We start from the raw sequence: 135,927 nt of genomic DNA, 5'->3' as shown, positions 1-135,927 counted from the left end.
ACGAGAACCCCCAATTCCCACCTCCTTCCTCTACACCATGGATATTAGATCATGAGGACCCCCAATTCCCACCTCCCTCCTTTACACCATGGATATTAGATCACGAGGACCCCCCAATTCCCACCTCCCTCCTTTACACCATGGATATTAGATCATGAGGACCCCCCAATTCCCACCTCCCTCCTCTACACCATGGATATTAGATCACGAGGACCCCCCAATTCCCACCTCCCTCCTTTACACCATGGATATTAGATCATGAGGACCCCCCAATTCCCACCTCCTTCCTGTACACCATGGATATTAGATCACGAGAACCCCCAATTCCCACCTCCTTCCTGTACACCATGGATATTAGATCATGAGGACCCCCCAATTCCCACCTCCTTCCTCTACACCATGGATATTAGATCATGAGGACCCCCCAATTCCCACCTCCCTCCTCTACACCATGGATATTAGATCATGAGGACCCCCCAATTCCCACCTCCCTCCTCTACACCATGGATATTAGATCATGAGGACCCCCAATTCCCACCTCCCTCCTTTACACCATGGATATTAGATCACGAGGACACCCAATTCCCACCTCCTTCCTCTACACCATGGATATTAGATCATGAGGACCCCCAATTCCCACCTCCCTCCTCTACACCATGGATATTAGATCACGAGGACCCCCAATTCCCACCTCCTTCCTCTACACCATGGATATTAGATCATGAGGACCCCCCAATTCCCACCTCCTTCCTGTACACCATGGATATTAGATCACGAGGACCCCCAATTCCCACCTTCCTCCTCTACACCATGGATATTAGATCACGAGGACCCCCAATTCCCTCCTCCCTCCGCTACACCATGGATATTAGATCATGAGGACCCCCCAATTCCCACCTCCTTCCTGTACACCATGGATATTAGATCACGAGGACCCCCCAATTCCCACCTCCTTCCTCTACACCATGGATATTAGATCATGAGGACCCCCAATTCCCACCTCCTTCCTCTACACCATGGATATTAGATCACGAGGACCCCCCCCAATTCCCACCTCCCTCCGCTACACCATGGATATTAGATCATGAGGACCCCCAATTCCCACCTCCCTCCGCTACACCATGGATATTAGATCATGAGGACCCCCAATTCCCACCTCCCTCCGCTACACCATGGATATTAGATCACGAGGACCCCCAATTCCCACCTCCTTCCTCTACACCATGGATATTAGATCACGAGGACCCCCCCAATTCCCACCTCCCTCCGCTACACCATGGATATTAGATCATGAGGACCCCCAATTCCCACCTCCCTCCTCTACACCATGGATATTAGATCATGAGGACCCCCCCAATTCCCACCTCCCTCCTCTACACCATGGATATTAGATTATGAGGACCCCCCCAATTCCCACCTCCCTCCTCTACACCATGGATATTAGATCATGAGGACCCCCCAATTCCCACCTCCCTCCTCTACACCATGGATATTAGATCACGAGGACCCCCAATTCCCACCTCCCTCCTCTACACCATGGATATTAGATCATGAGGACCCCCCAATTCCCACCTCCCTCCTTTACACCATGGATATTAGATCATGAGGACCCCCAATTCCCACCTCCCTCCTCTACACCATGGATATTAGATCACGAGGACCCCCCAATTCCCACCTCCCTCCGCTACACCATGGATATTAGATCATGAGGACCCCCCAATTCCCACCTCCCTCCTCTACACCATGGATATTAGATCATGAGGACCCCCAATTCCCACCTCCTTCCTGTACACCATGGATATTAGATCACGAGGACCCCCAATTCCCACCTCCCTCCGCTACACCATGGATATTAGATCACGAGGACCCCCCAATTCCCACCTCCCTCCTCTACACCATGGATATTAGATCATGAGGACCCCCAATTCCCACCTCCTTCCTGTACACCATGGATATTAGATCACGAGGACCCCCAATTCCCACCTCCCTCCTCTACACCATGGATATTAGATCATGAGGACCCCCCAATTCCCACTCCCTCCTCTACACCATGGATATTAGATCACGAGGACCCCCAATTCCCACCTCCTTCCTGTACACCATGGATATTAGATCACGAGGACCCCCAATTCCCACCTCCTTCCTGTACACCATGGATATTAGATCACGAGGACCCCCAATTCCCACCTCCTTCCTCTACACCATGGATATTAGATCATGAGGACCCCCAATTCCCACCTCCTTCCTGTACACCATGGATATTAGATCACGAGGACCCCCAATTCCCACCTCCTTCCTCTACACCATGGATATTAGATCACGAGGACCCCCAATTCCCACCTCCTTCCTCTACACCATGGATATTAGATCACGAGGACCCCCAATTCCCACCTTCCTCCTCTACACCATGGATATTAGATCACGAGGACCCCCAATTCCCACCTCCCTCCTCTACACCATGGATATTAGATCATGAGGACCCCCAATTCCCACCTCCTTCCTCTACACCATGGATATTAGATCACGAGGACCCCCAATTCCCACCTCCTTCCTCTACACCATGGATATTAGATCATGAGGACCCCCAATTCCCACCTCCTTCCTCTACACCATGGATATTAGATCACGAGGACCCCAATTCCCACCATCCTCCTCTACACCATGGATATTAGATCACGAGGACCCCCAATTCCCACCTCCTTCCTGTACACCATGGATATTAGATCACGAGGACCCCCAATTCCCACCTCCCTCCTCTACACCATGGATATTAGATCATGAGGACCCCCAATTCCCACCTCCCTCCTCTACACCATGGATATTAGATCACGAGGACCCCCAATTCCCACCTCCTTCCTCTACACCATGGATATTAGATCACGAGGACCCCCAATTCCCACCTCCCTCCTCTACACCATGGATATTAGATCATGAGGACCCCCAATTCCCACCTCCCTCCTCTACACCATGGATATTAGATCATGAGGACCCCCAATTCCCACCTCCCTCCTTTACACCATGGATATTAGATCATGAGGACCCCCAATTCCCACCTCCCTCCTTTACACCATGGATATTAGATCATGAGGACCCCCAATTCCCACCTCCCTCCTTTACACCATGGATATTAGATCACGAGGACCCCCAATTCCCACCTCCCTCCTCTACACCATGGATATTAGATCATGAGGACCCCCAATTCCCACCTCCTTCCTCTACACCATGGATATTAGATCACGAGGACCCCCAATTCCCACCTCCTTCCTCTACACCATGGATATTAGATCACGAGGACCCCCAATTCCCACCTCCCTCCTTTACACCATGGATATTAGATCATGAGGACCCCCCAATTCCCACCTCCCTCCTCTACACCATGGATATTAGATCACGAGGACCCCCAATTCCCACCTCCCTCCTTTACACCATGGATATTAGATCATGAGGACCCCCAATTCCCACCTCCCTCCTTTACACCATGGATATTAGATCACGAGGACCCCCAATTCCCACCTCCTTCCTCTACACCATGGATATTAGATCATGAGGACCCCCAATTCCCACCTCCTTCCTCTACACCATGGATATTAGATCATGAGGACCCCCCAATTCCCACCTCCTTCCTCTACACCATGGATATTAGATCATGAGGACCCCCCCCCAATTCCCACCTCCCTCCTCTACACCATGGATATTAGATCATGAGGACCCCCCAATTCCCACCTCCCTCCTTTACACCATGGATATTAGATCATGAGGACCCCCAATTCCCACCTCCCTCCTCTACACCATGGATATTAGATCATGAGGACCCCCCAATTCCCACCTCCCTCCTCTACACCATGGATATTAGATCATGAGGACCCCCAATTCCCACTCCCTCCTCTACACCATGGATATTAGATCATGAGGACCCCCAATTCCCACCTCCCTCCTCTACACCATGGATATTAGATCATGAGGACCCCCAATTCCCACCTCCCTCCTCTACACCATAGATATTAGATCATGAGGACCCCCCAATTCTCACCTCCCTCCTCTACACCATGGATATTAGATCATGAGGACCCCCAATTCCCACCTCCTTCCTGTACACCATGGATATTAGATCACGAGGACCCCCAATTCCCACCTCCCTCCGCTACACCATGGATATTAGATCACGAGGACCCCCCAATTCCCACCTCCCTCCTCTACACCATGGATATTAGATCATGAGGACCCCCAATTCCCACCTCCTTCCTGTACACCATGGATATTAGATCACGAGGACCCCCAATTCCCACCTCCCTCCTCTACACCATGGATATTAGATCATGAGGACCCCCCAATTCCCACTCCCTCCTCTACACCATGGATATTAGATCACGAGGACCCCCAATTCCCACCTCCTTCCTGTACACCATGGATATTAGATCACGAGGACCCCCAATTCCCACCTCCTTCCTGTACACCATGGATATTAGATCACGAGGACCCCCAATTCCCACCTCCTTCCTCTACACCATGGATATTAGATCATGAGGACCCCCAATTCCCACCTCCTTCCTGTACACCATGGATATTAGATCACGAGGACCCCCAATTCCCACCTCCTTCCTCTACACCATGGATATTAGATCACGAGGACCCCCAATTCCCACCTCCTTCCTCTACACCATGGATATTAGATCACGAGGACCCCCAATTCCCACCTTCCTCCTCTACACCATGGATATTAGATCACGAGGACCCCCAATTCCCACCTCCCTCCTCTACACCATGGATATTAGATCATGAGGACCCCCAATTCCCACCTCCTTCCTCTACACCATGGATATTAGATCACGAGGACCCCCAATTCCCACCTCCTTCCTCTACACCATGGATATTAGATCATGAGGACCCCCAATTCCCACCTCCTTCCTCTACACCATGGATATTAGATCACGAGGACCCCCAATTCCCACCATCCTCCTCTACACCATGGATATTAGATCACGAGGACCCCCAATTCCCACCTCCTTCCTGTACACCATGGATATTAGATCACGAGGACCCCCAATTCCCACCTCCCTCCTCTACACCATGGATATTAGATCATGAGGACCCCCAATTCCCACCTCCCTCCTCTACACCATGGATATTAGATCACGAGGACCCCCAATTCCCACCTCCTTCCTCTACACCATGGATATTAGATCACGAGGACCCCCAATTCCCACCTCCCTCCTCTACACCATGGATATTAGATCATGAGGACCCCCAATTCCCACCTCCCTCCTCTACACCATGGATATTAGATCATGAGGACCCCCAATTCCCACCTCCCTCCTTTACACCATGGATATTAGATCATGAGGACCCCCAATTCCCACCTCCCTCCTTTACACCATGGATATTAGATCATGAGGACCCCCAATTCCCACCTCCCTCCTTTACACCATGGATATTAGATCACGAGGACCCCCAATTCCCACCTCCCTCCTCTACACCATGGATATTAGATCATGAGGACCCCCAATTCCCACCTCCTTCCTCTACACCATGGATATTAGATCACGAGGACCCCCAATTCCCACCTCCTTCCTCTACACCATGGATATTAGATCACGAGGACCCCCAATTCCCACCTCCCTCCTTTACACCATGGATATTAGATCATGAGGACCCCCCAATTCCCACCTCCCTCCTCTACACCATGGATATTAGATCACGAGGACCCCCCAATTCCCACCTCCCTCCTTTACACCATGGATATTAGATCATGAGGACCCCCAATTCCCACCTCCCTCCTTTACACCATGGATATTAGATCACGAGGACCCCCAATTCCCACCTCCTTCCTCTACACCATGGATATTAGATCATGAGGACCCCCAATTCCCACCTCCTTCCTCTACACCATGGATATTAGATCATGAGGACCCCCCAATTCCCACCTCCTTCCTCTACACCATGGATATTAGATCATGAGGACCCCCCCCCAATTCCCACCTCCCTCCTCTACACCATGGATATTAGATCATGAGGACCCCCCAATTCCCACCTCCCTCCTTTACACCATGGATATTAGATCATGAGGACCCCCAATTCCCACCTCCCTCCTCTACACCATGGATATTAGATCATGAGGACCCCCAATTCCCACTCCCTCCTCTACACCATGGATATTAGATCATGAGGACCCCCAATTCCCACCTCCCTCCTCTACACCATGGATATTAGATCATGAGGACACCCAATTCCCACCTCCCTCCTCTACACCATGGATATTAGATCACGAGGACCCCCCAATTCCCACCTCCCTCCGCTACACCATGGATATTAGATCATGAGGACCCCCCAATTCCCACCTCCCTCCTCTACACCATGGATATTAGATCATGAGGACCCCCAATTCCCACCTCCCTCCTCTACACCATGGATATTAGATCATGAGGACCCCCAATTCCCACCTCCTTCCTCTACACCATGGATATTAGATCATGAGGACCCCCAATTCTCACCTCCTTCCTCTACACCATGGATATTAGATCATGAGGACCCCCAATTCCCACCTCCCTCCTCTACACCATGGATATTAGATCATGAGGACCCCCAATTCCCACCTCCTTCCTCTACACCATGGATATTAGATCATGAGGACCCCCAATTCCCACCTCCTTCCTGTACACCATGGATATTAGATCACGAGGACCCCCCAATTCCCACCTCCTTCCTCTACACCATGGATATTAGATCATGAGGACCCCCCCAATTCCCACCTCCCTCCGCTACACCATGGATATTAGATCATGAGGACCCCCCAATTCCCACCTCCCTCCTCTACACCATGGATATTAGATCATGAGGACCCCCCCAATTCCCACCTCCTTCCTCTACACCATGGATATTAGATCATGAGGACCCCCCAATTCCCACTCCTTCCTCTACACCATGGATATTAGATCATGAGGACCCCCCCAATTCCCACCTCCCTCCGCTACACCATGGATATTAGATCATGAGGACCCCCAATTCCCACCTTCCTCCTCTACACCATGGATATTAGATCATGAGGACCCCCCCAATTCCCACCTCCCTCCGCTACACCATGGATATTAGATCATGAGGACCCCCAATTCCCACCTTCCTCCTCTACACCATGGATATTAGATCATGAGGACCCCCCAATTCCCACCTCCCTCCTCTACACCATGGATATTAGATCATGAGGACCCCCCCAATTCCCACCTCCCTCCTCTACACCATGGATATTAGATCATGAGGACCCCCCAATTCCCACCTCCCTCCTTTACACCATGGATATTAGATCATGAGGACCCCCAATTCCCACCTCCTTCCTGTACACCATGGATATTAGATCACGAGGACCCCCCAATTCCCACCTCCTTCCTCTACACCATGGATATTAGATCATGAGGACCCCCCCAATTCCCACCTCCCTCCGCTACACCATGGATATTAGATCATGAGGACCCCCAATTCCCACCTTCCTCCTCTACACCATGGATATTAGATCATGAGGACCCCCCAATTCCCACCTCCCTCCTCTACACCATGGATATTAGATCATGAGGACCCCCCCAATTCCCACCTCCTTCCTGTACACCATGGATATTAGATCATGAGGACCCCCAATTCCCACCTCCTTCCTGTACACCATGGATATTAGATCACGAGGACCCCCCAATTCCCACCTCCTTCCTCTACACCATGGATATTAGATCATGAGGACCCCCCAATTCCCACTCCTTCCTCTACACCATGGATATTAGATCATGAGGACCCCCCCAATTCCCACCTCCCTCCGCTACACCATGGATATTAGATCATGAGGACCCCCAATTCCCACCTTCCTCCTCTACACCATGGATATTAGATCATGAGGACCCCCCAATTCCCACCTCCTTCCTCTACACCATGGATATTAGATCATGAGGACCCCCCCAATTCCCACCTCCCTCCGCTACACCATGGATATTAGATCATGAGGACCCCCAATTCCCACCTTCCTCCTCTACACCATGGATATTAGATCATGAGGACCCCCCAATTCCCACCTCCCTCCTCTACACCATGGATATTAGATCATGAGGACCCCCCCAATTCCCACCTCCCTCCTCTACACCATGGATATTAGATCATGAGGACCCCCAATTCCCACCTCCCTCCTTTACACCATGGATATTAGATCACGAGGACCCCCCAATTCCCACCTCCCTCCTTTACACCATGGATATTAGATCATGAGGACCCCCAATTCCCACCTCCCTCCTCTACACCATGGATATTAGATCATGAGGACCCCCCCAATTCCCACCTCCCTCTACACCATGGATATTAGATCATGAGGACCCCCAATTCCCACCTCCCTCCTTTACACCATGGATATTAGATCACGAGGACCCCCCAATTCCCACCTCCCTCCTTTTCACCATGGATATTAGATCACGAGGACCCCCAATTCCCACCTCCCTCCTCTACACCATGGATATTAGATCATGAGGACCCCCAATTCCCACCTCCCTCCTCTACACCATGGATATTAGATCATGAAGACCCCCCAATTCCCACCTCCTTCCTCTACACCATGGATATTAGATCACGAGGACCCCCCAATTCCCACCTCCTTCCTCTACACCATGGATATTAGATCATGAGGACCCCCAATTCCCACCTCCCTCCTTTACACCATGGATATTAGATCATGAGGACCCCCAATTCCCACCTCCCTCCGCTACACCATGGATATTAGATCATGAGGACCCCCCAATTCCCACCTCCTTCCTCTACACCATGGATATTAGATCACGAGGACCCCCCAATTCCCACCTCCCTCCTTTACACCATGGATATTAGATCATGAGGACCCCCAATTCCCACCTCCCTCCGCTACACCATGGATATTAGATCATGAGGACCCCCCAATTCCCACCTCCTTCCTCTACACCATGGATATTAGATCACGAGGACCCCCCAATTCCCACCTCCTTCCTCTACACCATGGATATTAGATCATGAGGACCCCCCAATTCCCACCTCCTTCCTCTACACCATGGATATTAGATCACGAGGACCCCCCAATTCCCACCTCCCTCCTCTACACCATGGATATTAGATCATGAGGACCCCCAATTCCCACCTCCCTCCTCTACACCATGGATATTAGATCATGAGGACCCCCAATTCCCACCTCCCTCCGCTACACCATGGATATTAGATCATGAGGACCCCCCAATTCCCACCTCCCTCCTCTACACCATGGATATTAGATCATGAGGACCCCCCAATTCCCACCTCCTTCCTCTACACCATGGATATTAGATCATGAGGACCCCCCAATTCCCACCTCCCTCCTCTACACCATGGATATTAGATCACGAGGACCCCCCAATTCCCACCTCCTTCCTCTACACCATGGATATTAGATCATGAGGACCCCCAATTCCCACCTCCTTCCTGTACACCATGGATATTAGATCATGAGGACCCCCCAATTCCCACCTCCCTCCTTTACACCATGGATATTAGATCATGAGGACCCCCCAATTCCCACCTCCCTCCTCTACACCATGGATATTAGATCACGAGGACACCCCAATTCCCACCTCCTTCCTCTACACCAGGGGTGGGGAACCTTTTTTCTGCCAAAGAGCCATTTGTATATTTATAACATTCGGGGGCCGTACAAAATTATCAACTTAAAAATTAGCCTGTTATATTTGGTCAAACATTTAATTAACTCACCCCTAATGTGATGGCTGCAACTGCTTCTCTTTGGAAAGGTGCTGGCGGGTACTGCTGGCTGGTACTGTGGGTACTGCTGGCTGGTACTGTGGGTACTGCTTGCTGGTACTGTTGACTCAGGCTGGTAGTGGTGGCTGGTACTGCTATGAGTACAGCTGACTTGTACTACTGGTGGGTAGTGCTGGCGGGTAGTGTTGGTGGGTATTGCTGGCGGGTACTGCTGTGGGTACTGCTGGCTTAGGCTGGTAGTGGTGGCTGGTACTGCTGTGGGTACTGCTGACTCTGCCTGGAACTGCTGGTGGGTAATGCTGGCGAGTAGTGTTGGTGGGTACTGCTGGCGATACTGCTGGCTGGTACTGTGCTGTGGGTACTGCTGGCTGATACTGCTGTGGGTACTGCTGGCTCAAGCTGGTACTGCTTGCTGGTACTGTGCTGTGGGCACTGCGGCTGATACTGCTGTGGGTACTGCTGGCTGGTTCTGCTAGCTCAGGCTGGTACTGCTGGCTGGCACTGTGCTGTGAGTATCGCTGGCTTATACTGCTGTGGGTACTCCTGGCTTTTACTGCTGGCTTAGGCTGGTACTGCTGGCTCAGGCCTGTACACTGCTGGCTGGTACTGCTGTGTGTACTGCTGGCTCAGACTGGTACTGCTGTGGGTACTCCTGGCTTTTACTGCTGGCTGAGGCTGGTACTGCTGGCTCAGACTGGTACTGCTGTGGGTACTGCTGGCTTTTACTGCTGGCTCAGGCTGGTACTGCTGGCTCAGGCCTGTACACTGCTGGCTGGTACTGCTGTGTGTACTGCTGGCTCAGGCTGGTACTGCTGGCTCAGGCCTGTACACTGCTGGCTGGTACTGCTGTGTGTACTGCTGGCTCAGGCTGGTACTGCTGGCTCAGGCCTGTACACTGCTGGCTGGTACTGCTGTGTGTACTGCTGGCTCAGACTGGTACTGCTGTGGGTACTGCTGGCTCAGGCTGGTACTGCTGGCTCAGGCCTGTACACTGCTGGCTGGTACTGCTGTGTGTACTGCTGGCTCAGGCTGGTACTGCTGGCTCAGGCCTGTACACTGCTGGCTGGTACTGCTGTGGGTACTGCTGGCGCAGACTGGTAGTGCTGTGGGTACTCCTGGCTTTTACTGCTGGCTCAGGCTGGTACTGCTGGCTCAGACTGGTACTGCTGTGGGTACTGCTGGCTCAGACTGGTAGTGCTGGTTGCTACTCCTGGCTGGTACTGCTGTGGTACTGCTAGAGGAAGTTCAATGGAGCGAGTCACATGTGAGGACTCAGGAGCAGCGCCGCACTGGAGGAAGATGCTTCCTGTATTGGTCCGTCTCCACAGGCGGAGTGCATTTGATATCACTCCGCCTTTGACTCACAGCGGAGGACCCCCAATCGTCACCTCCCTCCTCTGCACCATGGATATTAGATCATGAGGACCCCCAATTGTCACCTCCCTCCTCTACACCATGGATATTAGATCATGAGGACCCCCAATTCCCACCTCCCTCCTCTACACCATAGATAATAGCTCATGAGGACCCCCAATTCCCATGGGCGGGATTTATATATTTGGGTACATCTATACACTGGGAGTATTTATCTTTCGGGGTACATCTATATACTGGGGGTTTTATATATCGGGGTACGTCTATACACGAGGGGATTTATATATCGGGGTACATCTATACACGAGGGGATTTATATATCGGGGTACATCTATACACGAGGGGATTTATATATCGGGGTACATCTATATACGAGGAGGGGATTTATATATAGGGGTACATCTATACATGGGGGGATTTATATATCGGGGTACGTCTATATACGAGGAGGGGATTTATATATCAGGGTACATCTATATACGAGGGGGGGATTTATATATCGGGGTACATCTATACACGAGGGGGGATTTATATATCGGGGTACGTCTATACACGAGGGGGGATTTATATATCAGGGTACATCTATACACGAGGGGGGATTTATATATCGGGGTACATCTATACACGAGGGGGGATTTATATATCGGGGTACATCTATACACGAGGGGGGATTTATATATTGGGGTACATCTATATACGAGGAGGATTTATATATCGGGGTACATCTATACACGAGGGGGATTTATATATCGGGGTACATCTATATACGAGGAGGGGATTTATATATATCGGGGTACATCTATATACGAGGAGGGGATTTATATATCGGGGTACGTCTATACACGAGGGGATTTATATATCGGGGTACATCTATACACGAGGGGGGATTTATATATCGGGGTACATTTATACACGAGGGGATTTATATATAGGGGTACATCTATACATGGGGGATTTATATATCGGGGTACATCTATACACAAGGGGGGATTTATATATCGGGGTACATCTATATACGAGGAGGGGATTTATATATCGGGGTACATCTATACATGAGGGGGGATTTATATATCGGGGTACATCTATACACGAGGAGGGGATTTATATATCGGGGTACATCTATACACGAGGAGGGGATTTATATATCGGGGTACATCTATACATGGGGGATTTATATATCGGGGTACATCTATACACGGCGGAGGATTTATATATCGGGGTACATCTATACACGAGGGGGGATTTATATATCGGGGTACATCTATACACGAGGGGGGATTTATATATCGGGGTACATCTATACACGAGGAGGGGATTTATATATCGGGGTACATCTATACATGGGGGATTTATATATCGGGGTACATCTATACATGGGGGATTTATATATCGGGGGACATCTATACACGAGGAGGGGATTTATATATCGGGGTACATCTATACACGAGGAGGGGATTTATATATCGGGGTATGTCTATATACGAGGGGGGATTTATATATCGGGGTACGTCTATACATGAGGGGGGATTTATATATCGGGGTACATCTATACACGAGGGGGGATTTATATATCGGGGTACATCTATACACGAGGGGGGATTTATATATCGGGGTACATCTATACATGGGGGATTTATATATCGGGGTACATCTATATACGAGGGGGGATTTATATATCGGGGTACATCTATACACAAGGGGGATTTATATATCGGGGTACATCTATACATGGGGGATTTATATATCGGGGTACATCTATATACGAGGGGGGATTTATATATCGGGGTACATCTATACACGAGGGGGGATTTATATATCGGGGTACATCTATACACGAGGGGGATTTATATATCGGGGTACATCTATACACGAGGGGGGATTTATATATCGGGGTACATCTATATACGAGGGGGGATTTATATATCGGGGTACGTCTATATACGAGGGGGGGTTTATATATCGGGGTACATCTATACACGAGGGGGATTTATATATCGGGGTACATCTATACACGAGGGGGGATTTATATATCGGGGTACATCTATACATGAGGGGGGATTTATATATCGGGGTACATCTATACATGAGGGGGGATTTATATATCGGGGTACATCTATACAGGAGGGGGGATTTATATATCGGGGTACATCTATATACGAGGGGGGATTTATATATCGGGGTACGTCTATATACGAGGGGGGGTTTATATATCGGGGTACATCTATACACGAGGGGGATTTATATATCGGGGTACATCTATACACGAGGGGGGATTTATATATCGGGGTACATCTATACACGAGGGGGATTTATATATCGGGGTACATCTATACACGAGGGGGGATTTATATATCGGGGTACATCTATACATGAGGGGGGATTTATATATCGGGGTACATCTATACAGGAGGGGGGATTTATATATCGGGGTACATCTATACATGGGGGGTACATAGATACTATTAAGCAGTAAATGTGACATTCACCAATGATTGGCTGCGGATGAATCTCCAGGTACGGGGGTGTGAAGGATGTGAGGACGGGGGAGGGGTGTTTATGGGTGGGGGGAGTCACCTGAGGGGTATTAATGGAGCTGTGTACTCCTCCCCCCCCCGCCCCCTCCACACATAGGGGACCATTCACACTCATCACAATCACACCTCCAATGTGATTGGCTGCTGCCGGGCCACAAGGACTCCGCCCATAACAAACAACATTCCTAAATCTGTCCTTATCACCCCCCTCCCCCAGGGACCCCAATACTGACCCCAGAGAACTCCACCCCAAACAGGGACTATAACTCCTCCCCCAGGGGCCCCAATACTGACCCCAGAGAACTCCACCCCAAATAGGAACAATAACTCCTCCCCCCAGGGGCCCCAATACTGACACCAGAGAACTCCACCCCTAACAGGAACTATAACTCCTCCCCCAGGGGCCCCAATACTGACCCCAGAGAACTCCACCCCAAATAGGAACAATAACTCCTCCCCCCAGGGGCCCCAATACTGACCCCAGAGAACTCCACCCCAAACAGGAACTATAACTCCTCCCCCCAGGGGCCCCAATACTGACCCCAGAGAACTCCACCCCAAACAGGAACTATAACTCCTCCCCCCAGGGGCCCCAATACTGACCCCAGAGAACTCCACCCCAAACAGGAACTATAACTCCTCCCCCCAGGGGCTCCAATACTGACCTCAGAGAACTCCACCCCAAACAGGAACTATAACCCCTCCCCCCAGGGGCCCCAATACTGAACCCAGAGAACTCCACCCCAAACAGGAACTATAACTCCTCCCCCCAGGGGCCCCAATACTGACCCCAGAGAACTCCACCCCAAACAGGAACTATAACTCCTCCCCCCAGGGACCCCAATACTGACCCCAGAGAACTCCACCCCAAACAGGAACTATAACTCCCCCCCAGGGGCCCCAATACTGACCCCAGAGAACTCCACCCCTAATAGGAACTATAACTCCTCCCCCCAGGGGCCCCAATACTGATCCCAGAGAGCTCCACCCCAAACAGGAACTATAACCCCTCCCCCCAGGGGTCCCAATACTGACCCCAGAGAACTCCACCCCAAACAGGAACTATAACTCCTCCCCCAGGGGCCCCAATACTGACCCCAGAGAGCTCCACCCCAAACAGGGACTATAACTCCTCCCCCCAGGGGCCCCAATACTGACCCCAGAGAACTCCACCCCAAACAGGAACTATAACTCCTCCCCCCAGGGGCCCCAATACGGACCCCAGAGAACTCCACCCCAAACAGGAACTATAACTCCTCCCCCAGGGGCCCCAATACTGACCCCAGAGAGCTCCACCCCAAACAGGGACTATAACTCCTCCCCCCAGGGGCCCCAATACTGACCCCAGAGAACTCCACCCCAAACAGGAACTATAACTCCTCCCCCCAGGGGCCCCAATACGGACCCCAGAGAACTCCACCCCTAATAGGAACTATAACTCCTCCCCCCAGGGGCCCCAATACTGATCCCAGAGAGCTCCACCCCAAACAGGAACTATAACCCCTCCCCCCAGGGGTCCCAATACTGACCCCAGAGAACTCCACCCCAAACAGGAACTATAACTCCTCCCCCAGGGGCCCCAATACTGACCCCAGAGAGCTCCACCCCAAACAGGGACTATAACTCCTCCCCCCAGGGGCCCCAATACTGACCCCAGAGAACTCCACCCCAAACAGGAACTATAACTCCTCCCCCAGGGGCCCCAATACTGACCCCAGAGAGCTCCACCCCAAACAGGGACTATAACTCCTCCCCCCAGGGGTCCCAATACTGACCCAGAGAACTCCACCCCAAACAGGAACTATAACTCCTCCCCCCAGGGGCCCCAATACTGACCCCAGAGAGCTCCACCCCAAACAGGGACTATAACTCCTCCCCCCAGGGGCCCCAATACTGACCCCAGAGAACTCCACCCCAAACAGGAACTATAACTCCTCCCCCAGGGGCCCCAATACTGACCCCAGAGAACTCCACCCCAAACAGGAACTATAACTCCTCCCCCAGGGGCCCCAATACTGACCCCAGAGAGCTCCACCCCAAACAGGAACTATAACTCCTCCCCCAGGGGCCCCAATACTGACCCCAGAGAGCTCCACCCCAAACAGGGACTATAACTCCTCCCCCCAGGGGTCCCAATACTGACCCAGAGAGCTCCACCCCAAACAGGAACTATAACTCCTCCCCCCAGGGGCCCCAATACTGATCCCAGAGAGCTCCACCCCAAACAGGAACTATAACTCCTCCTCCCAGGAGCCCCAATACTGACCCCAGAGAACTCCACCACAAATAGGAACAATAACTCCTCCCCCCAGGGGCCCCAATACTGACCCCAGAGAACTCCACCACAAATAGGAACAATAACTCCTCCCCCCAGGGGCCCCAATACTGACCCCAGAGAACTCCACCCCTAATAGGAACTATAACTCCTCCCCCAGGGGCCCCAATACTGACCCCAGAGAACTCCACCCCTAATAGGAACTATAACTCCTCCCCCAGGGGCCCCAATACTGACCCCAGAGAACTCCACCCCTAATAGGAACTATAACTCCTCCCCCCAGGGGCCCCAATACTGACCCCAGAGAACTCCACCACAAATAGGAACAATAACTCCTCCCCCCAGGGGCCCCAATACTGACCCCAGAGAACTCCACCACAAATAGGAACAATAACTCCTCCCCCCAGGGGCCCCAATACTGACCCCAGAGAACTCCACCACAAATAGGAACTATAACTCCTCCCCCAGGGGCCCCAATACTGACCCCAGAGAACTCCACCCCTAATAGGAACTATAACTCCTCCCCCAGGGGCCCCAATACTGACCCCAGAGAACTCCACCCCTAATAGGAACTATAACTCCTCCCCCCAGGGGCCCCAATACTGACCCCAGAGAACTCCACCCCTAATAGGAACAATAACTCCTCCCCCCAGGGGCCCCAATACTGACCCCAGAGAACTCCACCCCTAATAGGAACTATAACTCCTCCCCCAGGGGCCCCAATACTGACCCAGAGAACTCCACCCCTAACAGGAACTATAACTCCTCCCCCCAGGGGCCCCAATACTGACCCCAGAGAACTCCTCCCCCAGGGGCCCCAATACTGACCCCAGAGAGCTCCACCCCAAACAGGAACTATAACTCCTCCCCCCAGGGGCCCCAATACTGACCCCAGAGAACTCCACCCCTAACAGGAACTATAACTCCTCCCCCAGGGGCCCCAATACTGACCCCAGAGAGCTCCACCCCAAACAGGGACTATAACTCCTCCCCCCAGGGGTCCCAATACTGACCCAGAGAACTCCACCCCAAACAGGAACTATAACTCCTCCCCCCAGGGGCCCCAATACTGACCCCAGAGAGCTCCACCCCAAACAGGGACTATAACTCCTCCCCCCAGGGGCCCCAATACTGACCCCAGAGAACTCCACCCCAAACAGGAACTATAACTCCTCCCCCAGGGGCCCCAATACTGACCCCAGAGAGCTCCACCCCAAACAGGGACTATAACTCCTCCCCCCAGGGGCCCCAATACTGACCCCAGAGAACTCCACCCCAAACAGGAACTATAACTCCTCCCCCAGGGGCCCCAATACTGACCCCAGAGAGCTCCACCCCAAACAGGGACTATAACTCCTCCCCCCAGGGGTCCCAATACTGACCCAGAGAACTCCACCCCAAACAGGAACTATAACTCCTCCCCCCAGGGGCCCCAATACTGATCCCAGAGAACTCCACCCCAAACAGGAACTATAACTCCTCCCCCAGGGGCCCCAATACTGACCCCAGAGAGCTCCACCCCAAACAGGGACTATAACTCCTCCCCCCAGGGGTCCCAATACTGACCCAGAGAACTCCACCCCAAACAGGAACTATAACTCCTCCCCCCAGGGGCCCCAATACTGATCCCAGAGAGCTCCACCCCAAACAGGAACTATAACTCCTCCTCCCAGGAGCCCCAATACTGACCCCAGAGAACTCCACCACAAATAGGAACAATAACTCCTCCCCCCAGGGGCCCCAATACTGACCCCAGAGAACTCCACCACAAATAGGAACAATAACTCCTCCCCCCAGGGGCCCCAATACTGACCCCAGAGAACTCCACCCCTAATAGGAACTATAACTCCTCCCCCAGGGCCCCCAATACTGACCCCAGAGAACTCCACCCCTAATAGGAACTATAACTCCTCCCCCAGGGGCCCCAATACTGACCCCAGAGAACTCCACCCCTAATAGGAACTATAACTCCTCCCCCCAGGGGCCCCAATACTGACCCCAGAGAACTCCACCCCAAACAGGAACTATAACTCCTCCCCCCAGGGGCCCCAATACTGACCCCAGAGAACTCCACCACAAATAGGAACAATAACTCCTCCCCCCAGGGGCCCCAATACTGACCCCAGAGAACTCCACCACAAATAGGAACTATAACTCCTCCCCCAGGGGCCCCAATACTGACCCCAGAGAACTCCACCCCTAATAGGAACTATAACTCCTCCCCCCAGGGGCCCCAATACTGACCCCAGAGAACTCCACCACAAATAGGAACAATAACTCCTCCCCCCAGGGGCCCCAATACTGACCCCAGAGAACTCCACCCCTAATAGGAACTATAACTCCTCCCCCAGGGGCCCCAATACTGACCCCAGAGAACTCCACCCCTAATAGGAACAATAACTCCTCCCCCAGGGGCCCCAATACTGACCCCAGAGAACTCCACCCCTAATAGGAACTATAACTCCTCCCCCCAGGGGCCCCAATACTGACCCCAGAGAACTCCACCCCTAATAGGAACAATAACTCCTCCCCCCAGGGGCCCCAATACTGACCCCAGAGAACTCCACCCCTAATAGGAACAATAACTCCTCCCCCCAGGGGCCCCAATACTGACCCCAGAGAACTCCACCCCTAATAGGAACTATAACTCCTCCCCCAGGGGCCCCAATACTGACCCAGAGAACTCCACCCCTAACAGGAACTATAACTCCTCCCCCAGGGGCCCCAATACTGACCCCAGAGAACTCCACCCCTAACAAGAACTATAACTCCTCCCCCAGGGGCCCCAATACTGACCCCAGTGAACTGCCCCTCCCCCTCCTCCGTCTCTGAGGTAATGTCTGTCTTCCCGCCCTCCGCATTGCCACTCACCGCTCTGTAAACACGCCCACCCGGCAATAGACCCCACCCCCCACTCTAATTCGTCAGTCATTTAGATATTTTTAATTCCGCCCACCCCGTCTGATCTATCGCCCTCTTCAGGTCTAAGCTCCTCCTCTGGGAAGAGCGTAATCACTGAGACCCCGCCCCTTTTCATATATTTAGATTAATGGCCACTCCCCTGGCCAGTCAGTCAGTCTCGGTGTGACTCCTCCCCCGGTAAATCAGTGTGTGTGGCTCCTCCCCCGGTCAGGCAGTGCTAGTGTGTGGCTCCTCCCCTTGTCAGGCGGTGTGAGTGTATAGCTCCTCCCCCGGGCAGTCATTCTCGGTATGGCTCCTCCCCGTTCAGGCAGTGTGAGTGTATAGCTCCTCCCCCGGGCAGTCAGTCTCGGTATGGCTCCTCCCCATTCAGGCAGTGTGAGTGTATAGCTCCTCCTCAAGGCAGTCAGTCTCGGTGTGACTCCTCCCCCGTGGCCGTCAGTCTCGGTGTGGCTCCTCCCCCGGTCAGGCCTCGTAAGCGTCTGTGGCTCCTCCCCCGGGCAGTCATTCTCGGTGTAGCTCCTCCCCGTTCAGGCAGTGTCAGTGTATAGCTCCTCCCCCGGGCAGTCAGTCTCGGAGTAGCTCCTCCCCCGGGCAGTCAGTCTCGGTGTGGCTCCTCCCCCGGGCAGGCAGTGTGAGTGTATCGGACAGTCGGTGGCGCAGAGCGGGGAGGATGGGGGGAGAGATCGGATCTTCCATCTACTGCTATCTCCTCCTCACCCTCATCTACACACCGAGGAGACACCCCACAGGTCAGTCCTAGGGGGGAGGGGTGACAGGCTGGGGGTGGTGGAGTGAGGGGTGACAGGCTGGTGGTGGTGGGGTGGCAGGCTGGGGGTGAGGGGTGACAGATGAGATGAAGGGTGACAGATGACAGGCTGGGGGTGAGGGGTGACAGATGACAGGCTGGGGGTGACAGGCTGTGGGGTGGTGGAGTGAGGGGTGACAGGCTGGGGGTGAGGGGTGACAGATGACAGGCTGGGGTGAGGGGTGACAGATGAGGGGTGAGGGGTGACAGATGACAGGCTTGGGTGAGGTGACAGATGACAGGCTTGGGTGAGGTGACAGATGACAGGCTGTGGTGAGGGGTGACAGATGACAGGCTGGGGGTGACAGATGACAGGCTTGGTGGGGGTGACAGATGACAGGCTGTGGTGAGGGGTGACAGATGACAGGCTGGGGTGGGGTGACAGATGACAGGCTGGGGGTGACAGATGACAGGCTGGGGTGAGGTGACAGATGAGAGGTTGGGGTGAGGGGTGACAGATGACAGGCTGGGGTGAGGTGACAGATGAGAGGTTGGGGTGAGGGGTGACAGATGACAGGCTGGGGGTGAAGGGTTACGGATGAGAGGTTGGGGGTGAAGGGTGACAGATGAGAGGTTTGGGGTGAGATGACAGATGACAGGCTGGGGGTGACAGATGACAGGCTGGGGTGAGGTGACAGATGAGAGGTTGGGGTGAGGGGTGACAGATGACAGGCTGGGGGTGAAGGGTTACGGATGAGAGGTTGGGGGTGAAGGGTGACAGATGAGAGGTTTGGGGTGAGATGACAGATGACAGGCTGGGGGTGACAGATGACAGGCTGGGGTGAGGTGACAGATGACAGGCTGGGGGTGAGGGGTGACAGATGAGAGGTTGGGGTGAGGGGTGACAGATGACAGGCTGGGGGTGAAGGGTTACGGATGAGAGGTTGGGGGTGAAGGGTGACAGATGAGAGGTTTGGGGTGAGATGACAGATGACAGGCTGGGGTGGGGGTGACAGATGACAGGCTGTGGTGAGATGACAGATGACAGGCTGGGGGTGGGGGTGACAGATGACAGGCTGATGGTAATACTGCATGTTCTGTACATCTCATCTGCTGATTGGTGCTGTGTCCTGTTGGGGGAGGGGATTTCACCTGTTGAGAGGGGCGGAGTCCAGGAACTCCACGCCCCCAGTCAGCTGTCATTCTCCAGAGATGACAGATGACATGTGATTGGCTCACGCTGTCCTCCATCGCTCTGTGGGAGTGGTAAACATTCCCCTCCCCCATCAGACAGAAATAAAGGCCCAGCTGGGGGGTCTCACCATCCCCCCATTGTAGAATTCTCCTCACTTCCTGTTTGATGAACCTGTTGTCACTGAGACAGGAAGTGAGGTGAATCACTCTAATGGAGCCGCAGTCCTTCCCCTCCCCCCCAAACATAGAGATTTTCCCTGAGCTCTGCAGGTTGTTCCGCCATGTCTGCATGCATTATGTATCGAGGGGCAGCCACGTGATTGGCTGTTGGGATATTGGGGTGTGTCCTCCCTGTGGACACCAATCCGGGGACCCCATTCAGTGACACCCGTTCCCCTCTTCTGTCCCTGTGACACCCATTCTCCTCTTATCTCCTATCCCGGTGACACCCGTTCTCCTTTTGTCTTCTGTCCCGGTGACACCCGTTCCCCTCTTCTGTCCCGGTGACACCCGTTCTCCTCTTCTGTCCCGGTGACACCCGTTCTCCTCTTATCTCCTATCCCGGTGACACCCGTTCTCCTTTTGTCTTCTGTCCCGGTGACACCCGTTCCCCTCTTCTGTCCCGGTGACACCCGTTCTCCTCTTCTGTCCCGGTGACACCCGTTCTCCTCTTGTCTTCTGTCCCGGTGACACCCGTTCCCCTCTCCTGTCCCGGTGACACCCGTTCCCCTCTTCTGTCCCGGTGACACCCGTTCTCCTCTTCTGTCCCGGTGACACCCGTTCTCCTCTTCTGTCCCGGTGACACCCGTTCTCCTCTTCTGTCCCGGTGACACCCGTTCTCCTCTTATCTCCTATCCCGGTGACACCCGTTCTCCTTTTGTCTTCTGTCCCGGTGACACCCGTTCCCCTCTTCTGTCCCGGTGACACCCGTTCTCCTCTTCTGTCCCGGTGACACCCGTTCTCCTCTTGTCTTCTGTCCCGGTGACACCCGTTCCCCTCTCCTGTCCCGGTGACACCCGTTCCCCTCTTCTGTCCCGGTGACACCCGTTCTCCTCTTCTGTCCCGGTGACACCCGTTCTCCTCTTCTGTCCCGGTGACACCCGTTCTCCTCTTGTCTTCTGTCCCGGTGACACCCGTTCTCCTCTTGTCTTCTGTCCCGGTGACACCCGTTCTCCTCTTGTCTTCTGTCCCGGTGACACCCGTTCCCCTCTTGTCTTCTGTCCCGGTGACACCCGTTCTCCTCTTATCTCCTGTCCCGGTGACACCCGTTCTCCTCTTGTCTTCTGTCCCGGTGACACCCGTTCCCCTCTTCTGTCCCGGTGACACCCGTTCTCCTCTTATCTCCTATCCCGGTGACACCCGTTCTCCTCTTGTCTTCTGTCCCGGTGACACCCGTTCTCCTCTTCTGTCCCGGTGACACCCGTTCTCCTCTTCTGTCCCGGTGACACCCGTTCTCCTTTTGTCTTCTGTCCCGGTGACACCCGTTCCCCTCTCCTGTCCCGGTGACACCCGTTCTCCTCTTGTCTTCTGTCCCTGTGACACCCATTCTCCTCTTATCTCCTATCCCGGTGACACCCGTTCTCCTTTTGTCTTCTGTCCCGGTGACACCCGTTCCCCTCTTCTGTCCCGGTGACACCCGTTCTCCTCTTCTGTCCCGGTGACACCCGTTCTCCTCTTGTCTTCTGTCCCGGTGACACCCGTTCCCCTCTCCTGTCCCGGTGACACCCGTTCCCCTCTTCTGTCCCGGTGACACCCGTTCTCCTCTTCTGTCCCGGTGACACCCGTTCTCCTCTTCTGTCCCGGTGACACCCGTTCTCCTCTTATCTCCTATCCCGGTGACACCCGTTCTCCTTTTGTCTTCTGTCCCGGTGACACCCGTTCCCCTCTTCTGTCCCGGTGACACCCGTTCTCCTCTTCTGTCCCGGTGACACCCGTTCTCCTCTTGTCTTCTGTCCCGGTGACACCCGTTCCCCTCTCCTGTCCCGGTGACACCCGTTCCCCTCTACTGTCCCGGTGACACCCGTTCTCCTCTTCTGTCCCGGTGACACCCGTTCTCCTCTTCTGTCCCGGTGACACCCGTTCTCCTTTTGTCTTCTGTCCCGGTGACACCCGTTCCCCTCTTCTGTCCCGGTGACACCCGTTCTCCTCTTCTGTCCCGGTGACACCCGTTCTCCTCTTGTCTTCTGTCCCGGTGACACCCGTTCCCCTCTCCTGTCCCGGTGACACCCGTTCTCCTCTTCTGTCCCGGTGACACCCGTTCTCCTCTTCTGTCCCGGTGACACCCGTTCTCCTTTTGTCTTCTGTCCCGGTGACACCCGTTCCCCTCTTCTGTCCCGGTGACACCCGTTCTCCTCTTCTGTCCCGGTGACACCCGTTCTCCTCTTATCTCCTATCCCGGTGACACCCGTTCTCCTTTTGTCTTCTGTCCCGGTGACACCCGTTCCCCTCTTCTGTCCCGGTGACACCCGTTCTCCTCTTCTGTCCCGGTGACACCCGTTCTCCTCTTGTCTTCTGTCCCGGTGACACCCGTTCCCCTCTCCTGTCCCGGTGACACCCGTTCCCCTCTCCTGTCCCGGTGACACCCGTTCCCCTCTTCTGTCCCGGTGACACCCGTTCTCCTCTTCTGTCCCGGTGACACCCGTTCTCCTCTTCTGTCCCGGTGACACCCGTTCTCCTTTTGTCTTCTGTCCCGGTGACACCCGTTCCCCTCTTCTGTCCCGGTGACACCCGTTCTCCTCTTCTGTCCCGGTGACACCCGTTCTCCTCTTGTCTTCTGTCCCGGTGACACCCGTTCCCCTCTCCTGTCCCGGTGACACCCGTTCCCCTCTTCTGTCCCGGTGACACCCGTTCTCCTCTTCTGTCCCGGTGACACCCGTTCTCCTCTTCTGTCCCGGTGACACCCGTTCTCCTCTTGTCTTCTGTCCCGGTGACACCCGTTCTCCTCTTGTCTTCTGTCCCGGTGACACCCGTTCTCCTCTTGTCTTCTGTCCCGGTGACACCCGTTCCCCTCTTGTCTTCTGACCCGGTGACACCCGTTCTCCTCTTATCTCCTGTCCCGGTGACACCCGTTCTCCTCTTGTCTTCTGTCCCGGTGACACCCGTTCCCCTCTTCTGTCCCGGTGACACCCGTTCTCCTCTTATCTCCTATCCCGGTGACACCCGTTCTCCTCTTGTCTTCTGTCCCGGTGACACCCGTTCTCCTCTTCTGTCCCGGTGACACCCGTTCTCCTCTTCTGTCCCGGTGACACCCGTTCTCCTTTTGTCTTCTGTCCCGGTGACACCCGTTCCCCTCTCCTGTCCCGGTGACACCCGTTCTCCTCTTGTCTTCTGTCCCGGTGACACCCGTTCCCCTCTTCTGTCCCGGTGACACCCGTTCTCCTCTTATCTCCTATCCCGGTGACACCCGTTCTCCTCTTGTCTTCTGTCCCGGTGACACCCGTTCCCCTCTCCTGTCCCGGTGACACCCGTTCTCCTCTTCTGTCCCGGTGACACCCGTTCTCCTCTTCTGTCCCGGTGACACCCGTTCTCCTCTTCTGTCCCTGTGACACCCGTTCTCCTCTTATCTCCTATCCCGGTGACACCCGTTCTCCTCTTGTCTTCTGTCCCGGTGACACCCGTTCCCCTCTCCTGTCCCGGTGACACCCGTTCTCCTCTTCTGTCCCGGTGACACCCGTTCTCCTCTTCTGTCCCGGTGACACCCGTTCTCCTTTTGTCTTCTGTCCCGGTGACACCCGTTCCCCTCTTCTGTCCCGGTGACACCCGTTCCCCTCTTCTGTCCCGGTGACACCCGTTCTCCTCTTCTGTCCCGGTGACACCCGTTCTCCTCTTCTGTCCCGGTGACACCCGTTCTCCTCTTCTGTCCCGGTGACACCCGTTCTCCTCTTGTCTTCTGTCCCGGTGACACCCGTTCTCCTCTTGTCTTCTGTCCCGGTGACACCCGTTCTCCTCTTATCTCCTATCCCGGTGACACCCGTTCTCCTCTTGTCTTCTGTCCCGGTGACACCCGTTCCCCTCTCCTGTCCCGGTGACACCCGTCCTCCTCTTCTGTCCCGGTGACACCCGTTCTCCTCTTCTGTCCCGGTGACACCCGTTCTCCTTTTGTCTTCTGTCCCGGTGACACCCGTTCCCCTCTTCTGTCCCGGTGACACCCGTTCTCCTCTTCTGTCCCGGTGACACCCATTCTCCTCTTGTCTTCTGTCCCGGTGACACCCGTTCCCCTCTCCTGTCCCGGTGACACCCGTTCCCCTCTTCTGTCCCGGTGACACCCGTTCTCCTCTTCTGTCCCGGTGACACCCGTTCTCCTCTTCTGTCCCGGTGACACCCGTTCTCCTCTTCTGTCCCGGTGACACCCGTTCTCCTCTTCTGTCCCGGTGTCACCCGTTCTCCTCTTCTGTCCCGGTGACACCCGTTCTCCTCTTCTGTCCCGGTGACACCCGTTCTCCTCTTGTCTTCTGTCCCGGTGACACCCGTTCTCCTCTTGTCTTCTGTCCCGGTGACACCCGTTCTCCTCTTGTCTTCTGTCCCGGTGACACCCGTTCCCCTCTTGTCTTCTGTCCCGGTGACACCCGTTCTCCTCTTATCTCCTATCCCGGTGACACCCGTTCTCCTCTTGTCTTCTGTCCCGGTGACACCCGTTCTCCTCTTGTCTTCTGTCCCGGTGACACCCGTTCCCCTCTTGTCTTCTTTCCCGGTGACACCCGTTCCCCTCTTCTGTCCCGGTGACACCCGTTCTCCTCTTATCTCTGTCCCGGTGACACCCGTTCTCCTCTTCTGTCCCGGTGACACCCGTTCTCCTCTTCTGTCCCGGTGACACCCGTTCTCCTTTTGTCTTCTGTCCCGGTGACACCCGTTCCCCTCTCCTGTCCCGGTGACACCCGTTCTCCTCTTGTCTTCTGTCCCGGTGACACCCGTTCCCCTCTTCTGTCCCGGTGACACCCGTTCTCCTCTTCTGTCCCGGTGACACCCGTTCTCCTCTTCTGTCCCGGTGACACCCGTTCTCCTCTTCTGTCCCTGTGACACCCGTTCTCCTCTTATCTCCTATCCCGGTGACACCCGTTCTCCTCTTGTCTTCTGTCCCGGTGACACCCGTTCCCCTCTCCTGTCCCGGTGACACCCGTTCTCCTCTTCTGTCCCGGTGACACCCGTTCTCCTCTTCTGTCCCGGTGACACCCGTTCTCCTCTTCTGTCCCGGTGACACCCGTTCTCCTTTTGTCTTCTGTCCCGGTGACACCCGTTCCCCTCTTCTGTCCCGGTGACACCCGTTCTCCTCTTCTGTCCCGGTGACACCCGTTCTCCTCTTCTGTCCCGGTGACACCCGTTCTCCTCTTCTGTCCCGGTGACACCCGTTCTCCTCTTGTCTTCTGTCCCGGTGACACCCGTTCCCCTCTTGTCTTCTTTCCCGGTGACACCCGTTCCCCTCTTCTGTCCCGGTGACACCCGTTCTCCTCTTATCTCCTATCCCGGTGACACCCGTTCTCCTCTTGTCTTCTGTCCCGGTGACACCTGTTCTCCTCTTGTCTTCTGTCCCGGTGACACCCGTTCTCCTCTTGTCTTCTGTCCCGGTGACACCCGTTCTCCTCTTCTGTCCCGGTGACACCCGTTCTCCTCTTCTGTCCCGGTGACACCCGTTCTCCTCTTCTGTCCCGGTGACACCCGTTCTCCTTTTGTCTTCTGTCCCGGTGACACCCGTTCTCCTCTTATCTTCTGTCCCGGTGACACCCGTTCCCCTCTTGTCTTCTGTCCCGGTGACACCCGTTCTCCTCTTGTCTTCTGTCCCGGTGACTCCCGTTCTCCTTTTGTCTTCTGTCCCGGTGACACCCGTTCCCCTCTTATCTTCTGTCCCGGTGACACCCGTTCCCCTCTTCTGTCCCGGTGACACCCGTTCTCCTCTTCTGTCCCGGTGACACCCGTTCTCCTTTTGTCTTCTGTCCCGGTGACACCCGTTCCCCTCTTCTGTCCCAGTGACACCCGTTCTCCTCTTGTCTTCTGTCCCGGTGACACCCGTTCTCCTCTTGTCTTCTGTCCCGGTGACACCCGTTCTCCTCTTGTCTTCTGTCCCGGTGACATCCGCTCCCCTCTTGTCTTCTGTCCCGGTGACACCCGTTCTCCTCTTGTCTTCTGTCCCGTTGACATCCGCTCCCCTCTTGTCTTCTGTCCTGGTGACACCCGTTCTCCTTTTGTCTTCTGTCCCGGTGACACCCGTTCTCCTCTTCTGTCCCGGTGACACCCGTTCTCCTCTTCTGTCCCGGTGACACCCGTTCTCCTTTTGTCTTCTGTCCCGGTGACACCCGTTCTCCTCTTATCTTCTGTCCCGGTGACATCCGCTCCCCTCTTGTCTTCTGTCCCGGTGACATCCGCTCCCCTCTTGTCTTCTGTCCCGGTGACATCCGCCCCCCTCTTGTCTTCTGTCCCGGTGGCACCCGTTCTCCTCCTATCTTCTGTCCTGGTGACATCCGCTCCCCTCTTGTCTTCTGTCCCGGTGACACCCGTTCTCCTCTTGTCTTCTGTCCCGGTGACACCCATTCCCCTCTTGTCTCCTGTCCCGGTGACACCCATTCTCCTCTTGTCTTCTGTCCCGGTGACATCCGCTCCCCTCTTGTCTTCTGTCCTGGTGACACCCGTTCCCCTCTTGTCTCCTGTCCCGGGGACACCCGTTCCCCTCTTGTCTTCTGTCCCGGTGACACCCGTTCTCCTCTTGTCTTCTGTCCCGGTGACACCCGTTCTCCTCTTGTCTTCTGTCCCGGTGACATCCGCTCCCCTCTTGTCTTCTGTCCCGGTGACACCCGTTCCCCTCTTGTCTTCTGTCCAGGTGACACCCGTTCTCCTCTTATCTCCTATCCTGGTGACACCCGTACTCCTCTTGTCTTCTGTCCCGGTGACACCCGTTCCCCTCTTGTCTTCTGTCCCGGTGACACCCGTTCCCCTCTTCTGTCCCGGTGACACCCGTTCTCCTCTTGTCTTCTGTCCCGGTGACACCCGTTCCCCTCTTGTCTTCTGTCCCGGTGACACCTGTTCTCCTCTTGTCTTCTGTCCCGGTGACACCCGTTCTCCTCTTGTCTTCTGTCCCGGTGACACCCGTTCTCCTCTTCTGTCCCGGTGACACCCGTTCTCCTCTTCTGTCCCGGTGACACCCGTTCTCCTTTTCTGTCCCGGTGACACCCGTTCTCCTCTTGTCTTCTGTCCCGGTGACATCCGTTCTCCTCTTGTCTTCTGTCCCGGTGACATCCGCTCCCCTCTTGTCTTCTGTCCCGGTGACACCCGTTCCCCTCTTGTCTTCTGTCTAGGTGACACCCGTTCTCCTCTTATCTCCTATCCCGGTGACACCCGTACTCCTCTTGTCTTCTGTCCCGGTGACACCCGTTCCCCTCTTGTCTTCTGTCCCGGTGACACCCGTTCCCCTCTTCTGTCCCGGTGACACCCGTTCTCCTCTTGTCTTCTGTCCCGGTGACACCCGTTCTCCTCTTGTCTTCTGTCCCGGTGACACCCGTTCCCCTCTTGTCTTCTGTCCCGGTGACACCTGTTCTCCTCTTGTCTTCTGTCCCGGTGACACCCGTTCCCCTCTTCTGTCCCGGTGACACCCGTTCTCCTCTTATCTCTGTCCCGGTGACACCCGTTCTCCTCTTCTGTCCCGGTGACACCCGTTCTCCTCTTCTGTCCCGGTGACACCCGTTCTCCTTTTGTCTTCTGTCCCGGTGACACCCGTTCCCCTCTCCTGTCCCGGTGACACCCGTTCTCCTCTTGTCTTCTGTCCCGGTGACACCCGTTCCCCTCTTCTGTCCCGGTGACACCCGTTCTCCTCTTATCTCCTATCCCGGTGACACCCGTTCTCCTCTTGTCTTCTGTCCCGGTGACACCCGTTCCCCTCTCCTGTCCCGGTGACACCCGTTCTCCTCTTCTGTCCCGGTGACACCCGTTCTCCTCTTCTGTCCCGGTGACACCCGTTCTCCTCTTCTGTCCCGGTGACACCCGTTCTCCTCTTATCTCCTATCCCGGTGACACCCGTTCTCCTCTTGTCTTCTGTCCCGGTGACACCCGTTCCCCTCTCCTGTCCCGGTGACACCCGTTCTCCTCTTCTGTCCCGGTGACACCCGTTCTCCTCTTCTGTCCCGGTGACACCCGTTCTCCTCTTCTGTCCCGGTGACACCCGTTCTCCGTTTGTCTTCTGTCCCGGTGACACCCGTTCCCCTCTTCTGTCCCGGTGACACCCGTTCTCCTCTTCTGTCCCGGTGACACCCGTTCTCCTCTTCTGTCCCGGTGACACCCGTTCTCCTCTTCTGTCCCGGTGACACCCGTTCTCCTCTTGTCTTCTGTCCCGGTGACACCCGTTCCCCTCTTGTCTTCTGTCCCGGTGACACCCGTTCCCCTCTTCTGTCCCGGTGACACCCGTTCTCCTCTTGTCTTCTGTCCCGGTGACACCCGTTCCCCTCTTGTCTTCTGTCCCGGTGACACCTGTTCTCCTCTTGTCTTCTGTCCCGGTGACACCCGTTCTCCTCTTGTCTTCTGTCCCGGTGACACCCGTTCTCCTCTTCTGTCCCGGTGACACCCGTTCTCCTCTTCTGTCCCGGTGACACCCGTTCTCCTTTTCTGTCCCGGTGACACCCGTTCTCCTCTTGTCTTCTGTCCCGGTGACATCCGTTCTCCTCTTGTCTTCTGTCCCGGTGACATCCGCTCCCCTCTTGTCTTCTGTCCCGGTGACACCCGTTCCCCTCTTGTCTTCTGTCTAGGTGACACCCGTTCTCCTCTTATCTCCTATCCCGGTGACACCCGTACTCCTCTTGTCTTCTGTCCCGGTGACACCCGTTCCCCTCTTGTCTTCTGTCCCGGTGACACCCGTTCCCCTCTTCTGTCCCGGTGACACCCGTTCTCCTCTTGTCTTCTGTCCCGGTGACACCCGTTCTCCTCTTGTCTTCTGTCCCGGTGACACCCGTTCCCCTCTTGTCTTCTGTCCCGGTGACACCTGTTCTCCTCTTGTCTTCTGTCCCGGTGACACCCGTTCCCCTCTTCTGTCCCGGTGACACCCGTTCTCCTCTTATCTCTGTCCCGGTGACACCCGTTCTCCTCTTCTGTCCCGGTGACACCCGTTCTCCTCTTCTGTCCCGGTGACACCCGTTCTCCTTTTGTCTTCTGTCCCGGTGACACCCGTTCCCCTCTCCTGTCCCGGTGACACCCGTTCTCCTCTTGTCTTCTGTCCCGGTGACACCCGTTCCCCTCTTCTGTCCCGGTGACACCCGTTCTCCTCTTATCTCCTATCCCGGTGACACCCGTTCTCCTCTTGTCTTCTGTCCCGGTGACACCCGTTCCCCTCTCCTGTCCCGGTGACACCCGTTCTCCTCTTCTGTCCCGGTGACACCCGTTCTCCTCTTCTGTCCCGGTGACACCCGTTCTCCTCTTCTGTCCCGGTGACACCCGTTCTCCTCTTATCTCCTATCCCGGTGACACCCGTTCTCCTCTTGTCTTCTGTCCCGGTGACACCCGTTCCCCTCTCCTGTCCCGGTGACACCCGTTCTCCTCTTCTGTCCCGGTGACACCCGTTCTCCTCTTCTGTCCCGGTGACACCCGTTCTCCTCTTCTGTCCCGGTGACACCCGTTCTCCGTTTGTCTTCTGTCCCGGTGACACCCGTTCCCCTCTTCTGTCCCGGTGACACCCGTTCTCCTCTTCTGTCCCGGTGACACCCGTTCTCCTCTTCTGTCCCGGTGACACCCGTTCTCCTCTTCTGTCCCGGTGACACCCGTTCTCCTCTTGTCTTCTGTCCCGGTGACACCCGTTCCCCTCTTGTCTTCTTTCCCGGTGACACCCGTTCCCCTATTGTCTTCTGTCCCGGTGACACCCGTTCCCCTCTTCTGTCCCGGTGACACCCGTTCTCCTCTTGTCTTCTGTCCCGGTGACACCTGTTCTCCTCTTGTCTTCTGTCCCGGTGACACCCGTTCTCCTCTTGTCTTCTGTCCCGGTGACACCCGTTCTCCTCTTCTGTCCCGGTGACACCCGTTCTCCTCTTCTGTCCCGGTGACACCCGTTCTCCTCTTCTGTCCCGGTGACACCCGTTCTCCTCTTGTCTTCTGTCCCGGTGACATCCGTTCTCCTCTTGTCTTCTGTCCCGGTGACATCCGCTCCCCTCTTGTCTTCTGTCCCGGTGACACCCGTTCCCCTCTTGTCTTCTGTCCAGGTGACACCCGTTCTCCTCTTATCTCCTATCCCGGTGACACCCGTACTCCTCTTGTCTTCTGTCCCGGTGACACCTGTTCTCCTCTTGTCTTCTGTCCCGGTGACACCCGTTCCCCTCTTCTGTCCCGGTGACACCCGTTCTCCTCTTGTCTTCTGTCCCGGTGACACCCGTTCCCCTCTTGTCTTCTGTCCCGGTGACACCTGTTCTCCTCTTGTCTTCTGTCCCGGTGACACCCGTTCTCCTCTTGTCTTCTGTCCCGGTGACACCCGTTCTCCTCTTCTGTCCCGGTGACACCCGTTCTCCTCTTCTGTCCCGGTGACACCCGTTCTCCTCTTCTGTCCCGGTGACACCCATTCTCCTCTTGTCTTCTGTCCCGGTGACATCCGCTCCCCTCTTGTCTTCTGTCCCGGTGACACCCGTTCTCCTCTTGTCTTCTGTCCCGGTGACACCCGTTCTCCTCTTCTGTCCCGGTGACACCCGTTCTCCTCTTCTGTCCCGGTGACACCCGTTCTCCTCTTCTGTCCCGGTGACACCCATTCTCCTCTTGTCTTCTGTCCCGGTGACATCCGCTCCCCTCTTGTCTTCTGTCCTGGTGACACCCGTTCCCCTCTTGTCTCCTGTCCCGGTGACACCCGTTCTCCTTTTGTCTTCTGTCCCGGTGACACCCGTTCTCCTCTTCTGTCCCGGTGACACCCGTTCTCCTCTTCTGTCTCGGTGACACCCGTTCCCCTCTTGTCTTCTGTCCCGGTGACACCCGTTCTCCTCTTGTCTTCTGTCCCGGTGACACCCGTTCTCCTCTTCTGTCCCGGTGACACCCGTTCTCCTCTTCTGTCCCGGTGACACCCGTTCTCCTTTTGTCTTCTGTCCCGGTGACACCCGTTCTCCTCTTGTCCTCTGTCCCGGTGACATCCGCTCCCCTCTTGTCTTCTGTCCCAGTGACACCCGTTCTCCTCTTGTCTTCTGTCCCGGTGACATCCGCTCCCCTCTTGTCTTCTGTCCCAGTGACACCCGTTCTCCTCTTGTCTTCTGTCCCGGTGACACCCGTTCCCCTCTTGTCTTCTGACCCGGTGACACCCGTTCTCCTCTTGTCTTCTGACCCGGTGACACCCGTTCTCCTCTTGTCTTCTGTCCCGGTGACATCCGCTCCCCTCTTGTCTTCTGTCCCAGTGACACCCGTTCTCCTTTTGTCTTCTGTCCCGGTGACACCCGTTCTCCTCTTCTGTCCCGGTGACACCCGTTCTCCTCTTCTGTCCCGGTGACACCCGTTCTCCTCTTCTGTCCCGGTGACACCCGTTCTCCTTTTGTCTTCTGTCCCGGTGACACCCGTTCTCCTCTTCTGACCCGGTGACACCCGTTCTCCTCTTCTGTCCCGGTGACACCCGTTCTCCTCTTCTGTCCCGGTGACACCCGTTCTCCTCTTATTTTGGTGACACTCGGACAGGTTCAGACTCATTCCCCAGGTGTGGGGTGGATTTGGCGGCAATGACTCCTCTGTGGTGTGGGGGATGGGGGGGGGTGTTGGTGTTGCCGCGCGCTGAGCTAGCTGCGGGTGACTTCGGGGAGGTGACACGGCGTCTGTTGAATTGCAGGTGGTGAGGAGTGTTGTCAGGTTGCACGGATCCTGTCTCTGGAGTTGCCCTTTAATTGCTCCGGCGTGTCGTCCGATGTCCTCCTGGATGTTCCTCCGGGAATGTTGGCGGAGTGCCGCTATAGATGGGGGGAGGGGGGGGCTGCATTCCCAGATATTTCCAAAGTCTCTGCACAGCTGGATCTGGGTGTGACCCCCCTCCCCCTCCCAATCCTCCACATGTGACACCCCGCCCCTCCCGATTGTATCCACATTGAGGAATGTGAGGATCTTTCCCACCGGGGACTCCCCAACCCCCTGCCAATCACAACTCACATCGCAGAGACCATATCCATCCATCCATCCCCGTGTCCATCCATCCTTCTATCATCCATCCATCCATCCATCCATCCATCCATCCACCAATCCTTACATCCATCCATCCACCAATCCTTCCATCCATCCACCAATCCTTACATCCATCCATCCACCAATCCTTCCATCATCCATCCATCCATCCATCCATCCACCAATCCTTCCATCATCCATCCATCCATCCATCCACCAATCCTTCCATCATCCATCCATCCATCCATCCACCAATCCTTCCATCATCCATACATCCATCCATCCATCCACCAATCCTTCCATCATCCATCCAGCCATCCAACAAATCTTTCCATGTGTCAATCCATCCATCCATTAATCCATCCTTCCATCCATCTGTCCACCAATCCTTCCATCATCTATCTTTCCCTCCACCAATCCTTCCATCCATCCATCCACCAATCCTTCCATCCATCCATCCACCAATCCTTTCATGTTTCCATCAATTCCTCCATCCAGCCATCTAACAAATCTTTCCATGTGTCAATGCATCCATCATCCATCCATCCCCCAATCCTTCTATCCATCCACCAATTAATTCATCCATCCATCTATCCTTCCATACATCAGCCATCATCCATCCATCCCCCAATCCTTCTATCCATCCACCAATTAATTCATCCATCCATCTATCCTTCCATACATCAGCCATCATCCATCCATCCACCAATCCTTCCATCCATCATTCATCATCCATCCTTCCATCCATCCATCCATTCATCATCCATCCATCCAGTTTCCATTCAATATTCTTTCATCCATCCGCCCATCCATTTATCCATCCATCCATCTATCCATTTTCCATTCTTTATGCTCTCATCCATCCGCCCATCTGTTTGTCCATCCATTGTGTTTCCATTCATCTCTCATCCACTCACCCATCCATCCATCCATCCATCCATCCATCTCTCTGATTGTGTGTTTCTTGTGTCCCCCATGCAGGTTTAGCGCTCCCCGTCTCTGATCGGACGCCATATTGGGAGGTGTTCCCTGAGCTGAGTATCGGTGACGGGCGTCAAGTGACACCACTGGAAGTGATCGGGGTGAGTACCCTCTCCTCCATTCTCCATCTGTAGGCTGGGTTGTCCCTGGACCCCCCCAGCCTCTCCACTGTGACCCCCCCCAGCCTCCTCGCTGTGACCCCCCTAAGCCCTCCCCCCTGTGAACTCCTTCCCCAGCCTCCTCACTGTGCCTCCCCAGCCTCCCCCCTATGACTCCCCACCGTGACGCCCCCCCCCTCCCAGAGTCTTCTCCCCTGCAAGGAGTCCAACTCCCACCATGCTTCAGTCCTTAGTGACAGCTAGAATAGATTGCCCGCTGTGCTGGAAAATATCCGTCACCGAGGGCGGAGACATTGAATATATTCGGCTCAGACTCCAGAGTATTTAGGACGAGGGGTTCCTTTAAGAAGACAATAATTAGGAGGAGGGTTCCATTAAGAGAAGAGTATTTAGGAGGAGGGCTCCTTTAGGAAGAGAGTGATTAGGAGGAGGGTTCCTTTTAAGAAGGGAGAGCTCAGGAGGGGGGGCTACTTTTTAAGAAGAGAAAGTTTAGGTGGAGGGCTCCTTTTAAAAAGAATGGGTTTATTCAGAGGGCTCCTTTAAGAGGAGAGTAATTAGGCGGAGGGCTCCTTTAAGAAGAAAGGGATTTGGCGGAGGGCTCCTTTAAGAAGATGGCGGTTAGGCGGAGGGCTCCTTTAACAAGATGGCGGTTAGGCAGAGGTTCCTTTAAGAAGATGGCGGTTAGGCGGAGGGCCCCTTTAAGGAGATGGCAGTTAGGCAGAAGGCCCCTTTAAGAAGATGGCGGTTAGGCGGAGGGCCCCTTTATAAAGATGGCAGTTAGGCAGAAGGCCCCTTTAAGAAGATGGCGGTTAGGCGGAGGGCCCCTTTTAGAAGATGGCAGTTAGGCAGAAGGCCCCTTTAAGAAGATGGCGGTTAGGCAGAGGGCCCCTTTATAAAGATGGCAGTTAGGCAGAAGGCCCCTTTAAGAAGATGGCGGTTACGCAGAGGGCCCCTTTAAGAAGATGGCGGTTAGGCGGAGGGCCCCTTTTAGAAGATGGCAGTTAGGCGGAGGGCCCCTTTAAGAAGATGGCGGTTAGGCGGTGGGCCCCTTTATAAAGATGGCGGTTAGGGGGAGGGCCCCTTTAAGAAGATGGCGGTTAGGCGGAGGGCCCCTTTTAGAAGATGGCGGTTAGGCGGAGGGCCCCTTTAAGAAGATGGCGGTTAGGCGGAGGGCCCCTTTAAGAAGATGGCAGTTAGGCAGAAGGCCCCTTTAAGAAGATGGCGGTTAGGCGGAGGGCCCCTTTATAAAGATGGCAGTTAGGCAGAAGGCCCCTTTAAGAAGATGGCGGTTAGGCAGAGGGCCCCTTTAAGAAGATGGCGGTTAAGCGGAGGGCCCCTTTAAGAAGATGGCGGTGGGCCCCTTTATAAAGATGGCGGTTAGGGGGAGGGCCCCTTTATGAAGATGGCGGTTAGGCAGAGGGCCCCTTTTAGAAGATGGCGGTTAGGCGGAGGGCCCCTTTAAGAAGATGGCAGTTAGGCAGAAGGCCCCTTTAAGAAGATGGCGGTTAGGGGGAGGGCCCCTTTAAGAAGATGGCGGTTAGGGGGAGGGCCCCTTTAAGAAGATGGCGGTTAGGCGGAGGGCCCCTTTTAGAAGATGGCGGTTAGGCGGAGGGTTCCTTTAAGAAGACGGCGGTTAGGCGGAGGGCCCCTTTAAGGAGATGGCGGTTAGGCGGAGGGCCCCTTTAAGAAGATGGCGGTTAGGCGGAGGGCCCCTTTAAGAAGACAGCGGTTAGTCTCTGGGGGCTCCTTTAAGAAGATGGCGGTTAGGCGGAGGGCCCCTTTAAGAAGATGGCGGTTAGGCGGAGGGCCCTTTAAGAAGACGGCGGTTAGGCGGAGGGCCCCTTTTAGAAGATGGCGGTTAGGCGGAGGGCCCCTTTAAGAAGATGGCGGTTAGGCGGAGGGCCCCTTTAAGAAGATGGCGGTTAGGCGGAGGGCCCCTTTTAGAAGATGGCGGTTAGGCGGAGGGCCCCTTTAAGAAGATGGCGGTTAGGCGGAGGGTTCCTTTAAGAAGACGGCGGTTAGGCGGAGGGCCCCTTTAAGGAGATGGCGGTTAGGCGGAGGGCCCCTTTAAGAAGATGGCGGTTAGGCGGAGGGCCCTTTAAGAAGATGGCGGTTAGGCGGAGGGCCCTTTAAGAAGACGGCGGTTAGGCGGAGGGCCCCTTTAAGAAGATGGCGGTTAGGCGGAGGGCCCCTTTAAGAAGATGGCGGTTAGGCGGAGGGCCCCTTTAAGAAGATGGCGGTTAGTCTCTGGGGGCGTGTCGCGGTGATCAGTGGTGTTGGGTGGGGCCGGGATGTGATGGTGGGCGGGGCCAGGATAGGACAGGTGAGGCAGGCAGGTGTTGGGAATAACCCCGCCCCTGTCCTGCGATGACATCATCACCTCAGCCTCCTCTGGAAGGAGTGAGACATTTCCTGGCAGTGCGGCCGTGACCTCACCAGGGAGGGTTCCTTCCTCCCCCGCCCGGGAACAATGAGGGGGAGGGGCACGCCCACCTCTTACTTCCCTATTCTCAATCCCCCCCCCCCCCCATTCATCGGCCTCTGTGTGTAAAGGAGAACTCCGCAGCTGAGTGTGATGATCTAATAATCTACCATAGTTAGTGGGATTCCCGCTCTCCGGAGGTGTCAGGACACCCCCCCCCCTCTTCATTTCCTCAACCCCCCCCCACCGTCCAGTGAAGTGATGAGGAGGGTGTGAAGAGTTTTCTCTGATTACAGATCCTGTTGGAGTGTCCGGAGGGGGGAGGGGAACTTTATGTTTCCCATGCTGAGTCCCTTTCCTTACTATCTGACCCCCCCATCCCGAGAGCAGAGACACACACAGAGATCTCCCCACCCTCAGCCAGTCAGGGGGGCTCAAAAAAGGGTCTGAAAATAGGGTCAGGCTGGGATTATGAAGTCAGGATTGAGGTAGGATCAGGGTTAGGGTCAGGATTGAGGTAGGATCAGGGTTAGGGTCAGAATTGAGGTAGGATCAGGGTTAGGGTCAGGATTGAGGTAGGATCAGGGTTGGGGTCAGGGTTGAGGTATGATCAGGGTTAGGGTCAGGATTGAGGTAGGATCAGGATTGAGGTAGGATCAGGGTTAGGGTCAGGATTGAGGTATGATCAGGGTTAGGGTCAGGATTGAGGTAGGATCAGGGTTAGGGTCAGGATTGAGGTATGATCAGGGTTAGGGTCAGGATTGAGGTAGGATCAGGATAGAGGCAGGATCAGGGTTAGGGTCAGGATTGAGGTAGGATCAGGGTTAGGGTCAGGATTGAGGTATGATCAGGGTTAGGGTCAGAATTGAGGTAGGATCAGGATTGAGGTAGGATCAGGGTTAGGGTCAGGATTGAGGTAGGATCAGGATTAGGGTCAGGATTGAGGTAGGATCAGGGTTAGGGTCAGGATTGAGGTAGGATCAGGATTAGGGTCAGGATTGAGGTAGGATCAGGATAGAGGCAGGATCAGGGTTAGGGTCAGGATTGAGGTATGATCAGGGTTAGGGTCAGAATTGAGGTAGGATCAGATTTAGGGTCAGGATTGAGGTAGGATCAGGATAGAGGCAGGATCAGGGTTAGGGTCAGGATTGAGGTAGGATCAGGGTTAGGATCAGGATTGAGGTAGGATCAGGGTTAGGGTCAGGATTGAGGTATGATCAGGGTTAGGGTCAGGATTGAGGTAGGATCAGGATAGAGGCAGGATCAGGGTTAGGGTCAGGATTGAGGTAGGATCAGGGTTGGGGTCAGGGTTGAGGTATGATCAGGGTTAGGGTCAGGATTGAGGTAGGATCAGGATTGAGGTAGGATCAGGGTTAGGGTCAGGATTGAGGTAGGATCAGGGTTAGGGTCAGGATTGAGGTATGATCAGGGTTAGGGTCAGGATTGAGGTAGGATCAGGGTTAGGGTCAGGATTGAGGTAGGATCAGGGTTAGGGTCAGGATTGAGGTAGGATCAGAGTTAGGGTCAGGATTGAGGTAGGATCAGGATTAGGGTCAGGATTGAGGTAGGATCAGGGTTAGGGTTAGGGTCAGGATTGAGGTAGGATCAGGGTTAGGGTCAGGATTGAGGTAGGATCAGGGTTAGGGTCAGGATTGAGGTATGATCAGGGTTAGGGTCAGGATTGAGGTAGGATCAGGATAGAGGCAGGATCAGGGTTAGGGTCAGGATTGAGGTAGGATCAGGGTTAGGGTCAGGATTGAGGTAGGATCAGGGTTAGGGTCAGGATTGAGGTATGATCAGGGTTAGGGTCAGGATTGAGGTAGGATCAGGATTAGGGTCAGGATTGAGGTAGGATCAGGGTTAGGGTCAGGATTGAGGTAGGATCAGGATTAGGGTCAGGATTGAGGTAGGATCAGGATTAGGGTCAGGATTGAGGTAGGATCAGGGTTAGGGTCAGGATTGAGGTAGGATCAGGGTTAGGGTCAGGATTGAGGTATGATCAGGGTTAGGGTCAGGATTGAGGTAGGATCAGGATAGAGGCAGGATCAGGGTTAGGGTCAGGATTGAGGTAGGATCAGGGTTAGGGTCAGGATTGAGGTATGATCAGGGTTAGGGTCAGGATTGAGGTAGGATCAGGATTAGGGTCAGGATTGAGGTAGGATCAGGGTTAGGGTCAGGATTGAGGTAGGATCAGGATTAGGGTCAGGATTGAGGTAGGATCAGGATTAGGGTCAGGATTGAGGTAGGATCAGGGTTAGGGTCAGGATTGAGGTAGGATCAGGGTTAGGGTCAGGATTGAGGTATGATCAGGGTTAGGGTCAGAATTGAGGTAGGATCAGATTTAGGGTCAGGATTGAGGTAGGATCAGGATAGAGGCAGGATCAGGGTTAGGGTCAGGATTGAGGTAGGATCAGGGTTAGGATCAGGATTGAGGTAGGATCAGGGTTAGGGTCAGGATTGAGGTATGATCAGGGTTAGGGTCAGGATTGAGGTAGGATCAGGATAGAGGCAGGATCAGGGTTAGGGTCAGGATTGAGGTAGGATCAGGGTTGGGGTCAGGGTTGAGGTATGATCAGGGTTAGGGTCAGGATTGAGGTAGGATCAGGATTGAGGTAGGATCAGGGTTAGGGTCAGGATTGAGGTAGGATCAGGGTTAGGGTCAGGATTGAGGTATGATCAGGGTTAGGGTCAGGATTGAGGTAGGATCAGGATAGAGGCAGGATCAGGGTTAGGGTCAGGATTGAGGTAGGATCAGGGTTAGGGTGAGGATTGAGGTAGGATCAGGGTTAGGGTCAGGATTGAGGTATGATCAGGGTTAGGGTCAGGATTGAGGTAGGATCAGGATTAGGGTCAGGGTTGAGGTAGGATCAGGGTTGGGGTCAGGATTGAGGTAGGATCAGGGTTAGGGTCAGGATTGAGGTAGGATCAGGGTTAGGGTCAGGATTGAGGTATGATCAGGGTTAGGGTCAGAATTGAGGTAGGATCAGATTTAGGGTCAGGATTGAGGTAGGATCAGGATAGAGGCAGGATCAGGGTTAGGGTCAGGATTGAGGTAGGATCAGGGTTAGGATCAGGATTGAGGTAGGATCAGGGTTAGGGTCAGGATTGAGGTATGATCAGGGTTAGGGTCAGGATTGAGGTAGGATCAGGATAGAGGCAGGATCAGGGTTAGGGTCAGGATTGAGGTAGGATCAGGGTTGGGGTCAGGGTTGAGGTATGATCAGGGTTAGGGTCAGGATTGAGGTAGGATCAGGATTGAGGTAGGATCAGGGTTAGGGTCAGGATCGAGGTAGGATCAGGGTTAGGGTCAGGATTGAGGTATGATCAGGGTTAGGGTCAGGATTGAGGTAGGATCAGGATAGAGGCAGGATCAGGGTTAGGGTCAGGATTGAGGTAGGATCAGGGTTAGGGTCAGGATTGAGGTAGGATCAGGGTTAGGGTCAGGATTGAGGTATGATCAGGGTTGGGGTCAGGATTGAGGTAGGATCAGGGTTAGGGTCAGGATTGAGGTAGGATCAGGGTTAAGGTCTGGATTGAGGTAGGATCAGGGTTAGGGTCAGGATTAAGGTAGGATCAGGGTCAGGATTGAGGTAAGATCAGGGTTAGGGTCAGGATTGAGGTATGATCAGGGTTAGGGTCAGGATTGAGGTAGGATCTTGGTTAGGGTCAGGATTAGGGTCAGGATTGAGGTAGGGTTGGGGTTAGGGTCAGGATTGAGGTAGGATCAGATTTAGGGTCAGGATTGAGGTAGGATGAGGATAGAGGCAGGATCAGGGTTAGGGTCAGGATTGAGGTAGGATCAGGGTTAAGGTCTGGATTGAGGTAGGATCAGGGTTAAGGTCAGGATTGAGGTAGGATCAGGGTTAGGGTCAGGATTAAGGTAGGATCAGGGTCAGGATTGAGGTAGGATCAGGGTTAGGGCCAGGATTGAGGTAGGATCAGGGTTAGGGTTAGCGTCAGGATTGAGGTCGGATCGGGGTCAGGATTGAGGTAGGATCAGGGTGAGGGTCAGGATTGAGGTAGGATCAGGGTTGGGGTCAGAATTGAGGTAGGATCAGGGTTGGGGTCAGGGTTGAGGTAGGATCAGGGTTGGGGTCAGGATTGAGGTAGGATCAGGGTTGGGGTCAGGATTGAGGTAGGATCAGGGTTAGGGTCAGGATTGAGGTAGGATCAGGGTTAGGGTCAGGATTGAGGTAGGATCAGGGTTAGGGCCAGGATTGAGGTAGGATCAGGGTTAGGGTTAGGGTCAGGATTGAGGTAGGATCGGGGTTAGGGTCAGGATTGAGGTAGGATCGGGGTTAGGGTCAAGATTGAGGTAGGATCAGGGTCAGGATTGAGGTAGGATCAGGGTCAGGATTGAGGTAGGATCAGGGTGAGGGTCAGGATTGAGGTAGGATCAGGGTTGGGGTCAGAATTTCAGAATTGAGGTAGGATCAGGGTTGGGGTCAGGGTTGAGGTAGGATCAGGGTTGGGGTCAGGGTTGAGGTAGGATCAGGGTTAGGGTCAGGGTTGAGGCAGGATCAGGGTTAGGGTCAGAATTGAGGTAGGATCAGGGTTAGGAGGTTGGGGAAGGGTCAGGGTTAGAAGGTTGGGGCAGGATTAGGGTCAGGGTTAGGAGGTTGGGGAAGGGTTAGGGTCAGGGTTAGAAGGTTGGGGCAGGGTCAGGATTGAGGTAGGATCAGGGTGAGGGTTAGGATTGAGGTTGGATCAGGGTTAGGGTCAGGATTGAGGTAGGATCAGGGTTAGGGTCAGAATTGAGGTAGGATCAGGGTTAGGAGGTTGGGGAAGGGTCAGGGTTAGAAGGTTGGGGCAGGATTAGGGTCAGGGTTAGGAGGTTGGGGAAGGGTTAGGGTCAGGGTTAGAAGGTTGGGGCAGGGTCAGGATTGAGGTAGGATCAGGGTGAGGGTTAGGATTGAGGTTGGATCAGGGTTAGGGTCAGGATTGAGGTAGGATCAGGGTTAGGGTCAGGATTGAGGTAGGATCAGGGTTAGGGTCAGGATTGAGGTAGGATCAGGGTTAGGGTCAGGATTGAGGTAGGATCAGGGTTAGAATTGAGGTAGGATCAGGGTTAGGAGGTTGGGGCAGGATTATGGTCAGGGCTAGGAGGTTGGGGAAGGGTCAGGGTTAGGAGGTTGGGGCAGGATTAGGGTCAGGGTTAGGAGGTTGGGGCAGGGTCAGGGTTAGGAGGTTGGGGAAGGGTTAGGGTCAGGGTTAGAAGGTTGGGGCAGGGTCAGGATTGAGGTAGGATCAGGGTTGGGGTCAGGGTTGAGGTAGGATCAGGGTTGGGGTCAGGGTTGAGGTAGGATCAGGGTTGAGGTAGGATCAGGGTTGGGGTCAGGGTTGAGGTAGGATCAGGGTTAGGGTCAGGATTGAGGTAGGATCAGGGTTGGGGTCAGAATTGAGGTAGGATCAGGGTTGGGGTCAGGGTTGAGGTAGGATCAGGGTTGGGGTCAGGGTTGAGGTAGGATCAGGGTTGGGGTCAGGGTTGAGGTAGGATCAGGGTTAGGGTCAGGATTGAGGTAGGATCAGGGTTAGGGTCAGGATTGAGGTAGGATCAGGGTTAGGGTCAGGATTGAGGTAGGATCAGGGTTAGGGTCAGGATTGAGGTAGGATCAGGGTTAGGGTCAGGATTGAGGTAGGATCAGGGTTAGAATTGAGGTAGGATCAGGGTTAGGAGGTTGGGGCAGGATTATGGTCAGGGCTAGGAGGTTGGGGAAGGGTCAGGGTTAGGAGGTTGGGGCAGGATTAGGGTCAGGGTTAGAAGGTTGGGGAAGGGTTAGGGTCAGGGTTAGAAGGTTGGGGCAGGGTTAAGGTCTGGGTTAGGAGGTTGGGGCAGGATTAGGGTCAGGATTAGACGGTTGGGTCAGGGTTAGGATCAGGGTTAGAAGGTTGGGGCAGGGTTAAGGTCTGGGTTAGGAGGTTGGGGCAGGGTCAGGGTTAGAAGGTTGGGGCAGGATTAGGGTCAGGGTTAGGAGGTTGGGGCAGGGTCAGGGTTAGGGTCAGGATTGAGGTAGGATCAGGATTGAGGTAGGATCAGGGTTAGGGTCAGGATTGAGGTAGGATCAGGGTTAGGGTCAGGATTGAGGTAGGATCAGGGTTAGGGTCAGGATTGAGGTATGATCAGGGTTAGGGTCAGGATTGAGGTAGGATCAGGATAGAGGCAGGATCAGGGTTAGGGTCAGGATTGAGGTAGGATCAGGGTTAGGGTCAGGATTGAGGTATGATCAGGGTTGGGGTCAGGATTGAGGTAGGATCAGGGTTAGGGTCAGGATTGAGGTAGGATCAGGGTTAGGGTCAGGATTGAGGTATGATCAGGGTTAGGGTCAGGATTGAGGTAGGATCTGGGTTAGGGTCAGGATTAGGGTCAGGATTGAGGTAGGGTTGGGGTTAGGGTCAGGATTGAGGTAGGATCAGATTTAGGGTCAGGATTGAGGTAGGATGAGGATAGAGGCAGGATCAGGGTTAAGGTCTGGATTGAGGTAGGATCAGGGTTAGGGTCAGGATTGAGGTAGGATCAGGATTGAGGTAGGTTCAGGGTTAAGGTCTGGATTGAGGTAGGATCAGGATTGAGGTAGGATCAGGGTTAGGGTCAGGATTAAGGTAGGATCAGGGTCAGGATTGAGGTAGGATCAGGGTTAGGGCCAGGATTGAGGTAGGATAAGGGTTAGCGTCAGGATTGAGGTAGGATCGGGGTCAGGATTGAGGTAGGATCAGGGTGAGGGTCAGGATTGAGGTAGGATCAGGGTTGGGGTCAGAATTGAGGTAGGATCAGGGTTGGGGTCAGGGTTGAGGTAGGATCAGGGTTGGGGTCAGGGTTGAGGTAGGATCAGGGTTAGGGTCAGGATTGAGGTAGGATCAGGGTTGGGGTCAGGATTGAGGTAGGATCAGGGTTAGGGTCAGGATTGAGGTAGGATCAGGGTTAGGGTCAGGATTGAGGTAGGATCAGGGTTAGGGTCAGGATTGAGGTAGGATCAGGGTTAGGGTCAGGATTGAGGTAGGATCAGGGTTGGGGTCAGGATTGAAGTAGGATCAGGGTTAGGGTCAGGGTTGAGGTAGGATCAGGGTTAGGGTCAGGATTGAGGTAGGATCAGGGTTAGGGTCAAGATTGAGGTAGGATCAGGATTAGGGTTAGGGTCAGGATTGAGGTAGGATCGGGGTTAGGGTCAGGATTGAGGTAGGATCAGGGTTAGGGTTAGGGTCAGGATTGAGGTAGGATCAGGGTTAGGGTCAGGATTGAGGTAGGATTAGGGTTAGGGTCAGGATTGAGGTAGGATCGGGGTTAGGGTCAGGATTGAGGTAGGATCGGGGTTAGGGTCAAGATTGAGGTAGGATCAGGGTCAGGATTGAGGTAGGATCAGGGTCAGGATTGAGGTAGGATCAGGGTGAGGGTCAGGATTGAGGTAGGATCAGGGTTGGGGTCAGAATTTCAGAATTGAGGTAGGATCAGGGTTGGGGTCAGGGTTGAGGTAGGATCAGGGTTAGGGTTAGGGTCAGGATTGAGGTAGGATCAGGGTTAGGGCCAGGATTGAGGTAGGATCAGGGTTAGGGTTAGGGTCAGGATTGAGGTAGGATCGGGGTTAGGGTCAGGATTGAGGTAGGATCGGGGTTAGGGTCAAGATTGATTTAGGATCAGGGTCAGGATTGAGGTAGGATGAGGATAGAGGCAGGATCAGGGTTAGGGTCAGGATTGAGGTAGGATCAGGGTGAGGGTCAGGATTGAGGTAGGATCAGGGTTGGGGTCAGAATTTCAGAATTGAGGTAGGATCAGGGTTGGGGTCAGGGTTGAGGTAGGATCAGGGTTAGGGTCAGGGTTGAGGTAGGATCAGGGTTAGGGTCAGGATTGAGGTAGGATCAGGGTTAGGGTCAGAATTGAGGTAGGATCAGGGTTAGGAGGTTGGGGAAGGGTCAGGGTTAGAAGGTTGGGGCAGGATTAGGGTCAGGGTTAGGAGGTTGGGGCAGGGTCAGGGTTAGGAGGTTGGGGAAGGGTTAGGGTCAGGGTTAGAAGGTTGGGTCAGGGTCAGGATTGAGGTAGGATCAGGGTGAGGGTCAGGATTGAGGTTGGATCAGGGTTAGGGTCAGGATTGAGGTAGGATCAGGGTTAGGGTCAGGATTGAGGTAGGATCAGGGTTAGGGTCAGAATTGAGGTAGGATCAGGGTTAGGAGGTTGGGGAAGGGTCAGGGTTAGGAGGTTGGGGCAGGGTCAGGGTTAGGAGGTTGGGGAAGGGTTAGGATTGAGGTAGGATCAGGGTTGGGGTCAGGGTTGAGGTAGGATCAGGGTTGGGGTCAGGGTTGAGGTAGGATCAGGGTTAGGGTCAGGATTGAGGTAGGATCAGGGTTAGGGTCAGAATTGAGGTAGGATCAGGGTTAGGAGGTTGGGGAAGGGTCAGGGTTAGAAGGTTGGGGCAGGATTAGGGTCAGGGTTAGGAGGTTGGGGCAGGGTCAGGGTTAGGAGGTTGGGGAAGGGTTAGGGTCAGGGTTAGAAGGTTGGGTCAGGGTCAGGATTGAGGTAGGATCAGGGTGAGGGTCAGGATTGAGGTTGGATCAGGGTTAGGGTCAGGATTGAGGTAGGATCAGGGTTAGGGTCAGGATTGAGGTAGGATCAGGGTTAGGGTCAGAATTGAGGTAGGATCAGGGTTAGGAGGTTGGGGAAGGGTCAGGGTTAGGAGGTTGGGGCAGGGTCAGGGTTAGGAGGTTGGGGAAGGGTTAGGATTGAGGTAGGATCAGGGTTGGGGTCAGGGTTGAGGTAGGATCAGGGTTGGGGTCAGGGTTGAGGTAGGATCAGGGTTAGGGTCAGGATTGAGGTAGGATCAGGGTTAGGAGGTTGGGGCAGGATTATGGTCAGGGCTAGGAGGTTGGGGAAGGGTCAGGGTTAGGAGGTTGGGGAAGGGTTAAGGTTAGAAGGTTGGGGCAGGATTAGGGTCAGGGTTAGGAGGTTGGGGAAGGGTTAGGGTCAGGGTTAGAAGGTTGGGTCAGGGTTAGGAGGTTGGGTCAGGGTTAGGGTCAGGGTTAGGAGGTTGGGTCAGGGTTAGGAGGTTGGGGAAGGGTTAAGGTCAGGGTTAGAAGGTTGGGGCAGGATTAGGGTCAGGGTTAGGAGGTTGGGGAAGGGTTAGGGTCAGGGTTAGAAGGTTGGGTCAGGGTTAGGAGGTTGGGTCAGGGTTAGGGTCAGGGTTAGGAGGTTGGGTCAGGGTTAGGAGGTTGGGTCAGGGTTAGGGTCAGGGTTAGGAGGTGTGGTCAGGGTTAGGAGGTGTGGTCAGGGTTAGGAGGTGTGGTCAGGGTTAGGAGGTGTGGTCAGAAGATCTCAGACACAGTTCTTCCATTCATTACTAATATACAGGAGGGGGTCACCTCTTTGTCAGGACACCTTAATAGATATTCAGGGTTGTCTTCAGAAATCATGTGGCCCCTCACAGTCCAGCCCCCCTCCTAGGCCCCATACAGGAGTACAACCTCTACCCCCCCCCTCCTTATTGGTGGCCCTGGCAGCACCACCTCACCAGTGTCGTATCAGTGAGGCCTGGCACTGTAGGGATGGCGGTGGGGTCCCAGGAACCCGTACACAGCATGGTGGTCATGTGGTGCTTGTCCTCCTCCTCCATCCCAGGAATCCTCCACTCACTCCAGCCGCTCTGTGTGCTGCCATCTCTTCTTCCCGTCTGCACTGGAGAGACGCCCACCATGGCTCCAATATGGGTGGCCTTGTTATACATGGGGGAGAGCTGCCAGCCAAGAATGGAAGGGCCCCCTGATGGAGCCCAGTAGAGAGTATTGCCCCCCCCCCCCAGCTGTCCTGTAGGTGTATACTCGGTATCTGTATATATATATATCTGTACAGGAAGTCGGGGAACACATTGTAGCGGAATGTTGGAGTTTACACTCCACTGTGACTAAATAAATAACATTTTCCTGCCGGCGTTCTCCTCCGAGAAGATCCGAGTGTCCTCCCGGAGATCAGTCCAAGACATGGAGGAGAGAAGGAGCACCGAGAGAAGGAGGAGGAGGGCCACGCCAAGAGAAGGAGGGCCGTGCCAAGAGAAGGAGGGCCGTGCCAAGAGGAGGAGGGCCGTGCCAAGAGGAGGAGGGCCGTGCCAAGAGAAGGAGGGCCGTACCAAGAGGAGGAGGGCCGTACCAAGAGGAGGAGGGCCGTACCAAGAGGAGGAGGGCCGTACCAAGAGAAGGAGGGCCGTACCAAGAGGAGGAGGGCCGTGCCAAGAGAAGGAGGGCCGTGCCAAGAGAAGGAGGGCCGTGCCAAGAGAAGGAGGGCCGTGCCAAGAGAAGGAGGGCCGTGCCAAGAGAAGGAGGGCCGTGCCAAGAGAAGGAGGGCCGTGCCAAGAGAAGGAGGGCCGTGCCAGGAGAAGGGGGGCCGCGCCAGGAGAAGGAGGGCCGCGTCAAGAGTAGGAGGGCCGCGCCAAGAGTAGGAGGGCCGTGCCAAGAGAAGGGGTGCAGCGCCAGGAGAAGGGGGGCCGCGCCAGGAGAAGGGGTGCCGCGCCAGGAGAAGGGGTGCCGCGCCAGGAGAAGGAGGGCCGCGCCAAGAGTAGGAGGGCCGCGCCAAGAGTAGGAGGGCCGCGCCAAGAGTAGGAGGGCCGCGCCAAGAGAAGGGGTGCCGCGCCAGGAGAAGGAGGGCCGCGCCAAGAGTAGGAGGGCCGCGCCAAGAGAAGGGGTGCCGCGCCAATAGAAGGGGCTCTGTGCTAAGGCGGTGCACCCTGTCAAACCTTTACGTTCTGGCGAGAAGCGAGCATCCTGAGGGCTCGGAGTGACAGCGTGCGATCTTTGTACGATCGCCAGGACGGAGCTATAAATAGAACGTCATGAATAGGAAGTTCTCTCACAATAAATATTGTTTCCTGGACCCTCCAGGTGTGAGCGCCATTCATCCCTCCCTGACAGGGTTCATAGACGATCGCCTATCCTCCCTCCCTGACAGGGTTCATAGACGATCGCCTATCCTCCCTCCCTGACAGGGTTCATAGACGATCGTCTATCCTCCCTCCCTGACAGGGTTCATAGACGATCGCCTATCCTCCCTCCCTGACAGGGTTCATAGACGATCGCCTATCCTCCCTCCCTGACAGGGTTCATAGACGATCGCCTATCCTCCCTCCCTGACAGGGTTCATAGACGATCGCCTATCCTCCCTCCCTGACAGGGTTCATAGACGATCGCCTATCCTCCCTCCCTGACAGGGTTCATAGACGATCGCCTATCATCCCTCCCTGACAGGGTTCATAGACGATCGCCTATCCTCCCTCCCTGACAGGGTTCATAGACGATCGCCTATCCTCCCTCCCTGACAGGGTTCATAGACGATCGCCTATCATCCCTCCCTGACAGGGTTCATAGACGATCGCCTATCCTCCCTCCCTGACAGGGTTCATAGACGATCGCCTCAGCTGCCGGGAATTTCACTTTATTTAATTATGGGAGTTCAGATCCCTCCCAACCGTGGCTATAAAGAGGACCTGTCACTGCAGTGTGCCCACCACACCTCCCCCCCAATGTAATCCTGAATGAAAGGCGTCCCCCTGGATACGGGATGCTCCCTCTAGATATGGGGTTCCCCCTCTGAGTATGGGGGGTTCCCCCTCTAGATACGGGGTTCCCCCTCTGGGTATGGGGGTTCCCCCTCTAGATACGGGGTTCCCCCTCTGTATTTGGGGTTCCCCCTCTGGGTATGGGGGGTTCCCCCTGGATACGGGGTTTCCCCTCTGGATTTGGGGTTCCCCCCTCTGGGTGCGGGGGGTTCCCCCTCTGGGTACGGGGGGGGGGGTTCCCCCTCTGGATTTCCCCTCTCGAGGCAGGAGCTGTTTACCTTCAGACTGTCTCTCTCTAATGAAAACTCTGCACAGAGCAGCAAAGGAGGGAGTCACTCCTCCACCTGTACTTGTATCACCTACCTACCAGAGCAGTCTCTAGTCTGATCCCTCCTCTCTCCTTGTCTCCACTGTGGTCACCTACCTACCTGAGCAGTCTGATCCCTCCTCTCTCCCAGCCTCCACTGTGGTCACCTACCTACCTGAGCAGTCTCTTGTCTGATCCCTCCTCTCCCCATCTCCACTGTGGTCACCTACCTACCAGAGCAGTCTCTTGTCTGATCCCTCCTCTCTCCCAGCCTCCACTGTGGTCACCTACCTACCTGAGAAGTCTCTTGTCTGATCCCTCCTCTCTCCCCATCTCCACTGTGGTCACCTACCTACCTGAGCAGTCTCTTGTCTGATCCCTCCTCTCTCCCCATCTCCACTGTGGTCACCTACCTACCTGAGTAGTCTCTTGTCTGATCCCTCCTCTCTCCCCATCTCCACTGTGGTCACCTACCTACCTGAGAAGTCTCTTGTCTGATCCCTCCTCTCCCTGTCTCCACTGTGGTCACCTACCTACCAGAGCAGTCTCTAGTCTGATCCCTCCTCTCCCTGTCTCCACTGTGGTCACCTACCTACCTGAGCAGTCTCTTGTCTGATCCTTCCTCTCTCCCCATCTCCACTGTGGTCACCTACCTACCTGAGCACTCTCTTGTCTGATCCCTCCTCTCTCCCCATCTCCACTGTGGTCACCTACCTACCTGAGCAGTCTCTAGTCTGATCCCTCCTCTCCCTGTCTCCACTGTGGTCACCTACCTACCAGAGCAGTCTCTAGTCTGATCCCTCCTCTCCCTGTCTCCACTGTGGTCACCTACCTACCTGAGCAGTCTCTTGTCTGATCCTTCCTCTCTCCCCATCTCCACTGTGGTCACCTACCTACCTGAGCACTCTCTTGTCTGATCCCTCCTCTCTCCCCATCTCCACTGTGGTCACCTACCTACCAGAGCAGTCTCTTGTCTGATCCCTCCTCTCTCCCCATCTCCACTGTGGTCACCTACCTACCAGAGCAGTCTCTTGTCTGATCCCTCCTCTCTCCATCTCCACTGTGGTCACCTACCTACCAGAGCAGTCTCTTGTCTGATCCCTCCTCTCTCCATCTCCACTGTGGTCACCTACCTACCTGAGCAGTCTCTTGTCTGATCCTTCCTCTCTCCCCATCTCCACTGTGGTCACCTACCTACCTGAGCACTCTCTTGTCTGATCCCTCCTCTCTCCCCATCTCCACTGTGGTCACCTACCTACCTGAGCAGTCTCTAGTCTGATCCCTCCTCTCCCTGTCTCCACTGTGGTCACCTACCTACCTGAGCAGTCTGATCCCTCCTCTCTCCCAGCCTCCACTGTGGTCACCTACCTACCTGAGCAGTCTCTTGTCTGATCCCTCCTCTCTCCCAGCCTCCACTGTGGTCACCTACCTACCTGAGTAGTCTCTTGTCTGATCCCTCCTCTCTCCCCATCTCCACTGTGGTCACCTACCTACCTGAGTAGTCTCTTTCTGATCCCTCCTCTCCCCATCTCCACTGTGGTCACCTACCTACCGGAGCAGTCTCTTGTCTGATCCCTCCTCTCCCCGTCTCCACTGTGGTCACCTACCTACCTGATCCACCTCCTCTCCTTCTCCTAGGACCCTCCCAGCCACCTGCAGCTGTCTTTGGTCATAAATGGAACTCGGATCCTCATGAAGCTTCAGCGGAATCTGTAAGTGTCACCCCGAGAATTGGGCAATGTGTGTGTTGGGAATGGGGGAGGGGTATCACCCCGAGAATTGGGCAATGTGTGTGTTGGGAATGGGGGAGGGGTATCACCCTGAGAATTGGGCAATGTGTGTGTTGGGAATGGGGGGGGTATCACCCCGAGAATTGGGCAATGTGTGTGTTGGGAATGGGGGGGTATCACCCCGAGAATTGGGCAATGTGTGTGTTGGGAATGGGGGAGGGGTATCACCCTGAGAATTGGGCAATGTGTGTGTTGGGAATGGGGGAGGGGTATCACCCTGAGAATTGGGCAATATGTGTGTTGGGAATGGGGGGGTATCACCCCGAGAATTGGGCCATGTGTGTGTTGGGAATGGGGGGGTACCACCCTGAGAATTGGGCCATGTGTGTGTGGGGGGGGCTTTTGCCCCGAGAATCGGGCTATGTGTGTGTTGGGAATGGGGGGGTACCACCCTGAGAATTGGGCCATGTGTGGGGGGGGGGGCTCTTGCCCCGAGAATTGGGAAATGTGTGTGTGTGTGTGGGGGGGGGGGGGCTCTTGCCCCGAGAATTGGGAAATGTGTGGGATTCAACCTGCTGGTTTCCATGCTGAGCGGTTGATGGAAGACGAAGGTCTCACAAATCTGTAGCAGCTGTTCTCATCGCTGAGAAGAAATCCCTTTTTTTCGGCGGTCGGGTTACGCAACAACCTAACAACTGTTGTAGATACGCCGACACAACAAGTCGTAAACGCTCGGACAGCCGAAAAATGTGTGACCCGCCCTGTCTGCAGACAATGTCCTCAGATACCGAACCTGAATCCGTCATCTCATCACCCCCAAATGTTATAGGGAACCCCCAAACTGTTCATTATCACAGCTCTACTGCCAGATGGTTTTAGGGTACCATATAGAGACATTGATGAGGATTGGGGTATAATAGAGGGACAGAGGGAGGATTGGGGTATAATAGAGGGACAGAGGGAGGATTGGGGTATAATAGAGGGACAGAGGGAGGATTGGGGTATAATAGAAGGACAGAGGGGGGATTGGGGTATAATAGAAGGACAGAGGGAGGATTGGGGTATAATAGAAGGACAGAGGGGGGATTGGGGTATAATAGAAGGACAGAGGGGGGATTGGGGTATAATAGAGGGACAGAGGGAGGATTGGGGTATCATAGAAGGACAGAGGGGGGATTGGGGTATAATAGAGGGACAGAGGGGGGATTGGTGTATAATAGAAGGACAGAGGGAGGATTGGGGTATAATAGAAGGACAGAGGGAGGATTGGGGTATAATAGAAGGACAGGGGGAGGATTGGGGTATAATAGAAGGACAGAGGGAGGATTGGGGTATAATAGAGGGACAGAGGGAGGATTGGGGTATAATAGAAGGACAGAGGGGGGATTGGGGTATAATAGAAGGACAGAGGGGTGATTGGGGTATAATAGAAGGACAGAGGGGTGATTGGGGTATAATAGAGGGACAGAGGGAGGATTGGGGTATAATAGAGGGACAGAGGGGGATTGGGGTATAATAGAGGGACAGAGGAGGGATTGGGGTATAATAGAGGGACAGAGGGGGGATTGGGGTATAATAGAGGGACAGAGGGAGGATTGGGGTATAATAGAGGGACAGAGGGAGGATTGGGGTATAATAGAAGGACAGAGGGGGGATTGGGGTATAATAGATGGACAGAGGGAGGATTGGGGTATAATAGAAGGACAGAGGGGTGATTGGGGTATAATAGAGGGACAGAGGGGGATTGGGGTATAATAGAGGGACAGAGGGGGGATTGGGGTATAATAGAAGGACAGAGGGGGGATTGGGGTATAATAGATGGACAGAGGGAGGATTGGGGTATAATAGAAGGACAGAGGGAGGATTGGGGTATAATAGAGGGACAGAGGGAGGATTGGGGTATAATAGAGGGACAGAGGGGGGATTGGGGTATAATAGAGGGACAGAGGGGGGATTGGGGTACAATAGAAGGACAGAGGGGGGATTGGGGTATAATAGAGGGACAGAGGGAGGATTGGGGTATAATAGAAGGACAGAGGGAGGATTGGGGTATAATAGAAGGACAGAGGGGGGATTGGGGTATAATAGATGGACAGAGGGAGGATTGGGGTATAATAGAGGGACAGAGGGAGGGATTGGGGTATAATAGAAGGACAGAGGGAGGATTGGGGTATAATAGAGGGACGGAGGGGGGATTGGGCTATAATAGAGGGACAGAGGGAGGATTGGGGTATAATAGAAGGACAGAGGGGGGATTGGGGTATAATAGAAGGACAGAGGGAGGATTGGGGTATAATAGAAGGACAGAGGGGGTATTGGGGTATAATAGAGGGACAGAGGGAGGATTGGGGTATAATAGAGGGACAGAGGGGTGATTGGGGTATAATAGAGGGACAGAGGGAGGATTGGGGTATAATAGAAAGACAGAGGGGTGATTGGGGTATAATAGAGGGACAGAGGGGGGATTGGGGTATAATAGAGGGACAGAGGGGGGATTGGGGTATAATAGAGGGACAGAGGGAGGATTGGGGTATAATAGAAGGACAGAGGAGGGATTGGGGTATAATAGAGGGACAGAGGGGGGATTGGGGTATAATAGAGGGACAGAGGGAGGATTGGGGTATAATAGAAGGACAGAGGGGTGATTGGGGTATAATAGAGGGACAGAGGGAGGATTGGGGTATAATAGAAGGACAGAGGGAGAATTGGGGTATAATAGAAGGACAGAGGGGGGATTGGGGTATAATAGAGGGACAGAGGGAGGATTGGGGTATAATAGAAGGACAGAGGGAGGATTGGGGTATAATAGAAGGACAGAGGGGGGATTGGGGTATAATAGATGGACAGAGGGAGGATTGGGGTATAATAGAGGGACAGAGGGGGATTGGGGTATAATAGAGGGACAGAGGGGTGATTGGGGTATAATAGAGGGACAGAGGGAGGATTGGGGTATAATAGAAGGACAGAGGGGTGATTGGGGTATAATAGAGGGACAGAGGGGGGATTGGGGTATAATAGAGGGACAGAGGGGGGATTGGGGTATAATAGAGGGACAGAGGGAGGATTGGGGTATAATAGAAGGACAGAGGGAGGATTGGGGTATAATAGAAGGACAGAGGGGGGATTGGGGTATAATAGAGGGACAGAGGGGGGATTGGGGTATAATAGAGGGACAGAGGGGGGATTGGGGTATAATAGAAGGACAGAGGGGGGATTGGGGTATAATAGAGGGACAGAGGGGGGATTGGGGTATAATAGAGGGACAGAGGGAGGATTGGGGTATAATAGAGGGACAGAGGGAGGATTGGGGTATAATAGAAGGACAGAGGGAGGATTGGGGTATAATAGAAGGACAGAGGGGGGATTGGGGTATAATAGAGGGACAGAGGGGGGATTGGGGTATAATAGAGGGACAGAGGGGGGATTGGGGTATAATAGAAGGACAGAGGGAGGATTGGGGTATAATAGAAGGACAGAGGGGGGATTGGGGTATAATAGATGGACAGAGGGAGGATTGGGGTATAATAGAGGGACAGAGGGGGGATTGGGGTATAATAGAGGGACAGAGGGGGGATTGGGGTATAATAGAGGGACAGAGGGGGGATTGGGGTATAATAGAGGGACAGAGGAGGATTGGGGTATAATAGAGGGACAGAGGGAGGATTGGGGTATAATAGAAGGACCGAGGGGGGATTGGGGTATAATAGAGGGACAGAGGGGGGATTGGGGTATAATAGAGAGACAGAGGGGGGATTGGGGGTATAATAGAAGGACAGAGGGGGGATTGGGGTACAATAGAAGGACAGAGGGGGGATTGGGGTATAATAGAAGGACAGAGGGAGGATTGGGGTATAATAGAGGGACAGAGGGGGGATTGGGGTATAATAGAGGGACAGAGGGGGGATTGGGGTATAATAGAGGGACAGAGGGGGGATTGGGGTATAATAGAGGGACAGAGGGAGGATTGGGGTATAATAGAGGGACAGAGGGAGGATTGGGGTATAATAGAGGGACAGAGGGAGGATTGGGGTATAATAGAGGGACAGAGGGAGGATTGGGGTATAATAGAGGGACAGAGGGGGGATTGGGGGTACATGGTATGCAGTGTGCGGCGTATGGTCTGAGCACTGACAGGCTGACCCCTCCCCCACCCCTTCAACCTCTGCAGCAATGCTGGCAGCACTCATACATCTATTTCCCAAAGACAACCTCTGGATATGACGCTGAGCACGGCACTCAACTTCTTTGGTGGGCCATGGTGAGGCCTGTTCTGAGTGGAACCTGTCCTGTTACACCGCTGTATGGTCTTGGCCACCGTGCTGCAGCTCAGTTTCAGGGTCTTGGCAATCTTCTTATAGCCTAGGCCATCTTTATGTAGAGCAACAATTATTTTTCCCAGATCCTCAGAGAGTTCTTTGCCATGAGGTTCCATGTTGAACTTCCAGTGACCAGTATGAGAGAGTGAGAGCGATAACACCAAATCTACCACACCTGCCCCCCATTCACACCTGAGACCTTGTAACACTAACGAGTCACATGACACCGGGGAGGGAAAATGGCTAGTTGGGCCCAATTTGGACATTGTCACTTAGGGGTGTACTGACTTTTGTTGCCAGCGGTTTAGACATTAATGGCTGTGTGTTGAGTTATTTTGAGGGGACAGCAAATTTACACTGTTATACAAGCTGTACACTCGCTACTTTACATTGTAGCAAAGTCTCATTTCTTCAGTGTTGTCACATGAAAAGATAGAATGGGTGTACTTACTTCTGTGAGATACTGTGCATTCTATGGCTGGGATCCCAACAAAGGGCATAGTTGGCACATATGTGGGCGTAGGGGGATGGTTGGCACAAATGTGGGTGTATGGGGGATGGGTGGCACAGATGTGGGTGTAGGGGGGATGGTTGGCACAGATGTGGGTGTAGGGGGGATGGTTGGCACAGATGTGGGTGTAGGGGGTGGTTGGCACAGATGTGGGTGTAGGAGGGATGGTTGGCACAGATGTGGATGTAGAGTGGATGGTTGGCACAGATGTGGGTGTAGGGGGAATGATTGGCACAGATGTGGGTGTAGGGGGATGGTTGGCACAGATGTGGGTGTAGGAGGGATGGTTGGCACAGATGTGGATGTAGAGTGGATGGTTGGCACAGATGTGGGTGTAGGGGGGATGGTTGGCACAGATGTGGGTGTAGGGGGGATGGTTGGCACAGATGTGGGTGTAGGGGGGATGGTTGGCACAGATAAGGGGGTGTAGGGGGATGATTGGCTCAGATTGGGGCATAGTTGGCACACGTGGGTGTAGGGGGATGGTTGGCACAGATGTGGGTGTAGGGGGGAAAGTTGGCACAGATGTGGGTGTAGGGGGGGTGGTTGGCACAGATGTGGGTGTAGGGGGGATGGTTGGCACAGATGTGGGTGTAGAGTGGATGGTTGGTACAGATGTGGGTGTAGGGGGATGGTTGGCACAGATGTGGGTGTAGGGGGACGATTGGCACAGATGTGGGTGTAGGGGGGATGGTTGGCACAGATGTGGGTGTAGGGGGATGGTTGGCACAGATGTGGGTGTAGGGGGATGGTTGGCACAGATGTGGGTGTAGGGGGATGGTTGGCACAGATGTGGGTGTAGGGGGGATGATTGGCACAGATGTGGGTGTAGGGGGGATGATTGGCACAGATGTGGGTGTAGAGGGATGATTGGCACAGATGTGGGTGTAGGGGGATGGTTGGCACAGATGTGGGTGTAGGGGGGATGATTGGCACAGATGTGGGTGTAGAGGGATGATTGGCACAGATGTGGGTGTAGAGGGATGATTGGCACAGATGTGGGTGTAGGGGGGATGATTGGCACAGATGTGGGTGTAGGGGGAATGATTGGCACAGATGTGGGTGTAGGGGGATGGTTGGCACAGATGTGGGTGTAGGGGGATGGTTGGCACAGATGTGGGTGTAGGGGGGATGATTGGCACAGATGTGGGTGTAGGGGGGATGATTGGCACAGATGTGGGTGTAGGGGGATGGTTGGCACAGATGTGGGTGTAGGGGGGGTGGTTGGCACAGATGTGGGTGTAGGGGGGATGGTTGGCACAGATGTGGGTGTAGGGGGGATGGTTGGCACAGATAAGGGGGATGATTGGCTCAGATTGGGACATAGTTGGCACACGTGGGTGTAGGGGGATGGTTGGCACAGATGTGGGTGTAGGGGGATGGTTGGCACAGATGTGGGTGTAGGGGGGATGGTTGGCACAGATGTGGGTGTAGGGGGGATGGTTGGCACAGATAAGGGGGTGTAGGGGGATGATTGGCTCAGATTGGGGCTTAGTTGGCACACGTGGGTGTAGGGCGGATGGTTGGCACAGATGTGGGTGTAGGGGGATGGTTGGCACACATGTGGGTGTAGGGGGGATGATTGGCTCAGATCGGGTCATAGTTGGCACAGATGTGGGTGTAGGGGGATGGTTGGCACAGATGTGGGTGTAGGGGGATGGTTGGCACAGATGTGAGTGTAGGGGGGATGGTTGGCACAGATGTGGGTGTAGAGTGGTGCAGATGTGGGTGTAGAGTGGATGGTTGGCACAGATAAGGGGGTGTAGGGGGATGATTGGCTCAGATTGGGGCATAGTTGGCACACATGGGTGTAGGGGGATGGTTGGCACAGATGTGGGTGTAGGGGGATGGTTGGCACAGATGTGGGTGTAGGGGGGTGGTTGGCACAGATGTGGGTGTAGAGGGATGATTGGCACAGATGTGGGTGTAGGGGGGATGGTTGGCACAGATGTGGGTGTAGGGGGATGATTGGCACAGATGTGAGTGTAGGGGGGATGGTTGGCACAGATGTGGGTGTAGGGGGACGATTGGCACAGATGTGGGTGTAGGGGGGATGGTTGGCACAGATGTGGGTGTAGGGGGACGATTGGCACAGATGTGGGTGTAGGGGGGATGGTTGGCACAGATGTGGGTGTAGGGGGATGGTTGGCACAGATGTGGGTGTAGGGGGATGGTTGGCACAGATGTGGGTGTAGGGGGATGGTTGGCACAGATGTGGGTGTAGGGGGGATGGTTGGCACAGATGTGGGTGTAGGGGGGATGATTGGCACAGATGTGGGTGTAGGGGGGATGATTGGCACAGATGTGGGTGTAGGGGGGTGGTTGGCACAGATGTGGGTGTAGGGGGGATGGTTGGCACAGATGTGGGTGTAGGGGGATGGTTGGCACAGATGTGGGTGTAGGGGGATGGTTGGCACAGATGTGGGTGTAGGGGGGATGATTGGCACAGATGTGGGTGTAGGGGGGATGGTTGGCACAGATGTGGGTGTAGGGGGGATGATTGGCACAGATGTGGGTGTAGGGGGGATGATTGGCACAGATGTGGGTGTAGAGGGATGATTGGCACAGATGTGGGTATAGGGGGGATGGTTGGCACAGATGTGGGTGTAGGGGGATGATTGGCACAGATGTGGGTGTAGGGGGGATGATTGGCACAGATGTGGGTGTAGGGGGGATGGTTGGCACAGATGTGGGTGTAGGGGGGATGGTTGGCACAGATGTGGGTGTAGGGGGATGGTTGGCACAGATGTGGGTGTAGGGGGGATGGTTGGCACAGATGTGGGTGTAGGGGGGATGGTTGGCACAGATGTGGGTGTAGGGGGATGGTTGGCACAGATGTGGGTGTAGGGGGATGGTTGGCACAGATGTGGGTGTAGGGGGATGGTTGGCACAGATGTGGGTGTAGGGGGATGGTTGGCACAGATGTGGGTGTAGGGGGATGGTTGGCACACGTGGGTGTAGGGGGATGGTTGGCACAGATGTGAGTGTAGGGGGGATGGTTGGCACAGAGTGGCACTATATTAGCAGGGGGGGAGGTGTCAGCGGTGACTATCGGAGGTGCTGATCTGGCCAGTCGTCGGAGGGGCCGGATGGGAGGTTTCGGCACACAATGAGGGGTGTCGGTGAAAAAAGAAAAGTTTTATTTACAATTGGAGAATTTCCTCTCGCCCTGCGAGGAGATTTGGCAGTGGGGGTGGGGGGAGGGGAGGGTGAGGAATTCAGGCCGGGAGACGCCGGGGAATTGGATGGGAAGTAGATGGATGGAGACCTCCAGGAGACCCCCGGCCATCCGCAGGAACTGCGCTCATCGCTCACATCAGCTGAAGAAACACAGGAGCCGCTGGAAGCTGATCAAACACGGCCCTGCATTGCCCTACAGGGCCCCGCACTGCCCTAACCCTAATACTAGACTAATCCCTACCCCCATCCATCTGTACCCCAATACTAGAGTAATCCCCCATCCATCTGTACCCCAATACTAGATAAATCCCCATCCATCTGTACCCCAATACTAGATAAATCCCCATCCATCTGTACCCCAATACTGGAGTAATCCTCACCCCCATCCATCTGTACCCCAATACTAGAGTAATCCTCACCCTCATCCATCTGTACCCCAATACTAGAGAAATCCCCCCATCCATCTGTACCCCAATACTAGAGTAATCCCCATCCATCTGTACCCCAGTACTAGAGTAATCCCCCATCCATCTGTACCCCAATACTAGAGTAATCCTCACCCCCATCTATCTGTACCCCAATACTGGTGTAATCCCCCCATCCATCTGTACCCCAATACTAGAGTAATCCCCCATCCATCTGTAGCCCAATACTAGAGTAACCCCCCCCCCGCATCCATCTGTACCCCAGTACTAGAGTAATATCCCATCCATCTGTACTCCAATACTAAAGTAATCCCCCTATCCTTCTGTACCCCAATACTAGAGTAATCCCCCATCCCTCTGCACCCCAATGCTAGAGTAATCCCCCATCCATCTGTACCCCAATACTAGAGTAATCCCCCCATCCATCTTTACCCCAATACTAGAAAAATCCCAATCCATCTGTACCCCAATACTAGAAAAATCCCAATCCATCTGTACCCCAATACTAGAGTAATCTTCCTATCCAACTGTACCCCAATACAGGGAGGAGAATACCCCTTCTTATAGGCTACCCCATAACCCCCCCCTCTTCCCCATCCCTCTGTACCCCTATACAGGAAGGAGAATACCCCTCCTCATAGGATACCCCATACACCCCCCCCCATTATATATATATATATATATATCATTAAAAAATGTTCTGCAGGGTTGGATTTGTCCTCCCGGGTGCGTCCTCTCCTCCTGCACTGTGGATCTGAACCTCCTTCCTGCATTGCAGAGGACGGGTGGAGGCGCATTGTTTGTGAGGGTGTCGGGGCCCCTGTAGATATGGTGGATGGTATTTTATTGGCTGGAAGAATCTATAACTCCGCCCCTTCTTTTTCAGACACCTGACGCCGGACTTCCACACGTTATCCTTCTACCTCCCGGACGGGACCCGTGTGACAGAGAAGCGCCCTCAGCGGGTAAGATGGGGTGTAACAGGCGCCCCCGTGTGATCCGCCACGTGGCATAGATTCCTCATTGTCCCCGCTCTCCTCTTATTGCAGGTCAGCTGCCATTATCAGGGACGGCCAGCGGGACACAGCGGGCCCTGGAGCAGCCTCAGCCTGGGCTCTGGACTCAGGTAAACACATCACCGACGCGTTTCGTACCAACAATGTACAGGATAGCGGACGGACATTCCGCCCACCTGAGGGCGACTCCCAGTTTCCAGATATTAATTATTTTATAATAAATGACAGATCACATGTATTGGGTGATGTATTGACGCCCCCTTCTGGTGTTCATGTTGCAGGGGTGTGGTCATTTTGGAGGCGGAGCAGCAGTACATCATCGAACCGGTCCAGGGGGATCCGTCCTTTAAGCACAAACTTCGACCAATCAGTGATCATCGGAACTTCACTTGTGAGACGTGGGACGCGACCCCCAGTACGTCTACCAATCACATGACTGGGAGGAGATTGCTAAGCATGGGAGACCCCCAACCTGGCCGAGAGGACGTGGCACCACCGCCCCCCGCAGGTGGATCCCCCAATCAGGTGAGTGCAGGGCGGAGCTGGGATTCCTATTCTCAGGATTCACGGAAATTTCATCCAACCCCCTTTGTGTGTCCTCCAGGCGCAGGGGGGCGGGACCGGCGAGACGAAGTACGTGGAGCTGGTATTGGTGGCCGATAATAGCGAGGTGGGTGTGGCCTCATGTTGGCTGCATCTTATGATGGCGTCGGCCCCGTACTTACCTTCTCTTCCATCTTTCCAGTATGAGTTGTATCACCGAGACCTGACCACCCTTCACAACCGCGCCCTGGAGATCGCCAACAGGATGGACGCCGTGAGTCGCCGCAATCATTTATTATTCAGGGTTCAATTACTGGGGGGACGTCCTTACATTCTGCGCAAATCTTTCCTCCTTCCTATGGAAACTTTACCCGTTTTTTATTATTTTTGTTTTCATAAATTATTTATTTTATTTAGTTTTTTTTTTTATTATTATTATTATTAATATTTTTTAAAGTATTTTTTTTTATTATTTTAGTTAACCCCTGCTATTCCTTATTCTTAATTTGTAAAAAAAAAAAGAAAGTAATATTAAATATAATAAAATACATAAGGAATAAGAAAAGGGTCACTTTATGAACAAACGATATAATAAGGCTAGCTAATTTGTAATATATATATATATATAGTTTGTATGTATGTGTGTGTGTATATATATATTACAAATTAGCTAGCCTTATTATATCGTTTGTTCATAAAGTGACCCTTTTCTTATTCCTTATGTATTTTATTATATTTAATATTACTTTCTTTTTTTTTCATTTTTTTTATTTTTTTAATGAAATTTATTTCTTTTTTTATTATTTATTTATCATTATTAGTTATTTTATTTTATGTGTTTATTTTTTGTTTATAGTTTTTTTATTTGCTTTATTTATTCATCATTATTAGTTATTTTATGTGTTTATTGTTTATTTTTATTTGTTTTATTTATCATTATTAGCTATTTTATGTGTTTATTATTTGTTTATTTTTATTTGTTTTATTTATTTATCATTATTCGTTATTTTATTTTATGTATTTACTATCGTTTTTTTAATTATTAATCATTATTAGTTATTTTGTTTTATGTGTTTATTATTTGTTTTCTTTATTTATCATTATTAGTTATTTTATGTGTTTATTATTTGTTTATTTTTATGTGTTTTATTTATTTATCATTATTATTTTATTTTATGTGTTTATTCTTTGTTTATTTTTATTTGTTTTATTTATTTATCATTATTTCATTTTATGCGTTTATTTTTATTTGTTTTTATTTATCATTATTAGTTATTTTATGTGTTTATTATTTGTTTATTTTTATTTATTTATCATTATATATTTTTATTTGTTTTATTTATTTATCATTATTCGTTATTTTATTTTATGTATTTATTATCGTTTTTTTTTCAAATTATTAATCATTATTAGTTATTTTGTTTTATGTGTTTATTATTTGTTTTATTTATTTATCATTATTAGTTATTTTATGTGTTTATTATTTGTTTATTTTTATGTGTTTTATTTATTTATCATTATTATTTTATTTTATTTGTCTATTTTTATTTGTTTTATTTATCATTATTAGTTATTTTATGTGTTTATTATTTGTTTATTTTTGTTTATTTATCATTATTATTTTATTTTATGTGTTTATTCTTTGTTTATTTTTGTTTATTTATCATTATTAGTTATTTTATGTGTTTATTATTTGTTTATTTTTATTTATTTATCATTATATATTTTTATTTGTTTTATTTATTTATCATTATTCGTTATTTTATTTTATGTATTTATTATCGTTTTTTTCAAATTATTAATCATTATTAGTTATTTTTTTTTATGTGTTTATTATTTGTTTTATTTATTTATCATTATTAGTTATTTTATTTTATGTGATTATTTTATGCCTATTTTTATTTGCTTTTCTTTATTTATCATTATTAGTTATTTTATGTGTTTATTATTTGTTTATTTTTATGTGTTTTATTTATTTTTCATTATTATTTTATTTTATTTGTCTATTTTTATTTGTTTTATTTATCATTATTAGTTATTTTATGTGTTTATTATTTGTTTATTTTTGTTTATTTATCATTATTATTTTATTTTATGTGTTTATTCTTTGTTTATTTTTGTTTATTTATCATTATTAGTTATTTTATGTGTTTTATTATTTATTTGATTGATTTATTCCTGATTGGCTGTATGAAGTGGCCCCTGACGCTGTGGTTTGGCCCCTCCCCCAGTTTTTCCGCTCGGTGGGTGTACGGGTGGTCCTGGTCGGGGTGGAGGTCTGGAGTCAGAAGGATCGGATCGCGGTCAGTTTGGACCCGGTGGAGACGCTGAACCGTTTCCTGTCCTGGAGGGAGAAGGAGCTTCTCCCCCGACTCCCACATGACAACGCCCAGCTCCTCACGTGAGTGGTCACCCGCTACATACGTGTCCATTGGTGTGCGGTACGGACATGTGACCAGACTGTGCCCGGGGGGGCGGAGCTTATAAGTGGATGTCCTACTTCTGTGACCCTCGACCCCCCCCCATACATTGGTGTCAGTGGGTTGTGGCCCCCCATATTGGTGTCAGTGGGTTGTGGCCCCCATATTGGTGTCAGTGGGTTGTGGCCCCCATATTGGTGTCAGTGGGTTGTGGCCCCCGTATTGGTGTCAGTGGATAGTGCCCCCCCCCCCATATTGGTGTCAGTGGGTTGTGGCCCCCCCCATATTGGTGTCAGTGGGTTGTGGCCCCCCATATTGGTGTCAGTGGATAGTGGCCCCCCCCATATTGGTGTCAGTGGGTTGTGGCCCCCATATTGGTGTCAGTGGGTTGTGGCCCCCATATTGGTGTCAGTGGGTTGTGGCCCCCATATTGGTGTCAGTGGATAGTGCCCCCCCCATATTGGTGTCAGTGGGTTGTGGCCCCCATATTGGTGTCAGTGGGTTGTGGCCCCCATATTGGTGTCAGTGGGTTGTGGCCCCCCATATTGGTGTCAGTGGGTTGTGGCCCCCCATATTGGTGTCAGTGGGTTGTGGCCCCCATATTGGTGTCAGTGGGTTGTGGCCCCCCATATTGGTGTCAGTGGATAGTGCCCCCCCCCCATATTGGTGTCAGTGGGTTGTGGCCCCCATATTGGTGTCAGTGGGTTGTGGCCCCCATATTGGTGTCAGTGGGTTGTGGCCCCCCATATTGGTGTCAGTGGGTTGTGGCCCCCCATATTGGTGTCAGTGGATAGTGCCCCCCCCCCATATTGGTGTCAGTGGGTTGTGGCCCCCATATTGGTGTCAGTGGGTTGTGGCCCCCATATTGGTGTCAGTGGGTTGTGGCCCCCCATATTGGTGTCAGTGGGTTGTGGCCCCCCATATTGGTGTCAGTGGATAGTGCCCCCCCCATATTGGTGTCAGTGGATAGTGGCCCCCCCATATTGGTGTCAGTGGATTGTGGCCCCCATATTGGTGTCGGTAGGTTGTGTCCCCCAGCGGAGAATTCCCACCTTCCTAATGGCCTGGATTGTAAACAGTGAAGAGGCAGTGGGTGTGTTCTCAGGTCCTAGCCCCGCCCCCTGTAGCTTTCATAGAGGTCACATGACAGGAGACTGCAGACTCCTCCCACAAACACAATGATATGTCACATGACGGATCTTCTCTCCCCAGCGGGGTGACGTTTGCGGGTTCAGCGGCGGGAATGGCGACTGTGAGCTCCATCTGTACAGCCGATCGCTCCGGAGGGGTCAGCATGGTGAGTGATGTCACAGTGTGTGAAATGTACATAACCCCTCCCACTGCTTGTATCAGGGGTGAGGGCTTTGTGGAGGTGTACTGAGGCTGGGGGCAGGGATGTGTTCAGGAAGCCCCTCCCACCAGCCACAATCTGCCTGCATTGCATAGAGAAGCACAGAGGCCCAGTGATGATATAATAGAAGGTACGTCATGGAAAGGCTCCGCCCCCTGGCACTGTGATGTCAGAGTTGTGACCTTATAGGAGGACACAGAATGAATCTTCAGAGACGTGGGACAGCTTGGAGGGGAGCAATGGTGTGCAGAGTGCAGCTCTCCCTGTGCGCTGCAGTCACATCCCCCCCCCCCCCCCCTGGGTCCCGGACACACCGCCCTTTACTAATCACATATCTCTCCTCAGTCAGGCAGCATGCTGATTGGGGGGGCTATTTATATCCGGGACCGGCATTCCACCCTGATAGGCCTCCGGGGGCCCCGCCCTGTCCCTGCCTGACCAGCATTCAATGAGCCGTGTGTGTGGCCTGGACTGCACTGCCACCTGGTGGCCTTCCGCACAAAGTGCACAGATTTTACCTTTTTTTTTTTTTTTTACAATTATTTAATTACTTATGTATATATGTGTGTGTGCGTATGTATATATATATATATGTGTGTGTGTATGTATATATAATATTTTTTTTTTTAAGGTTTTTTTTTTTCTAAAGAAAATAATAAAAGGTACAAAAACCGAGCCTCTGGGCTTACCCCGGCTTTATTTATATATTTCATTGTATTTACTGTATGTATTTATTTGTATTTATTCATTTTTTATGACTTTATAATCATAATTTATTTATTTTTTGGGGGGCTTTGTGTGCCACATTCCTCCATATTGTCACCTACTAAGAATGTCTCAGTTGTACTATTTTATATTTTTATTTTATTCATTAATTTATTTCTAATCATTTCTTTTTTTCCTTTTTATTGTATTTAGTTATATTACTTAATTGTATTTATATATGTATTTTTTTTATTTTATTTATCTATTTATTTTTTATTACTTTATTTATAATCATTACTTAAATTATATATATATATATATATATATATATATATATATATATATATATATTTATCTCTCTCTCTCTCTCTCTATATATATATATATATATGTGTGTGTGTATATATATACATATGTGTGTGTTTTTTTTTTTTAACTCTGTATTTTGTTAATCATTCCTTATAAATAAAATAAATAAGATTTAAGTAACCATGATTAAAATAATACAAACATTTTCTTTTTTTATTTCTATATTCATTTTTTATGACTTTATTTATAATCATTTCTTAATCATTCCTTAAAAATAAAATAAATATGATTTAATAAAGTACATACATAAATAAAATTAAATCACAAATAAAAAAAATGTATGAATTAAGTAATGATTATAAATAAAGTAACAAAAAAGATTATAAGATAAAACAATATATAAATAAATAAGATTTAAGTAACAATGATTAATATAAAATACAAACATTTTCTTTTTTTATTTCTATATTCATTTTTTATGACTTTATTTATAATCATTACTTAATTCATATATTTTTTTATTTGTGATTTAATTTTATTTATGTATGTATTTTGTTAAATCATATTTATTTTATTTTTAAGAAATGATTAGAAATAAAGTCATAAAAAATGAATATAGAAATAAAAAAAGAAAATGTTTGTATTATTTTAATCATTGTTAATTAAATCGTATTTATTTTATTTATAAGGAATGATTAACAAAATACAGAGTTAAAAAAAAAAAACACACACATATGTGTATATATATATATATGTGTGTGTATATCTCTCTCTCTATCGATATAGATATATATATGTGTGTGGTTTTTTTTAACTCTGTATTTTGTTAATCATTCCTTATAAATAAAATAAATACGATTTAATTAACCATGATTAAAATAATACAAACATTTTCTTTTTTTATTTCTATATTCATTTTTTATGACTTTATTTATAATCATTCCTTAAAAATAAAATTAAATAAGATTTAACAAAATACATACATAAATAAAATTAAATCGCAAATAAAAAAAATATATGAATTAAGTAATGATTATAAATAAAGTCTTAAAAAATGAATATAGAAATAAAAAAAGAAAATGTTTGTATTATTTAATCATTGTTACTTAAATCTTATTTATTTATATATTGTTTTTTCTTATAATCTTTTTTGTTACTTTATTTATAATCATTACTTAATTCATATATTTTTTTATTTGTGATTTTTTTATGTATGTACTTTATTAAATCATATTTATTTTATTTTTAAGGAATGATTATAAATAAAGTAACAAAAGAGATGATTAGATAAAACAATATATAAATATAAATAAATGAGATTGTTGCGCTGTGATGGGGGCGTGTCACGCGGTTGGATGTACAGCGCGGCGGTATATGTTATATGTTTTATATTAGTAATCAATGATCTGTACACTGATAGATATAGATCATGTATTGATTGGCCTTTCCCCTCCCCCTCACAGGATCACTCGGTCTCCATCCTGGGCGTGGCCTCCACCGTGGCGCACCAACTGGGCCACAATCTGGGCCTGAACCACAACCCAGTGGATGGGAAGTGCGGCCAACCCAGCATCGGGAAATACTGGATCATGGCGCAGGGGACCAAAGCCGGGTGAGTGGTGACCCAGAGCAGAGCTCCTCCCACTGCAGGGGGAGTGGTGACCCAGACACAGAGCCCCTCCCACTGCAGGGTGAGTGGTGACCCAGACGCAGAGCCCCTCCCACTGCAGGGTGAGTGGTGACCCAGACACAGAGCACCTCCCACTGCAGGGTGAGTGGTGACCCAGACACAGAGCCCCTCCCACTGCAGGGTGAGTGGTGACCCAGACGCAGAGCCCCTCCCACTGCAGGGTGAGTGGTGACCCAGACGCAGAGCCCCTCCCACTGCAGGGTGAGTGGTGACCCAGACACAGAGCCTCTACCACTGCAGGGTGAGTGGTGACCCAGACGCAGAGCCCCTCCCACTGCAGGGTGAGTGGTGACCCAGACACAGAGCCCCTCCCACTGCAGGGTGAGTGGTGACCCAGACACAGAGCCCCTCCCACTGCAGGGTGAGTGGTGACCCAGACACAGAGCCTCTACCACTGCAGGGTGAGTGGTGACCCAGACACAGAGCCTCTACCACTGCAGGGTGAGTGGTGACCCAGACGTAGAGCCCCTCCCACTGCAGGGTGAGTGGTGACCCAGACGCAGAGCCCCTCCCACTGCAGGGTGAGTGGTGACCCAGACACAGAGCCCCTCCCACTGCAGGATGAATGGTGACCCAGACGCAGAGTTCCTCCCACTGCAGGGTGAGTGGTGACCCAGACACAGAGCCCCTCCCACTGCAGGGTGAGTGGTGACCCAGACACAGAGCCTCTACCACTGCAGGGTGAGTGGTGACCCAGACACAGAGCCCCTCCCACTGCAGGGTGAGTGGTGACCCAGACGCAGAGCCTCTACCACTGCAGGGTGAGTGGTGACCCAGACACAGAGCCCCTCCCACTGCAGGGTGAGTGGTGACCCAGACGCAGAGCCTCTACCACTGCAGGGTGAGTGGTGACCCAGACACAGAGCCCCTCCCACTGCAGGGTGAGTGGTGACCCAGACACAGAGCCCCTCCCACTGCAGGGTGAGTGGTGACCCAGACACAGAGCCCCTCCCACTGCAGGATGAATGGTGACCCAGACACAGAGCCCCTCCCACTGCAGGGTGAGTGGTGACCCAGACGCAGAGACCCTCCCACTGCAGGGTGAGTGGTGACACAGAGCCCCTCCCACTGCAGGGTGAGTGGTGACCCAGACACAGAGCCCCTCCCACTGCAGGGTGAGTGGTGACCCAGACGCAGAGACCCTCCCACTGCAGGGTGAGTGGTGACCCAGACACAGAGCCCCTCCCACTGCAGGATGAATGGTGACCCAGACACAGAGCCCCTCCCACTGCAGGGTGAGTGGTGACCCAGACGCAGAGCCCCTCCCACTGCAGGATGAATGGTGACCCAGACACAGAGCCCCTCCCACTGCAGGGTGAGTGGTGACCCAGACGCAGAGCCCCTCCCACTGCAGGGTGAGTGGTGACCCAGACACAGAGCCCCTCCCACTGCAGGATGAATGGTGACCCAGACACAGAGCCCCTCCCACTGCAGGGTGAGTGGTGACCCAGACGCAGAGCCCCTCCCACTGCAGGGTGAGTGGTGACCCAGACGCAGAGCCCCTCCCACTGCAGGGTGAGTGGTGACCCAGACACAGAGCCTCTACCACTGCAGGGTGAGTGGTGACCCAGACGCAGAGCCCCTCCCACTGCAGGGTGAGTGGTGACCCAGACACAGAGCCCCTCCCACTGCAGGGTGAGTGGTGACCCAGACACAGAGCCCCTCCCACTGCAGGATGAATGGTGACCCAGACACAGAGCCCCTCCCACTGCAGGGTGAGTGGTGACCCAGACGCAGAGACCCTCCCACTGCAGGGTGAGTGGTGACCCAGACACAGAGCCCCTCCCACTGCAGGGTGAGTGGTGACCCAGACGCAGAGCCCCTCCCACTGCAGGGTGAGTGGTGACCCAGACGCAGAGCCCCTCCCACTGCAGGGTGAGTGGTGACCCAGACACAGAGCCTCTACCACTGCAGGATGAGTGGTGACCCAGACGCAGAGCCCCTCCCACTGCAGGGTGAGTGGTGACCCAGACACAGAGCCCCTCCCACTGCAGGGTGAGTGGTGACCCAGACACAGAGCCCCTCCCACTGCAGGATGAATGGTGACCCAGACACAGAGCCCCTCCCACTGCAGGGTGAGTGGTGACCCAGACGCAGAGACCCTCCCACTGCAGGGTGAGTGGTGACCCAGACGCAGAGCCCCTCCCACTGCAGGGTGAGTGGTGACCCAGACGCAGAGCCCCTCCCACTGCAGGGTGAGTGGTGACCCAGACACAGAGCACCTCCCACTGCAGGGTGAGTGGTGACCCAGACGCAGAGCCCCTCCCACTGCAGGGTGAGTGGTGACCCAGACGCAGAGCCCCTCCCACTGCAGGGTGAGTGGTGACCCAGACGCAGAGCCCCTCCCACTGCAGGGTGAGTGGTGACCCAGACACAGAGCCTCTACCACTGCAGGGTGAGTGGTGACCCAGACGCAGAGCCCCTCCCACTGCAGGGTGAGTGGTGACCCAGACACAGAGCCCCTCCCACTGCAGGGTGAGTGGTGACCCAGACACAGAGCCCCTCCCACTGCAGGGTGAGTGGTGACCCAGACACAGAGCCCCTCCCACTGCAGGGTGAGTGGTGACCCAGACACAGAGCCTCTACCACTGCAGGGTGAGTGGTGACCCAGACGTAGAGCCCCTCCCACTGCAGGGTGAGTGGTGACCCAGACGCAGAGCCCCTCCCACTGCAGGATGAATGGTGACCCAGACGCAGAGTTCCTCCCACTGCAGGGTGAGTGGTGACCCAGACACAGAGCCCCTCCCACTGCAGGGTGAGTGGTGACCCAGACACAGAGCCTCTACCACTGCAGGGTGAGTGGTGACCCAGACACAGAGCCCCTCCCACTGCAGGGTGAGTGGTGACCCAGACGCAGAGCCTCTACCACTGCAGGGTGAGTGGTGACCCAGACACAGAGCCCCTCCCACTGCAGGGTGAGTGGTGACCCAGACACAGAGCCCCTCCCACTGCAGGGTGAGTGGTGACCCAGACGCAGAGACCCTCCCACTGCAGGGTGAGTGGTGACCCAGACACAGAGCCCCTCCCACTGCAGGATGAATGGTGACCCAGACACAGAGCCCCTCCCACTGCAGGGTGAGTGGTGACCCAGACGCAGAGACCCTCCCACTGCAGGGTGAGTGGTGACACAGAGCCCCTCCCACTGCAGGGTGAGTGGTGACCCAGACGCAGAGCCCCTCCCACTGCAGGGTGAGTGGTGACCCAGAGGCAGAGCCCCTCCCACTGCAGGATGAATGGTGACCCAGACGCAGAGTTCCTCCCACTGCAGGGTGAGTGGTGACCCAGACACAGAGCCCCTCCCACTGCAGGGTGAGTGGTGACCCAGACACAGAGCCCCTCCCACTGCAGGGTGAGTGGTGACCCAGACACAGAGACCCTCCCACTGCAGGGTGAGTGGTGACCCAGACGCAGAGTTCCTCCCACTGCAGTAAGAGGACTGTCACCCCTCAGGGTCCCCAGGACGGGACTGTCACTCTCAGGGGCCCCAGGACGGGACTGTCACTCTCAGGGGCCCCAGGACGGGACTGTCACTCTCAGGGGCCCCAGGACGGGACTGTCACTCTCAGGGGCCCCAGGACTGTCACACACGGGGATAATGATATGTGGACGGATGAGGTCATACATGGTGTCTGTGTACGGTAGGTACATGCCGGGGTTGGAGTTCAGTAGCTGCAGTCGGATGGAGTTGGCCGCCATCTTCAGAGAAGGAGGAGGGAAGTGTCTCTTCAATGTCCCCGCCCCCACCAGCGTGTTCGGGAAGTCACAGTGCGGGAATTTGGTGGTGGAGAAAGGCGAGCAATGCGACTGCGGCCTGACACAGGTGAGACCCCCCCCCCCCCCCGAAATCACACCGCACCCCCATTCATCAAAGAGGGACACCTATGTCCTATCATCCCCAACTCCTCTTACCATAAAGAATCCTTCCTCATCATCCCCAACCCAACTCCTCTTACCATAAAGAATCCTTCCTCATCATCCCCAACCCAACTCCTCTTACCATAAAGAATCCTTCCTCATCATCCCCAACCCAACTCCTCTTACGATAAATAATCCTTCCACGTCATCCCCAACCCAACTCCTCTTACCATAGAGAATCCTTCCTCAACATCCCCAACCTCTCTTACCATAAAGAATCCTTCCTCATCATCCCCAACCCAACTCCTCTTACCATAAAGAATCCTTCCTCATCATCCCCAACCCAACTCCTCTTACCATAAAGAATCCTTCCTCATCATCTCCAACCCAACTCCTCTTAAGATAAATAATCCTTCCACGTCATCCCCAACCCAACTCCTCTTACCATAGAGAATCCTTCCTCATCATCCCCCAACCCAACTCCTCTTACCATAGAGAATCCTTCCTCATCATCCCCAACACAACTCCTCTTACCATAAAGAATCCTTCCTCATCATCCCCAACCCAACTTCTCTTACCATAAAGAATCCTTCCTCATCATCCCCAACCCAATGCCTCTTACCATAAAGAATCCTTCCTCATCGTCCCCAATCCAACTCCTCTTACCATAAAGAATCTTTCCTCCTCATCCCCAACCCAACTCCTTTTACCATAAAGAATCCTTCCTCATTGTCCCCAACTCCTCTTACCATAAAGAATCCTTACTCATCGTCCCCAACCCAACTCTTCTTACCATAAAGAATCCTTACTCGTCATCCCCAACCCAACTCCTCTTACCATAAAGAATCCTTCCTCATCATCCCCAACCCAACTCCTTTTACCATAAAGAATCCTTCCTCGTCATCCCCAACCCAACTCCTCTTACCTTAAGGAATCCTTCCATATCATCCCCAACCCAACTCCTCTTACCATAAAGAATCCTTCCTCATTGTCCCCAACTCCTCTTACCATAGAGAATCCTTCCTCATCATTATCTGTTTCTCCGTACCTTTCAACCTTCTCCAGATCCCTGAAAACTACCCCTTGGGCCTTCTTTTTGGTAAAGCTCCCAAGGCTCCTCCCCTTTCCACTCACCCCTTGGGCCTCCTTTATATTGAAGCTCCCAAGGTTCCTCCCCCTTCCTCCCACCCCTTAGTCCTCCTTTCTTGTAACGTTCCCAAGGCCCCTCCCTTCTGCCCACCCCTTGGGCCTCCTTCCTAGTAAAGCTCCCAGTGTGGCCGCCCCCTCTTGGGCCCGGCCCTGGCTATTCCTGAGCCCCCGCAGAGCCTCGCACCCCGTGTCTCCCCAGTCCTCCTCTCATTATGGCGCCCCAGTTGGGTGTTGCTGTTCTTCTTCCGCTCCCCACTTATTGTTTCCCCCTTTACCACCCGCAGGAGTGTCGGGACCCGTGCTGCAACGCCTCCACCTGCCAGTTGGTGGCCGGTGCGGAGTGTGCCTCGGATGGACTGTGCTGTGATCAGTGTAAGGTAAGGGCGCCCTCTGTGGTCAGTCCTGGCATTGAAATCTCCTCCACCCTCTGTGACTTCTCTGCTCCAGTCTGAGGAAAAGGGTAAAATTCCCGAGGCCTCCTTTTCCTTCACCCACTTCTCTTCTCTCCTCAGATAAAGCCGGCTGGGACTCTGTGCCGGGAGCCCCTCGGGGACTGCGACCTCCCCGAATACTGCATCGGGGCCTCGCCCCACTGCCCCGCCAACACCTACCTTCAAGATGGGGAGACCTGCGCCCGAGGAAAGGCCCACTGCTACGGGGGAGAGTGCCGCACTCTGCAGAGCCAGTGTCAGAGCGTGTGGGGCCCAGGTGAGGAGGGGGCACAATGTGTGGGGCCCAGGTGAGGAGGGGTCACAATGTGTGGGGCCCAGGTGAGGAGGGGTCACAATGTGTGGGGCCCAGGTGAGGAGGGGTAACAATGTGTGGGGCCCAGGTGAGGAGGGGTCACAATGTGTGGGGCCCAGGTGAAGAGGGGGCACAATGTGTGGGGCCCAGGTGAGGAGGGGGCACAATGTGTGGGGCCCAGGTGAGGAGGGGGAGTCCAGAGCTTGTTGGGCCCAGGTGAGGAGGGGGAGTACAGAGTTTGTAGGGGCCCAGGTAAGGAGGGGGAGTCCAGAGCTTGTGGGGCCCAGGTGAGGAGGGGAGTCCAGAGCTTGTGGGGCCCAGATGAGGAGGAGGGGGAGTCCAGAGCTTGTTGGGCCCAGAAGAGGAGGGGGGAGTCCAGAGCTTGTTGGGCCCAGGAGAGGAGGGGGGAGTCCAGAGCTTGTGGGGCCCAGGTGAAGAGGGGGAGTCGAGAGCTTGTGGGGTCTGGGTGAGGAGGAGGGAATTAAGAGCTTGTTGGGCCCAGGTGAGGAGGGGAGGTTCAGAGCTTGTGGGGCCCAGGTGAGGAGGGGAAGTCCAGAGCTTGTGGGGCCCAGGTGAGGAGGGGGATTCCAGAGCTTGTTGAGCACAGGTGAGGATGGGGAGTCCAGAGCTTGTCGGGCCCAGGTGAGGAGGGGGAGTCCAGAGCTTGTGGGGCCTAGGTGAGGAGGGGGAGTCCAGAGCTTGTGGGGCCCCGGTGAGGAGGGGGAGTCCAGAGCTTGTGGGGCCCCGGTGAGGAGGGGGATTCCAGAGCTTGTTGAGCACAGGTGAGGAGGGGGATTCCAGAGCTTGTGGGCCCAGGTGAGGAGGGGGGGAGTCCAGAGCTTGTGGGGCCCCGGTGAGGAGGGGGAGTCCAGAGCTTGTTGGGCCCAGGTGAGGAGGGGGATTCCAGAGCTTGTGGGGCCCAGGTGAGGAGGGGGAGTCCAGAGCTTGTTGGGCCCAGGCGAGGAGGGGGAGTCCAGAGCTTGTTGGGCCCAGGTGAGGAGGGGGAGTCCAGAGCTTGTTGGGCACAGGTGAGGAGGGGGATTCCAGAGCTTCTGGGGCCCAGGTGAGGAGGGGGATTCCAGAGCTTGTTGAGCCCAGGTGAGGAGGGGGGAGTCCAGAGCTTGTTGGGCCCAGGTGAGGAGGGGGAGTCCAGAGCTTGTTGGGCCCAGGTGAGGAGGGGGAGTCCAGAGCTTGTTGGGCACAGGTGAGGAGGGGGAGTCCAGAGCTTGTGGGGCCCAAGTGAGGAGGGGGAGTCCAGAGCTTGTTGGGCCCAGGTGAGGAGGAGGGGGAGTCCAGAGCTTGTTGGGCCCAGGTGAGGAGGGGGGAGTCCAGAGCTTGTTGGGCCCAGGTGAGAAGGGGGGAGTCCAGAGCTTGTTGGGCCCAGGTGAGGAGGAGGGGGAGTCCAGAGCTTGTTGGGCACAGGTGAGGAGGAGGGGGAGTCCAGAGCTTGTTGGGCCCAGGTGAGGAGGGGGGAGTCCAGAGCTTGTGGAGCCCCGGGGAGGAGAGGGAGTCCGGAGCTTGTGGGGCCCAGGTGAGGAGGGGAGGTTCAGAGCTTGTGGGGCCCAGGTGAGGAGGGGAGGTTCAGAGCTTGTGGGGCCCAGGTAAGGAGGGGGAGTCCAGAGCTTGTTTGGCCCAGGTGAGGAGGGGGAGTCCAGAGCTTGTTTGGCCCAGGTGAGGAGGGGGAGTCCAGAGCTTGTGGGGCCCGGGTGAGGAGGGGAGGTTCAGAGCTTGTGGGGCCCAGGTGAGGAGGGGAGGTTCAGAGCTTGTGGGGCCCAGGTAAGGAGGGGGAGTCCAGAGCTTGTGGGGCCCAGGTAAGGAGGGGGAGTCCAGAGCTTGTGGGGCCCAGGTAAGGAGGGAGAGTCCAGAGCTTGTTTGGCCCAGGTGAGGAGGGGGAGTCCAGAGCTTGTGGGGCCCGGGTGAGGAGGGGGGGGAGTCCAGAGCTTGTGGGGCCCAGGTGAGGAGGGGAGGTTCAGAGCTTGTGGGGCCCAGGTGAGGAGGGGAGGTTCAGAGCTTGTGGGGCCCAGGTAAGGAAGGGGAGTCCAGAGCTTGTTTGGCCCAGGTGAGGAGGGAGAGTCCAGAGCTTGTTGGGCCCAGGTGAGGAGGGGGAGTCCAGAGCTTGTGGGGCCCAGGTGAGGAGGGGGAGTCCAGAGCTTGTTGGGCCCAGGTGAGGAGGGGGAGTCCAGAGCTTGTGGGGCCCAGGTGAGGAGGGGGAGTCCAGAGCTTGTTGGGCCCAGGTGAGGAGGGGGAGTCCAGAGCTTGTGGGGCCCAGGTGAGGAGGGGGGGGAGTCCAGAGCTTTTGGGGCCCAGGTGAGGAGCGGGAGTCGAGAGCTTGTGGGGTCTGGGTGAGGAGGAGGGAATTAAGAGCTTGTTGGGCCCAGGTGAGGAGGGGGATTCCAGAGCTTGTGGGGCCCAGGTGAGGAGGGGAGGTTCAGAGCTTGTGGGGCCCAGGTGAGGAGGGGAAGTCCAGAGCTTGTGGGGCCCAGGTGAGGAGGGGGATTCCAGAGCTTGTTGAGCACAGGTGAGGATGGGGAGTCCAGAGCTTGTCGGGCCCAGGTGAGGAGGGGGAGTCCAGAGCTTGTGGGGCCTAGGTGAGGAGGGGGAGTCCAGAGCTTGTGGGGCCCCGGTGAGGAGGGGGAGTCCAGAGCTTGTGGGGCCCCGGTGAGGAGGGGGATTCCAGAGCTTGTTGAGCACAGGTGAGGAGGGGGATTCCAGAGCTTGTGGGCCCAGGTGAGGAGGGGGGGAGTCCAGAGCTTGTGGGGCCCCGGTGAGGAGGGGGAGTCCAGAGCTTGTTGGGCCCAGGTGAGGAGGGGGATTCCAGAGCTTGTGGGGCCCAGGTGAGGAGGGGGAGTCCAGAGCTTGTTGGGCCCAGGCGAGGAGGGGGAGTCCAGAGCTTGTTGGGCCCAGGTGAGGAGGGGGAGTCCAGAGCTTGTTGGGCACAGGTGAGGAGGGGGATTCCAGAGCTTCTGGGGCCCAGGTGAGGAGGGGGATTCCAGAGCTTGTTGAGCCCAGGTGAGGAGGGGGGAGTCCAGAGCTTGTTGGGCCCAGGTGAGGAGGGGGAGTCCAGAGCTTGTTGGGCCCAGGTGAGGAGGGGGAGTCCAGAGCTTGTTGGGCACAGGTGAGGAGGGGGAGTCCAGAGCTTGTGGGGCCCAAGTGAGGAGGGGGAGTCCAGAGCTTGTTGGGCCCAGGTGAGGAGGAGGGGGAGTCCAGAGCTTGTTGGGCCCAGGTGAGGAGGGGGGAGTCCAGAGCTTGTTGGGCCCAGGTGAGAAGGGGGGAGTCCAGAGCTTGTTGGGCCCAGGTGAGGAGGAGGGGGAGTCCAGAGCTTGTTGGGCACAGGTGAGGAGGAGGGGGAGTCCAGAGCTTGTTGGGCCCAGGTGAGGAGGGGGGAGTCCAGAGCTTGTGGAGCCCCGGGGAGGAGAGGGAGTCCGGAGCTTGTGGGGCCCAGGTGAGGAGGGGAGGTTCAGAGCTTGTGGGGCCCAGGTGAGGAGGGGAGGTTCAGAGCTTGTGGGGCCCAGGTAAGGAGGGGGAGTCCAGAGCTTGTTTGGCCCAGGTGAGGAGGGGGAGTCCAGAGCTTGTTTGGCCCAGGTGAGGAGGGGGAGTCCAGAGCTTGTGGGGCCCGGGTGAGGAGGGGAGGTTCAGAGCTTGTGGGGCCCAGGTGAGGAGGGGAGGTTCAGAGCTTGTGGGGCCCAGGTAAGGAGGGGGAGTCCAGAGCTTGTGGGGCCCAGGTAAGGAGGGGGAGTCCAGAGCTTGTGGGGCCCAGGTAAGGAGGGAGAGTCCAGAGCTTGTTTGGCCCAGGTGAGGAGGGGGAGTCCAGAGCTTGTGGGGCCCGGGTGAGGAGGGGGGGGAGTCCAGAGCTTGTGGGGCCCAGGTGAGGAGGGGAGGTTCAGAGCTTGTGGGGCCCAGGTGAGGAGGGGAGGTTCAGAGCTTGTGGGGCCCAGGTAAGGAAGGGGAGTCCAGAGCTTGTTTGGCCCAGGTGAGGAGGGAGAGTCCAGAGCTTGTTGGGCCCAGGTGAGGAGGGGGAGTCCAGAGCTTGTGGGGCCCAGGTGAGGAGGGGGAGTCCAGAGCTTGTTGGGCCCAGGTGAGGAGGGGGAGTCCAGAGCTTGTGGGGCCCAGGTGAGGAGGGGGAGTCCAGAGCTTGTTGGGCCCAGGTGAGGAGGGGGAGTCCAGAGCTTGTGGGGCCCAGGTGAGGAGGGGGGGGAGTCCAGAGCTTTTGGGGCCCAGGTGAGGAGCGGGATTCCATAGCTTGTTTGGCCGAGGTGAGGAGGGGAAAGTCCAGAGCTTGTAGGGCCCAGGTGAGGAGGGGGCCCCCAGCTAGGAAGACCACAGTACTGCCATTTGTGTCTCTTTTGTGGGAGGGGAGTCTTGAAGAGCAATAAACACCCCACAGAGAATTGTTCCCCCCTCTATCCAAAGCTACATAAACAAGTTGGAGTTCCAGGTGAGGAACCCAGGACCTGGAGCAACCAATTAAGCTGCACCCCTTTATCTTCACAGGGTCTTCTCCGGCCCCCGAGGCTTGCTTCAGGAAGGTGAACATGAGAGGAGACCGGTTTGGCAGCTGCGGGCGGAGACTCAATGGCACTTACCTGCCCTGTTCTCCGAGGTATGTACAACCCCAGGCCAGGAAATGTGGAGGTCCCCATCTATAGGTGACCATGGGGGGGGGGGGGGGGGGGCTCTTATCCCTTGGTGAGATCTGTATGCTGAGTTCCCAGCTCCGCCCACCACTCTTCCTGGTTTTTTCATGTATGTTATGGAGAATGTAACACCCCGAGATGGGCGGGAACTCTGTCGGGAAGATCTCACCACTGGATCCAGTCCTCCAGACGTCACCTATGACAGGTGGGCGGTTCCTCATGGTCTTCACCTGAACCCCTGTCTTGCAGGAACGCTCTTTGCGGCACCATTCAGTGTCAGGGTGGGAACGATCAGCCCCTCGTGGGTTCCGGAGCGAAGTTTGTTCTGGTGAAGGTTCCGGTCAACGGGTCGGAGGTCTCCTGCCGCGGCACCAACTTCAACCTCGGGGACGATGTCTGGGATCCGGTCCTGGTGAAGACGGGGACGGTGTGTGGTCCCGGGAAGGTGGGTGTGGCCTGTGAAAGTCTTGATGATAGATACCATGTTATTCCAGCTCTGAGGGGCCCACACATGGTCCAATCTGATTCCATCTATGAGATTAGATGGAAGTGTGTGCGGCCAATCCCAAAATGGCTGACTATCACTTCATAGGGTGACCCTATATGGCCCATTCCATAATAGGGAGGGGGGTGAGTGTTGGGGGTCCGGCTGTTTTAGTCACACTGTCCGGTCCCCTCACACCAGGGACTGACCCCCATCGTTTCCTTACAGGTCTGCATGGACCAGCAGTGTCAGGACATCGCCGTTCTGAAGGCGTTCACCTGCAAGAGCAAATGCAGCGGACACGGGGTGAGGAGGGGGAGGGGAGGAAGGAGGGGGAAGGCGGGCTTTGTTCTGTATGTTCCCATTATATCTGGAATCATGTGACCCGAACCGGCTCCATGTCTGTTCTTCTGTCCCTCTGATCCCCTCTGTCCTTCTGTCTGTCTCTGGATTCACTCCTCCTTTACCCTTTACTTCTGGTATGTCTGTCCTCTTCCCTATCTGTTCCCTGACGTCTGTCTGTCCTCTTCCCTATCTGTTCCCTGACGTCTGTCTGTCCTCTTCCCTATCTGTTCCCTGACGTCTGTCTGTCCTCTTCCCTATCTGTTCCCTGACGTCTGTCTGTCCTTCTCTCTATCTGTTCCTTGACGTCTGTCTGTCCTCTTCTCTATCTGTTCCCTGACGTCTGTCTGTCCTCTTCCCTATCTGTTACCTGACATCTGTCTGTCCTCCTCTCTATCTGTTCCCTGACGTCTGTCTGTCCTTCTCTCTATCTATTCCCTGACGTCTGTCTGTCCTCCTCTCTATCTGTTCCCTGACGTCTGTCTGTCCTTCTCCCTATCTGTTCCCTGACGTCTGTCTGTCCTCTTCCCTATCTGTTCCCTGACGTCTGTCTGTCCTTCTCCCTATCTGTTCCCTGACGTCTGTCTGTCCTTCTCTCTATCTGTTCCCTGACGTCTGTCTGTCCTCCTCTCTATCTGTTCCCTGACGTCTGTCTGTCCTTCTCCCTATCTGTTCCCTGACGTCTGTCTGTCCTTCTCTCTATCTGTTCCCTGACGTCTGTCTGTCCTCTTCTCTATCTGTTCCCTGACGTCTCTGTCCTTCTCTCTATCTGTTCTCTGGCGTCTGTCTGTCCTTCTCTCTATCTGTTCCCTGACGTCTGTCTGTCCTTCTCTCTATCTGTTCCCTGACGTCTGTCTGTCCTTCTCTCTATCTGTTCCCTGACGTCTGTCTGTCCTCCTCTCTATCTGTTCCCTGACGTCTGTCTGTCCTTCTCTCTATCTGTTCCCTTACGTCTGTCTGTCCTTCTCGCTATCTGTTCCTTGAAGTCTGTCTGTCCTCTTCTCTATCTGTTCCCTGATGTCTGTCTGTCCTCTTCTCTATCTGTTCCCTGACGTCTGTCTGTCCTTCTCTCTATCTGTTCCCTGACGTCTGTCTGTCCTTCTCTCTTTCTGTTCCCTGACGTCTGTCTGCCCTCTTCTCTATTTGTTCCCTGACGTCTGTCTGTCCTTCTCTATCTGTTCCCTGACGTCTGTCTGTTCTTCTCTCTTTCTGTTCCCTGACGTCTGTCTGTCCTCTTCTCTATCTGTTCCTTGACGTCTGTCTGTCCTTCTCTCTATCTGTTCCCTGACCTCTGTCTGTCCATCCATGTCTCCCCATCTCACTGTCTGTCCATCCATGTCTCCCCTTCTCACTGTCTGTCCCTCCATGTCTCCCCCTCTCACTGTCTGTCCATCCATGTCTCTCCATCTCACTGTCTGTCCATCCATGTCTCCCCCTCTCACTGTCTGTCCATCCATGCCTCCCCCTCTCACTGTCTGTCCATCCATGTCTCCCCCTCTCACTGTCTGTCCATCCATGTCTCCCCCTCTCACTGTCTGTCCATCCATGTCTCCCCCTCTCACTGTCTGTCCATCCATGTCTCCCAATCTCACTGTCTGTCCATCCATGTCTCCCCCTCTCACTGTCTGTCCATCCATGTCTCCCCCTCTCACTGTCTGTCCCTCCATGTCTCCCCCTCTCACTGTCTGTCCATCCATGTCTCTCCATCTCACTGTCTGTCCATCCATGTCTCCCCATCTCACTGTCTGTCCATCCATGTCTCCCTCTCTCACTGTCTGTCCATCCATGTCTCCCCCTCTCACTGTCTGTCCATCCATGTCTCCCTCTCTCACTGTCTGTCCATCCATGTCTCCCCATCTCACTGTCTGTCCATCCATGTCTCCCCCTCTCACTGTCTGTCCATCCATGTCTCCCTCTCTCACTGTCTGTCCATCCATGTCTCCCGCTCTCACTGTCTGTCCATCCATGTCTCCCCATCTCACTGTCTGTCCATCCATGTCTCCCCTTCTCACTGTCTGTCCATCCATGTCTCCCCCTCTCACTGTCTGTCCATCCATGTCTCCCGCTCTCACTGTCTGTCCATCCATGTCTCCCCATCTCACTGTCTGTCCATCCATGTCTCCCCATCTCACTGTCTGTCCATCCATGTCTCCCCCTCTCACTGTCTGTCCATCCATGTCTCCCCCTCTCACTGTCTGTCCATCCATGTCTCCCCCTCTCACTGTCTGTCCACCCATGTTTCTCCATCTCACTGTCTGTCCATCCATGTCTCCCCCTCTCACTGTCTGTCCATCCATGTCTCCCCATCTCACTGTCTGTCCATCCATGTCTCCCGCTCTCACTGTCTGTCCATCCATGTCTCCCCCTCTCACTGTCTGTCCATCCATGTCTCCCCATCTCACTGTCTGTCCATCCATGTCTCCCCATCTCACTGTCTGTCCATCCATGTCTCCCCCTCTCACTGTCTGTCCATCCATGTCTCCCTCTCTCACTGTCTGTCCATCCATGTCTCCCCCTCTCACTGTCTGTCCATCCATGTCTCCCTCTCTCACTGTCTGTCCATCCATGTCTCCCCATCTCACTGTCTGTCCATCCATGTCTCCCCTTCTCACTGTCTGTCCATCCATGTCTCCCCCTCTCACTGTCTGTCCATCCATGTCTCCCCCTCTCACTGTCTGTCCACCCATGTTTCTCCATCTCACTGTCTGTCCATCCATGTCTCCCCCTCTCACTGTCTGTCCATCCATGTCTCCCCATCTCACTGTCTGTCCATCCATGTCTCCCGCTCTCACTGTCTGTCCATCCATGTCTCCCTCTCTCACTGTCTGTCCATCCATGTCTCCCCCTCTCACTGTCTGTCCATCCATGTCTCCCCCTCTCACTGTCTGTCCATCCATGTCTCCCGCTCTCACTGTCTGTCCATCCATGTCTCCCCCTCTCACTGTCTGTCCATCCATGTCTCTCCATCTCACTGTCTGTCCATCCATGTCTCCCCCTCTCACTGTCTGTCCATCCATGTCTCCCCCTCTCACTGTCTGTCCATCCATGTCTCTCCATCTCACTGTCTGTCCATCTATTTCTCCCTCTCTCACTGTCTGTCCATCCATGTCTCCCCCTCTCACTGTCTGTCCATCCATGTCTCCCCCTCTCACTGTCTGTCCATCCATGTCTCCCCCTCTCACTGTCTGTCCATCCATGTCTCCCCATCTCACTGTCTGTCCATCCATGTCTCCCCTTCTCACTGTCTGTCCCTCCATGTCTCCCTCTCTCACTGTCTGTCCATCCATGTCTCCCCCTCTCACTGTCTGTCCATCCATGTCTCCCCCTCTCACTGTCTGTCCATCCATGTCTCTCCATCTCACTGTCTGTCCATCTATTTCTCCCTCTCTCACTGTCTGTCCATCCATGTCTCCCCCTCTCACTGTCTGTCCATCCATGTCTCCCCCTCTCACTGTCTGTCCATCCATGTCTCCCCCTCTCACTGTCTGTCCATCCATGTCTCCCCATCTCACTGTCTGTCCATCCATGTCTCCCCTTCTCACTGTCTGTCCCTCCATGTCTCCCCCTCTCACTGTCTGTCCATCCATGTCTCCCCCTCTCACTGTCTGTCCATCCATGTCTCCCCATCTCACTGTCTGTCCATCCATGTCTCCCTCTCTCACTGTCTGTCCATCCATGTCTCCCCCTCTCACTGTCTGTCCATCCATGTCTCCCCCTCTCACTGTCTGTCCATCCATGTCTCCCCATCTCACTGTCTGTCCATCCATGTCTCCCCTTCTCACTGTCTGTCCATCCATGTCTCCCCCTCTCACTGTCTGTCCATCCATGTCTCCCTCTCTCACTGTCTGTCCATCCATGTCTCCCCCTCTCACTGTCTGTCCATCCATGTCTCCCCCTCTCACTGTCTGTCCATCCATGTCTCCCCCTCTCACTGTCTGTCCATCCATGTCTCCCCCTCTCACTGTCTGTCCATCCATGTCTCCCTCTCTCACTGTCTGTCCATCCATGTCTCCCTCTCTCACTGTCTGTCCATCCATGTCTCCCTCTCTCACTGTCTGTCCATCCATGTCTCCCCATCTCACTGTCTGTCCATCCATGTCTCCCCCTCTCACTGTCTGTCCATCCATGTCTCTCCATCTCACTGTCTGTCCATCCATGTCTCCCCCTCTCACTGTCTGTCCATCCATGTCTCCCCCTCTCACTGTCTGTCCATCCATGTCTCCCTCTCTCACTGTCTGTCCATCCATGTCTCCCTCTCTCACTGTCTGTCCATCCATGTCTCCCTCTCTCACTGTCTGTCCATCCATGTCTCCCTCTCTCACTGTCTGTCCATCCATGTCTCCCCCTCTCACTGTCTGTCCATCCATGTCTCCCTCTCTCACTGTCTGTCCATCCATGTCTCCTCCTCTCACTGTCTGTCCATCCATGTCTCCCCATCTCACTGTCTGTCCATCCATGTCTCCCCCTCTCACTGTCTGTCCATCCATGTCTCCCCCTCTCACTGTCTGTCCATCCATGTCTCCCCATCTCACTGTCTGTCCCTCCATGTCTCCCGCTCTCACTGTCTGTCCCTCCATGTCTCCCGCTCTCACTGTCTGTCCCTCCATGTCTCCCCCTCTCACTGTCTGTCCATCCATGTCTCCCCCTCTCACTGTCTGTCCATCCATGTCTCCCCCTCTCACTGTCTGTCCATCCATGTCTCCCCATCTCACTGTCTGTCCATCCATGTCTCCCCTTCTCACTGTCTGTCCCTCCATGTCTCCCCCTCTCACTGTCTGTCCATCCATGTCTCCCCCTCTCACTGTCTGTCCATCCATGTCTCCCCATCTCACTGTCTGTCCATCCATGTCTCCCTCTCTCACTGTCTGTCCATCCATGTCTCCCCCTCTCACTGTCTGTCCATCCATGTCTCCCCCTCTCACTGTCTGTCCATCCATGTCTCCCCATCTCACTGTCTGTCCATCCATGTCTCCCCTTCTCACTGTCTGTCCATCCATGTCTCCCCCTCTCACTGTCTGTCCATCCATGTCTCCCTCTCTCACTGTCTGTCCATCCATGTCTCCCCCTCTCACTGTCTGTCCATCCATGTCTCCCCCTCTCACTGTCTGTCCATCCATGTCTCCCCCTCTCACTGTCTGTCCATCCATGTCTCCCCCTCTCACTGTCTGTCCATCCATGTCTCCCTCTCTCACTGTCTGTCCATCCATGTCTCCCTCTCTCACTGTCTGTCCATCCATGTCTCCCTCTCTCACTGTCTGTCCATCCATGTCTCCCCATCTCACTGTCTGTCCATCCATGTCTCCCCCTCTCACTGTCTGTCCATCCATGTCTCTCCATCTCACTGTCTGTCCATCCATGTCTCCCCCTCTCACTGTCTGTCCATCCATGTCTCCCCCTCTCACTGTCTGTCCATCCATGTCTCCCTCTCTCACTGTCTGTCCATCCATGTCTCCCTCTCTCACTGTCTGTCCATCCATGTCTCCCTCTCTCACTGTCTGTCCATCCATGTCTCCCTCTCTCACTGTCTGTCCATCCATGTCTCCCCCTCTCACTGTCTGTCCATCCATGTCTCCCTCTCTCACTGTCTGTCCATCCATGTCTCCTCCTCTCACTGTCTGTCCATCCATGTCTCCCCATCTCACTGTCTGTCCATCCATGTCTCCCCCTCTCACTGTCTGTCCATCCATGTCTCCCCCTCTCACTGTCTGTCCATCCATGTCTCCCCATCTCACTGTCTGTCCCTCCATGTCTCCCGCTCTCACTGTCTGTCCCTCCATGTCTCCCGCTCTCACTGTCTGTCCCTCCATGTCTCCCCCTCTCACTGTCTGTCCATCCATGTCTCCCTCTCTCACTGTCTGTCCATCCATGTCTCCCCCTCTCACTGTCTGTCCATCCATGTCTCCCTCTCTCACTGTCTGTCCATCCATGTCTCCCCATCTCACTGTCTGTCCATCCATGTCTCCCCATCTCACTGTCTGTCCATCCATGTCTCCTCCTCTCACTGTCTGTCCATCCATGTCTCCCCATCTCACTGTCTGTCCATCCATGTCTCCCCCTCTCACTGTCTGTCCATCCATGTCTCGCGCTCTCACTGTCTGTCCATCCATGTCTCCCGCTCTCACTGTCTGTCCATCCATGTCTCCCCCTCTCACTGTCTGTCCATCCATGTCTCCCCATCTCACTGTCTGTCCATCCATGTCTCCCCCTCTCACTGTCTGTCCATCCATGTCTCCCCATCTCACTGTCTGTCCCTCCATGTCTCCCCCTCTCACTGTCTGTCCCTCCATGTCTCCCCATCTCACTGTCTGTCCATCCATGTCTCCCCATCTCACTGTCTGTCCATCCATGTCTCCCCTTCTCACTGTCTGTCCATCCATGTCTCCCCTTCTCACTGTCTGTCCATCCATGTCTCCCCCTCTCACTGTCTGTCCCTCCATGTCTCCCCATCTCACTGTCTGTCCATCCATGTCTCCCCATCTCACTGTCTGTCCATCCATGTCTCCCCTTCTCACTGTCTGTCCATCCATGTCTCCCCCTCTCACTGTCTGTCCATCCATGTCTCCCCATCTCACTGTCTGTCCCTCCATGTCTCCCCCTCTCACTGTCTGTCCCTCCATGTCTCCCCATCTCACTGTCTGTCCATCCATGTCTCCCCATCTCACTGTCTGTCCATCCATGTCTCCCCATCTCACTGTCTGTCCATCCATGTCTCCCCTTCTCACTGTCTGTCCATCCATGTCTCCCCTTCTCACTGTCTGTCCATCCATGTCTCCCCCTCTCACTGTCTGTCCCTCCATGTCTCCCCATCTCACTGTCTGTCCATCCATGTCTCCCCATCTCACTGTCTGTCCATCCATGTCTCCCCTTCTCACTGTCTGTCCATCCATGTCTCCCCCTCTCACTGTCTGTCCATCCATGTCTCCCCCTCTCACTGTCTGTCCATCCATGTCTCCCCCTCTCACTGTCTGTCCATCCATGTCTCCCCCTCTCACTGTCTGTCCATCCATGTCTCCCCCTCTCACTGTCTGTCCATCCATGTCTCCCCCTCTCACTGTCTGTCCATCCATGTCTCCCCCTCTCACTGTCTGTCCATCCATGTCTCCCCCTCTCACTGTCTGTCCATCCATGTCTCCCCCTCTCACTGTCTGTGTTCTGCCCCCTGCAGGTGTGTAATAGTAACAGTAATTGTCACTGTGAGCGGGGTTGGGCTCCCCCGGACTGCGGCAGGTCTGGAGATGGCGGCAGCGTGGATAGCGGTCCGATGGCTCTGGAGCACGGTCAGTATACAGCGTTTTTTTTCTGTGGCGCCCGTTCTTTGCCACGGTTCTGTGCCACCTAACGTGTCCCGTATTACTCCCTATAGGGGGCGGCTCCACCTCCATCACCATCCTCATCGTCCTCGTCGTCCTCTTCCTCCTCGTCCTTGTCGTCATGTGCTACGTGAAACGCGGCGCTCTACAGAGGAAGATCTCCGGAATGTTCACCAACGGCAGCAAGTGCCAATATCGGTCTGTTACCGCTTTCCTCGGAGCTCCGCCCTAAGATAGGCGCCTAACACCTGCTGGATACATGGTGTATTCACTTCTTCCCCTCCTCCTTCTCTGATTACAGGGTGACGCAGACCAGCAGCCAGCTCCGCCCACAGCGCCCTCCTCCGCCCCACTGGACTCAGAGTACCGAGCTGCAGGTCATGTCTGCCAGAAACCAGGTGAGCAAAAAAAAAAATGGCTGCTGGGAGGAAATAGCAGAGCTCTCATTGGCTCAGCAGGCAGGAACCGCCCTAAACCTGAAGATGGGCGGGGCTTCTGCTCAAAAAATGTCCTTCCTAAAAAGGATTGCTGGACTCCCTGCAGTGGCACCGCCCACCATCCGCTCCATGTTTTCTCCTGGTTCTCTGACCCTGGAATAGTCAGAAATTTTCCGTCTGTATGCGGGGTTACCGGTTCTCCATTCCCCGCCCCCGCCATTTCTATCTTCATCACTCCACTAATGACTCTACTATGTCAAATCCTATTGGCTGGTGTTATAGGAGGCTGCAAATATATGCTCTGCCCAGTCCAGGCTGCAGAAAGCTGCTCTCTGATTGGCTGTCATGGGTTTCAGATGAGTCTCCTCCATGTGCCGCCATACTGAGAACCCCGCCGCCGCATTTTCTGTATGTGACTTCCAACTGGATTAACCCGAAACTAACCAATCACCATCTCTTCTCTTCTCTTCTCACCCACCTACCTTCTATCATCTGTGCACCCTTCTCTCCTCCCCTCTTCTGCCCCCCTTCTCCTCCGTTTTTTCTCTTCCTCCCCCCTCTCTTCCTCTCTTCTACCCTTTCTCATACTTCTTCTCCCTCTTCCCTTCCCTTTCCATCTTTTCCCAACTCATTTCTTCTTATTTCCTCCTCTCCTCTCTCCCCTTCCTCCTCTCCTCTCTCCCCTTCCTCCTCTCCTCTCTCCCCTTCCCTTCCTCCTCTCCCCTTCCCTCTCTTCTCTCCCCTTCCTCCTCTCCGCTTCCCTCTCTTCTCTCCCCTTCCTCCTCTCCCCTTCCCTCTCTTCTCTCCTCTTCCTTCTCTCCCCTTCCTTCTCTCCCCTTCCTCCTCTCCCCTTCCCTCTCTTCTCTCCCCTTCCCTCTCTTCTCTCCCCTTCCCTTCCTCCTCTCCCCTTCCTCCTCTCCCCTTCCCTCTCTTCTCTCCCCTTCATCCTCTCCCCTTCCCTCTCTTCTCTCCCCTTCCTTCTCTCCCCTTCCCTCTCTTCTCTCCCCTTCCCTCTCTTCTCTCCCCTTCCTCCTCTCCCCTTCCTCCTCTCCCCTTCCCTCTCTTCTCTCACCTTCCTCCTCTCCCCTTCCTTCTCTCCCCTTCCTCCTCTCCCCTTCCCTCTCTCCCCTTCCTCCTCTCCCCTTCCCTCTCTTCTCTTCTCTCCCCTTCCCTTCCTCCTCTCCCCTTCCCTCTCTTCTCTCCCCTTCCTCCTCTCCGCTTCCCTCTCTTCTCTCCCCTTCCTCCTCTCCCCTTCCCTCTCTTCTCTCCCCTTCCTTCTCTCCCCTTCCTTCTCTCCCCTTCCTCCTCTCCCCTTCCCTCTCTTCTCTCCCCTTCCCTCTCTTCTCTCCCCTTCCCTCTCTTCTCTCCCCTTCCCTTCCTCCTCTCCCCTTCCTCCTCTCCCCTTCCCTCTCTTCTCTCCCCTTCCTCCTCTCCGCTTCCCTCTCTTCTCTCCCCTTCCTCCTCTCCCCTTCCCTCTCTTCTCTCCCCTTCCTTCTCTCCCCTTCCCTCTCTTCTCTCCCCTTCCCTCTCTTCTCTCCCCTTCCTCCTCTCCCCTTCCCTCTCTTCTCTCCCCTTCCTCCTCTCCCCTTCCCTCTCTTCTCTCCCCTTCCCTCTCTTCTCTCCCCTTCATCCTCTCCCCTTCCCTCTCTTCTCTCCCCTTCCTTCTCTCCCCTTCCCTCTCTTCTCTCCCCTTCCCTCTCTTCTCTCCCCTTCCTCCTCTCCCCTTCCTCCTCTCCCCTTCCCTCTCTTCTCTCCCCTTCCTCCTCTCCCCTTCCTTCTCTCCCCTTCCTCCTCTCCCCTTCCCTCTCTCCCCTTCCTCCTCTCCCCTTCCCTCTCTTCTCTTCTCTCCCCTTCCCTTCCTCCTCTCCCCTTCCCTCTCTTCTCTCCCCTTCCTCCTCTCCGCTTCCCTCTCTTCTCTCCCCTTCCTCCTCTCCCCTTCCCTCTCTTCTCTCCCCTTCCTTCTCTCCCCTTCCTTCTCTCCCCTTCCTCCTCTCCCCTTCCCTCTCTTCTCTCCCCTTCCCTCTCTTCTCTCCCCTTCCCTTCCTCCTCTCCCCTTCCTCCTCTCCCCTTCCCTCTCTTCTCTCCCCTTCCTCCTCTCCGCTTCCCTCTCTTCTCTCCCCTTCCTCCTCTCCCCTTCCCTCTCTTCTCTCCCCTTCCTTCTCTCCCCTTCCCTCTCTTCTCTCCCCTTCCCTCTCTTCTCTCCCCTTCCTCCTCTCCCCTTCCCTCTCTTCTCTCCCCTTCCTCCTCTCCCCTTCCCTCTCTTCTCTCCCCTTCCTCCTCTCCCCTTCCCTCTCTTCTCTCCCCTTCCCTCTCTTCTCTCCCCTTCCTCCTCTCCCCTTCCTTCTCTCCCCTTCCTCCTCTCCCCTTCCCTCTCTCCCCTTCCTCCTCTCCCCTTCCCTCTCTTCTCTCCCCTTCCCTTCCTCCTCTCCCCTTCCTCCTCTCCCCTTCCCTCTCTTCTCTCCCCTTCCCTTCCTCCTCTCCCCTTCCTCCTCTCCCCTTCCCTATCTTCTCTTCCCCTTCCCTTCCTCCTCTCCGCTTCCCTCTCTTCTCTCCTCTTCCTCCTCTCCCCTTCCCTCTCTTCTCTCCCCTTCCTTCTCTCCCCTTCCTTCTCTCCCCTTCCTTCTCTCCCCTTCCTCCTCTCCCCTTCCCTCTCTTCTCTCCCCTTCCTCCTCTCCCCTTCCCTCTCTCCCCTTCCTCCTCTTCTCTCCCCTTCCTCCTCTCCTCTCCCCTTCCTCCTCTCCCCTTCCCTCTCTTCTCTCCCCTTCCTCCTCTCCCCTTCCCTCTCTTCTCTCCCCTTCCCTCTCTCCTCTCCCCTTCCCTCTCTCCTCTCCTTTCCTATGTTCACCTGCCTCATCTCATCACCTTCTCCTTGTCCTCACCCTCCATCCTCTGTCCTGGCTGCTCCTCCCCCATTCCTCTCGGCTCTCTTCTCCGGGTCTAAGGACGGCTCTTCTCCTGCTCAGTGTGATATAGAGGGCTCCGAGCGGCCCGACCCTCCATCCAAGCCTCTCCCGCCTGACCCGGTCCCGAGGCACGGCCAGGTAATGTACAGCGGTGTTCTGGGTGTGTAACGCCCCCCTGTGGCTGGTGTGGTGGTCAGACTCTCCGCTAATCCTAGCTGTGGTGTGGTGTGGCCCCTGTAGTTCCTGAGTGCCCCCCCCCCCCCCCCCGGCTTTGCATGTCTTTCTGCTTTTATATTGTGCCCCCCCTTGTGTATAAATCTGCTCCACCCTCTTATTAACCCTCTCTGTGCCCCGCCCCCTGCATGGCTGTCAATCATTCTTACAGCTCTTTTTATCCAGGCTGACCCTCAGGAACGGCCACCGGCGCCTAACCGGCCCCTCCCAGCCGACCCACGACAGGCCAAGGTAACCCGCCGGGCATTCTAGACGTGCATTGTGTGCGACTGCTGGCAGCGGGATCTACAACCAATGCTATGATAATGAGCCAATAACACGCCCCGCCTGCTTGGCTCCTCCCCTTCTTTCCCCTGGAACTATAGTCTCACTTCCGTAGGTGTGTCAGGGGTCCTAACCCTCCCCTTACTCCAGCAAGAGTCTGCAGCCCTGAAGTAAGCTGATGATCCAGGAGGAGGAAGGGGAGGAGCTAAGCAGGCTGTGTGCTGTCACATGATTATAAAGTGGGTGGTGCCATGGATTTATGAAATGATCGTTCTCAGTATTGGGGTGACGGCTTCATTACTGTCCAGTAACCCCGCCCCCTACATTCTCCACCAATCTGTATTTGTGCCGCCGCAGGTCGCTGTGAAGCCGCCGCCTCCTCCTAAGAAACCGTTACCGACGAAGCCCACCCAGCCCTGCCAGGACCCCCTGCTGGGCGCGCCGACCTATCCCGAGCGAATCATCGCACTTCCATTACGGTAAGGACGGCCCAACCGAACCAGAGAGTGACAGTGCTCCCCCCCCCCCCTCACCAAAGAGTGACAGTGCTCTCCCCCCCCTCACTAGAGGGGTTCCCACCATTATGAGGGGTTCTCACCATCCCTGTGCCCATTATGAGGGGTTCCCTCCATCCCTGTGCCCATTATGAGGGGTTCCCACCTTCCCTGTGCCCATTATGAGGGGTTCCCACCATCCCTGTGCCCATTATGAGGGGTTCCCACCATCCCTGTGCCCATTATGAGGGGATCTCACCTTCCCTGTGCCCATTATGAGGGGTCCCCACCATCCCTGTGCCCATTATGAGGGGTTCCCTCCATCCCTGTGACCGTTATGAGGAGTTCCCTCCATCCCTGTGCCCATTATGAGGGGTTCTCACCATCCCTGTACCTATTATGAGGGGTTCCCACCATCCCTGTGCCCATTATGAGGGGTTCTCACCATCCCTGTACCCATTATGAGGGGTTCCCACCATCCCTGTGCCCATTATGAGGGGTTCCCACCATCCCTGTGCCCATTATGAGGGGTTCCCTCCATCCCTGTACCCATTATGAGGGGTTGCCACCATCCCTGTGCCCGTTATGAGGGGTTCTCACCATCCCTGTGCCCATTATGAGGGGTTCCCACCATCCCTGTGCCCATTATGAGGGGTTCCCTCCATCCCTGTGCCCATTATGAGGGGTTCCCACCATCCCTGTGCCCATTATGAGGGGTTCTCACCATCCCTGTGCCCATTATGAGGGGTTCCCTCCATCCCTGTACCCATTATGAGGGGTTCCCTCCATCCCTGTGCCCATTATGAGGGGTTCCCTCCATCCCTGTACCCATTATGAGGGGTTCCCTCCATCCCTGTACCCATTATGAGGGGTTCCCACCATCCCTGTGCCCATTATGAGGGGTTCCCACCATCCCTGTGCCCATTATGAGGGGTTCCCACCACCCCATTCCTTCTGGGTGGAATACGTAGTAATTTTCTATATTTGTGACGCGGCTCTTTCTCTCTCCTCCTCCAGGCAGGCTCCTCCTCCCCCGTACCCAGGATGGACCCCCAGAGCGTGACAGAGACCTTGAGGCTCCCCATTAGAGGGCGGGTCCCCTGACTCCGGTGAAGATGACGCTGCTCCCTGTATAGCGACTACTGCAATACTGTACATAGTACCGGGGTGTCCGCACCCCCTGCACTGTATCCCCGGCACCCCCTAGCTGGACTCGTGGGGCCCCCTGATTCCCTGGACTTCCGCTGTGCTGTACATATCTCATTCTGATCGTGTGTTTTTATATTGAGTGCGTGATGGGCGGGGCGACGCAGCTATGTGCAATAAAGGGGAGGGACGACGACGGCGAGGCTGAGTGGTGGAGACAGGTGAATGGGCGGAGTCTTTTTTGCCGTGGCATCTCAGGGTAGAAGATTCCAGTGACGATTGACAATGCCCTGGCCAGCAGGTGGCATCATTAGACTATCCTGAATCGCTGTTCCTGATGCTGCCAGCAGATGGCGCCATTACACCATCCTGAATCGCTGTTCCTGATGCTGCCAGCAGATGGCGCCATCACACCATCCTGAATCGCTGTTCCTGGTGCTGCCAGCAGATGGCGCCATTACACCATCCTGAATCCACAGCTTAGCCAATGTCACAATTCTGATTAAAGTGCCCAGACTGCCCCCTTGTGTCTTCCTTTCATTATTGCGGGTGAAGCTGCGGATGAGCATGACGGCTCACAGGGTGCGGGAGGTGTTATGATGATGGTGAAACATTTGGGGGGAGGGGGAACAATCGCTCAGCCTAATATGGAGCTGGGAATACATTGTAAGACTTTTCTAACAGATGTAAAGTGGGCGGGGCTGCTCGGCGCCCTGTGTCCCCATTCAGGAGATTCCCCTCACTTCCTGTTCCTGGTGACACCTTGTGTGTCAGGGTGAGGCTGTGTCACTTGGACAGAAAGTGAGGAGGAATAAGAACCCAGCAGAGGGCCTGGCCCATGCCCCCCCGAAACCAGATGGGTTTGTTCAGCGATGAATCACAATTGTTTCTATTGGTAGGATGTCTTTTCCTGGCAATAGGGAACAGCAAATCTGACCCCCTCCTATACTATGTGCCTGAGTTATGTCATGCTGATGGACGGCAATGCTTAGACATAGCATGGTGTCACAAGAAGTGAGGGGCCCCCAGTGTCAAAGGAAGGGTGGAGGGTCCCTGGTGTCAGAGGAAAGGTGGGGGGTTCCCGGTGTCAGAGGAAAGGTGGGGGTCCCTGGTGTCAGAGGAGGGGTGGGGGGCCCCCGGTGTCAGAGGAAGGGTGGGGGTTCCCCGGTGTCAGAGGAAGGGTGGAGGGTCCCTGGTGTCAGAGGAGGGGTGGGGGTCCCTGGTGTCAGAGGAGGGGTGGGGGGCCCCCGGTGTCAGAGGAAGGGTGGGGGTCCCTGGTGTCAGAGGAGGGGTGGGGGGCTCCCGGTGTCAGAGGAAGGGTGGGGGTTCCCCGGTGTCAGAGGAAGGGTGGGGGGTCCCTGGTGTCAGGGGAAAGGTGGGGGTTCCCGGTGTCAGAGGTGGGGGGTCCGCGGTGTTAGGGGAAAGGTGGGGGTTCCCGGTGTCAGAGGTGGGGGGTCCGCGGTGTCAGGGGAAAGGTGGGGGTTCCCGGTGTCAGAGGAAGGGTCGGGGGTCCCTGGTGTCAGAGGAAAGGTGGGGGGTTCCCAGTGTCAGAGGAAAGGTCGGGGGGATCACTGGAATTGGGGGGTTCCTGGATCAGAGGCTCTGCAGACAGATAAGATGTGAATGTCCCCGGTGTCAGAGGTAGGGTGGGGGTTTCCCGTGTCAGAGGAAGGGTTGGGGGGTCCCTGGTGTCAGGGGAAGGTGGGGGGTTCCCGGTGTCAGAGGAAAGGTGGGGGGTCCCTGGTGTCAGAGGAAAGGTGGGGGTCCCTGGAATTGAGGGGTCCCTGGATCAGAGGAAAGGTCGGGGGGGTCCCTGGAATTGAGGGGTCCCTGGATCAGAGGAAAGGTCGGGGGGGTCCCTGGAATTGAGGGGTCCCTGGATCAGAGGAAAGGTCGGGGGGGGGTCCCTGGAATTGAGGGGTCCCTGGATCAGAGGCTCTGCAGACAGATAAGATGTGAATGTCCCCGGTGTCAGAGGTAGGGTGGGGGTTTCCCGTGTCAGAGGAAGGGTCGGGGGGTCCCTGGTGTCAGGGGAAGGTGGGGGGTTCCCGGTGTCAGAGGAAAGGTGGGGGGTCCCTGGAATTGAGGGGTCCCTGGATCAGAGGGAAGGTCGGGGGGGTCCCTGGAATTGAGGGGTCCCTGGATCAGAGGAAAGGTCGGGGGGGTCCCTGGAATTGAGGGGTCCCTGGATCAGAGGAAAGGTCGGGGGGGGTCCCTGGAATTGAGGGGTCCCTGGATCAGAGGCTCTGCAGACAGATAAGATGTGAATGTCCCCGGTGGAGCCATCTATGGAATTCCTCCCTCCAGTCATAGTTCTCTATCAGACCCCCCCTCCCCCGCCTGTCTCCAGGGCCCGGGTGGTCCTCTCATCCTTTGTACCGATCATCAGATAGGCGTCTCCCCCCCCCCCCCCCATACCTGTCTGCTGCCCTCTGATTGGTGGCCTCTCCGCCCCCAGGACAAGGCTGGACCCCCGGTGACCCCCCGCTGCATGCAGGTGAGACGCCCAGACCACTCCATCCAATACAAGTCCCTGCCTGTACCACAGGAGCTTACACTCTAATGTCCCCTCCCCCACACTCACACACTATTATTATTATACATTTACACAGTGCATTGCAAAAGTATTCACACCCTTGGAAATTTCCCACATTTTGTTATATTGGGCAGACTAGATGGGCCAAATGGTTCTTATCTGCCGACACATTCTATGTTTCTATGTTACACCCAGAAATGTATTTTATTGGGATTTTCTGTGATAGACGACACAAAGTGTCCATAATTGTGAAGTGGAAGGAAAATGATAAATGATACAAATAAATGAGACTGGGGCGGAGCTTCACCTTCCAGCAGGACAACGACCCGAAACATCCAGCCAGAGCTACAATGGAATGGTTTCATGTGTTAGAATGGCCCAGTCACAGTCCAGACCTAAATCACATTGAGAATCTGTGTCACAGACGCTCTCCATCCAATCTGACAGAGATGAGATATTCTGCAAAGAAGAATGGGCAGAAATGTCCTCTCTAGATGTGCAAAGCTGGTAGAGACATCCCCAAAAAGACTCCCAGCTGTAATTGCAGGCAAAGGCGGAGCTACAAAGTATTGACTCCGGGGGGTGAATACAAATGCAGCCACACTTTTCACAGATTTATTAGTATCATTTATCATTTTCCTTCCACTTCACAATTTTGGCCACTTTGTGTCGGTCTATCACATAAAATCCCAATAAAATACATTCACGTTTTTGGGTGTAACTTGAGAAAATGTGGGAAATTTCAGGGGGTGTGAATACTTTTGCAAGGCTCTGATATATACCACAGCACTGTACAGAGCGGTCAATCCTGGCTCATTAATTATGGCTCCGCCCAGAAGCAGGTGATGGGGTCATTCCCAGCCATAGAAACCGGTCGGGGAGGGGGGGGGGGGTCGGTATCAGGGAAGGGTCCAGGAAGAGGACCGGTCGGACCGGTTCCCCCATTATCTCCGCCCCCCTGATGGCGCTCCGGCCCATTGGTCAGCAATTTGGTAATGACACGGTGGGGGGGTAATTATTGATCAAAGCCGCTCAGATCAATTGATGGGAAAGATTCTTCACTAAGTGGAGGCTGACCTCCCTCCGCCCAATCACAGAGCCACGTGTGTGCATGCCCCTCCCACCTCCACTACAACCGGACCCCCAAATGTATCATTTATTACATAGAGAATATGAGACAAATGTCACCCCGAAATCATCATCCCAATATTGGAGGCTGGAAATTGTTTCTAATATTGGAGGCTGAGTACAGTTTGTGATATTGGAGGCCGAGTATAGTTTGTAATATTGGAGGCTGAGTATAGTTTGTAATATCGGAGGCTGAGTATAGTTTGTAATATTGGAGGCCGAGTATAGTTTGTAAAATTGGAGGCCGAGTACAGTTTGTAATATTGGAGGCTCAGTATAGCTTGTAATATTGGAGGCTGAGTATAGTTTGTAATATTGGAGGCCGAGTACAGTTTGTAATATTGGAGGCCGAGTACAGTTTGTAATATCGGAGGCCGAGTACAGTTTGTAATATCGGAGGCCGAGTACAGTTTGTAATATTGGAGGCTGTGTACAGTTTGTAATATTGGAGGCTGAGTACAGTTTGTAATATTGGAGGCCGAGTACAGTTTGTAATATTGGAGGCCGAGTATAGTTTGTGATATTGGAGGCCGAGTACAGTTTGTAATATCGGAGGCCGAGTACAGTTTGTAATATCGGAGGCCGAGTACAGTTTGTAATATCGGAGGCCGAGTACAGTTTGTAATATTGGAGGCTGTGTACAGTTTGTAATATTGGAGGCTGAGTACAGTTTGTAATATTGGAGGCCGAGTACAGTTTGTAATATTGGAGGCCGAGTATAGTTTGTGATATTGGAGGCCGAGTACAGTTTGTAATATCGGAGGCCGAGTATAGTTTGTAATATCGGAGGCCGAGTACAGTTTGTAATATCGGAGGCCGAGTATAGTTTGTAATATCGGAGGCCGAGTATAGTTTGTAATATCGGAGGCCGAGTACAGTTTGTAATATCGGAGGCCGAGTACAGTTTGTAATATCGGAGGCCGAGTACAGTTTGTAATATTGGAGGCTGTGTACAGTTTGTAATATTGGAGGCCGAGTACAGTTTGTAATATTGGAGGCCGAGTATAGTTTGTAATATCGGAGGCTGAGTATAGTTTGTAATATCGGAGGCTGAGTATAGTTTGTAATATTGGAGGCCGAGTACAGTTTGTAATATTGGAGGCCGAGTACAGTTTGTAATATTGGAGGCCGAGTATAGTTTATAATATTGGAGGCCATGGAGGCCGAGTACAGTTTGTAATATTGGAGGCTGTGTATAGTTTGTAATATTGGAGGCCGAGTACAGTTTGTAATATTGGAGGCTGTGTACAGTTTGTAATATTGGAGGCTGAGTACAGTTTGTAATATCGGAGGCCGAGTACAGTTTGTGATATTGGAGGCTGAGTACAGTTTGTTATATTGGAGGCTGAGTACAGTTTGTAATATCGGAGGCCGAGTACAGTTTGTAATATCGGAGGCCGAGTACAGTTTGTGATATTGGAGGTCGAGTACAGTTTGTAAAATTGGAGGCCGAGTACAGTTTGTAATATTGGAGGCTGAGTACAGTTTGTAATATTGGAGGCTGAGTACAGTTTTGTAATATTGGAGGCTGAGTACAGTTTGTAATATTGGAGGCTGAGTACAGTTTGTAATATTGGAGGCCGAGTACAGTTTGTAATATCGGAGGCCGAGTACAGTTTGTGATATCGGAGGCCGAGTACAGTTTGTGATATCGGAGGCCGAGTACAGTTTGTAAAATTGGAGGCCGAGTATAGTTTGTAATATCGGAGGCCGAGTACAGTTTGTAATATTGGAGGCCGAGTACAGTTTGTAATATCGGAGGCCGAGTATAGTTTGTAATATCGGAGGCCGAGTACAGTTTGTGATATTGGAGGCCGAGTACAGTTTGTAATATCGGAGGCCGAGTACAGTTTGTGATATCGGAGGCCGAGTACAGTTTGTGATATCGGAGGCCGAGTACAGTTTGTGATATCGGAGGCCGAGTACAGTTTGTAAAATTGGAGGCCGAGTATAGTTTGTAATATTGGAGGCCGAGTACAGTTTGTAATATTGGAGGCCGAGTACAGTTTGTAATATCGGAGGCCGAGTACAGTTTGTGATATCGGAGGCCGAGTACAGTTTGTGATATCGGAGGCCGAGTACAGTTTGTAAAATTGGAGGCCGAGTATAGTTTGTAATATCGGAGGCCGAGTACAGTTTGTAATATTGGAGGCCGAGTACAGTTTGTAATATCGGAGGCCGAGTATAGTTTGTAATATCGGAGGCCGAGTACAGTTTGTGATATTGGAGGCCGAGTACAGTTTGTAATATCGGAGGCCGAGTACAGTTTGTGATATCGGAGGCCGAGTACAGTTTGTGATATCGGAGGCCGAGTACAGTTTGTGATATCGGAGGCCGAGTACAGTTTGTAAAATTGGAGGCCGAGTATAGTTTGTAATATTGGAGGCCGAGTACAGTTCGTAATATTGGAGGCTGAGTACAGTTTGTAATATTGGAGGCCGAGTACAGTTTGTAATATTGGAGGCCGAGTATAGTTTGTGATATTGGAGGCCGAGTACAGTTTGTAATATCGGAGGCCGAGTATAGTTTGTAATATTGGAGGCTGAGTATAGTTTGTAATTTTGGAGGCTCAGTATAGTTTGTAATATCGGAGGCCGAGTACAGTTTGTGATATTGGAGGTCGAGTACAGTTTGTAATATTGGAGGCTCAGTATAGTTTGTAATATTGGAGGCCGAGTACAGTTTGTAATATCGGAGGCCGAGTACAGTTTGTGATATTGGAGGCTGAGTATAGTTTGTAATATTGGAGGCTGAGTATAGTTTGTAATATCGGAGGCCGAGTATAGTTTGTAATATTGGAGGCTGAGTATAGTTTGTGATATTGGAGGCTGAGTATAGTTTGTAATATTGGAGGCTGAGTATAGTTTGTAATATTGGAGGCTGAGTATAGTTTGTAATATCGGAGGCCGAGTATAGTTTGTAATATTGGAGGCCGAGTACAGTTTGTGATATTGGAGGCTGAGTACAGTTTGTGATATTGGAGGCCGAGTACAGTTTGTAATATTGGAGGCTGAGTATAGTTTGTGATATCGGAGGCCGAGTATAGTTTGTAATATTGGAGGCTGAGTACAGTTTGTAATATTGGAGGCTATGAATAGATAGGAGTTAAGATCTCAGCGTTGGGGGGGTAAATAAAACCCAGACTTGGGGTATTAGAAGGAGGCAGACACGGTGGCCCCGCCCCCCTCGCTGTGATTGGTCGGAATTCCTGGATTCAATGATTCCTGAACATGAAATCTGAGCGAGGAATCCGTCCGTCTCCCCGGACTCCCCATTGCCTCTGTGGCCCCGGAGTGGGCGGAGCCGGGAGACCTTCATTGTCTCCGCCCCCAATCTGAGGACAATCCGCCATTTTCCAGCGTTTCTCGCGGTGCGATGGCCCCGCCCCCCCCGGTGATCAATAAAAGGGAGAAAATTTGCCAATTTTTGTGAAATACAAAGGAAAAAAATACGGCCAACGGTCGCTGATAAGGGGGAGGGGCTTGCACGCCGAACTGCCATTTTTCTAAAAAATCCAGTTAAAAAAAGCCTGGAATCAGCAAACTCCGCCCTCAAACCGGCTGGGATCAGCCAATGGGGATGGGTCTTGAGGCGTTCAGACGCGGCGGTTAGGGGGGGATGGGGGAAACGTGCGGGAAATCTCGCCGCGGCAGTAGAAATGAAGTCGTAGTTTAATGAGTTTTTCTGGGGGTGCCGAGCCTTCGGAGGGGTCAGCGGCGGCGGCGGCACGCCATGGCGGAGCGCTGGGATCTGAGGGCGCCGCGCTCTTCTCTTGGCGGATAATTTGCTCGCTCGGAAAGCCGAGGCGCCGTCTAATGAGGAATCTCGTTAGCTCGGCGGTTTTCCTGTTCTCTATTAGCGGGAAAAGGCCTCTGACAGCGAGAGGATTAAACTCAGGGCGCTAAAAACTCGCCGAGAACGGCGTAATGAGGCTGCGGGGGAGGGGAGGGGGGGGGTCGTCCACATTTTATCTCCCTATCTCATGTCTGTATATCCCTGGAAGTACCGGAGAGGAGGCCGGCGTGCTGGGAATTTTCCTGATCCTGCGCTGTGGGCGGGTCCCCTCTGACTCCGCCTTCTGTGCGGGGGGGAGATTGCGGTTGGGAGGAAAGTTGACCAGCATGCTGGAAATTCTCTGACCTCTCTAAGGCCTGGCGGGACCATTCTGGGCGGATCACCTGATTGGACGCAGCGCTGCAAATATGGCATTGGGCCGCCCAATGAGGACAGGCGTGGTCACTTTCAGGTGGATGCCGGCCGGGATATCGTGGCTGGAGTCTCACTCCTCCTGCTGCATTCTCCATCTTATAGAAAACATACGTCCAGCAGGGTTGGTGGAAGCCCCTCTGGGAGGTGGGTGGAGACCTCAGCTGACCGCCAGCTCCACCCACAACCGAAATGACAGAATTGGGTGGAGGCGGAGCCGCGACAATCAATGTAACAAATGAGAACAATGCACCCAGCGGATCGGGGGAGGGGAGCGGGAATATTTACAAACATGGAAACATCGGTAATAAATATTTCCACCAGGAAGACAAAACAGGAAATAGAAAGATACAAAATATAAATCTGTGCGGGGTCAGCGGGAGGTCAATGCTGAGGATGATCAGTCCAGGCAGGAAAGGGTTACCTCTGATGGATGATGAGGATTATACTCTCTCTGGACAGGAAAGGGTTACCTCTGATGGATGATGGGGATTATACTCTCTCTGGACAGGAAAGGGTTATCTCTGATGGATGATGAGGATTATACTCTCTCTGGGCAGGAAAGGGTTACCTCTGATGGATGATGGGGATTATACTCTCTCTGGACAGGAAAGGGTTACCTCTGATGGATGATGGGGATTATACTCTCTCTCTGGACAGGAAAGGGTTACCTCTGATGGATGATGAGGATTATACTCTCTCTCTGGACAGGAAAGGGTTACCTCTGATGGATGATGAGGATTATACTCTCTCTCTGGACAGGAAAGGGTTACCTCTGATGGATGATGAGGATTATACTCTCTCTCTGGGCAGGAAAGGGTTACCTCTGATGGATGATGGGGATTATACTCTCTCTGGACAGGAAAGGGTTATCTCTGATGGATGATGAGGATTGTACTCTCTCTCTGGACAGGAAAGGGTTACCTCTGATGGATGATGGGGATTGTACTCTCTCTGGACAGGAAAGGGTTACCTCTGATGGATGATGAGGATTATACTCTCTCTGGGCAGGAAAGGGTTACCTCTGATGGATGATGAGGATTGTACTCTCTCTCTGGACAGGAAAGGGTTACCTCTGATGGATGATGAGGATTATACTCTCTCTCTGGACAGGAAAGGGTTACCTCTGATGGATGATGGGGATTGTACTCTCTCTGGACAGGAAAGGGTTACCTCTGATGGATGATGAGGATTATACTCTCTCTGGGCAGGAAAGGGTTACCTCTGATGGATGATGAGGATTGTACTCTCTCTCTGGACAGGAAAGGGTTACCTCTGATGGATGATGAGGATTATACTCTCTCTGGACAGGAAAGGGTTACCTCTGATGGATGATGAGGATTATACTCTCTCTGGACAGGAAAGGGTTATCTCTGATGGATGATGAGGATTATACTCTCTCTGGGCAGGAAAGGGTTACCTCTGATGGATGATGGGGATTATACTCTCTCTGGACAGGAAAGGGTTACCTCTGATGGATGATGGGGATTATACTCTCTCTCTGGACAGGAAAGGGTTACCTCTGATGGATGATGAGGATTATACTCTCTCTCTGGACAGGAAAGGATTACCTCTGATGGATGATGAGGATTGTACTCTCTCTGGACAGGAAAGGGTTACCTCTGATGGATGATGAGGATTATACTCTCTCTCTGGACAGGAAAGGGTTACCTCTGATGGATGATGAGGATTATACTCTCTCTCTGGACAGGAAAGGGTTACCTCTGATGGATGATGAGGATTATACTCTCTCTCTGGGCAGGAAAGGGTTACCTCTGATGGATGATGGGGATTATACTCTCTCTGGACAGGAAAGGGTTACCTCTGATGGATGATGAGGATTGTACTCTCTCTCTGGACAGGAAAGGGTTACCTCTGATGGATGATGGGGATTGTACTCTCTCTGGACAGGAAAGGGTTACCTCTGATGGATGATGAGGATTATACTCTCTCTGGGCAGGAAAGGGTTACCTCTGATGGATGATGAGGATTGTACTCTCTCTCTGGACAGGAAAGGGTTACCTCTGATGGATGATGAGGATTATACTCTCTCTGGGCAGGAAAGGGTTACCTCTGATGGATGATGAGGATTATACTCTCTCTCTGGACAGGAAAGGGTTACCTCTGATGGATGATGAGGATTATACTCTCTCTCTGGACAGGAAAGGGTTACCTCTGATGGATGATGGGGATTATACTCTCTCTGGGCAGGAAAGGGTTACCTCTGATGGATGATGAGGATTATACTCTCTCTCTGGACAGGAAAGGGTTACCTCTGATGGATGATGAGGATTATACTCTCTCTCTGGACAGGAAAGGGTTACCTCTGATGGATGATGAGGATTATACTCTCTCTCTGGACAGGAAAGGGTTACCTCTGATGGATGATGGGGATTATACTCTCTCTGGACAGGAAAGGGTTACCTCTGATGGATGATGAGGATTATACTCTCTCTGGACAGGAAAGGGTTACCTCTGATGGATGATGAGGATTATACTCTCTCTGGGCAGGAAAGGGTTACCTCTGATGGATGATGGGGATTATACTCTCTCTGGACAGGAAAGGGTTACCTCTGATGGATGATGAGGATTATACTCTCTCTCTGGACAGGAAAGGGTTACCTCTGATGGATGATGAGGATTATACTCTCTCTGGACAGGAAAGGATTACCTCTGATGGATGATGAGGATTATACTCTCTCTGGGCAGGAAAGGGTTACCTCTGATGGATGATGAGGATTATACTCTCTCTCTGGACAGGAAAGGGTTACCTCTGATGGATGATGAGGATTGTACTCTCTCTGGACAGGAAAGGGTTTCCTCTGATGGATGATGAGGATTATACTCTCTCTCTGGACAGGAAAGGGTTACCTCTGATGGATGATGAGGATTATACTCTCTCTGGACAGGAAAGGGTTACCTCTGATGGATGATGAGGATTATACTCTCTCTGGACAGGAAAGGGTTACCTCTGATGGATGATGAGGATTATACTCTCTCTCTGGACAGGAAAGGGTTACCTCGGATGGATGATGAGGATTATACTCTCTCTCTGGACAGGAAAGGGTTACCTCGGATGGATGATGAGGATTATACTCTCTCTCTGGACAGGAAAGGGTTACCTCTGATGGATGATGGGGATTTTACTCTCTCTCTGGACAGGAAAGGGTTACCTCTGATGGATGATGAGGATTATACTCTCTCTCTGGACAGGAAAGGGTTACCTCGGATGGATGATGAGGATTATACTCTCTCTCTGGACAGGAAAGGGTTACCTCTGATGGATGATGGGGATTATACTCTCTCTGGACAGGAAAGGGTTACCTCTGATGGATGATGAGGATTGTACTCTCTCTGGACAGGAAAGGGTTACCTCTGATGGATGATGAGGATTGTACTCTCTCTGGACAGGAAAGGGTTACCTCTGATGGATGATGAGGATTGTACTCTCTCTGGACAGGAAAGGGTTACCTCTGATGGATGATGAGGATTATACTCTCTCTCTGGACAGGAAAGGGTTACCTCTGATGGATGATGAGGATTATACTCTCTCTCTGGACAGGAAAGGGTTACCTCTGATGGATGATGAGGATTATACTCTCTCTGGACAGGAAAGGGTTACCTCTGATGGATGATGGGGATTTTACTCTCTCTCTGGACAGGAAAGGGTTACCTCTGATGGATGATGAGGATTATACTCTCTCTGGACAGGAAAGGGTTATCTCTGATGGATGATGAGGATTATACTCTCTCTCTGGACAGGAAAGGGTTACCTCGGATGGATGATGAGGATTATACTCTCTCTCTGGACAGGAAAGGGTTACCTCTGATGGATGATGAGGATTATACTCTCTCTCTGGACAGGAAAGGGTTACCTCGGATGGATGATGAGGATTATACTCTCTCTCTGGACAGGAAAGGGTTACCTCTGATGGATGATGGGGATTATACTCTCTCTGGACAGGAAAGGGTTACCTCTGATGGATGATGAGGATTGTACTCTCTCTGGACAGGAAAGGGTTACCTCTGATGGATGATGAGGATTGTACTCTCTCTGGACAGGAAAGGGTTACCTCTGATGGATGATGAGGATTGTACTCTCTCTGGACAGGAAAGGGTTACCTCTGATGGATGATGAGGATTATACTCTCTCTCTGGACAGGAAAGGGTTACCTCTGATGGATGATGGGGATTATACTCTCTCTGGACTGGAAAGGGTTACCTCTGATGGATGATGAGGATTGTACTCTCTCTGGACAGGAAAGGGTTACCTCTGATGGATGATGAGGATTGTACTCTCTCTGGACAGGAAAGGGTTACCTCTGATGGATGATGAGGATTATACTCTCTCTCTGGACAGGAAAGGGTTACCTCGGATGGATGATGAGGATTATACTCTCTCTCTGGACAGGAAAGGGTTACCTCGGATGGATGATGAGGATTATACTCTCTCTCTGGACAGGAAAGGGTTACCTCTGATGGATGATGGGGATTTTACTCTCTCTCTGGACAGGAAAGGGTTACCTCTGATGGATGATGAGGATTATACTCTCTCTCTGGACAGGAAAGGGTTACCTCGGATGGATGATGAGGATTATACTCTCTCTCTGGACAGGAAAGGGTTACCTCTGATGGATGATGGGGATTATACTCTCTCTGGACAGGAAAGGGTTACCTCTGATGGATGATGAGGATTGTACTCTCTCTGGACAGGAAAGGGTTACCTCTGATGGATGATGAGGATTATACTCTCTCTCTGGACAGGAAAGGGTTACCTCGGATGGATGATGAGGATTATACTCTCTCTCTGGACAGGAAAGGGTTACCTCTGATGGATGATGAGGATTATACTCTCTCTCTGGACAGGAAAGGGTTACCTCGGATGGATGATGAGGATTATACTCTCTCTCTGGACAGGAAAGGGTTACCTCTGATGGATGATGGGGATTATACTCTCTCTGGACAGGAAAGGGTTACCTCTGATGGATGATGAGGATTGTACTCTCTCTGGACAGGAAAGGGTTACCTCTGATGGATGATGAGGATTGTACTCTCTCTGGACAGGAAAGGGTTACCTCTGATGGATGATGAGGATTATACTCTCTCTCTGGACAGGAAAGGGTTACCTCTGATGGATGATGGGGATTATACTCTCTCTGGACAGGAAAGGGTTACCTCTGATGGATGATGAGGATTGTACTCTCTCTGGACAGGAAAGGGTTACCTCTGATGGATGATGAGGATTGTACTCTCTCTCTGGACAGGAAAGGGTTACCTCGGATGGATGATGAGGATTATACTCTCTCTCTGGACAGGAAAGGGTTACCTCTGATGGATGATGAGGATTATACTCTCTCTCTGGACAGGAAAGGGTTACCTCGGATGGATGATGAGGATTATACTCTCTCTCTGGACAGGAAAGGGTTACCTCTGATGGATGATGGGGATTATACTCTCTCTGGACAGGAAAGGGTTACCTCTGATGGATGATGAGGATTGTACTCTCTCTGGACAGGAAAGGGTTACCTCTGATGGATGATGAGGATTGTACTCTCTCTGGACAGGAAAGGGTTACCTCTGATGGATGATGAGGATTGTACTCTCTCTGGACAGGAAAGGGTTACCTCTGATGGATGATGAGGATTATACTCTCTCTGGACAGGAAAGGGTTACCTTTGATGGATGATGGGGATTATACTCTCTCTCTGGACAGGAAAGGGTTACCTCTGATGGATGATGAGGATTATACTCTCTCTCTGGACAGGAAAGGGTTACCTCGGATGGATGATGAGGATTATACTCTCTCTCTGGACAGGAAAGGGTTACCTCGGATGGATGATGAGGATTATACTCTCTCTCTGGACAGGAAAGGGTTACCTCTGATGGATGATGGGGATTATACTCTCTCTGGACAGGAAAGGGTTACCTCTGATGGATGATGAGGATTGTACTCTCTCTGGACAGGAAAGGGTTACCTCTGATGGATGATGAGGATTGTACTCTCTCTGGACAGGAAAGGGTTACCTCTGATGGATGATGAGGATTATACTCTCTCTCTGGACAGGAAAGGGTTACCTCGGTTGGATGATGAGGATTATACTCTCTCTGGACAGGAAAGGGTTACCTCTGATGGATGATGAGGATTATACTCTCTCTGGACAGGAAAGGGTTACAGCAGACTTTAGTTGGGAGAGTTTGGCAGAGTTTGCTGTGTGCTGTCAGCTGATTGGTTGGGGCTGCCCCCCTGTGGGCGGGGCCTGGTTACCTTTGGCTGGGGAGGGTGAGGATTGTAGTCAGACATGATGAGGACTGAGGGGGTGCTGAGGCTCCTGCTGTGGCTGTGTGCTGGACTGGAGCAGCTGAGGAGGGTGTGCGGGGTCCGGCATACCGTCCATTGGAACAGTACTAACCCCAGGTAAGTGCCCCCCCCACCCCTGGGACCCCACATCCAACCCCCCCCCACTGCTCCTACATACATGATACCCCCCCCTGATACCCCATCCCTGCCCCCCTGCACCCTCCACTCCCCGGGGCAGGGAAACATGTCACCCGGCTGGAGGGCGATCAATACCCCCCCACCCCCGTCCATCTGGAAGACCCTCCGCTCTTTCTTTGTCTCTGCAAAATCCCCAACAATGAGCCGGCTGGGGGGGGGGGGGGGAATAGCTGCACAAACCAGTAAAGCGAATGACTTGGGAGGGGGCATTACTGATCATATCGATATATAGGGACTGACCCCCCCTTCTTACCCCAAACAAACTGGGGACCGATAACTGCATGTACAGCGAATGACCCCCACTCCTCTCCTTCTTACCCCAAACCAACTGGGGACCGATAACTGCACATACCAGTACAGCGAATGACCCCCACTCCTCCCCTTCTTACCCCCGGCATAGGGGGGGATAATACCCGTATGTACCAGTACAGCGAATGACCCCCACTCCTCCCCTTCTTACCCCCGGCATAGGGGGGGATAATACCCGTATGTACCAGTACAGCGAATGACCCCCACTCCTCCCCTTCTTACCCCCGGCATAGGGGGGGATAATACCCGTATGTACCAGTACAGCGAATGACCCCCACTCCTCCCCTTCTTACCCCCGGCATAGGGGGGGATAATACCCGTATGTACCAGTACAGCGAATGACCCCCACTCCTCCCCTTCTTACCCCCGGCATAGGGGGGGATAATACCCGTATGTACCAGTACAGTGAATGACCCCCACTCCTCTCCTTCTTACCCCAGGCAGACTGGGGGGGCACTACCTGCACTTATTAGTACAGTGAATGACCCCCACTCCTCCCCGGCAGGCTGGGGGGGACAATACCCACACATACCAGTATAGTGAATGACCCCCCGCTCCTCTCCTTCTTACCCCTGGCAGACTGGGGGGGGGGGGGGGCAATACCCGTATTTACCAGTACAGTGAATGACCCCCACTCCTCTCCTTCTTACCCCAGGCAGAGGGGGGGGGGGACAATACCCGCACATACCAGTACAGCGAATGACCCCCCCCAGTATAAGTGTACTGTACATAAATCTGTGCTATATCTGGTGCCATTTGTCACCCCCCCCCCCCCCCCCATCGCCGGCCTGTCATCGGCGTCGCAGTGAGCTGATTGCGGCGTTTTGGCCGGAGGTGAAAAAATTCTCTTTAAATTCTTTGTCTCGCCCCGGCGACTTTTCTTCCCACCTCCAATCCGTTTCCTTCTCTGATTTCCCCGATGAAATCTCCAACCGCTGCAGACCGTCTCCGCGGCGACTCTACAAGGCCAAAATCGCAAACGCTTCCCGCGGTGCAGATTCATCCAATAGTCACCCCGGCGCCTAAATCTGCACCCCAGAATCGGACACAGAGATTTAAATCCTCCGTGATCGGTTAATCGTTGCCCTATCTTTGGGGGGGGGGGGGCAGCGCATTCGCCCCCAAAATCGAAAAAATCCCGTGGTGCAGATTCGTCCAATAATCACCCCGGCACCTAAATCTGCGCCCCAGAATCGGACATGGAGATTTAAATCCTTCGTGATCCGATAATCGTCGCCCTATCTTTGGGGGGCCGCACCTTCGCCCCCAAAATCACAAACCCTTCCCGCGATGCAGATTTATCCAATAGTCACCCCGGCGCCTAAATCTGCGCCCCAGAATCGGACATGGAGATTTAAATTCTTTTGTGATCCATTTATCGTCGCCCTATCTTTGGGGGGCCGCGCGTTCGTTGCGCCTAAAATGTGTGAATTTTGACCCCCTATTCCCGTTTTGCCGCCGCGAACCCCCAATTTTTTCAGTATAAAAATCTTTTTCACGGGGTCGCTGCACCTTTTTTAGGTTGCGTCCGTCTATCGTCTAATTTTTGCGGCGATTCCCCGAACATTGGCGACGCGTAAAAAAAAAAAAAACGTCTTTGCGCAGAACGCGACTTTTTCATTGTTTGAAACGTCTGCAGAATTCGGGGTGACTTCACCGCGTCACGCCGTCGCCGGGGAAAGTTGCAGAAGGAGCAGATTTTTTGGTGCTGGGAAAACATTGCGCCCGTCCGCCGCGCCCCCCCCCCTCCCCCGTAGTCATTGGGAGACGCAGGAAGGGTTTGTTATTTTGGGCACGGGACCCCGTGCTTGTCTTGGACCTGGCGGTGTTTTCACTAGAGTTGCAGAATCCCATTTTCCAGGCTGCAATGAGGCGTGCGGGGGGGACGGGGAAGGGGGGGGCTGTTTGTCTTGGCTGGGGCCGCGTCCGCTGGCGGCGAGTCCTTTTGCGGGCCGAGGCGCCGATTTTTCGTCTTTTCTCAGGACTTTTTGTTCGCTGGAATTGGGCTTGTTGATAAATGTGCATTTTTTGCTTTTTCTGCAAGAAAGCTGTCTGGGGGTGGGGGGGAGGGGAGGGGAATGTCAGATCAGCTGAAATTCAGGTCTGACCAGGAGGCCGACGCACGCAAAAATGGCCGCCCCCACGCAAAATAACCCCCAAAATGTTTTCTAATGCTCTTGACGTTACCATGGCAGCCGCTTGTCAATAAAATTAGCAGGCTAAAGGCAAGGGAGTCTCTCTCCCCTGCTGCAACCAGTGATGGTGGGACCCCCTCCTGATGATGGCCACAGTGGGTGGGCGGAGCTGGGAACCCAGGTGTGGGACCTTCGTCAAGGAGCGGGCAGCGGGCAACTCAACTTGTTATAGAAATGGAATTATTTCCTTCCTGATCTTTGCAATGTATCAAATCCAAAACTCTTCTCTTCTGACCGTTCCAATGTAACAATGGAGGGATTACAATGTAACAATGTGTGATGATGGGATGTAGAGCTCCAGTATGAGAGGCGGTTCAGGTTCTGTTCCCGGGGTTCGATCGGTTGGCTGTGATTGGTAACGGTGAAGCTCTCGGTGTCAGACGTTGAGGGGAGATCTCAGGTGACGGGAAGCGAGGGGTCCATCTTGTATGGTAGTCAGGAGATTGGCTCGCTCTGTGATGGACGCTGTGGTTGCGGTGTCGGCTCTCTCTCTCTCGGCTACGTGTACAGCGCTGGGCGAAGAGCCGTCTGGAAGGAGCAATTAAGTATCATTTCCTCTTCAGTTCCAGTTTCACTCTGGAGGAGAGCCGGGAGTGCACAATGGAGGGACTTTCCTGTCCTGGCCTGTCCTCCTGGGCCTCACTCGTCTGGCTTGGCCTGTCTTCCTGGGCCCCTCTCTCCTAAGCTGGCCTGACCTCCAGGGCCTCGCTCATCTGGCCTGTTTTCCTGGGCCCTGCTCTATTAGCCTGGCCTGTCCTCCTGTAGATTGCCTGTCCTCCTTTTGGGGCCTGGCCTCCTGTAGATTGCCCATCTTGTTAGGATATGGTTCTCCTGGCCCGTTCTCCTCTCCTGTCTGCTCTTCTCCCATGGAACTTCACCCTTTAGATCTCCTCGTTGTCTCTGTTATCGGTCTTCCTGGGCTCTGCTCTACTGGCCTGTCCTATAGAATGCCCATCTTCTGGGACCTTGCTTTCCTGGCCTGTCCTCCTGGGCCTCGCTCATCTGGCTTGGCCTGTCTTGTCTTCCTGGGCTCCTCTCTCCTAAGCTGACTTGACCTCCTGGGCATCACTTGCCTGGACTGCCTTCCTGGGCCCTGCTCTACCGACCTAGACTGTCCTCCTGGCCGGTCCTCCTGTAGATTGCCCATTCTCTGGGACCCGGCTCTCCTGGCTCGTTCTGTCTGCACTTCTCCCATTTAACTTCACTCTCCTGTTCTGTCCTCCATTAGGCCTCCTCCTTGTCTGTTATCTGTCTTCTGGGGCTTTGCCTTACTGGCTTGGCCTCTCTTACTAGAACCTTCTCTACTGGCCTTGCCTGTCTTCCTGTAGATTGCCCCTCTTCTGGGACCCGGCTCTCCTGGCCCTTTTCTCCATTAGATCTCTTGGTTTGTTCTTCATGTCCTGCTCTACCATCTGTGCTGTCAGCTCCATCTGCCCCATCCTGGAGTATTCCTCCATCTGCCCCATCCTGGAGTATTCCTCCATCTGCCCCATCCTGGAGTATTCCTCCATCTTCTCCATCTGCCCCATCCTGGAGTATTCCTCCATCTGCCCCATCCTGGAGTATTCCTCCATCTGCCCCATCCTGGAGTATTCCTCCATCTTCTCCATCTGCCCCATCCTGGAGTATTCCTCCATCTGCCCCATCCTGGAGTATTCCTCCATCTTCTCCATCTGTCCTTCCAACCCACCATCCCCCAAACAGCAGACTTTTCTCTTCTCTTCCAACGCTTCCCATTCAGGCCCGGTGTTTTCTCACGGTCCCTCTCAGAATCTTCCTGTTCATCCAACCCCCCCCCCTAATCCAGTCCCTGAATCTTCTGTACCTCTGACCTGTAATCTTTTCTTTCCTTTCTAACCCCAAATCCCATCTGCGATTCCAGCTCTTCTCCCAGTCTTCTGTCTGAAGTCTTCCATTTGTAGACGGCCCCATTCTCTACACTTCCCTGATTTTCACCCCTAGAAGTCCCCATCCCCAGTACCGATCACATTGGTTCCCAGGCCCCTCATTTTGTCATTTTGCCCCCCCCCCCCCCCCCATGGCCTATACCTTGGTTCCCCTGGGTTCTTTGGTCCATATGTTGGTTTCTAGGCTCCCCAGATCATCATTTTGCCCCCTCAATGCCATATAGCTTGGTTTCCTTGGGCTCTTTTGGCTGTACATTGGTTCCTAGGCCCCCCCCCCCCCATATTGTCATTTTGCCCCCTCAGTGCTGTATCCCTTGGTTCCCCTGGGTTCTTGGGTCCATACATTGGTTCCCAGGCCCCCTTAATGCTGTGTACTGTGGTTCCCATGGGGTCTTAGGTCCATATGTTGGTTCCCAGGCCCCCCATATTGTCCTTTTGCCCCCCTCAATGCCGTATACCCTGATTCCCCTGTGTTCTTTGGTCCATATGTTTGTTCCCAGGCCCCTATATTGTCATTTTGCCCCCTCATTGCTGTATCCCTTGGTTCCCCTGGGTTCTTAGGTTCATACACTGGATTCCAAGCCCCCCCCCCTCCCGTATTGTCATTTTGCCCTCTCAGTGCTGTATCCCTTGGTTCCCCTGGGTTCTTAGGTCCATATGTTGGTTCCCAGGCCCCCCATATTGTCATTTTGACCCCTCAATGCTGTATCCCTTGGTTCCCCTGGGTTCTTGGGTCCATATATTGGTTCCCAGGCCCCCCATAATGTAATTTTGCCCCTTCATTGCTGTATCCCTTGGTTCCCCTGGGTTCTTAGGTTCATACACTGGTTTCCAAGCCCCCCCCCCCCCCGTATTGTTATTTGCCCTCTCAATGCTGTATCCCTTGGTTCCCCTGGGTTCTTAGGTCCATACATTGGTTCCCAGGCCCCCCATATTGTCATTTTGCCCCCCTCAATGCTGCATCCTCTGGTTCCCCTGGGTTCTTAGGTCCATATATTGGTTCCCAGGCCCCCCCATATTGTCATTTTGCCCCCCTCAATGCTGCATCCTCTGGTTCCCCTGGGTTCTTAGGTTCATACATTGGTTTCCAGGCCCCCCATATTGTCATTTTGCCCCCCTCAATGCTGCATCCTCTGGTTCCCCTGGGTTCTTAGGTCCATATATTGGTTCCCAGGCCCCCCCATATTGTCATTTTGCCCCCCTCAATGCTGCATCCTCTGGTTCCCCTAGGGTTCTTAGGTCCATATATTGGTTCCCAGGCCCCCCCATATTGTCATTTTGCCCCCCTCAATGCTGCATCCTCTGGTTCCCCTAGGGTTCTTAGGTCCATACATTGGTTCCCAGGCCCCCCATAATGTCATTTTGCCCCCCTCAGTGCTGTATCCCTTGGTTCCCCTGGGTTCTTAGGTCCATACATTGGTTCCCAGGCCCCCCATATTGTCATTTTGCCCCCCTCAATGCTGCATCCTCTGGTTCCCCTAGGGTTCTTAGGTCCATATATTGGTTCCCAGGCCCCCCATATTGTCATTTTGCCCCCCTCAATTCTGTATTCCTATGTTCTCTGGGTTCTTAGGTCCATACATTGGTTCCCAGGCCCCCCCGTAATGTCATTTTGCCCCCCTCAGTGCTGTATTCCTTGGTTCTTAGGTCCATACATTGGTTCCCAGGCCCCCCCCCCCCCCCTTTGGTATTTGAAGTCTTGGGGTGTGTATACTTCAGTGGAATCGGCTCTCTGCATCCTTCTCTATAAACCATGGGAGGGATAACGGGTGGAATCCTCTGTGTCATCCGGCGTGATCCGACACGTTTTATTCCTCCCATACAAAGCGGCTGAAACGCTCCCTAAACTTTCCTTTCTTTTTTAAGGGGCGCTCCTGATCCCGGCGTTGGGCCTAGAATCTGGTGGGGGGAGGGGGGTGGTTGTGGTGTGGAGGCCGCCCGCCCTGTAGCCTCCACGTTGTCCCGGCCCGCCCTGTGGGAAACCTTTAATTTGAGGTCGCGTTCTGCCGGTTCGTGGTTTTCTGCGGCCGAATCAGAACGTTCCCCTTCGCCGCGTTTGACTTTTTCACCTCGGACGCTCCTATGTTTAGCCGGGGGGACTCCTTGCCAAAAAAGTGGCGCCGGGGCCCGGCCCCAGACCATCCTTTATTAGAGGGATAGAAGGCATCCTGGCCCTCCTTTTGTACCGCACCGCGGGGTGTGTTGGCGCTACGCTGATCACAGGGGCCCCCAGCAGGTGCAGCGGTCATGCACCGGCTCTGTCCCGAGTGATCGGCCATGTGTACGCCGCCCCCCTGTGGTTGGTGGGGATTTGGGAGGCTGTGAAGTTGGGAACTCCAGCTGGGAGGCCACTGCTTTAGTGCCGGCTAAGGAGGGGGCCCAGTAAATGTGTCACAGCTGAGCGGGCTCTAATGTAAACCTTCATGGTGGGGGGGGGGAGGGGCAGTAGCTGCATAGAGGGGCCCCCACCGTGTCTGGAATTTACAGTTAATGCCATTCACCAAATTACTACTAATGGGGCCAAAATGTCCAAACAAAAGGGGGGGGCGTAATCCGTAGGGGCTTCCTATTAGGACAGGTTGGCACCTAGCGTTCCGCAAACGCACGCAAAGATCAATCCGTTCATTCCAGGGAACCTTTCTGAGCGCAAATCGTGAAAACGTGCAAACGCAGCCTCAAAGGGCGCCTCCCACAACGCAGATTGGATGAGCAAGGATGCGCCGGAGGCGGGGCTGTGGGAAGCAATGGTTTAATCGAACGCCACGTCGGATTCGGAAGATTTGATTGGATCTGAGCTATCCAAAATAAAATTGCGTCCTGCGCCATTCATCAAAATGGTTCTGATTGGGCGGTCGCCGCCGTGGTGCGCCATTCATCAAAATGGTTCTGATTGGTCGGGACGGCCGGCGCAGTGCGCCATTCATCAAAATCGCTCTGATTGATCTGGGTGGCCACCGCCGCGGTGCGCCATTCATCAAAATGGTTCTGATTGGTCGGGGCGGTCGCCGCCGCGGTGCGCCATTCATCAAAATGGTTCTGATTGGTCGGGGCGGTCGCCGCCGCGGTGCGCCATTCATCAAAATGGTTGTGATTGGTCGGGGCGCCGTTCATGCTCTGTGCCCAGTTGGTCGGGGGCTGTAGTGGAGTCGCCTTTTTTTGGGGGTTGGGATTTTGCGGCGGCGGCGGCGGTGGACGCGCAGGGCGAGATCTGATTCGTATTAACATATTTGGGATATTTCAGCTCCTCTCTGGAGTTTCTCTTTCAATCTGCTTTGGTTTCTTTTCAGAGCCCCCCTCCCCCATCTGAGCACAGCCCCCCCCCCTCCCCCTTCCTCCCTCTCCATGTGCCCCCCTCCCCCGCTCTGCTCTGCCAAAACTCATTACAGGGGCCGCCGAGTCCCCTCCATACTTCGCTCATTGTGCACCGCCGCGCCACACACCGCCAGATCCGATCCAACGTCTGTGATAGAAACAATGTAACCTTACTCTGCCCCGTAGCGTTACATTGTTGCCCTGTCCTGTATTGGTACATTGTTACCCTACCTCAATGTAATGCTATGGGGCAGAGCAACAATGTGACAATCTGTCTAGCTCTCCATAATGTAACCTTACTCTGCCCCGTAGTGGTACATTGTTACCCTACCTCAATGTAATATTACTGGGCAGAGCAACAATGTAACGCTACTGGGCAGAGCAACAATGTAACAACACTATGGGGCAGAGCAACAATGTGACGCTACGGGGCAGAGCAACAATGTGACGCTACGGGGCAGAGCAACAATGTGACGCTACTGGGCAGAGCAACAATGTAACGCTACTGGGCAGAGCAACAATGTAACACCACTATGGGGCAGAGCAACAATGTGACGCTATGGGGCAGAGCAACAATGTGACACTTCTTCCTTTTTTGCATATCACTCGCAGTGGGCGGCCATTGACCCCGATGAGCTCCCAGAAAATGCTCCGCGTGTTCCTTTTCTGGGCAGATTCTTTACGGAGGATCCTTCCAAGTGTTACATTGTTACTTTTCAGGGGGGGGGGGGTGGAAACGCCATTAGCACCCCTATGATGAGGAGGAGATCACATGATGATCTGGGTCATGTGACCGGCAGCCATGGCAGAGCTCAGACACTCCACTGACATCGGTGGCTGCGGCACAGCTGCCTCAGGTCACATGACTGTGAAATGTGGACAATGGACCCGTTGTCTGCCTCGCCCTCAGCTCATCACTCCTCACCTGCGGGGCGCGTGTTACACGGGGTGGCGCGGTGCCATGGGGCGAGGCGGCCTTCACTACACAACGCTTAAAGGGCCAACGAAGGCGGATGACACGCTGGGGGGAGGAGCCTCCTGGGACATCCATGGCCAGACCTGTCAGGAGAGTTTCTCTCACTTTCTTCTTTGCCACTTTCTTGCCCTCTGTCTCATAAGCTCACTTGCCCGCACGCTCTTTCTTCCTGGGTGTGCTCTCTCGTTCCTGGGCGCGCTCTCATCCCTGAGCGCGCTTTAATTATTCATGGGAGCGCTCTCATTCCTGGGCGCGCTTTTATTTTTCCTGGGCGCGCGCTCTCTCATTCCTGGGCGCGCGCTCTCTCATTCCTGGGCGCGCTCTCTCATTCCTGGGCGCGCTCTCTCATTCCTGGGCATACTCTCCCTCTTGCATTCTTGGTCTCTCTCTCTCACACTTTCTTGAGTGCTCTTTCTCTCTGGCACACTCTTGCTCTCTTGGGAGCTATTTCTTGCTCACTCTCTTGGGTATTCTCGCTCTTGCGCTTTCTTTCTCTCACTTTCCTGTTCGTTCTCTCTCTGGCATGCTCTTGCTCTCTCTTGGGCTTCCTCTCACTTTCTTGGGTATTCTTATTCTCTCTGGCACGCTCTTGCTTTCTTGGTGTCTTCTCTCTCTCGCGCGCGATCTCTCTCTCTCTTACATGTTCTGGCTCTCATGAGGGTGATCTCTTGGGCACTCACTTGCCCTGTCTCATTCTTGCTCGCTCTCTCTCTCACATGTTCACGCTCTTGCTCTCTTGGGCGTTCGCTCTCCCTCTCTCAGGCATGCTTTCTTGGGCGCTCTCTTGCTCTCTTTTGCTTTTGGGTGCTTTCTTGGGCCCTCTTTCTTGCTCACTCTTGTAGGCACTCTCCGTTTTTTGGTGCTTTCTTAGGTATTCTCTCTCAGGTGCTCTCTTAGGCATGCTCTCTTTTTTTTTTGTCTCTCTTAGGTGTGCTCTTGCTGTCCTGCTGCACTCTCTGTCTTTTTTGCTTTTGGGCACTTTCATGGGTACTATCTTGGGTGCTCACTCTGGTGCGCTCTCACTCTTGCCCTCTCTCTGGCATGCGCTCTCTTTCACTTTCTTAAATGCGATTTCTCGCTTTTAGGCACTCTCTTGCGCGCTTGCTTGCCCTGGCTCTCGCTCCTGGGTGCTCTAGCGCTTTCTTGGGCTCTTTCTTGCTCAATCTCTTAGGCACTCTCTTGGGTGCAATTCTCTCTCTTACTTTTGGACCCTTCTTGAGGACTCGCTTGCCCCGGCTCTCTTGGGCACGCTCTCTGGTGTGCTTTTTTTTCTTTTTTCTCTCTCGTGCCCTTTTGCTTTCTGTCTTAGATGCGCTCTTGCTCTCTTTTGGGCGCTTTCTTGGGTCCTTTTTCTCGGGTGCTCGCTTCCCCCGACTCTCTCGTTTTTGGTTTCTCTCTCCCATTTTCTTGGGCGCGCTCTCTTTCTCGGGTGCTCGCTTCCCCCGGCTCTCTTGTTCTTGGTTCCTCTCTCCCGTTTTCTTGGGTGCGCTCTCTTTCTCGGGTGCTCGCTTGCCCCGGCTCTCTTGTTTTTGGTTCCTCTCTCCCGTTTTCTTGGGCGCGCTCTCTTCCAGCAGTCAGATTGCTCAGGGATTGCATGGTGTGTGTCCACTCCCAGACCTCATTCTGTTCTCTGTATATGAAGTGTTGGGGTGCGCTCTGGTGGTGATGACTGTTCGGTGGTCCCCCATCGCTCCCCACGCGTGTGAAATTCTGCTGAGTCGGCATGTCTCGGGGCGATTCTGCCCCCCCTCCCCTCCCCCCCGGCTTGTCATATTTGGCGTCCCTGGATTAATTCGCGGCTCGCTGTTTGTTTAACGTTGTCTTCTGCCCAGAAATTGTTTGAACACCAGAGAGAGACGAGACAAAGCGTGTCAGTGTGTGCGCGGAGCTGTGCCGACATGTTGTGCGCTCGTCACGCCGAGGTTATATATAGACGCCGACTGTTAGTACACCGCGTACAGGGCGGCCCATTGTGTACAAGGGGGGGGGGGAGGGGGGGGTCTGTTTATTATGGGTGGAGAATACATAGGAGACTACATGGCCACCCACACCCCCCTCACCCACAGAGCTTACACTCTATGAATCTGGCGGTGTATTAGTTTCCCCCTCGCTGACCTCTGGCACACTCCTCTGGCACATCGACTCATTGTACAAATATTTACTGTACAGCCCTGAGAACACACCGCGTAAGGGCGGAGCACCTCCCTCCCAACCCCTGCCCCCCCCCCCCAAGATACTGCACCATGCTGCCCCCCCAGGATGCTGTGCCCCACTGCCCCTCTGAGATGCTGCCTCCCCCCCAAGATACTGCACCATGTTGCCCTCCCAGATGCTACCCCCCCCCCCAAGATACTGCACCCTGCTACCCTCCTTAGATGCTGTGCCCCGCTGCCCCTCCGAGATGCTGCCCCCTTGAGATGCTGTGCCCCGCTGCCCCCCTGAGATGCTGTGCCCTGATGCCCCCCTGACATGCTGTGCCCCACTGCCCCCCTGAGATGCTGCGCCCCGCTGCCCCTCCGAGATGCTGCCCCCCCCAAGATACTGCACCCTCCTACCCCCTTGAGATGCTGTGCCCCGCTGCCCCTCCGAGATGCTGTGCCCCCCCCCCCCCAAGATACTGCACCCTGCTACCCCTTTAGATGCTGCACCTTTGAGATGCTGCCCCCCCCAGATGCTGTGTCCCGCTGCCCCTCCAAGATGCTGCCCCCCCCCCCCCCAAGATACTGCACCCTGCTACCCCCTTGAGATGCTGTGCCCCACTGCCCCTCCGAGATGCTGCCCCCCCAAGATACTGCACCCTGCTACCACTTTGAGATGTTGTGCCTCGCTGCCCCTTCGAGATGCTGCCCCCCAGATGCTGCGACCCGCTGCCCCTCTGAGATGCTACCCCCTGCTACCCCTTTAGATGCTGCGCCCCGCTGCACCTTTGAGATGCTGCCCCTCCCAAGATACTGCACCCTGCTACCCCCTTGAGATGCTGTGCCCCACTGCCCCTCCGAGATGCTCCCCCCCAAGATACTGCACCCTGCTACCCCCTTGAGATGCTGTGCCCCGCTGCCCCTCCGAGATGCTGCCCCCCCCCCAAGATACTGCACCCTGCTACCCCCTTGAGATGCTGTGCCCCACTGCCCCTCCGAGATGCTGCCCCCCCAAGATACTGCACCCTGCTACCACTTTGAGATGTTGTGCCTCGCTGCCCCTTCGAGATGCTGCCCCCCAGATGCTGCGACCCGCTGCCCCTCTGAGATTCTACCCCCTGCTACCCCTTTAGATGCTGCGCCCCGCTGCACCTTTGAGATGCTGCCCCCCCCAAGATACTGCCCCCTGCTACCCCCTTGAGATGCTGTGCCCCGCTGCCCCTCCGAGATGCTCCCCCCCAAGATACTGCACCCTGCTACCCCCTTGAGATGCTGTGTCCCGCTGCCCCTCTGAGATGCTGCCCCCCCAAGATACTGCACCCTGCTACCACTTTGAGATGTTGTGCCTCGCTGCCCCTTCGAGATGCTGCCCCCCAGATGCTGCGACCCGCTGCCCCTCTGAGATGCTACCCCCCCCAAGATACTGCACCCTGCTACCCCTTTAGATGCTGCGCCCCGCTGCACCTTTGAGATGCTGCCCCCCCCCCAAGATACTGCACCCTGCTGCCCCCTTGAGATGCTGAACCCCCAAGACAAGCCACACAGCACCCTGAGACACTGCGTCACATAGCACCCCATCACATGACACGGGCAGGGAGGGGCTTACAACCTCTGTCAGGAATATATTTTTTTTTTTTTTACAATGTCCCATTGTGGAGATTTCACTTCACTTCCTGTTCTGGTGACACGACAGGAAGTGGGAAGAGAGTCTCGTCATGCTAACCGCCTCCTCTCCCGGCAGGTTCCTGAAGGAGTACACGGTACGCGTGCAGATCAACGACTACCTGGACATCTTCTGCCCGCACTACGACCGCCGGGTCCCCGCCGAGCACACCGAGAGCTTCGTCCTCTACATGGTGGAACAGGAGGGATACGAAGGATGCTACGAGACGCCCAAAGCCTTCAAACGCTGGGAATGTAACCGCCCACACGCACCCCTCGGGCCAATCCGATTCTCCGAGAAGATCCAGAGGTACACCCCCTTCTCACTGGGCTTCGAGTTCACCGCCGGGAAGGACTATTATTATATCTGTAAGTGGTCACTGCCCCTCCCCCTCTCCTCCTCCTCCTCCTATTATATCTATAAGTGGTCACTGCTCCTCCCCCGTATCCTCAGACTCCTCCTCCTATTATATCTGTAAGTGGTCGCTGCCCCTCCCCCTCTCCTCAGACTCCTCCTCCTATTATATCTGTAAGTGGTCACTGCACCTCCCCCTCTCTGTCTCTTCCTCCTATTATATCTATAAGTGGTCACTCCCCCCTCTCCTCAGACTCCTCCTCCTATATATGTAAGTGGTTACTGCCCCTCCCCCTTTCCTCAGACTCCTCCTCTGTATGTGGTCATCACCCTATTCTCCCCTCCCCCAGTGATCAGACTGTACATTGTACCTTTGTATCCAGTCACATGGTGAGAGGCGACAGCAGGGGCTGATCTGTGTCAGACATTTGTGAACACAGCCAGGAACAGCACAGGCACCAGGATCTCCATCATTGTCATCTCTGAGCCGCCACCTCCGCCCAGAATCAACACAGCCCCCCCCTCCCCTCCCCCATACGGGGTCCTCTCAGTTTTTGTTACCCCCGCTGAGTTTCAGAGTGTTTATTCCTCCTCAGTGAGGGGAGGGGGGGCGGAGGTTGCTGCTGCAGATGTTCTTTGTCCCCGTGCTCCCCCCCCCCCCCCCCGGGGCTCTGACCCTCCTGACCCCTAGAGGTCACCGCCCCCCAGGAGGACTGCAGAGTCCCTCCACTACTCCAGACTTCTACCGCGCCACGTCACCTCCCCCTCCGCCCCCCCATAGAATTGTACCGAGCCACGTCCTCCGTCCCCCCCATAGAATTGTACCGCGCCACGTCCTCCGTCCCCCCCCCATAGAATTGTACCACGCCACGTCCTCCGTCCCCTCCATAGAATTGTACTGCGCCACGTCCTCCTTCCCCTCCATAGAATTGTACCGCGCCACGTCCTCCGTCCCCCCCATAGAATTGTACTGCGCCACGTCCTCCTTCCCCTCCATAGAATTGTACCGCGCCACGTCCTCCGTCCCCTCCATAGAATTGTACCGCGCCACGTCCTCCGTCCCCCTCCATAGAATTGTACCGCGCCACGTCCTCCGCCCCCCCATAGAATTGTACTGCGCCACGTCCTCCCCCCCCCTCCATAGAATTGTACCGTGCCACGTCCTCCGTCCCCTCCATAGAATTGTACTGCGCCACGTCCTCCTTCCCCTCCATAGAATTGTACTGTGCCACGTCCTCCGCCCCCCCATAGAATTGTACTGTGCCACGTCCTCCGCCCCCCCATAGAATTGTACTGCGCCACGTCCTCCGTCCCCTCAATAGAATTGTACTGCGCCACGTCCTCCGTCCCCTCCATAGAATTGTACCGCGCCACGTCCTCCGCCCCCCCATAGAATTGTACTGCGCCACGTCCTCCGTCCCCCCCATAGAATTGTACTGCGCCACGTCCGCTGTCCCCTCCATAGAATTGTACTGCGCCACGTCCTCCGTCCCCTCCATAGAATTGTACCGCGCCACGTCCTCCTTCCCCTCCATAGAATTGTACCGCACCACGTCCTCCGTCCCCTCCATAGAATTGTACTGCGCCACGTCCTCCGTCCCCTCCATAGAATTGTACCGCGCCACGTCCTCCTTCCCCTCCATAGAATTGTACCCCACCACGTCCTCCGTCCCCTCCATAGAATTGTACCGCGCCACGTCCTCCTTCCCCTCCATAGAATTGTACCGCACCACGTCCTCCGTCCCCTCCATAGAATTGTACTGCGCCACGTCCTCCGTCCCCTCCATAGAATTGTACCGCGCCACGTCCTCCTTCCCCTCCATAGAATTGTACCCCACCACGTCCTCCGTCCCCTCCATAGAATTGTACCGCGCCACGTCCTCCTTCCCCTCCATAGAATTGTACCGCACCACGTCCTCCGTCCCCTCCATAGAATTGTACCGCGCCACGTCCTCCGTCCCCTCCATAGAATTGTACCGCGCCACGTCCTCCTTCCCCTCCATAGAATTGTACTGCGCCACGTCCTCCGTCCCCTCCATAGAATTGTACCGCGCCACGTCCTCCGCCCCCCCATAGAATTGTACTGCGCCACGTCCTCCGTCCCCCCCATAGAATTGTACTGCACCACGTCCTCCGTCCCCTCCATAGAATTGTACCGCGCCACGTCCTCCCCCCCCCCCCCCATAGAATTGTACCGTGCCACGTCCTCCGCCCCCCCCCCATAGAATTGTACCGCGCCACGTCCTCCGTCCCCCTATAGAATTGTACTGCGCCCCGTCCTCCGTCCCCTCCATAGAATTGTACCGTGCCACGTCCTCCGTCCCCCCCCATAGAATTGTACCGCGCCACGTCCTCCGTCCCCTCCATAGAATTGTACCGCGCCACGTCCTCCGTCCCCTCCCCCATAGAATTGTACGGCGCCACGTCCTCCGTCCCCCCCATAGAATTGTACCGCGCCACGTCCTCCGTCCCCCCCATAGAATTGTACCGCGCCACGTCCTCCGTCCCCCCCCATAGAATTGTACCGCGCCACGTCCTCCGTCCCCCTCCATAGAATTGTACCGCGCCACGTCCTCCGTCCCCCCCCATAGAATTGTACCGCGCCACGTCCTCCGTCCCCTCCATAGAATTGTACCGTGCCACATCCTCCGTCCCCCCCATAGAATTGTACCGCGCCACGTCCTCCGTCCCCTCCATAGAATTGTACCGCGCCACGTCCTCCGTCCCCTCCCCCATAGAATTGTACGGCGCCACGTCCTCCGTCCCCCCCATAGAATTGTACGGCGCCACGTCCTCCGTCCCCCCCATAGAATTGTACCGCGCCACGTCCTCCGTCCCCCCCATAGAATTGTACCGCGCCACGTCCTCTGTCCCCTCCATAGAATTGTACTGCGCCACGTCCTCCGTCCCTCCATAGAATTGTACCGCGCCACGTCCTCCGTCCCCCCATAGAATTGTACCGCGCCACGTCCTCCGTCCCCTCCATAGAATTGTACCGCGCCACGTCCTCCGTCCCCTCCATAGAATTGTACCGCGCCACGTCCTCTGTCCCCTCCATAGAATTGTACCGCGCCACGTCCTCCGTCCCCTCCATAGAATTGTACCGCGCCACGTCCTCCGTCCCCCCATAGAATTGTACCGCGCCACGTCCTCCGTCCCCTCCATAGAATTGTACCGCGCCACGTCCTCCGTCCCCTCCATAGAATTGTACCGCGCCACGTCCTCCGTCCCCTCCATAGAATTGTACCGCGCCACGTCCTCCGTCCCCTCCATAGAATTGTACCGCGCCACGTCCTCCGTCCCCTCCATAGAATTGTACCGCGCCACGTCCTCTGTCCCCTCCATAGAATTGTACCGCGCCACGTCCTCCGTCCCCTCCATAGAATTGTACCGCGCCACATCCTCCGTCCCCCGCATAGAATTGTACCGCGCCACGTCCTCCGTCCCCCCCATAGAATTGTACCGCGCCACGTCCTCCGTCCCCCCCATAGAATTGTACCGCGCCACGTCCTCCGTCCCCCCCATAGAATTGTACCGCGCCACGTCCTCCGTCCCCCCCATAGAATTGTACCGCGCCACGTCCTCCGTCCCCCTCCATAGAATTGTACCGCGCCACGTCCTCCGTCCCTCCATAGAATTGTACCGCGCCACGTCCTCCGTCCCCTCCATAGAATTGTACCGCGCCACGTCCTCCGTCCCCCTCCATAGAATTGTACCGCGCCACGTCCTCCGTCCCCCCCATAGAATTGTACCGCGCCACGTCCTCCGTCCCCCCCATAGAATTGTACCGCGCCACGTCCTCTGTCCCCTCCATAGAATTGTACCGCGGCACGTCCTCCGTCCCCCCCCATAGAATTGTACCGCGCCACGTCCTCCGTCCCCTCCATAGAATTGTACCGCGCCACGTCCTCCGTCCCCTCCATAGAATTGTACCGCGCCACGTCCTCCCTCCCCTCCATAGAATTGTACCGCGCCACGTCCTCCGTCCCCCCCCATAGAATTGTACCGCGCCACGTCCTCCGTCCCCTCCATAGAATTGTACCGTGTCATGGCCACACTAATATCTGAGTTCTGTGGTCCTTGGCTGCAGAGCTGACACTCTAATATCCCGCCTCAGGTGTTAATGAATTGATGATTGGTAGCAGATCCTGGGTTTGCTGAGATTGCGTTGGGTATGAATTGCGTGGATTGTTGGCGGGGAGCGCGCTGGCGGTCGGATTGGGTGGTAGTCTGCGTTCCGTGGACGTGGGATTGGCGCCCGTTCGTTGTCAGGAGGAAGCTGAGCGATCGATTACAAAATATCAAACCATACCAATGAAGGAGGAAACAATCGATTGGTTGGATCTGACGGGCGGAGTCTGGGGCGTTCCGGCGCTCGGTGATCAAAATAAAATTTTAATAAGAAGAAATGAAATAAATTTGATACAATTTTAACATAAAAAAAAAAAATTTAACCCCTCCAGTGCCGATGCCCTGCGATCACCGCGTCGATTAGCGCTCTCCCCTCCCCCTTCCTCCGCCGCCGCCCGGCCTGTAATGACTTTCTCATGTGCGCTGTGCCTCATTAACCCCTAAAGCTCCGCCCCCCCCCCTCCAGGTGTTTCCTGTTGGCTTTGTCCCGGCAGGAGGTTTAATGTCTCCCACACGTTGCCCTCGTCTACAGGACGGACGCCGACAGGAAGTTTTCCTCGGGGCCCCTTGAAGATGGCGGATGATTTGTCCGCAGTGGTGGGATGGATGCAAGAAAATCGCCAGGGGAGGTCCCAGGCAAACGTACTGACATTAGAATGTCAGCTCTGCAGCCAAGGAATATCTGTGGTCTGTAGTCCTTGGCTGCAGAGCTGATTTTCTAATTCTGAGGTCGGTAGGCCTTGGCTGCAGAGCTGACCTAATATCTGTGGTCCTTGGCTGCAGAGCTGACGCTCTAATATCAGGTCTGTAGTCCTTGGCTGCAGAGCTGACGCTCTAATATCAGGTCTGTAGTCCTTGGCTGCAAAGCTGATGCTCTACTATCTTTAGTCTGTAGTCCTTGGCTCCAGAGCTGACTTTCTAATACATGCTGTCTGCAGTCCTTCGCTTCAGAACTGACCACCTAATCTGTGGTCTGTAGTCCTTGGCTGCAGAGCTGACATTCTAATATCTGAGGGCTGCAGAGCTGACACTCTTAATATTTGTCTGTAGAATGTCAGCTCTGCAGCCAAGACTGCAGACCAGAGATATTTTTTTGGTTTTCTTGCATCCATCCCGCCACTGTGTGGGACGACCACGGACAAATCTGAGGTCTGTAGTCCTTGGCTGGAGAGCTGACACTCTATGGTCTGTAGTCCTTGGCTGCAGAGCTGACATTCTAGTATCTGAGGTCTGTAGTCCTTGGCTGCAGAGCTGACATTCTAGTATCTGAGGTCTGTAGTCCTTGGCTGCAGAGCTGACGCTCTAATATCTGTGGTCTGAAGCCCTTGGCTGCAGAGCTGACGCTCTAATATCTGTGGTCTGAAGCCCTTGGCTGCAGAGCTGACGCTCTAATATCTGTGGTCTGAAGCCCTTGGCTGCAGAGCTGACTCTCTAATATCTGTGGTCTTTAGTCCTTGGCTGCAGAGCTGACCTTCTAATATCTGAGGTCTGTAATTCTTAGCTGCAGAGCTGACGTTCTAATATCTGAGGTCTGTAGTCCTTGGCTGCAGAGCTGACGTTCTAATATCTGTGGTCTGTAGTCCTTGGCTGCAGAGCTGACGCTCTAATATCTGAGGTCTGTAGCCCTTGACTGCAGAGCTGACCTTCTGATATCTGTGGTCTGTAGTCCTTGGCTGCAGAGCTGACGCTCTAATATCTGAGGTCTGTAGTCCTTGGCTGCAGAGCTGACCTTTTAATATCTGTGGTCTTTAGTCCTTGGCTGGAGAGCTGACACTATGGTCTGTAGTCCTTGGCTGCAGAGCTGACGCTCTAATATCTGAGGTCTGTAGCCCTTGACTGCAGAGCTGACCTTCTAATATCTGTGGTCTGTAGTCCTTGGCTGCAGAGCTGACGCTCTAATTATGATCAGCATTTTTCCTCGGGGACCCTTGAAAATGGCGGATGATTTGTCGGTGGTGTTCTCGCGGTGGGATGGATGGATGGATGGAAGGGGAGGGTCCAGGCGAACGTTTGCCGGCACGCTGGGAAGTTTCTGCGTTGCGTCTCGAAAATTTTCCGGCACGCTGGGAAGTTTCTGCGTCGCGTCTCTAAGATTTTCCGGCATGCTGGAGATCTTCCAATGATCCAACATGGCGGGATTTATGATTTATGCGTTCGCCATGTAATGAGCGAACCTGACCGATTAAAATTTTATACAGAAAAATGGCGGCCAACCCTCTCCCCCGAACTCTCCCGCAGAGGAGGGAACGGCTTCCGCGTTCTGCGTTGGCGGCTCTCCGAATATTTTCCATCACTGATTGACGTGAGACGTCTCCGGGGCCAATGAGTGACGGGGAGAGGCAATGTGGCCCCCATTCCCCGCATTCCAGCCCTCTTCTCTGCGAGGTGCGAGGCTCGTCCGACCGGTTCTACCAATTACACCTGAATGGGGGCGGAGTGCGTCAGATGAGGGGGGGGGAGGGGTATGAAAAGGTCACTGAGAGGGATAAGGACTGTCCTCAGGGAACCCAAAACCCTCCGGGACCGGTCAAACCGGATCCAACCCCCCCCCCCGAGACGTCTCCGAGTCCAAGGTGTGACCACGGCGTGCCGAAAATAACTGACAGGACACGGTCACTGCTACACCTGTCTGTACTTACCCCCCCCCTCCCCCACCTGTCTGTACTTACCCCCCCCCTCCCCCACCTGTCTGTACTTACCCCCCCTCCCCCACCTGTCTGTACTTACCCCCCCCCTCCCCCACCTGTCTGTACTTACCCCTCCCCCACCTGTCTGTACTTACCCCTCCCCCACCTGTCTGTACTTACCCCTCCCCCACCTGTCTGTACTTACCGCCCCCCCCACCTGTCTGTACTTACCCCCCACCTGTCTGTACTTACCCCCCCTCCCCCACCTGTCTGTACTTACCCCCCACCTGTCTGTACTTACCCCCCCTCCCCCACCTGTCTGTACTTACCGCCCCCCCTCACCTGTCTGTACTTACCGCCCCCCCCTTACCTGTCTGTACTTACCCCCCTCCCCCACCTGTCTGTACTTACCCCCCACCTGTCTGTACTTACCCCCCCTCCCCCACCTGTCTGTACTTACCCCCCCCCCCTCACCTGTCTGTACTTACCGCCCCCCCTTACCTGTCTGTACTTACCCCCCCTCCCCCACCTGTCTGTACTTACCCCCCACCTGTCTGTACTTACCCCCCCTCCCCCACCTGTCTGTACTTACCCCCCCCCTCCCCCACCTGTCTGTACTTACCCCCCCCCCCACCTGTCTGTACTTACCCCTCCCCCATATGTCTGTACTTACCGCCCCCCCCCACCTGTCTGTACTTACCCCCCACCTGTCTGTACTTACCCCCCACCTGTCTGTACTTACCCCCCCTCCCCCACCTGTCTGTACTTACCCCCCACCTGTCTGTACTTACCCCCCCTCCCCTCACCTGTCTGTACTTACCCCCCACCTGTCTGTACTTACCCCCCCTCCCCCACCTGTCTGTACTTACCGCCCCCCCTCACCTGTCTGTACTTACCGCCCCCCCCTTACCTGTCTGTACTTACCCCCCCTCCCCCACCTGTCTGTACTTACCCCCCACCTGTCTGTACTTACCCCCCCTCCCCCACCTGTCTGTACTTACCCCCCCCCTCACCTGTCTGTACTTACCGCCCCCCCCTTACCTGTCTGTACTTACCCCCCCTCCCCCACCTGTCTGTACTTACCCCCCACCTGTCTGTACTTACCCCCCCCTCCCCCACCTGTCTGTACTTACCGCCTCCCCTTACCTGTCTGTACTTACCGCCCCCCCCTTACCTGTCTGTACTTACCGCCCCCCCTCACCTGTCTGTACTTACCCCCCCCACCTGTCTGTACTTACCGCCCCCCCCTCACCTGTCTGTACTTACCGCCCCCCCCTCACCTGTCTGTACTTACCGCCCCCCCTCACCTGTCTGTACTTACCCCCCCCACCTGTCTGTACTTACCCCCCCACCTGTCTGTACATACCCCCCCTCCCCCCCACCTGTCTGTACTTACCCCCCCATTGTTATACACCCCCTTCCTTGTCCCTCTATTATACCCCAATCCTCTCTCTGTCCCTCTATTATACCCCAATCCCCCCTCTGTCCTTCTATTATACCCCAATCCTCCCTCTGTCCTTCTATTATACCCCAATCCCCCCTCTGTCCTTCTATTATACCCCAATCCCCCCTCTGTCCTTCTATTATACCCCAATCCTCCCTCTGTCCCTCTATTATACCCCAATCCCCTCTCTGTCCCTCTATTATACCCCAATCCTCCCTCTGTCCCTCTATTATACCCCAATCCCCCCTCTGTCCTTCTATTATACCCCAATCCCCCCTCTGTCCTTCTATTATACCCCAATCCCCCCTCTGTCCCTCTATTATACCCCAATCCTCCCTCTGTCCCTCTATTATACCCCAATCCTCCCTCTGTCCTTCTATTATACCCCAATCCTCCCTCTGTCCCTCAATTATACCCCAATCCTCCCTCTGTCCTTCTATTATACCCCAATCCTCCCTCTGTCCCTCAATTATACCCCAATCCTCCCTCTGTCCTTCTATTATACCCCAATCCCCCCTCTGTCCCTCTATTATACCCCAATCCCCCCTCTGTCCCTCTATTATACCCCAATCCCCCCTCTGTCCTTCTATTATACCCCAATCCCCCCTCTGTCCTTCTATTATACCCCAATCCCCCCTCTGTCCTTCTATTATACCCCAATCCCCCCTCTGTCCTTCTATTATACCCCAATCCTCCCTCTGTCCTTCTATTATACCCCAATCCTCCCTCTGTCCCTCTATTATACCCCAATCCCCCCTCTGTCCTTCTATTATACCCCAATCCTCCCTCTGTCCTTCTATTATACCCCAATCCTCCCTCTGTCCTTCTATTATACCCCAATCCTCCCTCTGTCCCTCTATTATACCCCAATCCCCTCTCTGTCCCTCTATTATACCCCAATCCCCCCTCTGTCCTTCTATTATACCTCAATCCCCCCTCTGTCCCTCTATTATACCCCAATCCTCCCTCTGTCCTTCTATTATACCCCAATCCCCCTCTGTCCCTCTATTATACCCCAATCCCCCCTCTGTCCCTCTATTATACCCCAATCCCCCCTCTGTCCTTCTATTATACCCCAATCCTCCCTCTGTCCCTCTATTATACCCCAATCCTCCCTCTGTCCCTCAATTATACCCCAATCCTCCCTCTGTCCTTCTATTATACCCCAATCCTCCCTCTGTCCCTCTATTATACCCCAATCCTCCCTCTGTCCCTCTATTATACCCCAATCCCCCCTCTGTCCCTCTATTATACCCCAATCCTCCCTCTGTCCCTCAATTATACCCCAATCCTCCCTCTGTCCTTCTATTATACCCCAATCATCCCTCTGTCCCTCTATTATACCCCAATCCCCCCTCTGTCCTTCTATTATACCCCAATCCCCCCTCTGTCCTTCTATTATACCCCAATCCCCCCTCTGTCCTTCTATTATACCCCAATCCCCCCTCTATCCTTCTATTATACCCCAATCCCCCCTCTGTCCTTCTATTATACTCCAATCCTCCCTCTGTCCCTCTATTATACCCCAATCCCCCCTCTGTCCCTCTATTATACCCCAATCCCCCCTCTGTCCCTCTATTATACCCCAATCCCCCCTCTGTCCCTCTATTATACCCCAATCCCCCCTCTGTCCCTCTATTATACCCCAATCCTCCCTCTGTCCCTCTATTATACCCCAATCCTCCATCTGTCCTTCTATTATACCCCAATCCTCCCTCTGTCCCTCTATTATACTCCAATCCCCCCTCTGTCCCTCTATTATACCCCAATCCCCCCTCTGTCCTTCTATTATACCCCAATCCCTCCCTCTGTCCCTCTATTATACCCCAACCCCCTCTGTCCTTCTATTATACCCCAATCCCCCCTCTGTCCTTCTATTATACCCCAATCCCCCCTCTGTCCTTCTATTATATCCCAATCCTCTCTTTGTCCTTCTATTATACCCCAACCCTCCCTCTGTCCTTCTATTATACCCCAATCCCCCCTCTGTCCTTCTATTATACCCCAATCCCCCCTCTGTCCTTCTATTATACCCCAATCCCCCCTCTGTCCTTCTATTATATCCCAATCCTCCCTCTGTCCTATTATACCCCAATCCTCCTCTGTCCCTCTATTATACCCCAACCCCCTCTGTCCTTCTATTATACCCCAATCCCCCCTCTGTCCTTCTATTATACCCCAATCCCCCCTCTGTCCTTCTATTATATCCCAATCCTCTCTTTGTCCTTCTATTATACCCCAATCCTCCCTCTGTCCTTCTATTATACCCCAACCCTCCCTCTGTCCTTCTATTATACCCCAATCCCCCCTCTGTCCTTCTATTATACCCCAATCCCCCCTCTGTCCTTCTATTATACCCCAATCCTCCCTCTGTCCTTCTATTATACCCCAATCCCCCCTCTGTCCTTCTATTATACCCCAATCCCTCCCTCTGTCCCTCTATTATACCCCAACCCCCTCTGTCCTTCTATTATACCCCAATCCCCCCTCTGTCCTTCTATTATACCCCAATCCCCCCTCTGTCCCTCTATTATACCCCAATCCTCCCTCTGTCCCTCTATTGTACCCCAATTCCCCCTCTGTCCCTATATTATACCCCAATCCTCCCTCTGTCCTTCTATTATACCCCAATCCTCCCTCTGTCCCTCTATTATACCCCAATCCCCCCTCTGTCCCTATATTATACCCCAATCCTCCCTCTGTCCTTCTATTATACCCCAATCCCCCCTCTGTCCCTCTATTATACCCCAATGCCGCCATCTTTGATTATACTAACATCTCAATTCTCTTTCCTCTTGCAGCCATCCCAGATGCAGACAGTGTTGGAGAATGTATGAAACTTCGTGTGTCGGTCTGCTGCCAGTCCACCAGTAAGTTCTTCATATGTGAATCTCCTCCCCCGCAGAGCACAGCATCTCCTCCCCCCTCCTCCCCCACAGAGCACAGTATCTCCTCCCCCGCAGAGCAGAAACCCTAAATTCCTTTATCAAAGGACTGACAGCAGATCTGAGAACACATGCAGTCCTTATTTACTTACTGATGTATAATTGGGGACCCTTCTTAAATTTACCCCCCAGGGCAAGTCCCTCCTTTGATGTCATGTGACGGATAATAAGTCTTCTCTGTATTTCCCAGCTGTGCAGCCACTGACGGAGGTCCCGAAGTCTGAGCCAAGAGGAGGTGGGGGAGGAAGGCTGCCCTCTCAAGGAGGTGAGTAGATAAGCGGGGGTGGAGATCCTACAGGAAGGAGGGACAGTAGAAATTCAGGGGTGGGGAGGGACAGTAGATAAGCGGGGGTAGAGGTCTTACGGGGGAGGGGGGAGAGATGAGAGGGGGGTGGAGATCTTAAGCATAGATGGAAGATGAAATTAGCAGGGGTGGAGGTCTTACAGGGAAGAGGGAGAATAGATGAGGGGTGGAGGTCTTACGATACGGAGTGACAGGTAAGCAGGGGTGGAGGTCTTACAGTGGGGAGTGACAGATGAGCGGGGGTGGAGGTCTTACAGTGGGGAGTGACTGATGAGCGGGGGTGGAGGTCTTACAGTGGGGAGTGACTGATGAGCGGGGGTGGAGGTCTTACAGTGGGGAGAGACAGTAGATAAGTGGGGGTAGAGGTTTTATGGTGGTTTGGGAAACTAGATGAGCGGGGCTAGAGGTCTTACTGTGGGGATGGACAGTATTTAAGCGGGGGGTGGCCCGGTGTAATGTCTTAGAGAGGGAGGGAGAATAGATGAGCAGGGGTGAAGATCTTATAGTGGGAAAGGGGGAATAGATAAGTGGGTTGGAGGTTTTATGGTGGGGAGGGACAGTGAATAAGCGGGGCTGGAGGTCCGGAGGGGCAGTAGATGAGCAGGGGTGGAGGTGTTACAGTGGGGAGGGACAGTAGATGAATGGGGGTGGAGGTCTTAAGGTGGGGAGGGACAGTAGATGGGTGGAGGTCTTTTGTTAGGGAGGGACTGTAGAAGAGCAGGGCTGGAGGTCTTACGGTGGGGAGGGACAGTAGATAAGTGTGGGTGGAGGACTTACAAGGGGGAGATAGAATAGATAAGAAGGGCTGGAGGTCTTACGTTGGGGAGGGACAGTAGATGAGTGGCGGTGGAGGTTTTATGGTGGGGAAGGACAGTTGATAAGTGGCGGTTGAGGTCTTGGGGGGGGGGGAAGAAAGGATGAGTGGGTGTGAAGGTTTTACGGAGGGAAGGGACAGTAGATAAGCGGGGGGTGGAGGTCTTACTGGGGGAGGGAGAATAGACAAGTGGGTGGTGGAGGTCTTATGGTGGGGAGTGACAGTAGATAAGCGGGGGTGGAGGTCTTAGAGGGGAGGGAAGAATAGGTGAGCGTGGGGGAGGCAGCGCAGATAAGCATGGGTGGACGTCTTATGGGGGTGGAGGTCTTACAGGAGGGGGGAGAAAATATGAGCGAGGGTGAGAGGGAGAAAAGATAAGGGGGGGTGGAAGTTTTATAGAGAGAAGCGACAGTAGATAAGCGGGGGTGGAGGTCTTACAGGGAAGAGGGAGAATAAATTAGCGGGGGTGGAGGTCTTATGGTGGGGAGGGACAGTAGATAAGCGGGGGTGGAGGTCTTGGGAGGGAGAATAGATGAGCGTGGGGGAAGCAGCACAGATAAGCATGGGTGGAGGTCTTATGGTGGGGAGGGACAGTAGATGAGCAGGGGTGGAGGTCTTACAGGGAAGAGGGAGAATAAATGAGCGGGGGTGGAGGTCTTATGGTGGGTAGTGACAGGTAAGCGGGGGTGGAGGTCTTAGAGGGGGAGGGAGAATAGATGAGCGTGGGGGAGGCAGCACAGATAAGCATGGGTGGAGGTCTTATGGTAGGGAGGGACAGTAGATAAGTTGCGGTGGAAGGGGGGGCAGGGGGATTGGTTGGTTGGGGGGGAGGGGGGTTGTGGTCACTGCACAACACTGAGGTTACCAACCTTTGATGGCTGTCAATCTGGCCCTAAATCGCCTGAATTTCTATAGGCTCAGTTCCCATTGTAGGCGTGTCTGATCCCTGTCTCCCCCCCTTAGTGACGGCTTGTTCCGGCGGGTCCAGGAGGGAGGTGGATGGGAGCTTCCAGCTGAGGCTTCTCTCACAGGAATAAAAGGGGAACTCCGGGTTTTTAGGTTACAAAGTTGCATTTTTTGATCTTTTTCTTCATGTTTATTTGTTTTGTTTTTTATTTCCCTTTCAGCGTCCCCCCGGGGCTCCTCCTTCCTGGTCCACGTCTCTCCGCTCCTCCTCACGCTCTGCCTCTTCCTCCTCCTCCGCTTCTGACGCACGACGCCCAATGAACGGACTGTCTGGACCCGCCGCGTCTGCCCCTCCCACTCTGGAGCCAACATTATGGAATCTGACCCCCCTCCCCCCGTTCTGGATCTAATTTGCCATTTTCGCTGTTCCGCATGGGCGGAGACTTTCGGGGACAGGCGGTGCGGAGTTCCGCCAGCCGCATCAGTTGCACAATTTTTTTCTTTTTTCTTATTAAGGAGAACTCCGGACTCCCCAGAACATAAATATCTATTTTTATACAAAAAAAACTTTGAGTTTAGAAATTCAGCACTTTACGGCGAGGAGCGAAACGTCGCGTTATGGAGGAAATCTTCCCCCTTTTTTTTGTGCCTTGATGAACAATGACCCCGCCCCTGAGGTGGATGATCGGCCCCAGCTGTAGAGACCTCCGCCTCTGAGACTCTGGCTCCGCCTTTTGTGGTTCCAAGCTCCGCCTATGCTGCAGGTGGGTGAAAGGCTCAATAAATACTCCGCCCTGAACTGTACCTGTGTATAAATGGTGGCTGTCTGCCCCGCCCCTGCGGAGCCTGGTCATGTGATCTGATTGTGTCGGTCTCTTCTCTTGCAGTGTGTGGGGTCCCCTCAGTCGGGGGGCGTTCGCCGCCGCAGCACGCCGGGAGGTTTCCTCACCAAAGAAGCGGAGCAGCGCCACCCCTAGGCGGGTTACTAATCATTGGAAAGGGGCGTCGGCCATGTTTGGAATCTCACAGGTGGAGGAGAACTTGAGCACAACAATCGGATCTGATCACCGCCGGCGTCACCCGTATGATGGACAGGAGATGGATTTCTAGAAACTTTCACTGCCCCTCCCCCCTTGTGCTGGGCTCCGCCCCCGAGGGGCGATATGTTCTCTGGAGAACAGGATGTGTCTTCTGTGAAGATGACGAGTTCAGTATTTGGCTGTTTACAGAAATTTTTGTATAGATTTATGTGGAGAATATTTTTTTTTTCTTTTGTGTAGAAACTGAGCCAAAAATAAAATATTGTGACCACATGACCTCCCCGTGCCTGGAGCGCCCCCCACGCTGCATGGGGTGCGATGTGCTGCAGGAGTTTTATACATGGAGTGCGATGTGCTGCAGGAGTATTATACATGGAGTGCGATGTGCTGCAGGAGTTTTATACATGATGCTGCAGGAGTATTATACAATATATGGGGTGCGATGTGCTGCAGGAGTATTATACATGGGGTGCAATGTGTTACAGGAGTATTATACAATACACGGGGTGCGATGTGCTGCAGGTGTATTACACAATATATGGGGTGCGATGTGCTGCAGGTGTATTACACAATATATGGGGTGTGATGTGCTGCAGGAGTATTATAAATGGGGCGCAATGTGTTGCAGGAGTATTATACAATATATGGAGTGCGATGTGCTGCAGGAGTATTATAAATGGGGTGCAATGTGTTACAGGAGTATTATACAATACATGGGATGCAATGTGCTGCAGTAGTATAATATATGGAGTGCAATGTGCTGCAGGAGAATTATACAGTAAATGGGGTGCAATGAACTGTAGGTATAATATTATACAATAAATGGGTGCGATGTGCTGCAGGCGTGTTATACATGGGTGCGATGTGCTGCTGGAGTAATATCCATAGGGTGCGATGTGCTGCAGGAGTATTATCCATAGGGTGCGATGTGCTGCACGACTATTATACAATACATGGGGTGCAATGTGCTGCAGGAGTTTTATATAGTAAATGGGGTGCAATGAACTGTAGGTATAATATACATGTTACCTAGAGTGCAATGTGCTGCAGGAGTATAATAAATTGAGTGCTGCAGATTTATTATGCAGTGCATGGGGTGCGATGTGCTGCAGGTTTGTTATAGAGTGCATTGTATGCGATGTGCTGTAATGTTTTTGTACAGTTGGTGCGATGTGCTGCAGGTTTATTATACATGGGGTGCGATGTGCTGCAGAGTTGTTATACATGGGGTGCGATGTGCTGCATCATTGTTGTATGTGGGGTCTGTTCTGTTGCTCAGGACAGATTTGGGGGAGGATTTATAAAATGTGACTCCGCCTTTCACTGATGTTTATTACACAGGAATACCCCTCCCCCATTCACTGTCCATGAGTGACGGGGGCAAGAGCGCTCCCTACTGGATCCTCCTGGCGGTCGGTGCAGGCCTCCTCCCGGTGGCTGGTGTAGAGACAGGGCTCCCCCCCCCCCCGGTGGCTGGTCTGGGTACAGGGCTCCCCCCGGTGGCTGGTCTGGGTACAGGGCTCCCCCCGGTGGCTGGTCTCGGTACAGGGCTCCCCCCGGTGGCTGGTCTCAGTACAGGGCTCCCCCCGGTGGCTGGTCTCAGTACAGGGCTCCCCCCGGTGGCTGGTCTCGGTACAGGGCTCCCCCCGGTGGCTGGTCTCAGTACAGGGCTCCCCCCGGCTGGTGGTCTGGGTACAGGGCTCTCGGTGGCTGGTCTGGGTACAGGGCTCCCCCCGGCGGCAGGTCTGGGTACAGGGCTCCCCCCGGCGGCTGGTCTGGGTACAGGGCTCCCCCCGGTGGCTGGTCTCGGTACAGGGCTCCCCCCGGTGGCTGGTCTCAGTACAGGGCTCCCCCCGGTGGCTGGTCTGGGTACAGGGCTCCCCCCGGCGGCTGGTCTCAGTACAGGGCTCCCCCCGGTGGCTGGTCTTGGTACAGTCCTCCTGTGGGAATTCTCTGATCTCCAGAAATCCCAGTAATCCGGACGCGGATTATTAAAGGGCCGATTCATCTCATATTTCAAAGCGCGTCGCTGTGATTCGCTGTCACCCCGGGGGGTCATCACCCTTTAATTGGCTGCGGGGATTTAGCGGGTGACATTAAAGGCGGATCAGCTGGCAGTCATGGTGCTAATTGCAGGACGCCCGGAGGTCATGTGACTGGCTGCCTGGGGGGCACAGAGATGACTCTGGGGGGAGGAGGGGGGGGGACTTTGTGGCATCGAATATAGAGGAAATGTTTGCTCAGCATGCCTGTGAAATAAGAACTGTCTGTGTTCCCTCCAGAGCGGGATGCAGCTCAGACGGTCCTTATTTCAGGCAGAGAGCGGGCGGAGAGTCAGGTAATTCTCAGGTGAAGTTAATCATTGGACGGAAAGCTCTGATAACGGGCAGGTGTGACCGCCGCCCCACCCCCGCTGTGATATAAATATATACAGGTGTGGTGCGGTAACTCCTGGAATGACCCCCCCCCCCCCCCCTGAGTGGTTTTGCGTAATAAGCCGAACGCAGGGAGCGCGCTCCTTTTACTGCTCTCAGGAAGCGCCCTTTTCCCCGCACGCAGGAAGCGCCCTTTTCCCCGCACCCATGGAGCGCGCCCTTTTCCCCGCACGCAGGAAGCGCGCTCCTTTCCCCTCCCGCAGGAAGCGCGCTCCTTTCCCCGCACGCAGGGAGCGCGCCCTTTTCCCCGCTCGCAGGAAGCGCGCCCTTTTCCCCGCACGCAGGAAGCGCGCCCATTTCCCCGCACGCAGGGAGCGCTCCTTTCCCCTCCCGCAGGAAGCGCGCCCTTTTCCCCGCACCCATGGAGCGCGCCCTTTTCCCCGCACGCAGGAAGCGCGCTCCTTTCCCCTCCCGCAGGAAGCGCGCTCCTTTCCCCGCACGCAGGGAGCGCGCCCTTTTCCCCGCACGCAGGAAGCGCGCCCATTTCCCCGCACGCAGGGAGCGCTCCTTTCCCCTCCCGCAGGAAGCGCGCTCCTTTCCCCTCCCGCAGGAAGCGCGCTCCTTTCCCCGCACGCAGGGAGCGCGCCCTTTTCCCCGCTCGCAGGAAGCGCGCCCATTTCCCCGCACGCAGGGAGCGCTCCTTTCCCCTCCCGCAGGAAGCGCGCCCTTTTCCCCGCTCGCAGGAAGCGCGCCCTTTTCCCCGCACGCAGGGAGCGCGCCATTTTCACTGCCGCGAGGATTTGTGGAGTGCGTTTTCGGGCACGCTCAGCTGTGAATGGGGCCCAATGGTGGGGGATGGGGACGCAGCCATGACAACTTCTTGTTTTCAAATAAATGAGAATCGTTACATTGTAATACCTGAGAGGGGGCGGAGTCACCCAGGAGGGGGGCGGAGTAACCCACAAGTGGCATCCTTCTTAGCTTTGAATTTTGAAAGATTAAAGGGAAACTAAAGATCATGCTTTTTTCTCCCGTCGTGTCCCACTGGGGAGATTTCCCTTCACTTCCTGTCCCAGAGACACAACAGGAAGTGAGAGAAAAGCGAGAGAATCACCTGAACTTGTGTCCCCATTGGACTATTTCCTAATTCCTCCATTTTTTTTTTGCCATCTACGCCCCATTGCAGAGATTTCCCATTTACTTTCTGTCCTATATCCACAACAGGAAGTGAGGGGATCCCATGATGTCACCACCAGAACTAGTGTCCCCATTGGGGAAATGCTCTTCACTTCCTGTCCCAGAGACTCAACAGGAAGTGAGAGAAAATCATAAGCTGTCACCAGAACTAGTGTCCCCTTTGGGGAAATTCACTTCACTTCCTGTTCTCCAGACACAACAGGAAGTGAGGGGATCCCATTAAGTCACCAGACCTAGTGTCCCTATGGGAGAGATTTCCCTTAATTTCCTGTCCCAGAGACACAACAGCAAGTGAGAGTCAATTCCATGTTGTCACCAGACCTAGTGTCCTTATGGGAAAGATTTCCCTTCATTTCCTGTCCCAGAGACATAACAGGAAGTGAGGGGAAATGCCTGGTTGTCACCAGAATTAGTGTCCCCACACTGGAGAGATTTTCCTTCACTTCCTGTCCCAGAGACACAACAGGAAGCGAGAGGAAATCCCTGGTTGTCACCAGGACTAGTGTCCCCAC

General features: G+C 53.8%; 2 protein-coding genes across 5 annotated transcripts; both read left to right on the top strand.

Annotated features, from left to right (window-relative positions):
- The first annotated feature begins 19,448 nt into the window (after window positions 1–19,448).
- Window positions 19,449–90,647, top strand: ADAM15 (ADAM metallopeptidase domain 15). Of its 4 annotated transcripts, none has more exons than XM_082275107.1 (24): window positions 19,449–19,595; window positions 33,845–33,945; window positions 49,859–49,932; window positions 59,269–59,347; window positions 59,432–59,508; window positions 59,680–59,923; window positions 60,003–60,068; window positions 60,144–60,215; window positions 62,173–62,342; window positions 63,574–63,658; window positions 66,190–66,338; window positions 70,059–70,236; window positions 71,705–71,797; window positions 71,933–72,128; window positions 76,656–76,764; window positions 77,048–77,243; window positions 77,511–77,588; window positions 84,790–84,901; window positions 84,988–85,132; window positions 85,236–85,332; window positions 88,335–88,412; window positions 88,674–88,739; window positions 89,130–89,251; window positions 90,284–90,647. In XM_082275107.1, the coding sequence occupies exons 1-24, from the start codon at window positions 19,517–19,519 to the stop codon at window positions 90,327–90,329; spliced, it is 2,712 nt and encodes a 903-aa protein (XP_082131233.1). In that variant the 5' UTR covers window positions 19,449–19,516; the 3' UTR covers window positions 90,330–90,647. The 4 variants fall into 4 exon arrangements, with proteins under 4 accessions (XP_082131233.1, XP_082131232.1, XP_082131234.1 ...); XM_082275106.1 differs by having other exon boundaries at window positions 88,314–88,412; XM_082275108.1 differs by lacking the exon at window positions 88,335–88,412.
- Window positions 90,648–104,450: 13,803 nt separating this feature from the next.
- On the top strand, window positions 104,451–128,811 carry EFNA4 (ephrin A4; the record flags this gene model as incomplete). Its single annotated transcript, XM_082275875.1, has 3 exons — window positions 104,451–104,697; window positions 117,357–117,646; window positions 128,636–128,811. Exons 1-3 carry the CDS (start codon window positions 104,582–104,584, stop codon window positions 128,809–128,811), a joined length of 582 nt encoding a protein of 193 aa, XP_082132001.1. The 5' UTR covers window positions 104,451–104,581.
- Between the last annotated feature and the right edge of the window lie 7,116 nt (window positions 128,812–135,927).

Source organism: Pelophylax lessonae (genome assembly GCF_965119305.1).
Source record: "Pelophylax lessonae genome assembly, chromosome: 13".
In the NCBI taxonomy this organism is placed as follows: domain Eukaryota; kingdom Metazoa; phylum Chordata; class Amphibia; order Anura; family Ranidae; genus Pelophylax; species Pelophylax lessonae.
This window is presented reverse-complemented; position numbering and strand designations above follow the sequence as displayed.

Excerpts from the sequence above, each read along its gene's own strand:
- ADAM15 (XM_082275106.1), top strand. The coding sequence starts at position 19,517 with ATGGGGGGAGAGATCGGATCTTCCATCTACTGCTATCTCCTCCTCACC. Across the intron at positions 76,765-77,047 it reads TACCTGCCCTGTTCTCCGAG|GAACGCTCTTTGCGGCACCA; the intron begins GTATGTACAACC and ends CCTGTCTTGCAG. Across the intron at positions 85,133-85,235 it reads GGCAGCAAGTGCCAATATCG|GGTGACGCAGACCAGCAGCC; the intron begins GTCTGTTACCGC and ends CTCTGATTACAG.